Source organism: Bacillus rossius, chromosome 1 (genome assembly GCF_032445375.1).
Source record: "Bacillus rossius redtenbacheri isolate Brsri chromosome 1, Brsri_v3, whole genome shotgun sequence".
In the NCBI taxonomy this organism is placed as follows: Eukaryota; Metazoa; Arthropoda; class Insecta; order Phasmatodea; family Bacillidae; genus Bacillus; species Bacillus rossius.
The window spans coordinates 133,800,893-133,945,071 of record NC_086330.1 but is presented as its reverse complement, the minus strand read 5'-3'; the positions used below and the strand labels follow the sequence as shown (position 1 = coordinate 133,945,071).

The window sequence follows — 144,179 nt, the reverse complement described above, 5'->3', positions numbered from 1 at the left end:
GTCCCACTTGGTTAGCACGGCGAGAGGGGGGAGAGGGAGGGGAACCGCCACTCCGCGTCGCGGCGCTCCATTATTTTTATCTCCGTCCAGGCGGCGCAGATTCCGTCCCTTCCCCCACAGGCCCGTTTCCGCTCCGCCGGGCCCAGACGGGCGGGCGCCGCGCCTGGCGGGGGACGAGACCCGCTGCGCTAGTACTGTGTAATAGCGCCCACTGGCCAGCATATTCCGAGAGTAACGCTCTTGAAATTTTATAAGCGTCACTCTGGCCAACGGTACACCGACCTAGGTGGTAACGTAATTGCTTACTGACTCTCGCTGACGGTAACTTATTTTAATAATTTTTTTTTTAATTAATCTACACTCTAAAAATATAATTGATTTAAATATAAACAACTTTATTGTATTTATTAAAAAAATATTTATTAGATATTATTTAAATGACTAGCACGGAACTAACCTTAACATGTTTGATCTTTCCTCAAGGTGTAACAAACTTCCAGCCGGCAAAGTGCCGATGATTAAATTCTGCATAAACATTTGATGCTTGTGTTTTGGCATGATTAAAAAATTGTTTTTGACACTTGTGTCACATATCTTTTTTTATCCTAGATATTTATACTGAAGGGCTGCAGGTGTTGGCAATTATTTGGAGATTTGATTATTATTCAGCGCTAAGTCATCAATGCGTGCCATTTTAGTTCGGTTGCTGAAAACTTTTTTTTTTGTAATTTTTCTGCAGCAGAAAACGATGGCTGTTCCTTTTATATAACGTAATGTATGTTTGTTGGAGTTAATAAATATATACGTGTTTCAGAATTTGTACCACCTCCGATAAAGCCGTGTATTTATATTTATTTTGTTATTTGTGTGCTTATTCAATATTATTTTGTGCGTAACTTATTTGTTTTAACATTTTCGATATTTTTCTAGGATTTTGGGAGAAATTCTGTTATGAAAAGAATTTCCGCCCGTCTACTAGAGTTGATGCGTTTACTTTTACAGCCTTTGAATATAGTTTGCATTTGGTGGACAATTTGGCCCTTTTAGTTTGTAGTAGTTCTAATTTTAAAACCCTAGGAGCGACACTCGATAAAACAAAACTAAGTTTATCTTCAGCAGTTGCATACCAGTTGTCTGCGGGAAACAAATTTGTCCGGCGTATTCTTCGGATGCCAAGAGGCTATTCCTGGCACCAACACCTAATTCAATAGGGACCTGACTCTAAAGAATTTCAGATTCAACACGGCTATTTATTTGTTATTTGTTTGTAGTTTTATTTGGCGGCGTTGATAGTTTGTTATTCTGGCTTTGATATACGGGAATCCGACGCAACGCAGACCTATTCGAATCTTCCCTGAAAATTCTGTACCTGACCTTAAAGAGCGATCTACAGATGTATGAATGCATTGATATTATTACGAGTGGCCAAAACAGATTCGGAAATAAGAGCCTAATTAGTTAATTGCGATTTTTATTAGCTTATTTTTAAACCAATTATATAGAATACAAAACTATTTAAATGTCTGTCCAAAAATTAATCACACTTTCATAAGTCCTCTATTCACCCTCCTCATTGGAGCTCGGCTTGTCAGTGGCTCTATCTACTGTTCGTCTCTCACCACTCACCTCGATCCCAGCACTCTGCTTCGTACTGTTCGCTCGTCCGCGCCGTGACACTGCCCCCCGATGCTCCGATCTTTGCACACGAAGCACACTCGTCGCCCACTATCGCTCGCCAAGGGTCACCCACACTCTTCACTTCGCTGCACGAGGAATCGCCGATATCGCCACCAGCTTCGCTCTCTCTCTCTCTCTCTCTCTCTCTCTCTCTCTCTCTCTCTCACTCTCACACACACACATACACACACACTGCCGCGAGTCGGCGTCCGTCTTTTATATCCCTGCCAAGTACCGTCCTGGAAACCTCTTACCCTTTGAAGTGTTACGTCATCATAGATGACTTAACGCTCGAAGCTGAGATGACAACAGCATTCTAATTACCCCACTTCACGTGGCGAGTCTCTAAAAGCCTGCCGAATCCGAGTGAGAGAGAATGGGGTGGTGGAGACTATGTGGAAAGGCCGCTAATCAGATTTTTCTTGTAGCGGTAGTATCGCAACCCTCATAAAGACTGAACTGCCAGACTCGTCGCTAGCAGCCTCGTAACAATATGAAATAATATTCGTGCCTCATACACAGCGGACCTACTTATGAAATGAAATAGATTTCCCAAACAGCAATGACTGGATCAGGGTTCATCTTGTCGATGTAGAAGTTATTATTGTCGACGAGGGTCGGCAGGATGAGGATGGAGAATTTATGGAATGAATGTGTGCAAGGGGGAAAACGGAAGTACCCTGAGAAAACACACTGGCTCACTGTTTCGTCAGCAATGCTGCCCCTCCCCCTATTTTTCCCAACTCGCGAAGATGCCAAGTTCAGACTTCGGTCGGGACTCGAACCCGAATGGTCTTGGTAGGAGACGAGTGATCTGACAGATCGACCTCCATTTCAAAGCTATAGCTGTATCATATTAATCAGAAGCGTATCCAGAAAGGGTAAAAAGGAGGGGGTTCACACCCCCCCTCCACCCCTCAGAAAAAGAAAAATATGCAATAGATAAAAAGAAAAATGAAGTAAAATTCAGGCTAGTTTAGTGTTAAATACTTATCAAAGACTTGTCTGAATCTAATATCTAGACTCAGTTATTATGTAGTATCTAGATGTTAAGTCTCGTTCCCCCGATTTCCGATTTTATTGGGGAGCGGGTATTCAGACTTCCGGTGCCCCTCCCAGAAGTGAAACCTGTACCCGCCCTTGGTAATAATGCTTGCATTTTCCCCGAGTAAGAAAGACTCCTTAGGAAAAGTTGATTTATGTTAAAGCCTTTTAGGGAGATTTCGAAGAAAGACTACGTATCTATTGTAGCCGTTACCATTGTGCAACTTCCGGAAATTTTTAAATAGTTTTTTGTTTGATGGTCCGTAGACCCCAAAACCATTGTCAACTATAAAGTTTATTTATATATCACATTTTTATGGACACGATATTTGCCGTAATTTTGAATTTTGCCCAAATCACTTCCAAACTGATACATATCATATAGTAATGGAAAATATAGGTCGAGTTCGTTAATGAGTAAAATCCGACCAAGGGGCAGAAATTAGATATGGTAATGGTTTTTTAAAAACACAAAAATCGCTTTAACTCCCCTGATATGTCGAATATCCCATCCGTTTGAAAGTATTATGACTCATAGGAGTAATACCAAAAACTTGTTTCTAAATATATTTTTTATACGGCCACACGTAACTGCAAGAGATGGAAAAAACAAAGGTTGGAGAACAAAAAAATTAAAATTCCCTTCTATTCGAATTGTTTGTAAATATTATAATTTTATCCAAAACTTGTGTTTGGAAAATTTTTTGATAAGACAAGCAGTTGCTGCAAGGGGTTGTAAAAAAAAAGCAGTAATATTTCCAAAAAAAATAATAACTTCCGTACTATGAAACTATTAAAGCCGTACTTATTTATTGTAAGACCTTAGAATATTATCGACAACTTTCGTGTTAAATAATTTTTTATACAACCAACCATTACTGCAAGGGGTGGAAAAAACAAGGGATGGAGGACAAAAAAAAATTCGCATCTCCTTTAGTAGACAGACTTTGGAATTCGTTAAAATCTTATAATTTTTATCCAAAACATTTGTGGGGAACTATTTTTGACAAGATAAACCATTACTACAAGGGATTTATAAAAACAAGGGTAGAATATAAAAAATCATTATTCCGTACCTTTTGCACTATTAAATACGTTCTTATTTATTTTTAAACTTAAAAATATTATCTACACTTTTTGTGTGACATGATTTTTCATACAACCACCCATTACTACAAGCGGTGAAAAATAACAGGGGTTGAAAGACATAACAATTCCTAACTCCCTTAATATAGCCTACACACTTTTTAATCCGATCAAATTATTTGTAAGCTGTATAAATATCGTCAAAAATGTTTTGCTTGAAACAATTTTTAATACAACCAACCACTGCTGCTAAGGGTAAAAATCAAAATTCCTTTATTAGATAACCTGTCAAATCTATAATAATTAATTGTAAATCTCATAAAAAATTATATAAAACTTTGGTCTGAAACAATTTTTGTTAAGACGAACCATTACTATAAGGAGTTGAAAAAAACCATGGGTTGTAATAAAACAAACCAAAACTTCGAAACCATGACCCATTGTGGAATACGTTCCCAATGTGAAATACTGAGATTAAAAATGGAAGATGTGTGTACCATCTAGCGAGACTGCTGGAAACTAATGCCTCTTGAACTTACGAACCTGCCGCAAGAGCACCAGTCACTTACCGCCAACACAGAACGTCACGCCAGTGTAAGAGTGTTTCGTCCAAAGTTGAGATTTTTTCGAAGAAAAGTTTTTTGATTTCATACGAAAGAAGGGTAAATGAACTCTAGCAATGTATTACTGATTTGTTTAGGGCACTCTTACAGTCTTTCAATACTACATTAAAAAATGGCAAAACAAACTAAGAAGTATAGGCTATTACAGAGAGTAACAAAATGGCCACTGTTCCCCAATGTGGAATACAGCAAAGTGCCGAATCTGAAATATTCCCCATTGGGATACACCTTACTAAAATGTCTTTGAATCTATGTTATGATAGCAAATTTCGAGTTGTAAAGATGGAGTTAGCGCTCTGTAATTTTTTTCAGTAATTACGGGTGTCAAAAATACGATTAAAAATACTATTTCATTTTATATTTTATAAACCAACTCCATAACAAAATGTATGTTTCTAAGTTAAAAATCAACAAGAAAATTATATTACGTTGGGTAAACTATAACAAAAGCGCCATGCATATAATTTTCGTGTTTGCTGCAATATTAAAGGCCGCCTTCAAGGTTCATTGTTTACATTGGTAATATGTTAGCTTCAGGAAGCTTTACGCATATTTATTGAATAGGAAAACTATTCTGCTTATTCTTGGTTCTCCTTGTTCATGTAAATTTATCTGATTATTTGATGCTGCCATTAAAACGTCTAAATTTCAATTGCTTCATCTAGTAATTTTAATAAAGTTGATTTAGTAATTTTTAACATTTAAATACACTGGTTAAACAACTAAATATGAGCCCTATTGTGTAAAAATAAATTTGTTTGAACGCTGTATTGTGGCTATTTTATAAACCTATGGCGGAAGTTTACTGAACAGGTCCTTAATTTACAGATGGCAGGCAAAGGCCCAACAAACTGAAAGTGGGACAAAGAAAAAAATGGCCAATGCAATTCGTGCTGTCCAGGCAAAGGAAATGGGGTTTTTGAAGGCACAACAAACATGCAGTGTTCCCAGAGCTACACTGTTCCGGTTCGTCAGGAAGGCAAACAATAATCCTGATAAAGAAATCAACGAAATGCTGAACATTCCTCTCGGCAGAAGGCCAACATTTTCTATAGAGACAGAAAAACAACTTGTGCAGCATTGCTTAAGTATGGATGAAAGGTATTTTGGACTCACAATGAAAGACAATAGAAGACTGGCGTTTCAATTTGACATTGCAAATAACATCTCTCATCAATTCAATTTGGGGAAACAGTCGGCAGGACGAAAGTGGTTTCGCAAGTTCTTGAAAAGAAATCCGGAGCTTTCTCTGCGTATTACTGAGGACGATCCCTTAACGCTTATTTTATATGGACATTATTCGCATACACGCAATCTTGACCTAATTTTGGCTGCAAGAAACTGCAATATGACACTAGTGTGCCTTCCCCCACATAACTCCCACAAGCTACAACTACTGGACATTTCTTTCATGCACACACTCAAGACTTATTTTAATGATGAAATAAGGACATGGTTGGCCAACCAAATTAACCGTGTCTGTCCAATCACACACTACTTATCAGTTATCTGAAATCTTTGGGAAGACTTATGCTCGTGCACCCGCATTATAAACAGCAATGGACTGTTTTAGGAAAAGTGAAATATTTCCTCTGAACAAAAATGTCTTCCGTAATCATGACTTTATAGATAATTCACTGAAAAGTGGTTCATCAAACACTTATGTGCTTATGAAACGCGCATCACAGAATATCGACATGTTATCGTCAGAATGTAGCAGTGACACATCTGCTAGTAATCCCATATAAACTAGGCCTGCAAGATCATTTGAAGAAATTAGTCCCTTAATAACAGTGCATAGGGATTTTCCCAGCAGTCGTGGAAAGAAAAGATGTACAGCCAAGGTGCGCACTTGTACACCTAACAAAGATGAGTTAGAACAATCAAAGAAAAATCAAACATCATTTGCGTAACATTCAGTAAAAAGATCACTTGAGTGTAGTCAGCCCTTGAATCATGACAATAAGAGGATAAGGCGTAATAAAAGCACAAAGACAATGTCACCTGTTACCTCTAGCGATGACACAGATGACAATTCAACTTCTACGAGTGAATATGAAGATGAACGTGAAGTATTTGAAGATGATGCGGAATGTCTGAGGTGTGGCCAGCTCTGTTCGTTGAGCACAAATGAAATCGGAAAATGGGTTAAGTGTCTGAAATGTTGTAAGTGGGCCCAAGAAAAATGAGTACGATTTCATGGGTTAATTTTTATTTGTTTTAAATGCAAATATTTACAACAGAATTTGACAGGCATTTTCAGAGTTTTTTTTAGAAACATTTGTACAATTATTTGAAAATTTTTTTGGGAATTAAAATTTTCGCAACCTATAATATTATAGAAATGAATAACCAATATGTCATGGGTAATAACAGAAATTTCATTATGACAATTTTTCTGAAACTAAACCATAAAAACATATTTTTAAAGTATTCCATTTTAGGAACACCTAGTATTCCACTTTGTGGACACCTGGAGCCTAATGTGAAATACTTGCATATGTATATATAATATCATATTGAATTAGTTGGCATTATATTTGCATCTGTCCGAATTTTTCTTTAGGTTTGCGAAATATATAAGTTTGTCACTGCAAAGAATAAAATTTTTATTTTAATAAACAATGTGACTTTTCTGCCTTAGAGCAAAAAGTATTCCACAATGGGGCCCATTACCCTACTATCGAATAAGTTATTATTTATTTCAAATCTTTTAAATATTGTTTAAAAGTTTTTCTTAAAGTTAATTCTTATGCAACCAACCATCGACTGCAAGAGGTAAAAATAACAAGATTTAATAGCAAAAAAAAAAACTTGTTTAGTAGGTACCTATACTATTAAATCCGTTATAATTTATTGCAAAAATTCTTAACCATATCTAAAACCCTATGGTTGGAACACTATTTGATGAAACGAACTATTACCGTAAAAACAGGGGTAGAAATAAAAAAAAATTCAATACTTCGTTCTACCAAATTCGTTCGAAATTATTTCACTCATTTTAATATTATCTTAAACCATGTTCCAAAGTAAATTTTTACATGGATATTTGTTAGTGCAAAGAATGAAAAATAGCGTTTTAAGGTCAAAATGCATAACTACCTTAGTATACATAATAAAATTTGTTCTGAGCTTTTTAATGCTGGATACACTAAGTTAAATACATTTGAAATATTTTTGCTCCCTGTAATATAATAAAATGTTTTATAAATCATTTTGGAATATCAGACAAGATGCCTATAGGATGTCATTTACATTAAGTTCTTAAATTGCTTCAGAAGTTTAAAGAAATTTCCAGAACATTTCCAGAAGAAATAGGTACTTCAAAAACTACATACGCTTCGTTAGAACTTGTGTAAATCGCAGATACGGACGCCATCTGGGAAACAATATGCTTGCCGCGTGTATCTGAAATAACCTTATCAACAGAAGAGAAATTATACCTGCGCGGGTGTGCGAGGCAGCTCAGAAATTGTAGGGGGGAGGGGTGATCTCCCCCATTCATTGATTGACCTTAGCCTCGAGGAGGCTGAACAGAGAAGTTACCTCACAGCGAACTCGCTCTGAGGGAAGATCCTGGACACGTCAAACAGAACAAATTCCCAAAGTTTCCATCCGATGCTTGCTCGTACGATGACAGACCACAAATCACGCCTGCAGTGTGACTGTACTCACATGATAACCCTAAATTTGCAGCGATGGCAATTGGGAGTAAATATAGCCTGTCTCAAATCGCCTCAAATTTTACAATCCTTAAAAGTCGTTTACGCAATTCTCTGCCACTGTTGTTCCGTCAGCACTGTTTGTATACAACTTCATGTTGTTGGTGTCCATACAAAAATGCCGTGTGTTGCTCTGCAAGTGACATTTAGTGAATGGGTGGCACGGTTATTACTTTTTGAGATCTGTCAAATATTGAGACATTTCACAAGCCAGACTTTAAAAGGGGGGGGGGGGAAGGGAAAGGGGTAAAGCGAGTAAGTTACTTGTTAAGGGCCCCGCCTATCTGTGCACACATACGGTGTGCAGAGCTTCAGATAAAAAAACTTAAGATTTGGACATTTCAATAGATATATAAATGTTATTTGTTACGAAAAGCATTTAATATTTGGTTGAGTTTTGAATGGTAGTAATGTTTCCGTTTTCGTTTAAACACTTTTTTTTTTTAAGTAAAGTAACAGGCCTATAGCTAAAATGCGTAGTTTGATAATACTATTTAGGAATTAAACTGCCGGTAGAGATTCTTTATAGTAATTTAGGTTCGCGCATTAAACCTTTATATTCATTACGTCATATAATGTAATGGTCACCATTCTAATCTCATAGTTGCCCTATGCACGACGTAAAAACAGGCGATACCTCACTAGAAGAAACCGCGAGCTACGCACTTATAATTGTGCATTACTAACACAAACACACCTCTGACTAGGCGACCCCTTAATAGGAAATATAAAACTAAGCAGTAATAGAATGGAGAGAGGAAAGAGGGTAGGGAGGGTAAAATTCTGAGTGCATTATGACGGTGTTGTTATGCAACTGTCGGCGACCCAGTTTTCGCCCTCAGCGATAGCGCGTGTCGGCCAAAGAGCACACACGCAGTTGTTTACAACCTCCTTGGTGCAGGCCTAGGATCTCATGGTTGTTTACAACCTCCTTGGTGCCGACCAAGGAGCTCACACGCAGTTGTTTACAATCTCCTTGGTAAAGGCCTAAGAGCTCAAACATAAATTTTTACAACTTCCTTGATTCCGGCCAAGAAGTTCACACGCAGTTGTTTACAACCTCCTTGGTGCAGGCCTTGGAGCTCATGGTTGTTTACAACCTCCTTGGTGCCAAGCGTCACAGTTGCCGTGGGGAAAGAGCGAATGATGCCCACTCTGCTTCATTGACAGATTTCGCTGGAGAAATAATTCTGCGGTACGATTACGTATTTGAGTAAGTTAGTTTCCGGTTTTTCTTGTTTCCTACCAAACGAAACTCACGAAGTTATAATTTATCCAATGTTGGTTGCAACATTTTGTGACAAAAACTCAAAAGTGCTATTAACTTACTTTGAACATATCAATTAGCCTTGATGATCAAAATAAATTTTGTAATTTGTAGTGAACAGCGATACTCTTTAAGTACATACGTGATTTTTTATGAATATGTCTAGGAAAAAATTAAAGTGATTACAAAGCAACTCATAATGTTTAACTCAGAAAATCTTTCAATCCGCATAAAAAATATTGTTCATTAATAATTGCACCGTATAATGTCACGATTGAGAAGTGCATCCGAATAGTAAATGTTGATTATAAACCACGAAATAACGAACTGACCAATTCGAACACTAGTACACACACAATTCCATAAATAAAAAAGAACGCGTGGCCACTCAGATTCCAAAACGTTCTTCCATAACGGTCCGTTTGTAAAACGGTGGAAATAAGAGTAGACGAGGCAAGACTTTCCGTAGAAAGTAGTTTGAGGAGCAGGGGAAAGGACGTGTGTTTTGTGTATGTGGAGGAGGCGACCGTTATGCATGAGAGCCTCTCTCCTTCTCTCTCTGTCTGCAGGAGTGGGAGAGTCCCTTCCTTTTACTCTCTCTTTCCTGGCTCGTCTTTTCTCTTGCTCTCCCCTCCTTTTCTCCTCCGCACGGTCTCTGGCGTGTGTGGCGGGGAGGGGGGAAGAAGAGTGAGAGAGAGGAGAGACCATTACCTGGGCGGGAGAGAAGCCGGGCAAGTTCAACAACCCTTCCTCTCTCCTCCTGCTTCGCGCGACGAGTTTTAAAAAAGTCGGGAAACAAGAAATGGATTGCCTTTCGAACGTCGCGGAGGAGTGTGGTGGTGGGGTTCGTCGACCCGATGCCGAACGCACGCACGCACGAACACGCATGTACAACACGCACGGATCCACCGCCAATATGTTCCGTAATTTGTCGCCGTCGGCGCGGCGATCAGGCACGTCTCCCTTCACGCGACGGCAGCGCTCCGCGCGGGTATGCATCCAGTTACTAATATTAGGCACGCCTCGAAACATTCCGCCGTGACACGTTCAGTTGGAACACATTTATAACAACAAAATAAACATATACATATGGATTTAATGTTATTAACATTCGTAGCCAACCTCCGTAGCTCCTACTCCGTGCGATGGGTTCAAATCCAAGATAGGGATTTGTGAGAGCTTGACTTGATTAAGCCTACTGGTAAGAAACAGAGGTGTTAATACAACCGAAATGTATATTTATTTGTTTAGGTAGATTTCGAGGAAAGGCTACATTATGCATTCGATACTATCGCGTGAAGGTGACTTCCCGGGAAATGTTTACTTATATTTTCGTTTCATGGTCCCTGGACCTCAAAATCGTCAGCATTACAGTTTATTTATGGAAAAATATTTGCAATGATTTTTTTTTACAATGGAAAATCTCGGCCAAACCAAGGAGGGTAGAAATGGGTAAATGTTTTTGTTAGAAAACTTTAAAAAATAACCATAACTGCCTCAATAGTAATAATATTTCAACCATTTAAACGGTATGACCAATCATTTTCGTACGAAAGGTTTTATGATATACCAAAATGAGTTCAGAGGAAAAAAAAACTTTTTTGGCTTTGCCTACACTGGACGATATCAAAGTTTGTATTTATGTACATTGGAACAAAAAAGGACCAAATTTATTTTAACAGGTTATCATAAAAATAAATTTCAATGGACACTGTTCATGAAAAATGGTCAAGTAATTTCGTAAAAGAAAATATGTAAGAAATCTAAATAAATGTAACATTATAATTTAGTAAAAAATTTTTTAGCTGATTTGAAAGGTAAACCTTCCAAAAATATTGCTACACAAACAGTTTAAATAAATTTGTAAATATATTTAAACTGAAATAAATTGGTTGCAGAGAGCCGGTAGGTTGTCTCAGATTATTGCCTCTCATAGTTTTCAACGACACCAAGTCGAACTGTCGTAAAGCCATAATTCATTCATTCATTAAACCGTGGCATGCTCCCTTTTAGGCAACGTCAGACGAGATGACAGAAATATACTTCCAAAGGCCAAGTGAAACATAGTTTGTAGCAAATGCTTTATACTCTCTAGCAAGCTGCTGTTACGTATGATCCATCGTATAACTGTACTTTTATCACTTTATCAAAACATTTAGTTTAAAGGGGTTGTATAAAATTGTTTCGCTTCTGTAATTTTGTGTTGTTTTTATCATGACTTAAATTTAATACATAATTCAACTATGTCCGATGGTATGTAAACAGTTTTTATCAATGATTCAATTAGTGATTTTTAAAGGTTTTTTAAGAACCTTAAAAATCCATTTATATTTAAGTCCTAGCATGAATTGAGGTTCAATATAGTTTTGAATTACCCTTTTGTATGTCGCCTTTATAGTAAAACTCTTCCGTTTTAGGACATCAAATCAAGAATCTCTAAAAAACAAATTTGTTTTAATGGAATTCTGGAAACACGAATCTTTAAGAAATTTGGGTAAAACTTTTTTTTTTTTTTTTTTTTTTTTTTTTAGTATTATGGATGATATTCTAAAACAAAACAAAAATACAACCAAGGTTACATGAAAACTTTTAATTCAATATTGTGTACCAAACTAAAGCATGTTATGAATTCATGCTAGGTATGAAATATTAATTTACCTTTAAAGTTTTTATTCAACTGATAAAACAATTTTTAACCTGTTAATAATTCCTACATTAAATATTTAATGGAAGATATAACAAACAATTATAGAAACATCATAATGAAGGAAATAAGGAGCGTACGCAGAATTTGATTTAGTGTGTGTGTGTTTGCGGTAGAGGGGGGGGGGGGGAGAGTATAACCACTTACTCGCTGTTTGCTTTAAAATTCTTGCCATTTGTTGGAGAGAATGGTTCGTTTTTTTAGATTTGGGGGAGGGGTTAAACGTCCCTGAAGTAAACTACCCCATTCAAATAATTTCTGAGATAAATAATGATATATGGTTTACTAGCTGTCCTTTCGAAAATAAAGTATCCCATTTTTCGTTCATGATCACCACTTGCCTCTACTTCGCCTTCAGTAGAGTTTGGTGCGTTCCGCGAAATGGACTACGAGGAGTGTGGGGGAAAGTCCGGGCCATATCTGAACCGGGTTGCAAGCGAAACTGCCCGCGGTGAATTCGCGTTTCGTTCGCGACCAGGCACCGTTTTCTCACGGGACAAATGAGCTCGAGGTACAGTTAGGTAAGAGAGAGAGAGGGGAGGGACCCCCCTCCACCCCCCTTTCTCCTTTGAAGGCGGGCGAAAACAGACTCCGCTTCGACACACGGGCAGCGGCTCACCCAGCGCTCTGCTGCGGAGAGGCCTGGAACCATGGCTGGGGAATTTATAACGAGGTACCATATTTATGGTACTCGTACGATGTACCATTAAACTTTATGGTATACAAATATACAATTGTAAATGACAGAAATGTAAATCAAAAGAATTCCAGCTGTGTGTGTTTTATTCTTATGAAACAAATTTTAACAAATTAATTAATATAGTGAAAAGTTTAATATAAACGTTGTAGACATGATAATATTTTACTTTTATTTCATTTGACGAATATTTATGGATTAACATAAATTAAATAACACTGTACTTTGTCTGAAACGCACCGTTATTTCATAAAAGTGTACCATAATGTTGGACGTTCAATAGTACGATGAGGTTACAGCCCACCATTAAGCGGAAGATTGTCTCGTAACCCAACGGTGGAGGGGGTTACGTTTACCGGGTAACGGGGCTTCCCCCATCACTAACACCCATCCCCCCCCCCCCCCCCCCCCCCCCCCACAGTTCTTCGTCATCCGCGGGGCCTCATCCCGGACTTCGCACGCACCGTTATGCCAGCCTGCCGGAGAAAAATATCCCTTTCTCTTTATTAGGTAGCGAGTGGCTCGTCTGGCTGGTTCTAGCATCATTTTATTATTATTTTCCCCGCACGCATAGCAGAAACCGTTCGTTTGACGGCGGTTTTTCTGGGCCACGCCTTGAAGCCAGACGCGAAATACGCTTGGCGTAAGCGTAACCGTAACCATACGTGAAACTCGAGGCTGGCTCATGTGGTCGAATGCTGGTTTCTCGAATCGAAATTTCTTCCCTCGTTCGATTACAGGTATTCAAGCAGATCCTCACTCGAGACTTACAATAATTCAGCTACTACACACTGGGACTTCGCACTCAACCTTTGGCAGTGCTTAATTTGAGCTCATTTGTGCCGAAGACAATACAAATTTGTGATTCATTGAATAAAAAGTTGATGGCTAACTTGACGTCAAGTTGTCAACAACGAGGTCTTTCGAAAAAAAATTTTCTTCTAATATTTCGTGTTTTTGCACATTATTTAAAATAAATTTCTTTATCAAATTTCTATGTGTAACATTTGAGTTCTTGGTATATGGCATTTTGTAGGAGTAATTTCGTGAATGGAACGGAAGTTACGTGGAACGAAAATGTGTAACCACGGTGCTGCCATCTGTGGCGGATGGCACGAACCAATGTTCACAAATACAACGAGAAACTGTATAGTAATAAGTGTTTAATGACTTTTAACAAGATAGGCAGTATTTTAATATAATTCATTTTCGATAATCAGGTCCAAAGCCCAGGTTTAGTTTTTTCTAAGTATATTTCGCTTTTATCAGAGCCGTTTCAAGGGGCTGCGATTGCGCGTCCTCTTAGCCAATAGGGTTGCGCTTAATGCGCGCGCTATTCAAGCTTGGGTGCTGTTGTTCGCGTCTGTAACTTTGCAGAGTTGCGTTTCCAGAAATTTGTTGATCTTTGATGAAAATCGCTTGTTTTAGCATTCCTAGCCTCACATTAAATTTATGTCCAGTAAATTCCAAACATTTTTTTTTAGTTTTAACCAATCACGAAGTCTTGCGAACAAAAATTCTAGGTTGAGATAGGCTATTAATTAACGGTACTTTTTTTTCAAACGTTACGAGCGTGACATTGAAATTACCACCGGAATTGTTTTAATCTCTTTAGTCTCAAATCACGGACAGTTTGGTGTATCGGTAACACAACTGTGTCTGCATTATGTAAACTACGTTATGAGAATTTTATAAATTGCTATAAATTATTTATGAACTTTGTATCCTCGGATTGTAACTTCCTTTTTGAACGTACGTAAACGATGCTCAACATTGTTCGGTTTTTAAGCACCTCGTAGTAATATGTTTGTGTGGTTTAGCCAGTTGTCTATGGCGTTCTTTTTTAAATTTAGGATATTATTATAGATATTTTTTAAACATTGGAAAATGGTGGTTGGGGGAGGAATAATTTAGTTTGACGGGGATAGACACCTTTAGATAACACTACTATGTATTTTTCGAGTTTTCTTTCAGGTAGCAACTAACACTAAGTTACCTGCACAATCTTTAAAATACGTTCGCTTAAATTATTCTATAATAAGGTAAGTTAAAGTACACATCTCTCAAACATATATGTAAAAACTTTCTTTGAATTATTCTTTCAATGGGAAAAGATTGATTAAAAACTTTTTGGACATGCATCATTGCTGGTTTTTCACCATATGTCATAGAAAAACCACAAGAATGGAAAAGAGAGGTGAATATACAAACTCACAGAAAAATAAGCCAAAGTCAACCGATGTCAAATACAATACAGAGAATTACGTGGAAGGCATAAGTCGGGAAAAATATCACTGCACAGACGAACACCGTGGACTGACAACGACAAGACAGTTGCAACAAGAACAGTAAATACAGACAACCTCGAACAACACAGAGACAAACAGAATAACCCAATGATGATACAAACCGATAATCGGATACACATTGATGTCTATTTGTTTCTGATGACGGGAACAGATTGTTCCCTATTTTGTCTTAGGAAGCCTGCTGTCGTTATTTTGTCCAGAATATAAGTTTAGTTGCATTGCTAGGTTTGCCTGTAGTCACTGTTTTTTCAAAGTGACGATACAGGTAATTACGAGAACTTGCGTGCATTTTTACACCCATGATATTACAGTAAGTAAATATCGGATGAACATATTAGTGGCAGAACAAGAAATGCAAGGGAGGTATCGAATTTCAGAAAGAGATCTTAAACAAAATTAATGACGAAAAAAAAGTGAGTCTTTCAGTACTCGTCAGTGGTGTGTAAAATCTAACCTCGGTAACGAGAAAATTCATGTGTACACTTATAATATTGTTACGATTTTAATAATCGTTGAGTGGGAAGAACTGGGTTCGTATAGGGATAGTCAAATTATTATTTTTTATTGCACAGTTTTATTGACTGCTAATATTTACAACACTAAAAAATAATTTTACTTAACACGCCTACTAATCACTCAGTATCTCAAGTCCTTACACACCGCACACCTCACTGGGCCACACCTCTGGCGCAACTCTCGCCGCAGCACTCCTCGTGGACCTCCGTCGCAAACTCTCGTCGCACTCCGTCGCCGCCGCACTTCCCTTCCGCGCCACCTCCGTCGCCGCCGTCGCACTTCCCTTCACCCAGCCCAGCCCGCGGAGGCCGGCGTCCAGGCTTATATAGACCCTGGCGCCCTTCTAGAAGTGACGAGTGCGGCTGGGGCCAGTCGCGTCATCCTGTGCCGACCCGACGCCCGAAGCGTCGAGGAAATCGGCAGCTCGCACGAGGCAGGGAGCCGCGCGGGAAGCGGAGAGTAGGAGGGAGGGGGGTAGCGACGACCCTTGTAATCCGGGCAGACACGCGTGGCATGTCTTACTTCAATGGATGGCGCATGACGTCAGTGACCGTGCGGGGCCGCCAGCCAGCTCCGAACCTGGCATCGCAGTTTTGTCTCTCGCGTTCGTAACAATACGAAACTTGGGCACTAAATTTGATGTAGAATTCTTTGAAATAATGCCCAGCGTGATAAATATACACGCAAATTGTTTGTTTCAACTATATTTCTGGACGCAAATCACACATTTAGTTTCCGCACCCGCTGCTAGAATTCGTTGCCGGAGAAGCTACGTAGACTATTGAATTATATGATTATAAGAGTCGATTTCCAAATATAAAATGAAACGGCTCCATTAAAAGCGAAAAAGACTAAACATACCAAACCCCAGGTTTTGACCTCATTTTCAACCAGGAATTTTATTAAAATCCTGCTCATCTGGTTGAAATTCACGAAAACGTTACTACTATAAAGTTTGCTTTTGGCTTTGTGAACTTTGGTTCGCGCCATCCGCCACAGATGTCAGCACCGTGGTTACACATTTCCGTTCCGTGCAACTTTCGTTCCGTTCACGCAATCACTCCTGCCAAATGCCGTACACCGAGAGCTGCGACGTTACGCATCAAGAAATCAGCATTGCGCGTGAGACCGAGCCTCGAAGAAACGGAGCTCGGGACCGTTCTATAAAAAAGTCTCAGCTTCGCAGTCAACGACTCGCCAAGTATCCTGCTCGACTGGTGTCTCCTCTACCACGTAATAACAGTTTCTGCTTCATCCATCCTGTCCCGCTCACCCCCGGGCCTCTGCGTCCGTCCTTTAGACGACTTCCTCCAGCAGGGGAGGCAGGGGGGAGTTACGCCAATTAAGGCGGTAACAAGAAGTTGCGGCGGCTATGAGAGTGGAGATACCGTCACGCCCAGCCGCCATCTTGGGACTCGCGAGGCCTGGCGGGACGATCGGGAACCATGCTCAGTATTCAGTGCACACCTGCTGACAGCCTGGGAAAATACTTGTTAACTCCACTCTTCAGGAATCTACAACTTCCAGTCAAAGAACAAAAAAACGTAATACTTCAATGACGCAACACGTCAACTCGGAGGAACTTTTATTCTTCCTGACTTTTTTTTTTTTTTTTGTGATATTAGTAATTGTTTTTTTTTTCCTTCAAAATATGATGTTTATACTTAGATTCAACTATACAAACTACCAGTAAATAGCTTTTGGAAAATTTTTAAATTACACACAAGACTCCCCTTACAATTTTATCATATTAATAGATGGCACACATTTCCCCATCTATTTTAATTCGACATAACTTAAAGAGATTTTATTTTTTCCATCATGCGTTTGTGTTTATATGTAAATATGTGTATGTGTATGTGTATATATATATATATATATTGAAATGTTTAACTCAGACCTACAGAAATTTTTTGAACGCCATATATCTTTTTTCTTTTAACATTTCTGAGCGTCCCTGTATTTGTGTCTATGTGTATTCGGTTCGATGTTAGCAAAACAAGTACGTAACGGCGACAGTTTTTTCAATGTTCACTCGGTTCCCAACATTACCTCAAATATTTGTCATAATTACGTATTAATATATATTTTACTTGTGCGGAAAAATATCGTCACAATATATATAATAATGTTCAAGGGATTCAAGGAAATAATAAAAAAAACAGGTTTTTTATCTCTCCGAGTTGGAGTACAGAACATTCTTATTAGCAACAAAGAAGATTACGTCGGGTTTGTTCGTGTGAGATGTTGACAAAAAATATATATCTTGTGTCCCAAGCTATAGCGCGTCTCATCCTTAGATTGCAGTGTGCATTTTAATCCATTTACTCTCTTCTCCCAATACACATTCTGCTATTAGCGCTGTCCTTGTTTCAGTGTGCTCGGTTGCCAGAAATATGCAAAGAGCATATCAGTTTTAGCTAATATACTAAAAAAATAATAATTTTAAAGGTAAGATTTGAAATGAGATTTTTTTTTGAAAATACAGTTTATTGTATTTCATCAAAAGCATTTTCTGATACTATTCAATCATCTCTTCTAAGATAATATATCAGAAATATGCCCACCTTGATTTCAACCATTTTTGCATAATTTTTTGAAAATATTTTGCAATATTAAAAATTTTAACTCTATTTGACCATATAAATTAATAAATGGAATGCCTTGTTGTTAATGGTGACCGACTGCTACAAATAGTTTCTTCTTTAAATTTATAATTGGTAGTTTTATTTTCATAATGTACTTATACAACTATAATAACTATCAAAAGCCACTAGTTTAAGGTTTTAAAAATCAACAAATTGGTCAAATTCAAAATATACTAAAACTTATCATAACTATCGATAGTATACTAAATAAAAATTTTAATGGTAACAAGCCGGGTACATACTATAGTTATCTCTCTGTACTGCAATCTAAGAATGAGACAGACTGTAGTTATCTCTCTGTACTGCAATCTAAGAATGAAACAGACTGTAGGTATCGCTCTGTACTCCAGTTTAAGAATGATACAGATCATAGGTTACGTGCTTCGCCCAGCAACCCATGTACACACAATGAAAGGCCTGTAATCCAGCAAGTTCAAGAACACGGCCATGCCGGATTACCTAACGTCAGTACCAAATGTGACAAGTGAAATATAACCCTCTGCACTGAAATGAAAACCGACAGTAACGATAAACTCGGAACGAACTAAGAAAGCCGGCGGCGCAGTGCTGCGATCTGGCGGTCAAAATCAACAACCGGAATCCACGAAAATAAAATCTGAATGTGAGCTGCACTGTGTCCGTATTACAGAATGTGCCTCATTATAAAGTGTCGTATTAAAAGACCTTAACTATACCTATCGGGGGGAGGGGGGTGTCCGCAACACTACATGGATAATGTGTGAAGCAGCTAGTTGTCCAGCTTATTGTCTGAATTCAGTGCTTGCGGGAAACCGAGAACATTAAGTGTAATGTAGTGCATTGTGGAAAAGCCTTGAAATGACTTTTCGGAAGTAAACGCGAAAATTCTATTTCACACTTGTTAACCATCAGTTGTGGACGAAGGAGGGATATATTGCCCCTGAAATTGTGAAAGAAAGAAAAATGCGAGATCTCAGTGAAGGAAGTACGTTCATTTGAATGATGCAGTGTGATGTGTTACAAAACCTGGAATCACGAACCACAAAGCCAGTGATACATGCTGATAATGATAATGTAATCGTGCAAGCCCTTTTTTATGACCTGTAAGTTTTTGAATACAAAAATTCTTATTTTTGATGTGTAAACATCTTATCTCTCAGAATACGGCATTTGAATGGAATGTGAATGGAATGAACGGAAATGTTTCACAAAAATGGCGGACCCACGTGTAGCAACATAAACCCGTGTATAGTCACTTTCGTAAACATTAGGGGACATACCAAACGTGTTGGTGTTTCAAATGAAACATTATGATAGTGAAAATACCCTTTAATATATTTGGTAAACTAAAATATAGTAAAATGTCATCCCATGTTTTAAAATAGTAATAAAACTGGCATTACAATGGTTACTCTGAATTCCAAAACGGCTTAGTAACCTCAAGGGGAAAAGTTTAAATCTCGTCACTTTTAACTTTTTTAATAACATAAAATAACAATATGATAATTATGCTGAATCAGCTCAATAGGGTTAATGTATGTTTCTGGAAAGTATTTTCAGATTGGTTTCAGTCGTTTAAGCAAAAACAGATATACATACATAAACTTAGTGTTATAATATGTGTTTTAAAATGTTTCAGGTTAATATTTTAGTAATTCCATATAAGTTTAACTTATAACTTTCGCGGGAACTTTATATTAATAACTATTTAGTGAATTTTAAAATGATGGGCAATATTTTAATACAATTCCTTGTCGAGAATCAGGTCCAAAGCCGGGGTTTAATCGGTGCCGTTTCTAATAGTTTAAAATTTCCTGTTGTTTCGTGCTGCTAATTGCTATCTGCGTTTGATGGTTGTAAGCAACTTTTACGATTCAGGCGGCGAATACTAGCGGCGGGTGCAGAAAGTATGTGTGTGATTCACATCCAGAAATTTTGGTATTTAATAAGCGACTCTTTTATTTATTAGTTGGTTTATCACGCTCGGCATTATTTTAAAGCGTGCTAGGTTAATTTCGGGTCGGAGTTTCGTACTATAAGTTTATTTGCAACATGAACAACATGAAAACTCATGAATTGGTCTTTACCGAGGTTAGATGTTTACACATCAATGGCGAGTACTGAAAAACTCGCTCACTTTTTTGTTAATCACCTCCCGAAATAAATTTCTGCATTCGCCTTTGTATGAAAACCACCAGGTGTGGTGAAGCGCAGTATTCGCATTGTTTTGTTTGTTGCAATGTGGTGATAGTGGGAGTATAAAATGACTTCAACTAAGTCACAGCCTACCATCTCCTGACTAACCTTAACTCAGTGGTACTAATTGTGTAGAGCGATCAGGGGCCCAGCCTCCATCGACGCAACCCGAGCCCCTTTAAGGAGGATTAGGCCCCGTCATCTTGGAGCTTTGCATATGTTTGATATAATTCTAATTTTTAACTTTTTTCCCCATTTTTTTGCATGTCAAGGCATTTAATCATATCTTCCAAACCTTCTGTACCTTGTTCCAACCACATATTTACTAACAGGCTCAAGTCTGGAAGTGCCGCGAGATAATAACTTATTTTTTTCACACGGGCAACTACAACTTTCATGATAATCACACCAGATCACAAGTGTTGATTTCAACAAGTAGCCCAAGCTAAGTCGTGTGCCGTGTCGACTAAGAACATTTAGCGCGGGAGATTTACTGTAAGCGATATCAAAATATTTAAAATTGCGAGATGGTGAGGTCTAATCCCCCTTGACCGCCGGGCTGATCTGTGGTTGGCTCAACGAGCCAAGAGTTTCCCGCCGATATGAACAAGTGATACTTGTCGACCTGACCTATGTGTTGGTTGTTTGTTTGTCCGCAGAGCAACAGTACGCGGCCGCCGACTCGAACAGCTCGACGCCCGCCAAGTCGTTCGTGCCGTGCAAGGTGTGCGGCGACAAGGCGTCCGGCTACCACTACGGCGTCACCTCCTGCGAGGGCTGCAAGGTGAGTGCTCGAGGGCAGCGCCGCCGTCAGAGCCGTCAACACGCCACGTCGGTCTCGACGGTTGCTACGCCATGGCAATCTGTTGCCGTTAAAGCTTACATCACACTTTCAGAGATTTACAAACACCACAACACTGTGTCTAACAGTATAATTACTTTCATACATTCTTTTAATTATCCTTCCAGTATGGCATATTGGTTTAAATCATTCATTTGGACATAAGCCATTGCTAGTTTGACTTGTATGTCATAGAGGAAACATGAAGAACGGACACGGTAAGATGAATATACAAGGTCCATGGACAAGACGATATAGTTGCAGTAAAAAAGAAACACAGATAATAGAGACAAACAGTCTATTGGACAATACAGCCACAAACAGAGGAGACCAACGATGATGATACAAATATAATCCGGGCAAAACACCGCTTTCCAATACAGAAGCCTGCTGTGTTCGTATGTGCTGTCGTCGTTGTGTTGTCAAAATACCTGTTAAATTTCATCGCTGGGTTCGCATATGCGTCTCTGTATTGTCGGTTTTTTGTCCAGGTAATCTGTTTATTTTATCGGTGGATTCCTCTGTCTGGCATTGTGTTGTCAAAAGTTGTTGTGTGTCCGTATTTACTACTTTTTTTGCTGCAACTGTCTCGTCGTTGTCGGCCCACTGTGTTCGTCGTTGTTGTGATATTGTTTTAAACCTTCCATGGAATTTTCTGTGCTGTCTTTTAGGCTGGGTTTATAGAAAACGCAAGAACGCAGAAACGCAAGAAACGCAACTACGGTAAAAGTCCAACCTTAACTCTTCTACCAGAACGTTTATAAAAAACGCAAGACACGCAATAACGCAAGAACGCAACGCAGAAGTTGTTCAACTTTCTACTTCTTGCGTTTTCTCCTTGCGTTTCGGCCTTCTAAACTGGTTGCTTTAGTATGTGGAAACTGAAACTGTCATGTAATGCATATAGAAGGCTCTGCGATTGTAATTAATCGTTACGCTTGTGTTTCTTTATTTATGTTTTGGGCTGGCATTCTTCTAGTGAATACAGCGCAATGGAGGAAGCTGATGAATTTCTTGTTCAGCTTATCCAAAATTTTCCCTGCCTGTACGATAAGTACAACAAAGATTTTAAAAATAATCATGAATTATTCCTGAAATTTTATTTTTTGACGTTGGCGGTGGCCGGCGTCCTTGCGTTTTTTTATAAACGACTGTGAATTTCTTGCGGTTGTCGCGTCCTGCGTTCTTGCGTTTCTGCGTTCTTGCGTTTTCTATAAACCCGGCCTTAACATTTGACATTGTCCGATTTTAGTCTGTGTGTTTGTGTATTCTTCAGGTTCTTCAGTTTTTCTATATGACATACAGTTCAAAATAGCATTGGCGCAAATCCAAAATAATTATTTAATCAGTATGATTACAGTTATAGTCGCACAGAGAAAATGGTTTGTTTGAATCAAACAAATATCCTACTAATATTATAAACGGGAAAGTTGGTAAGTATGGATGGATGGATGTTTGTTACTCTTTCACGTAAAAACTACTGAATGGATTTGAATGGAATTTGGCCTACAGCTAGCTTATAACCTGGATTAACACATAGACCCCATATTAATATGAAATTCCATCCCTAAGGGAGTGAAAAAGTGATAATTTCATTTTATAACAGAAAAAATCATAGGTCATAGACATACAAATACTGAGTGAGTGTCATTTCTCTATGTCTGCCACACGATCATAAACATAGTAAGGTCTGGCAAATTAATATTTTTCTCCTTGGTGAGACCAGTCCGCTTAGAGGCGCTAATTTTAAACGCACCATCGTTTGATGCATTTGTCATGTCTTTAATTTTCGTTTGTTTGTGCCGTATGCGTTCCTATACCATTCATCTGATTGCGATGAAATTTTGGTGATTTGTTATGCGCATGCCCATGAAGGTTACTGAGATGATATAACTATTTTTCAATAGTTGGAGCACGAATAGTGTCAAAAAATGTGTTTATTTCATTTTATATAGCGGACTTCGTCTGTTTTTGTTGTATAAGTGCGCAAGCATGACACAATTTATTTAAATATAAAAGAGGGACAGAGATAGAATGATATATATATATATAGTGAGATAGAGACGGAGAGATAAGTTGAGATAGAGCGAGGTATAGAGAATGAAATGGGTTAGATAAAGAGATATACCTATAGATGTATAGAGCTATATAGAGACTTATATATAGAAGATATAGAGATAGTGGAAAGTATATATGTAGATATAAAGAGATAAATAGAGATAGAGAGATACATAGATGTATATAGATGTAGATAGATACATATAGAGAGAGATGGATAGATGATTTGTATATGTGGAACTACTTCAAACATATAACAAAACAAAACTGAATGAGGCATTGCAATGCAGGCCGAGCATTAGCTAGATAATGGAATCTTTTCCGTATTAGTAATATATTATTTTTCAGCTTTTTTCTATATTGCTTTATAAAGTCTAAATTACATACAGACCAGGTAAATAACTATAAACTGGCAGAACAACGTCTGTCGGGATCTGAAAGTGATATAAATTAATTTTTACACTTGACATTCAAATAATGAAGACAATTACTAATTACACCCTGTGTTCAGCCCGGGAAACACCGGGTATTGCAGCTAGTTTGTTTATATATGGCGAAACAAATATTTACTTGGTGGAACAAAACAACTCGGTAAGAAACAAAAATGATTTCTTACACCTAACCAAATATACATTTGAGTTGACAAAATCATTTTGTTGGATCAACAGTATCTTTCCTACTACAAAATATTTGTTTGAATTAACAAAATATATTTATTTCGCCATATAAAAACAAATATTTTGTTGAGGCAAACAAATCTTTCTCTCAGTGCATTCCCAAAGAAACATTCTAAACGCTAATGATTACACAGTATAAACTATTTGTACCAGTAAATCGTTATTGACTTCAGACATTCCATTAAAGTATAAATTATGCTTTAACGTGGCCACATTTCAAATATCAAAAGACAGAAAAATGTTATGGCCAAAAAAACTGTTGAAATAAAGATATTTCTTCCTGTATCTATATATATCCATCCACCTTAAGACTGTCACAGACGCCGTGTTGGTTATTTGTTCTTCTTGTCACTGCTCTTATGTTACGGCTTTTTTTTTTAATTTATCTTGAATGCTCTAATACAATTTTATTTATCGCTCCAAATTGTCTTCATATTTATTTACTAAATATTTTACAATAGCGGCAAAAAGTAACGTTAAGTGTGATATCTTGCGTGACTTTTTGCAGCTCGAAAATAACGTTTAGTAAATATATGGGAGCGAATTTACAGGAAAAGCCCTTGCGTAAGAGTAATGACCAAAACATGTGAGTGAGTCTTTCAGTACTCGCCAGAGAGATCGGTAAAGAGCAAATGCACGTGTTCTCAAGTTGAAAATACAAATACACTTATAAAACAAAACTTGGTTACGAAATATAAAGTAGACGTCGTTAAAATAATGCCGAGTGTGATAAATATACGCAAATTGTGTTTTAAACTACATTTATTGACGCGAATCACACTGAGTTTCCGCACCCGCCGCTAGAAATCGTGGCCGGAGCAGCTACGTCGACTATTGAATCATTTGATTTGCAGAGCGAAAGGTTAAACTTCATAAAGAAACGGTTCCAACAAAAGCGAAAAAGACTTGTAAACATACTATACCCTGGCTTTGGACCTAATTTTCGACAAGGAATTTTATTTTAAAAAAACTGTAAATTTGGTTAGTATGCATTAAACAGTTAATACTATAAAGTTTCCCTTTTGGCTTTGAAAACTTTGGTTTGCGCCATCCGTCACAGATATCATCACCGTGGTTACATATTTTCGTTCCATGAGACTTCCGTTTCATTCACGTAATTACTCCTACCAAATTCCGTATACTGAGAGCTAAGATGTTACACGTCAATAAGAAACTCGGCGTGGGACTGACCCTTAAGGCGAAAAAACCTCCAATATTATCGTGGTCTCCGAACAATGCAGTAGTACCTACTAAGGACATGAAATGGTAAAAACACAATACATTATTAATGGCACTGAAAAATTGTATGGCTAATCTTGTTCTTGCACGAAAGAGGAAGCTGTGATTGTTTCTGCACATGACTGCATCTCATCATTGACCCAAACGTCAACATCACGTATATGCACAAGTGTTGTCCCATTAAAATTGTAATTACAGACGTAATGATCTGTGAACGTTTGCTCAATCTCAACTAATTGCAGGCTATTTGACGAGTCATGTGGCCACGTATCCCGCCTTTGAAAGTCCGGGTCTGGCTCCGCCGGTTATTGACCTCAGCGTCTCTTGGTGGAATGTGGCCAATTTCGAAACAAAAAATGAAGCTTATTATTTATTGATGTGTAACGGTTAGGCTCGCGGTATACGGCATTAGGTACGAGTAATTTCGTGAATGTAACGGAAGTCGCATGGAACGCAAATATGTCATCACGGTGTTGCCATCTGGTTAGGACGGCGCGAACCAAAGATCACAAAGCCGAAGGGAAACTTTATAGTATTAATGTTTTGTGAATTTTAACAAGATGGGCAGTATTTTAATAAAATTTACTGTCGAAAACCAGGTCCAAAGGCAGGGTTTAGTATTTTTACAAGTCTTTTTCGCTTTTATTGGAACTGTTTCTTTATATAGTTTAACCTTTTGCTCTGCAAATCGGATGATTTGATAGTCAATGTAGCCTCTACGGTAACGAATTCTAGCGGCGGGTGCGGAAACTACGGGTGATTCGCGTCCAGAAATGTAGTTGAAAACACAATTTTCGTATATATTTTTAAGGCACGGAATTATTTTTAAGAGTTCTGCGTTAAATTTCGTGTCCAAGACTCGTATTATAAGTGTATTTGCAACATGATAACACGCGAATTTTGGTCCTTCCGGAGTATAGATGTTACATATCTCTGGCGAGAACTAAAGACTCGCACACTTTTATTTCAGTGTAGCTTTAAAGCTCATGGCCTCCGAACCGTTTTCGTCTTTTTTTTTCTTTTTTTTGAAAATCACTTCCGTACTTATTTTGATAAAAAAAAAAATAAAGCATAAACGCCACTTCGAGTACTCCAGTATAGTTATAAATAAACAGGTTGTTAGTGTCTAATTAGTTTTCAATTCTAAAATCCTAAACAATCTAACATTCCCTCGACAAAAGGAAATAAATTTCAAATTTTAAGCAAACAGCGGACAAAGGAGTAGCACTCATCGCTCAATTATAAAAGTTATCTCTTGCTCGTTTATTGCCCGCGGAGAACTGCCGGCTTTATTCGTGAGATTTGTGTTCCTCGGAAATTAAATTAACTACGTTTAGTTGTTTACTTGATGTGAAATTATACTCCCCCCTCTCCCTTCACCGAAATGAAATCTTGTGTATGCCCCCGCTAAACACAAAAATAAAATATTCACGACTGTAAAATACTACCATCTTCCAAAATAAACCAACCACAGATAGATTGATCGAAGCTAGGTGTCAAGACTACTGTGAAAAAATATTTCGATCCTCATTGTTTGTTCTTGTTTTCTCTAAGGTTCCACGCAAAGGTTTCAAAAAGCTCAAAATAAACCTTCTGATTCTTTGTTCCCTATTCGTAAATTTTAGATCCAAAATTCAGATTCCTGAGTAAATGTAAAACGCAGTTGGCGGTTGGTTTATATGTGATGCAACTTAGAGCATCAACAACAGAATTTCTGAATGCGTAAGTCCACGCCGTAATGTGAAAAATATTCAAGTCTAAATACTATTAATAAATATATATGTTTAGGAACAGTTAAATATGTAGTGGCTACGTCTTCGCCTTTCTTAAGAAATGATTAAGCTTGAAATATGGGCCATTATGATAAACAGGTTATCGAGCAAGAGACATCGATGGTTGTCGCAGTGAACTGAATAAAACAAGCCAAATCGGGGGAAGCGCATAGTTTATAAGTTGAGAGAGTTCATAGTCCTCGCCACACTTCAGTAGTCGGAGAAGTTTTGTTCGCTCGCTAGCTTTTTCTCTTATCGCCCTACTTGCCTGCCTGATATAACGTATTTGCTGATCATATCGGATCAACAATTTTCGGCCACTCTTGTGTAAAATGTTTATTGGTAAAGAGCTATACTCAGTGGGTCAAATAAAAAGCAGCCTTATCAAAGTAAACAAAGCTTCGTCGGGGTGTCGAATTCCAACCGGCTACAAAAACAACAGCACCAAGGCTTTCAATACATAGACTAGTCAGTGATAAACTATTTTTCGCGTATGTTTGATAATGTTTTACACCTGTGGATATGGTTTGTATTAGTTTAATTGCATTTTATAGTTACACACTTAAAAAAAATTCTTAAATTCTAATCGTATTGAATGTTGCATCCTTCAGCTGTATACCAAAAGCAGCACTTTCAGGCATTGGCGCATCCAGAAATATGGGGGGGGGGGGGGTGTTTGTTTGAAAAATAGTAGAAAAAATAATATTTCAACACGGGTATTTAAAAAATACATTAGTATTGACACTAACACACTGACACATGGGCCTACATAATTAGGCGACGCGACTTCTCACACAGTTGGAATCGTATGTGTTGTAACAGCTCACATTGCATCATAAAAAGTAACATACTGCCTTCACTCATAATTTGCAAATATATTTGACATTTTAACCCCTCTCCCCCCCCTCCACCCCACTGACGGCCGCCACTGCTTACGGGGACTTCGTGGTTTCCCATATCCGAGCATCGAGTGCGTGAAAATGCGGAATCGCTCAAAAATAATATTATCAAGCTGGGAGTGCAGTGATAAACCGTTCTTGATTGCAGTCCCTCATGTTTCCCAGAAATTCTGCAGGATGGTTCTTTACCACGGACCGAAAAACCGATTGTTTTCGTGGCCTCGTGTGCTTAGTAACGCCGGCCTCATCAGCGAAACCGGATGTGCGCCGAATTTCGGTGCGATGAGTTCCGGTTTCGAGTCCCGGTTACGGCGTAGGTGTGAATTCCCAACATCTTATCCTGGTCAACAGTTAATCACAAAGTCAAATAAATCGTCAAAAATATTATATATATAATTTTTTAAAATGTGGTAGAAGCACTCGCCTTTCGCCATGTTTATCCGGGAAACGTGTTGGACATTGCCGTCAGCTGGTGGATTTACTCGGGGTACTCCCGTTTCAACCAATGCTCCATTGTTGTCTCCGCACTCCGAATTGGCTGTAATGAACTCAATGCCAACGTCAAGCCCTAACCTATTCCGTCCTGTTCATTTCACGAACTCAGACGGCCGCCTGTCTCGGTCACCGAACGAAGTGTTAAAGTTACAAACCAATCAACCGTTATTGTACCTTTCTGTTTACGAATAGCATCAAGAGCCATTGCACTTGTACATACAAGCTTCGTTTCGTGGTTTCATCTGTAACTTTTTTTTAGCCAAAGAAAATGGCTCTAAGGTGGTTTTCACTGATGTTTTAGGTAGGCCTATGAAAAATTCTAAAAACAGCACATATGGTAAGCAGAATTGGGACGTGATGGGAGTCTTTATCTTTAATATTTTAGTTAGTTAAACTCTTACACTGACTGACAAGTCAACGCACAGCTGTAACCGATGAAAGCGTGTATTTTTTCATAGGAGTTCCTTATATAACGTAGATGAGCACTAAGAAAGAATTATTGAAAATACATCCCTTTCTGGGATTAAATAGGGGATGAGAATTGGTCAATTTTGAAGTTATAAATATGGAAATTAGTGTTTAGACTTCTGTTTATGAATAAAAGTCAATTGTATCAGCTTTTTTGGTAATTAATTAAAAATGAGGATCAAATACTTTCCCATCGGGCACGCAGATAGTTACACCATAGAGTTACAGGGTTACCGTTAGCGACGCGAAGACTACAAGCCAGTTCGGTGCCTGGCGCGTAGAGGCGAAGATGCGTGTGATGCAGAGACGAAGAGTCGTGTGATGCACAAGAGAGCCGCCCTTAGCGACATAAAGCTTTAACAGCTCTCACATCCAGCCTGACGGCCACATTCACGATCTCTCCTTCGACGACCCATCAAGGCTCGGTCTCACGCACCATGTCCCGTCGCTACGTTCACTTAAAATGGCTATTTCTTACATTTTAAAGTGATGCCTTCCTTTCATTTGTTGTCCTGCTACAAATATTTTCAACATACATATATTTACTAAGTATAATTATCATAGGAGTAAAAAGACGCTCAAGTCTTCGTAATTATCATCAATTGCGCGACTTTTTACACTCATTATATTACACTTAGTGAATATATGATGAAAATATTTTAGCAAAATAATAAAGCCCTTAAAAAAGTAACTACGAAGCAAAATAGTTTTTTTTTTTAATTTCGGCCATATGGAACTATAGTGCATTCCTAGCTATTTTTCTTATCTTACTCGCCCCATCAATTCCAATTAGTACCTTACCACCCTACACCCTTCCCCCTTCCCCTCTTCACAACCTCCCTCAGTTAATATCCAACTCCTTAGGTGTTTAGTGATCATCCCCCACCTCCTTAAGACATTTTATTGGTTGGTCTCTAGAGGGTAGTCTCACCCTTACCTTATTTGTGAACATTGTTGGTATGTGATAGTAGTTTCGGCCATCTTGGATGTTGGTTTTGAAGTTCTCTGATAGATTTCGCTGGTGGCGTTCATCTTGAATAATGTCACAGAAAGTTGCAGGCTTTGATGTTGGATAGCACCACCATTGCAGCACACAGATGCACCCTTAACAAGGCGGACCCCTTAAACAGTAATGTAGGAGAGTGAAAACACCTTTAAAATGTTTTAAAAAATGTTTAACTTATGCAACGCTCTGTATATTTCTCTAAAACACCGTAAAACGACGGATGATCAGGCACACCGATAGCTTGCAAACACAGGGGCATTTATGGAGGAGAGTTTGCCTCTCAGGATGGCAGTGCATCAGTGGCGTCGACAGGATTTGTGTATGGGGGGTGTTAAGAAGCATGCGGCCCCCCCCCCCCCGTATTAAAGCGGGGGGTCCGGGGGTTCTCCCCCGGGAAAATTTGGATTTTAAGGTGTAAAATAATGCTATTTTAGCAGTTTTCGGTATTTAAATTTAAATATTGTAATGGTAAAATTTTTATTAATTTTAATATGAAATTTGTTTGAGTGATGAATAAGAAATTAATTAAAGATTTGGTGCTAAGGGGGGGGGGGGGGGGGTTTGAACCCCTAACCCCCCCCCCCCCCTGGCTACGCCCCTGCAGTGCATCACGCATTACCCCACAAGCCCGGCTCTCGGCATACTGGTAACAGAGAGATCGACCACCGCGTAAAGGGAATATATTGCCATGGACACCCTCTTAAACTCTAACTTACCCCAAACTGAGGCAAGCTTATGTACGTGTAAGACAATTTTAGTGTTAAGGAAGTATTAAATAAACCTTGAACAACCTTAATAAACTAAGAAAAGATTATAAAACTAATAAAAATCAGTAATAAATAAACTTTAAAAACCCAGTACACACCCTTAACAAATAAAGAACGGGGGAAGTATATGTGTAGGTAAAATACTAAAAAGTAGGGAGAAGACAAACGCAACACATAATTAGTTTAAAGAATTAATTATATGAATTAAACAAGTGCTATTTTATGCATTAATGAACCATAAAACAGTCTTACATAAGTGCAATTTAAATCACGTGAGGGTGGCAGAGGGTGTTGGTGACAGGTGACTTATTGTGTTTAATGGGTTTTTAATTGGCCCATTGTGTGGTCCAAACCGCTGATCTCCTCTCTAATATGAACAGCCTTTGCTTGATGCCAAGAGACCATAAGCTGGAAAGCTTGATCATTAACTATTAACTAGTTTCAAATGAAACTAATAGCACTGCAGGGAACTATGCCTGGAAAGGGCATCGGACCGACTGACGTAATTGTCATGAGCCAGCATTCCAACCCTACATCAGGGGGCGGGGGTAATTGTTTCACTGTCCATTACGTCTGTGCCTCTTTTTTATTACCGCTCAGCAATTATAGTATCTTCTTGTCGTTTACCTTATATGGCGCACGTCTTCTCTTCTTCCTGATAAATTCCACTCCCGTTATTTTCCGTCTCCATTATGTTTAAATATAAGCTTACGTTCTTTTTTTTTTTTTTAATTTATTCGTACAAACACTGTGGTACTTCACAAAACAACGATCGTTCCTTGCACATACAGAAAACACTTGAAAAATATTCCCTTGGAAGTAGCAAAAAGTGGGATTGCAAAGATCTTTTAATTTTTTTATTATTCTTTCGAAGTTATTAAATTCTGTATTACAATTAAGGATTTTAAAAATTTGTGTTGGTTCTTTTCACGTTGAATTCACATGTCCGTTACACGATTCCATAATGTACCAGAAAATAAAACAGTCACTTTTGCTGATCGCTACTTAGAGCGTAGTAGGGGGAGCGAAGGACTCCGGTGACAGTGTTGATTTGAGTAATTTATTGAAGCGTGTTTTTAGTTGGTGGAAGCGGATGTCGGGTACGTGGGCGAATATTACGGATGAATACAACACAATAGGTACAATGTACGCCTTGAAGAGGTGCACTCTGTCCGTGGCTGGCAGGGGGTTGTGGGGGCAGAGAAGGGTGGAAAGCGAGTTGTATGCGCGGTAGGCCCGAGCAGTGGCAGACGAGAAGTGCGGTGAGAAGCGCAGTGTGCGGTCCAGTGTCACACCGAGGTATTTCACTGAATCGCTCCATTTGATCATTGCGCCTCCCACAAACAGTGCTGGTGGCAGACGGGGGCGTCGTCTGGTGAAGAAAATTGCTTCAGTTTTGGTGGGGTTAGAGAAAATGCCCCAAGATAGAAAATAATTATTAACTGAGTTGATGGCCGTGGTCAGCCTGGCTTTAATTTGGACGGGGTCGTGATGGCATACCATCAGCGCGGTATCGTCCACGTACATGACTATCGTGCATTCGGGGAGCTTAGGGATGTCATGGGTGTACAAAGATAATAGGAGAGGTGAGAGCGTAGACCCTTGTGGGACTCCTGCTGAGATGTCTCTGTGGGATGATGTGGACCCTTCCACCCTCACATGGAATGTTCGGGCTTCCAGGAAAGAGTGAAGGATGCAGCGAAGTGCAGGATTGAATCCCAGAAAGGCTAGCTTGAGGATTAGGGCCTGGTGATGGACTGTATCGAATGCACGACTCAGGTCTAGTAACACCACGCCGGTATGGATCCTTTGGGTGAAGTTGAAGGTGATTTGGTCGGTGACATGAGATAATGCGTGCTGGGTTGATAGATGTCGTCGGAAACCCAACTGGAATTCTGGCAGCGGTTGTAGGCGGGCTACTTCCGCCTCCAACCTGGCCAGGACTATGCGCTCCGCTATTTTTGAGGTGATAGATAACAGAGATATGGGATGGTACGACGCCGGCCGGCTGACCTTCAATGCTAACCACACGGCCACGAGGCCAGTTGGAAATAATAATTTAAGATGTTGTATATATGCTTATAAAAATTTGTTTTGTGTTGTGGAAGTTTTAAAAACGTATGTCCCTAGCAACTTCGTCATCTAGGTAACATTTTTTGATAATACAAACCATTGTTAATTTGTATATGTTCTCATAAGCAATGTAGCTTATACACCCAAGTAACTTGAAGGTCCGCAGAAGATATATTTAACTTCTGCTGAAACAACATACTAGCTATAAATGGTAGTATATAGATTTTTTTTTTTACTTTTCATTAGGTTCTAACATACGGTTAACAAATTTCCAATTTATTATTCGTTATTTGGCTGTATACCGTGTGTTACGTTACTTTTCTATTTGAATGGAAAATAATAATTCTGAGACTTTTACAATCATGATAGTAGTAGCCAGAAGGGGAAATTGGATTGAAGTATTTTAACTAAAAATTAAAAATAAAAACTAATTGTAGGTATTTAGCAAACCTGTGTGGTGAATCTGGTAACTGAAACCTTTGCTGAGGCTTGCCAACGAAATTCGCTAGGCAGATGGGTGTCGAACCCCACATACATGACAATTATTGTATCAACCTCCCACCTTTATTTTTTTAGTTGTTTACATGTGTCATGATTCAGAACATGTTTTTCCTGATTTTATAACATAATCTTAGCTACACCCATGCTTACAGTGGGTGGGTGTGATTAGTCTGCAACTATCTAATCTGTGTCATAAGTGTCTAATTGTTCAATCCAATCGAAAAAGCAGCAGGTCATTCAAGTGTTTTGAATACATGTTGATACAAATGATATCAGTGATATACCACCATGTGTATTTGTAGCTGCTATTTTGATGATTTCGCCTCGAACTTGTTAAGATGTACGTACCGATCATCTCGAAATTGTTTTTTTTTTATGCTGAGAGGTGCAAACAAGCATTTATCGGTCTTTTTTTTAATAGACTAGCTTATGAGCAAAAAATATAAATTAGTTCATGTTAAATAAATTTTTACACCTAATCATCGCGCGAATAAAATTATTTTATGTTGGTATCTTGGCTGATTAGGCACTTATCATTTTAATTCCTTACAATATGAGCGAAATATGTAAGGAAACGTTACTTTTAGTTAACGAGGATAAACAAATTAAGCTGGAAAGTATTCCAAAGGGTTTGTACTTTGTATGCGGATATACAGTAAAAATAATTGTGTACTTTTACAAAAACGTGTTTGAAATCCAGTTCTAAAGATAGTTAATTATTTTAGATTTTAGGACACACTTCGGAAGAAAATATCAAATCAATGTTGTAATTCTACAAATAAAGAGGATGCTAAAAAAGAACTTTTTGCGATCTCGGAAATGGAAATCACACATATATAAGGCTAAAATTAACAAAATTGTGCTTGTCTGCCAACAAAAAAATATTTTTGGCATCTAGTTCCCAAAAAAAATGTATACTGGGTATTTTTGTATACAGTTTGTGTGTTATCGAAATTTGAAAATAGGATAGCGCCTCCTGAAATGTTCTTAAGCATAGGAACACTTATATGTAGACTTCTGTAACATGTATTTTGTACTGTTTATATTTAAAAAATATATTGGTACTTATAGAAGAAATGTTTTTTATATTCTTTTTTTTTGGGTTTTAGTAATATAAAAACACCATACACTATTAAAAAAAAAATATTGGAGAGAGATAATTAATTTGCTAATTAAAACTATTTGGTCATTTTCTTGGATAAAGTGCATCAATATGCACTGTTATAAGCTTATGTTCTCTATCATTCTATTGTCTAAATAATCATTGCAATTAATCAGTTTTCTCCCGCGGCAATAAATACGAGGTATGTTAAAGTTATGCTTGGTCTACGTTCGTGGTCACAAGTTCGTGAGTGAACAGTAATCAAGTATACTTACTTTTTTGGACTGCCGAATCGAAAGTATCTCATTTTTGCTGTATCTCTCTTTCTTATGACCACGGTATAAAGGGGTGCTGTTTCGCCTTTTTAATGAAGTGTCTTTTAGAATTAGGAAAACTCTGTATCTTTAGTGATGGTCATTTGAATCTCGTACAGTGGCTATTTGATGGCCGATATGTAAGCTGGCTGCCCTGCACGATGCTGATATTCAGCTGAAATTTCCAGTGGAATCGTCAATGCGAGGCTAAGGACTCCTTGTCAAGTACCTAGTGATTGTGTGCCCTCAGGTAGTCCTCCAGGGGAGAGTGTGTATTAGAGGGGGGGGGGGGAGAGAGAGAGAGAGAGAGAGAGAGAGAAAGAGAGATAGAAGGGATTAGGGACAGTACATTCGCTCCTAGAACATTGTAGCCGCGCATCTAGCAAACTTGCTGGCAGGTAATTTGGCCTTAATCGAGTAGAGGTAGGTAGGTGCCCCTTTTAACATACTAAAATATCTCGTCTTAGTGGGCTCTAGGAAGCCAGACAAAGCTCTTTAAAGATTTTGAAGTACAATTTAATAAAAAAAAATTTCAATGATTATTATTTGATTGGCGTGGTGCAGTTGTCACTGGTATGGTCAGGTAACATGCCAGCTAGGGTTCAAAACCTTCTGGTACCAATTTTTCATTTTACAGAATTTAAATATGTTGAAACAGTTAAATTAAATAATTGGGCGATAATTTTTAAATATAATATATATTTACGAAATTTCTAGCAAGTAATTATTTACTTTGATTTTTATTTATTACCAGAAAAAACATTACTTTTTTTTAAATTTTCCAATAAAATAAAACGTTTTTATGACAGATCACTGCAGACACGTGGCGAGACGCTGTTCCAACTGTAGACTGTTACAAACTGTAGCAAAAAGCGATTGTAATGAGGGGGGGGGGGGGGGGGGTTTGAAACGGCTGCCAGAGCCATGTGCTCTGAACCCACGAAAGAGAATAGAGAAAAAATATAAAATAGGGAATCAACGACAACAAAACGTTGCTATTGAAGGACAAAATTTAAATTCACAAACCACGCTCTACAGTATTCACAATTCAAAAATGTACCATTTAAAGCAATTCCTATTTAAATAATTTAATTAACTAAATTGGTCAACTTTAATAAATTGAATATATTAATTTTAAATTTATATATTAACTGTTAAATATATATATATTTTCTTAGTTAAAAAAATTAATGTTACGAGAAATAAAAATATTAATATTTATAAAAGTTATTACGGGTGAGTTTCGAACCATAGCCAGCGGATAGCCAATTAGTGTTTTTGACCATCACACCATGCCGGTACGCATAGAAATGAATGAAAAAATATGGATGAAATAATTCAATGTTTAAATATTTTTTATCTCGTGTCCTAGGGTCCACTCAGGCGAGATATTTTAGCTCGTTGAAAAAAAATTTACATGTTTCTACTCACACAGTTTAAGCCAAATTGATGAGCCCCGACTCCGACCCTCTTCTTAATAAGATTTCAACTCTTAATTTTCCTGGTATTGCAGCTTACCATTTTTTCTTTTAACAGGATCGTTAGGTAGGTATAAAAACGAAAAACCTTGACGGTTTTAAGCCGTAACATTTATTACGGCCAGGTGCAATACAAGAGCGAGGCATTCTCTCTCACCACTTCAAATTAACTAATAAATGTGGAAAACATTTAAGGCATTGTTTAGGCATTTACGAAGCATTCAAACGAAAAAATAATTAATAATAATAATCTGGGGAAAATTAAAAAAAAAAAAATTAAGATTTAATTAGGAATAATATTATGTGTTCCACTACTACCAGCGCCGTTAAGCCCGGGCTACATTCGCAATAGCACGCAAACAGCACAGACGCACCTAAGTTCAACATACACTATTAGATGAGAGCTGCCACATTGGCAAATAGCACGCGCACAGAAAAATAGCACAGGATCGGCGCACAGAAAGTTAATTAAATTTTAACTTTTAGGTTATTTTCTGTGCGCGACCCTGGTGGTAGCCAATCAGCAAACAGTTTAAGTACTACGCTAGTGGGCTTATAAAATAACAATTGTCACGAAAGTATTGGTGCTGTTGACTTGAGTAGTTTGTTATTGTTTTCAAACAACAAAATGGAAGGCACATTTGATATATTTTTGATAGCTGTAATAGAAAGTAAAAATATTTTGTATGACAGGGTATCCGCAAAAATGAAGAAGCTAAATTAAATACTTGGAAGTCCGTGTATGAATGTGTTTATAAGAAAGTATTTTTTACATATTAGAAATATGAATGTTTTTTGTTTTTTATTATCGCGTACTTTCATGTTTTTTTTTGTTTTTATCTTAAAAGAGATAATATAATAAAACCGCTCTAATAGAGATTTAATTGTTTCTTGGTTAACAAAAACTGTTAATTATTAAATATTGTTAATTGTTTATATTCTATTTATTATTATTTACGCGACGTCATACTGTATGCGTACGCAATACGACTCGATTCGTTGCTGCAACATAACATAGCATGTTATGCGGTATCAGAAGTAACGAGTAACGTAACGATACGATAGTAACGAGTACTAATTGTTATAGTAACGAATACATATGGGTACGCTTTTTTTCGTTACTTTTACACCTCTAATATAAATTTTCCAGTATCGTGCGTGGTCCAAACTACGACTTGAGCGCTGTGTACCGGCGCACCCAGGCAACACTGGAGTGAAAGGTTCTCTGGTGTCGCCGCTCGAAGCGCTACTGATCTGCCCGTGCGACAATTATAGTACATATATGACTCACACCGTAAGAAGGTACAAATTATTTTACCAGTCGTTCAAGTTTTAGAATTACACTTGAGGCAATCGCATATTGGGTTTAGAGCTATTAAGAAACAGTAAAAATAAAAGAATACTATATCTTCACTTAAATAATAAAAATAGCGATTCCAGTAATCACGTACATAATGCATAAAGTCACTCCCGGTTTTGGGCAGTTTGCCCTTATGTTTCGGGTACCATTCTGTCTGTAATTAATTGTAGCCAGCGAATTGACGTTGACACATCACACCCGATCAGATTGGGTTTGAGCATCACAAATGATATATGGTCGTTGATCACAATCCCCATGACAATCCCGGTGGTAGCGTTATCAGGGCCGACTACGATAAACAAGGCACGCGTATTCTTCCTACACGTGCCGATAAAGAAATGTAGGTTAACATGACAAGGTTTTATAACGTCCATAAATATCACGCAGTATTGATGACTGAAGTAGGTAACAAAAAATCTGATAATTTGTGCTCGCAGTGTGATTAAGTCATTACCATATTTAAAAAACTTTACAACGTCGGGTTGTGTTTATCCATTTGGCACTTTTGATATACAAAATGGTCACGTTATGTAAGCGATTTTGTCTAAACAATATCTATCAGGAAGACATGCTTTGGACAATAACTTTTTGCTGTTGTTATTTTCTCAGCTTACGTTTTGCATTATACACATTTCCAAATCACCATCGTGCTACCTACTTAAATTTCGAGCGAGTGTTTGATACATATCTAAATGTAGTTAGTAAATCAATTTGTATTGGCGTCATTAAAAAAAATCATTAGCGTGGTAGAGCTTTTCTACACAATCCACTGCAATTGGCGTAAATCCCAGGGGAGAACAGAGGGTCTGAGGCTCTGAGCCCTTCCGTAGAATTAAAGAGCCCCCCCCCCCTCCCCACACTGTGGGGGCCTGCTTGTGGTTGCAAAATCGTAACTGTAAAATGGGAATGATGAATATGTAATCCCCCCCCCGGCCCCCTTTTTTTCTTTCCCAGGGAATCCTGGAATTTTCGAATGTTCTTTATTTATCCTGCTTGCTTTAATGCATGCCATTATTACTCCTCGTATGACAGAGCCCAGGAATTCCTGTGTGTCTACGCAGTTTTTATCTGGGCCTACCTAGCTAGCATAAGGTCGTGTCCGCATTCACCTGAAGTACATACTTAGTCTATATATGTACTTTTCTCCGGAAGTGACATCACGAGCAGGTCCTCCGAATTGGAGGTGAAATATGCTGGTCAGGTGTGGCTCCAAAAAGACTTTTAAGTTAAGGAGGGGGGGGGGGGGGGTTATCATACAAAGAAAGGATGTAGTTGCAAATAAGTCAAAATGCTCTTGAAATATTTACAAATTCACTGTCTAAAATACCGAACCTTAATAAAGAGGAGTCCAATTAATCCGAACGAATTTTGGATTTTAAAAATGTTTTGTGTTTGAAAAAAACTATTTTTTATGGCTTGACTCAATAATCAAATGCTTATATAGATGTAAAAACAATTCAACCATTATAAATACAGGAATATCACCTAGAATACTTGATATTCATTTGCATTTGCATTCAATGTACCTAACATCAGTAGATGAAAATGAAATTACTCAAATAATAAGAGGTATGAAAAATAAAAATTCTGTTGGTCCTGATGATGTTCCTATTTCTGTAATAAAATCATGTGCAGAACACATTAAAAAGCCCCTTGTCTATGTATTTAATAAATGTTTAGAAAATGGCATATTTCCTGATAGGCTCAAAATAGCGAAAATTATTCCACTACATAAAAAGGGTGATACTACCTGCATTAATAATTATAGACCAATTGCTTTATTACCAAATTTTTCAAAAATTCTTGAAAAGATTATATTAAAACGGTTGCTTTCATTCTTAAATTGTTATAATATAATTACCAGTTATCAGTATGGTTTTGTTAAAGGCAAGTCAACGGAACAAGCATTGTTCACTCTACTCAATAGTATTTATTCTCATTTAGATAATAAAGTCTTGACAGCTTGCATACTTGTAGATTTAACCAAAGCATTTGATTGTGTAAGCCATGATATTTTATTAGAAAAATTAAGTAAATACCTATGGTATAAGAGGTGTTGCAAACAATATTATAAAATCTTACTTATCAAATCGTTCACAAATTACTAGTATTAATGTGACTTATAATAATATTACCACTACTTCTAGGTCAAAAATTTTGAAAATTGGTATTGGTGTTCCCCAAGGTTCAATTCTCGGTCCACTTTTGTTTTTGCTTTTTATTAATGATTTACCTTTGTTTCTAGATTATGGCCAGACTATCATGTTTGCAGATGATACCTCCATTATAGTAACAGGCCAGACTTTACAGGAACTACAAAAAAGAATTTCCATAACCCTCAACCAAATGCAAACTTGGTTTACTGATAATAGACTGATTCTAAATATTAAAAAATCTTCTATTATATATTTTAACTCTCAAATAAATAGATTAAATAATATTGAAGTGACTATTGGCAATAATATTCTTAATACTGTAAAAACAGCAAAATTACTGGGACTGAATCTTGATGAGAATCTAAATTGGACTAATCATATATCTTTTCTGTGTCGTAGACTTAGTTCTCTTTGTTTTGCCATAAAAACTATTAATACTGTAACTTCACATAAAGCAGTAATGGCTATGTATTATGCAAACATATATTCAATAATGAGATATGGTGTTATTTTTTGGGGAAATTCCTTAAATTGGCTAAAGATATTTAAGCTTCAAAAACGGGTTATTAGAATTATTTATAATCTTAGTAAGACAGATTCTTGTAGGCCTATTTTCCTGAATAACAAACTCTTAACATTTCCAGCCATTTATATATATTCGGTTGTCATTTATGTAATTCAAAATATTAAGTATGTAAAGAATAATGAAATACATAATCACTTTACCAGATCCATTTATAAGAATCATATTCCTTTTCATTCAACAAAAAAATACGAATTGAACCCTTTCTACATGGGCCTTAAACTAATAAATGTTCTACCGATATCCCTGTTAAATACAGCATCCCAATCACATACCATATTTAAACGACATCTCAAAGATTACCTACTACGAATAGCTCCATACTCTGTTAATGAATTCCTCAGTGCATCTACATAAATTGCTGCATTGTTTTTTATTATCATTTTTTATTGTATCATATATTATTGTGTTATAATGTATTTTTTTTGTATATATATTGTTTTGTTAGTGTATTATGATGTATTTTATTTATAATGTTATTGACAAAACCTGGACATATGTACTGTCAAATATAGGACGCTAATAAATGAAATGAAATGAAATGAAATGAAAATTTTACTACACGATGTTGCATTGCGGCAGTTATTCGGCTAATCCGAAAATATACTCATCCGAACAGGTCTCGGTCCAATAAGTTCGGACTAGCGGAACTCTACTGTAATTTCATCCAACTTTTATGAAAGAAAAACACAACTTTTATATTTAAGTATTTAAGTAAACATAAATATACCCTCCAAAATAAATAAAACGTTCGGGCTCGGGAGAGACCATGTCACATCCGCCTCTCATTTCTCCCCTTACCACCCTTTTACAAATCCTGAAGCCAAGCCTGATGCAGGTAAAGTGAAAATGATTTAACAAGTCTTTAAACTGAATAAATGTTATATCAATGGCGACTTTTTTCCAACTCTTACGTTCGTTTTAATCGCATACTTGCATCAGGGCCGTAGCCAGGATTCTGTAAATGAGAGGTCCAGTATAACCATTATATAATTTTTTATGAGTAAGTTTTCTTTTTTGAGTTTTAAAGGAAAATTGTCACACTAAAATCTCAGGGAACAGTACACTTCTAGAAGTCCAACGTTCACACTCAGAAATTTAAGTAATGATTTTGCTTGAGAAAAGAAAACTGAACATTTTGTAATTTGGATTTTATTTAAAAAATTTCAATACTTTTATTTTAAGTCAATTGTTTTCGTTAAACAAGTCATAAATACCAATATATTAATATTATTTAATACACAAAACACACATGTCAAGTTTTGTATGAAAACATGCTTATAACTAACACGTGTGCAAACTGGCATTAAATATAGACTTCTTGCAAGCTCAATTCCTGCCGCTTCTGTCTAGCATGTGCAAGATGTGGGAGGAAATGCATTTATTGTAGCCCACCACTTTAAGGGTTATGGTTACAAAAATACTTCAAACTAAAGCCCTTTATAACCTTATGTAGTTAAGTTGCTGTATTTTCCTTATTCTGTCTCCACTAGTTTTTATTTTATTTAAATTATTGAAGGGTGGAGTTCGGACCCCACGGATCCCTCTTCGTAATGTCACTTCCGGGGACAAGTAGTTAACAGGAGAATTTGAGAATTGGGATATCGGAAACAGTCTAAAATATGCCCATTAAAAAAAAAGGCACAAGAGGTAAGTCATCAAAGGATCAAGGAGAACTAAACAGGGGATCGTTGCAACGACGACATAACCTGGTAGTTGAGAGGAATGTTATTAGATATTTAGATATTTATTGTATGAGACTCTACGCATTTTTTTTTTGTGTTTATTAAAAATAATAGGTAAGCAAGAATCTCCGTAACCGTAGGGTTTGTGCAATTCAGTTAAAAGTTCTATCACGTCGAGGTAGCTCACGCTACGCCAACGCCGCATCTACCGTACCATAAAGCACAGATATTTATGGTACACATAATCTTACAAAGGAAAAACCAAGAGCGCTGCTACATAGTACAAATTTTGGATGACAGATAGCACCTTTACTTAATAGTGTATAGTTTTCAAAACGTGCGGAAGTTTGTGAGAGTATTTATCCTCTGATTTTGTAAATACAAAAACAAACTGTAATCAACTATCAACTGTATAATTAAAAAAATTAATATTGGTTTTAGGGCAAAAAAAACAAAGATAAAATTAATTTAGTTATAAAATTCCATTGCTTTAGCAAAAACTGGATATAATAAGTATAATATCAACATGGTGACTCGTTCATCCTTGTCTGGGAGAGCATAATGTCCAATGAACGTATTGTGAGGGCATTGATGCTGACACCCAAATAATTAAACTCGCACCCTAACCAATTTAAATTGGTATAGAGTGCAATTTTTGAAATCCCCTTACTTTACAGGGGACAAAACAATTATAAATTAAGACCATTTTATGTGTTTACATTTATTTAAGACCATTATACACTAATGTATTAAAATTTTGTAAATGCTTTCGTGCCTTATTGCCCTTATTAGAAATGTAATATGTAGCCAAGGTCTATAATTACAAATATATAGATGTTGATCTATGGCTTTGCATACAATTCAGTAATTAATAATTGAACAAAATAAAATAACTGATGAGGTTCTGCCTGTTGAAAAAAGTTTGTCAATCATTACCTTTATACCCGAAGTGCTGTCTATCACATGTTATTGCATGTGTTTGTTTTCCTGACTCACATCTATCGTCCTTTCTGATCATACAGGTGGGTAATCCTTTTCCGATAATGCTATGTGACAAAGAAACGGAAACTGTCATTTTGGTTTCCTCGGTGAATCACAGTGCTGCTATTGATGAAGAGATACAAAATCCGGAAATAATAACATACTCCAATGGGACAAAGGAGGCTTTGATGCTCTAGACGAAAAGTGTGTCAAAATTTCTACCCAACATAGAACAAAAAGTTACCTATGGCTATATTATATCGTTTTCTAGACATACGTGCAGTAAATTCATTTGTATTGGTTCACCGTTTCCAACAAAATGACGTTTCTCAGCTCTCTTTTATAAAACATTTTGTAATCTCGTAAAGCCTCACATGAATAACCGAGAGCTAACATTCAAAGAGTGCTGGGTATCCCTTGTAACATAGGTACCGAAGAAAAACCTGAGAAGATGAAATTATGCTCTTTATGTAGGCCTAAGAAAAAAAATGGAAAACGAGCTACCAATGCTACTTGTGCGAAAATCCTGTGTATTGGAATGCACTTGGAAGTATACCTACATTGCGCTGAAGAAGTGTAAATTAAAAAACCAAAAAGTTTTTTTTTTTTCCAAAAAAAAATATTTGAATGTTTTCAAACACAAGTATTGCAACTTATTACAATTTCCTTATAAGTGTGGTCAAATTTACCATTTGTGATTTTTTTAAAGTGATATACCTACTATATAGGCTATATATATTTTTTTGAAATATTGAAATATCTATGAAGAGTTCATGTATAATTAAAACTAATATAGAGTATTTTTAGTTTGCAATATCCATTTATTATGTAACTTTAATCCTGGGTATTATCTTTAAAAATAGATTTAAAATTTTAGTTATTATGTAATATTTATTTAATAACTAAACTTTTCATATAACCATTATTATTGCAGCACATACAAAGATATGAGATTACAAATATAAAGTATCAATGATGAGGCAGTTAAAAATGAAATACTTCCGGGTTTGTAGTGACCATGGAGGCAAGTAAGTTACACATTTTCCAATCATAAAATAGTAGGGTCACCACTTAAGAGGCGGCTCGCCCGGGCGTGTTGCAGGGCTTCTTCCGACGCAGCATCCAGAAGCAGATCGAGTACCGCTGCCTGAGGGACGGAAAGTGCCTCGTCATCAGGCTCAACAGGAACAGGTGCCAGTACTGCCGGTTCAAGAAATGCCTCGCCGTCGGCATGTCAAGGGACTGTGAGTAGCTCCGCCTTGCGCGTATTTACTTCCCTGAGCCACTTTTTGGACTGGCATCCCTATGCCACATTTGAATTTCATTTTAGTTGTTTAGGTAAAAAATTGTTAGATAATCTAAAAATTATTCTCACAAGCTTCAAGCAGGATCATACGCAGAATTTCATTTGAGCGGGAGGGGGAATACTTTGCCACCTGTTTGCTTTCAAATTATTTTCATTTTTTGGTGGGAATGCATACGCCCCTGGCTTTAAGTAAGGGGGAATAAAAATCACAATATTGTTAAGTTTTGGTTTCTCTTTCTTTCACAAGCTTAAGTAGATTAATGTTTTGAGCACTCACTTTTTACTGGATAACGTGATAAATCACTTCCTTGTGTGTAGTCTGTAGGAACAAGAGAAGAACTGTCCATTATAGCCCCCTTCATTCCTAACTCGTAATGACTTGTTAGGCTGGTTCAGGTGTAAGTTGAGCTAGACAGGTGACAGTGACATGTCACAAATTTTAATGAAGTTTTTAACCTAACTAGCGAACAACAAATGCTTTTCATCAAAGATTAGTTATTTCACTCCAGTTTCTGTGGGAATTTTTTCCGTCAGTTTGTAGCTGGTAGAAAATAAAATTTATGAACAAGAGGTATTTTTCCAACAAATCAGCTGTGCAGAGTGAGGGATGTAGTGAAATATCTTTAAAACAGTCCAGAAAAATTCTTCAATTTTGGTACTAGTTCAGTCTCACACACCGTGTATATTTTTACATATTTTAGTTTAACTATAATTTTTATTTCACTTCATAATCATAGCATATTTTATTGCAAATGTTGTCACTAAATACATGCTACAGGTTATATCAGAATTCAGGCAAGTATTCACAAATGAAAAATTTTTATGCGACTAATTTCATAGTGGTCACTAAATAGTTCTTTTTCTTTATTTAGACGGCTGGATATTGAAAATAACTTAACGTTTATAATTCCATTATTGCATAATTTCAATAATTTTTCATAAAAACCTGTAATTAGAAAAATAAAACATTATTTTGAACTTATATCCAACTTAAAATGCCTTGTAGAAATTTTCAAATATATAACCAACCAGGAGAAATACTTTAAAGTGAAGTTCAAAAGAACCCTGTTTCATTGGCTCAAATAGGACCAGAGGCAATACGATATAGTGAATGTCCGGGTCCGACAGATAATTTAAGAAAAATCAATACCAGGCAATCTTTTTACAGAAAATAACCTTTATAATCACACTTTTCATACACATGGGCACAGGCGAGTGTTAGTTCTTGAGAAATTAACTTGTAAGCTTCAGTTGAAATATTAGTGTTATTTTTTGTTCATTTATTCCTGTAAATAGGAACAGGGTATGTGCAGACCAGAGTTAAAAGGAGCCAACTTAGTGAGGTTATACTATACTTTGCATTGAGCCTCCATAAGGTTGTTAGACATACTATTATCATGGACTCATAATATATCATGGTGCTTTACCCATTATCAAGCCTTTTATACCATGCATCATAATGAAGCAGTCATTGAATACTTATTTTTTTTAAACACATTCTCAATTACATTGCTTACATTTGTTCAGTCTTTATGGATGTAAAGGTGTTCTAAATTTTTCATGATGGAAAACCTATAATTTTTTTTTTGACTTGATAACGTCTTATAAATCAATGAACGCCGGCTGCACACATGAAAAAGCATGACTCATTGTCACGTTCCGCCTGAGCCGAGCGTGCAAGCGAGAGCGCGGAACAAGCGATAGAGAGGCACGAATGCCTAAGCGTTCGGCTTGTGTTATTTAAATTAAATTTGCAAAAACTGTAAATAATATTTGAAAATTAAAAAGTATGCAATTTTTCATAAATATTTTCTTATGACGTTATCACGTAAAATTATTGTCCGTAAATATACATTAAACAGCATATTGAGGATTGTAAAAAAATGTAACACAATTCTGTGGCAGCATACCATAATTGTGAATTATTCCTTGTACAAGTGTACCATTCTTATGAAAGTCATGTTCAAGCATACCATTTTTATGAAAATCCTGTACCTGCATACCATTATTACAAACAAAATGTGAAAACAGACCATAACATGAATGTGCATGCCCTATGGCGTGCGGCAGCGGTGCGGTACGGTCGCGTGCCCAAGCGGTCGAGGGAGCGCTGCGGGGAGGAGCCGGGCCGTGTGTCCACCACGGAGCCCGACCCGCCCCCCGACACGGATGCCAAGCAGCTGGTGCTGGCCGTGTCGCAGGCGTTCCTCGCCCACTGCGGCTACACGGAGGAGCGCACGCGCGGCCTGGTGCGCAAGCCCATCGCCCAGCCGGTGAGTGCCCGCCACACGGTCACGATGGCAGTGCCATCTAGCGAGCGGTTGTGGTCATGATCACTTCGTAACAGTTGTGGAACTAAGTGGTGTTGATTTCTTTTCAAAGCCTAAATTTACTAATTTTTTACATACTGTCAATAATACAGCTTCAAAATATTGGAGTACAATGACATAGGCTCACACACGATCTTTACGTTTTGCTTGAAAAATGTTGTGGTTTGAAACGGATATTTTTTTAAGAATGTAATTTACTGAGGACAATATTATGAGAAAAGGAAGCAGTTATGCTCAGTAAATTTTTTTTTTTCAAATTTCAGCATAAACCATGCACTTTTACCATCCGGCATTTATAATTTCAAACAATTGTCTAACTGAATAGCATGTTACCAAGTAACTGTTAAAATAGCAACACATAACTAAGTTGGCAAATATGCTATTTCTCTTGCGCATAGACACAGACAGAGTTATGTGCAGCTTCTTCTAGTGTCAAGTGTGTTGCAATGAAAGATGCTTCTACTATCTAGGGGTTGTGTTAAAAGTTAATTCCACACCTTATTCATGCCAATAAGCATTTGTACCCATTGCCTCAGCACACCTTCCTCTTACAAGAAGTGTTCTGCTGAATTTGCACTCTGTGGCGGCCCTGGGCCATTTACTTTTGTGGGGCACTAATATTATGGGCCTGGGAAGTATAAAATGGTTTCTCAAATGGGCAGTTTGAGGGGCCCTCTCCCAGAAAACTTGAAAAATAAACTCTTTTAAACAATGTTTTTAAGCCAACCAGGAACTTAAATTTTGATGTTGGTTTTGCTAATTTATCTTAAGAAATGTTGATATTCTTTCGGAATAAATTATACTCAAGACATTTTTAGTAATATTAACAACCAAATTTTGGTGAAATTGTATTATTATATGTGACAATAAAATCTTTGAAAGTTTTTATTGTACAAAATAATCATGAAAACTCAATTGATGTTGAAATGTACTGACCAGCACTTTAGAATTACATGCTAATAACAAATTAATACAGTACTTATTTTCCTCATTAATGTCTATATTTTTCCCAGAAAACTAGACAAACAAGGAAAATAGAAAGAAAAAGGGATGCTTGCGGGGCCCTGCTAATTGCTCCTGCTCGCACTTTACAGAATGGTTTTAAAGACAGGTCAAGTGACCTGATGGTGCTTTGGTGTTAACCTTGTCAAGCTACTTGACATCAGTCCCAATACCACTTAATATTTTGTAAACATCATCAGAGATGATTAAGGGAGAGTGTGAGAAAGGAGCACTGATGGAATGAATGAGTGGGGAGAATGGGAGCACCCAGAGAAACCTAATTGGCTCGTGGCTCCGCCATGTTTCTCACTTGAGAAAAATCCTTGTTTATGACCCTCCAGGAACCAAATCCTGATTGCCTCAGTGGGATGAAAGTGATCTGACCTCTCAACCCCTGGTCCCATCACTTGGTTCGAAACGTAAGCAGTGAAGACGTAACCAATACCAAACTGCATCATCACGTGGTCATGTTTGTGGAGGCGGTGTGGTCTACTTGTGGGACTCGCTGCGAACTGTTGCAGAGCTGCTCGGGCGCGGGGAGCCCCGATGATCCCGAGGTCGCCAGCTCGACAGCCGAGTCCCTGGAGCAGCAGAGGGTGTGGCTGTGGCAGCAGTTCGCCACACACGTCACCCCCAGCGTGCAGAGGGTGGTGGAGTTTGCCAAAAGAGTACCAGGTCATTACTGCACAGCATGCTTCCTTCCATTAATGTGTTCTGTTTTTATTTTCATAACATCGTCAAAAGTCTGTCAAGTTGGTGATTTGACCTAAATTATACACAATGTCATGATAAATTGAAGGGTCTGTATCAGAATGGATCTATGTATTTCTATTACAAAAGGTTTTCGGGAAACAAAGAAAGAAATTATTTTAAAAATGCATAATTATTAGTTTGAAGTCTGTAAAATTTGTGTTATAAAGGAATGGAGTACAGTGAGATAGAGCTGGCATATTCCAAATAGAGCAAATATTTTTACACAGGAATCAATTTTTTTGGAGCTAGACTCTTCAATTGGGGTTTAATGTCTCAAGAGCATTGGAGACAGATGAAGGGTGAAATTATAGACTGTGCAGCAACCATATAAATCGGTAGGGAAAATGGGAGCACCTCGATTAAAAATTAAATATTTTATTTGGGTTTGATGGTTTCTTACGAGCGAGGTCATAAGAGAAGTAACACGTAGTGACACAGATCAGTAATACTGGAGAAGCGATCGGCCATTGTCTGTACATAGAACTGAACCATACCAGCATTTTCCTGGACTGACTTTAGGAAACGGTTGAAAACCCAAAAGCAGGCTGGTCGCTCCGGTATTCGAACCCGGCCTCTGTAATGTGAGTGTCCATTGTCTTACCACTGCGACACCTTGCACCTTGCTCCATAGGGAGTGCCTCGCATCACAGCAAGTTCTGCCGGGCTCCCCAGTTGGGAAAGATTTGGTTTTGACCCAACAGCTAATAGAACCTCCATGCCCTCAATGAGAGGCAAGTGATCTGAACACTCCATCACAGTGGCACCCAACATTTAATTGCATGTTTACTAATGAATGTATATCTTGGTTATGCTGTACTTGCCATTATGATTTACTATTAGACATATATGTATAAATATAAATACATAAACACATATATCTAAATTAGTTGATGATTTATTATCAGTACATTTATTACATATTACTTTTTCTGAAATAACTCTGTAACCTAACATTTAAACAGTGAAGCCTATTATTGGTTCTATACATGTAAACTAGGGAAGGGCCTATCAAATACTCAAATACCATAAAATCCTTAGTATTCAAAGGATTCGATATTCAAGGGAAAATATTCAAAGAAAAATATTAGAGGAAGTAAAGTAAATATAAAATTCAACACTGATAATCTCTGAGGTCGATTTTTCTCTTTCAGACCTATCCTGTTACCTTTTCCCAAGATAGTATACTTTTAACATGTAATTATATAACAAAATTGATTCTGGAAATATAGATTGTGAAACAATTTCAAGGGTTAAAGGTTTCATTACAGTCAATATTTACCATTTCTGTACATCATTTTATTTTTGACCCTTTGGACATAGATTCGGATTCAAGGGGTATATTTGAGATACTCATTGGAATTTGAATTCGAGAAAAAATTGGGATTTGACTCATCACTAGTGTAAACCAATTCAATTTGTCTTTGTTATTAATTTACTAAAGGATTGATTGTTCATATAACACCTTAGTAAAAAAAAGATTATTTTTAGATCAGATTTTCTGAAATTTTTACAACAAAGAAAAATACCAATACCTTATTGTTAAGATAGCTATTCGGACTAAATGCACATGAAACCATTCTAGTATTTTATGCCGCCCCCCGAGCTACCTAGGGACCATGAATGAGTTGGGTGTGAGGTACCTGGACCTGCGCCGCTGCCGGCAGGTTTCTGCGAGCTGAGCCAGGACGACCAGCTGATCCTCATCAAGGTGGGGTTCTTCGAGATATGGCTGGGCCACGTGGCGCGCCTCAGCAGCGACTCCTCCCTCACCTTCGCCGACGGCACCTACGTCACCCGCCAGCAGATGGACGTCATCTACGACGTGAGTGGGCTGCGTCGCTTCCTCCGCCGCCACGCGGAACAAGTCCGCTCGTGCGCTGGGCTTCTGCCAACACTCATCATTCTATTCCAATTGAATACCTATCAAATTATTCATGAGCGTTGAATATTTTTCTAATCTTTTTTTTAACATAGTTATACTTTTTTCTTCTTCATATTTCACAGGAGACTATGAAAAGTTGATGCAAAATACAATAAAATGAAAAAGAGAGAAGTTTACACGATGAGCCTGAATTTGATTGACAAACTTGGGCTGCAGTTTCATCGAGTAAAAATAGACTGGTGTACATTTTAAAATAATGACAAAACTAATTATAATGAAACTCCAAGCATATGCATTATGTTTAATTTAACAAAGTTATGCAAACACTGCAAATTTTGTCGCTGAAGTAAAATCATTTAATGGAAATGATTTAGGTTAACACCCTCATTTCGTATAAATTTTGGTGACGCGGAGACATAATGTTTTAAAGGCTGATTTGTAATCTACGTATCAAAAGTAACGAAAAAAGGTTGCCTTGTGCAAAGCTCACAAAACTAGTTTTAAAACGGCTTCCTAAAATCAGGGGCATTGATTGTTAAAGTTGTTGACATGCAAATGAAGGTGTTTTGAAGAAAATATTTACATAATTAGTAATTAAACTGAAACAACTGCATCTTAAAGAACATAAATGTGAATGCTCAACCAACGATATGTGTCATCAAACACCACAAGAAAAACTTTAACTGTGAGGAAATATGTATTATGCCATAAAACATAATTAAGTATATTTTGCTTTAGGTTCCACAGCTTACAAAATTTAGCATGTAAAGTGTGATGAATGCATTTCAATTCTTGAAGTCACCACGCCTCAACACACAGCCGCTGGAAACAGGATGTCCCATTTACAGTGGATTACATACATGTATCATAGCATTGATGGGCATAAGTAGTTGTATTTATGTTGATGTAAGTGCAGGCAGTTTTTAAAGTCTTCCACTTTTAAAATGCAGTCTTCTATTTTTAAGAACTAAATTTTGTGAACTGTAGAACCTAAGGTAAAACATCCTTTGATTAACAAGTTATTCTTTTGACAAAATGTTTCCTAACAAATTAAAATGTGTGTGGTGTTTGATGATACGTATTGTTTGGTCAGCATTCACATTTATGTGCTTTAAGTTACGTCTGCAGTTGTTTTAGTTTAATTATTACTTCAAACCTTTATTTGCATGTACATCACCTAACAATCTGTGCCCCTGATTTTAGGTAGCTGTTTCAAACTGAGTGTTGTGAGTGTCGCACACTTGCCAGGCGTCAAATTATTTTGTTCTAAATTTTATTTAAGTTCCTTGCAAAAAGGTGGGGTATAGGGTAGTACACCAAGGCAACCTTTTTGTGACTTTTGACATGTAATTTATAATCAGCCTTTAAAAACCACATTATTTCTCCATGTCACCAAAATTTGTGGGAAATAAGGGTGTTAAACTAAATTATTTCCATTAAATAATTTTACTTCAGGGACAAGATTTACAGTGTTTGTAGAACTTTGTTCAGTTAGATGCTTGGCATTTCATCATAAATAATTACTTTATTATTTTTTAAAAACCAGCAGTTCAGCTGCAACTTAAAAGGTGTAGCCTATGTATACCAGTCCTGTGAATGAGGTCCACTTACTGTATATTTAGGCGATGAATAAAAAAAAGAGTGCTTGTAACTCAGTTCATGTAATAGATGTGAAATTCTTTGGCAATTCAAACCTTGACTCTTAAGTATCGTAAGTCTATTGTAACGGTTAATCGGCAGAGAGAGAATAAGAGCGCTAGCAGATAATGTTCTAAATAAACATGAATTAAAATAATTATTACTTCAAAATAACTGCTCAGTATATCAATAATTATTGATCAATCAATAATGATTAATTAACAATTTTTTAATAAATATCCAAACTAGGATTGATGATAATAAATTAATTATTAATTTAATTTGATATTATGTATAGGTTACATGTATTTGAGCATTCTAATATACTGATTTTGTAGTTCTGCAAATATCACCTAGTCATTGAGTTATAGGGCAACAGATTCTGCCAATAGGCTACATAGACATACTGCAATGCATTCATAGGCATTGATGATGTTCTGCCGTTGAATGAATGAACAATGAGTAACATGTCCGCCGCTCCGCAGCGCGAAAACTAAACGGCACAGACCTACCTAACAGTAATTCTTTACTTTATATCCATATTGCCACAAAGTGAAAATAAAAACAAATAATATTCCATGTATTGGATTTGTTTTAACTTTTTTTTAACTAGTATATTCTTAGTTAGACTGAAAATATTTACATGCTCGTGGGCTCATAATTATAATACAGTATGTTATTTAGTTCCTCAAATAATTCATGACAAATAATTACCCTGCCAAACTAAAGCATGGAAAAGCATTATACCAGCAAAAAAATATTTAGCTAAACAGCTAAAACAATACTCATATAACTCTGTTTAGCAATACTGAATTACACAGGTAATTAAAATAATATGTAGTTTAAAAAAAACACCATTTTCTTGCATATATGGCCCGTGTCACGATGCACAACAATAAGCTCAAACCCTGTTGTGTTGCCTCTGCCTCTGCCCGGGTGGCGTCAAGCGCAAGCGGGTCCCTACCGCCGTGACCCGCCTATCCCTGCAGCATGGCAGGGTTAAACCTGAGCCGCACGCTACCATGTGGAGCCTCCACAAAGAAATGGACTTTGACAAGTTTTCTGCACTGTTTGCTACCTATTAGTGTCATAAATTGTTTCACAACAATGTTTCACGAAAACGTTGCATTAAAATTCATCCCTAAAATATTACCCCATGACGTCGAAAGAAGGTTCACTTCAAAAATTATACATTTGAAATATTGAATTGAACATCAAATATTCACGAATATTAAATATAAAATTATTCACGAAAGTTGAAAATTTTTTGAATACTAGCAGACCCTGACCTAGCGAGCCTGAAACGTTTGGCAGTTCGCAGTGGTTTGGGCCTGTAGCACAGTCAACCAGCAATGAACGTCAACCTGCTTTTGAAATGTTCGCATTTATTCAAATAGGAGGCTGCAAAATCTTGTTTCTGATATTGGTGGCATCTGTGTTAAAAATTCCAGCTTCTACCAGCATCTTCAGACCATTCTTTAAATTATGGTGTATGATGGTGGCTGCATTTTAGGTACTCACACAAATTCAGATTTTTTTTTGTTCAATATGCTATTACTATGTTTGTACAAATGATTTCAAAACCTATGTACCATCAGTTAGAGCTATTTTATTTCAAAATTAAAATACTTGATTACTTATGCAGCGTCCAGAACAATAAAGATGCCCTGTTACAAAAGAGAAAACACAAAATTAATCATGGATATTAAAACTGATGTCAGCATGTGTGTATGGTATTCAGCACAAAACATAAAATAACAAATAGGTGTTGAAGCTGGTCACACTTGTTGGTTGACAATGCCCTTCGGTTTAACCAGCGTGAGAAAACCAGCAGCTACCAACGCCAACAGTGAAAGTAAAACCAGCACTGATAACCCACGTTCATTGTGTGGCAGGTATAGTGAGTGTTCTTTAGTGTCGTTCATCTGTACGCTTGCAGTACAAAAATTATATTTTGTTATTTTTGAATCCAAAATGGGATAGCAGTGACACATGAGCACCTAAAATATCAGTTTTAAATGTCTTCAGACTTACTCCAAGCAGCTCTTGTTACCAGTAGACATTAAATAGATTAAATATAATATATTGTTACGAGATGGCCAGAGGCTGGAGCAGCACGCTGCCGCACTTATCGTATATGATAGCATATGTGGATCTAAGAAAAGTGGCTTGAGGGGATTTTTCTGATTGAAGCTTACATGGGATAAAATGACGTTCTTGGGAAAAACTGGGAAAAATATGTTTTGGATAATGAATTAGAATCAAATACAAGAAGATTTAAAATTCAGTCTAGAAATTAAGAGATTTTGTAGTCAGTAACAACCAGTATTAAATGCTGCATTTTGTTGCTTTTTCTCTTAACGTTGTTATCCAGAGCACTTTTGACGTTCGCAGCAACAGGACAAACGTGCAACTGTTGCAGACAGAGTTCGTTTCTTCGCTGTTCCATTTTGTGTCGACATTCAGCGCGCTCGCGCTGAGCGACACGGAACTGGGGCTCTTCTCGGCGGTCGTGCTGCTCACTGCCGACAGGCCGGGTGTCACCGACCTCAAGACCATCGAGCACCACCAGGACCGGCTGATCGAAGCCCTCAGAGTCCAGGTACAGTGCACCTGAACCTACCTGCACATTCTTCAAACCAACGCTGCCTGTAACACTGAATATAATCCACAGAAAGCATAGCCAGGTATATATCCCGTTCAGTTGCCAGCGATTTGAGAAGTCTCATTAAAAAGTGCTACGTTCAAAATGACTTGCCACTTCAATGTGTCCTTTCTTTTATAAAGTTTATGAGAGAGATTTGATGTAAAAGTAACATATTTATGTTTGTAATAATTTCACAATACATATGATGTAAACATGCACACAAAAAGTCACTGGGTCTATGGCAATGTTAAAATGACAATCGGACAGAGGGATATAGAAAGTAGATTTTAAGCACGGCATATTAGAATTCTAAAGATGACCCAACTGAAGCAGCAACTTCACCACACTTGCAGGTCAGGTCAAACGGTTACTTGCAGGTCAAACAGTAAGGGAGTGCACTAGCTGCAATCAGGCAGAGGTCCCGATTCATGTCCGGACCAGGGATTTATATCTTCTGGGAAATTTCCTTCCCAAGTTAAGTACCTACTGGGTGTAGTGTTTTCCTTTTACCTCTGTGCTGCAGAAGCGGTGGGTAGCCACTGCACTATCATCTTACCCTCCTAGCCACATTTCCAAGGGAATTCCTGGGGTCTAAAACAACTCTGAGCTTATCTTACAATTGTATTGTTACGAATGCAAGAGACAAGACTGCGATGCGCGCCAGGTTCAGAGTGGGCTGGCGGCCACGCACGGCCACTGACGTCACACACCATCAACTGACGTCAGGTATGACGCGTGCCTGGCCAGATTACAAGGGTCCTCGCTACCACCCCCCTTTTCCCCTGGCTCCCCGTCCACCATCCTGCCTTGGACTGCTGTCACCTTTAGCGGCCTGGGAATACCGGGCTTACAGAGGCCGCCATGAGGAGTGGCGTGAATAAGCGTCGCTGTTCTGGGTGTTTTGGGCATCGGGCTGGCCCGGGGTGATGTGCAACGTCACAGCTGCGCTCGTACGAAAAGGATGCCACGGGTCTGGCCTCTGTGGATGTTCAGAGAGTTTGGAGAGTTCTGAGAGTAAGGGAGAGAGTCTCCCCCTCGGGAGTGATACTGGCGATACCTGTGCGATCAGCGAGAGCAAGGTGAAGAGGGCAAGAGGGGTGGCTGAACGAACCGGATTTATCAGGAGGCTATACCTGCGATTAAAGGTCTGGCGAGCCAGTCGGATGCGACGAGCGATAGTTGATAACTGCGCTGTGGCGCGGCGTGGGTGAGTGTGCATTGAAAGCGAACAGAGGAGGACAGAAGAGCGAGCCACTGTGGTGCCAAGCTCCCATGGAAAATATTAATGTTTCAATGATCAGTGTAAGAATAATTGTTGTGGACAGAGATCTTGAGTGAAGTAATTAAATTTATAGTGTAGACATTAATAATAAATAAAACTGTACTAATTAGGCTATCCCTTACGAACCCAGTAGTTCTCCCCACATAAATAGAAACAGTATTTTACAATTCCTAAAAAAATAGTAGTTTTGGTGTGGTGAAATATTGTACGCAAGTTTTTTATTTTATTTGAAATTTATTTTAAAATTATATCAGAATATTTTTTAAATGGTGTAATATTTTAGTTATTACAAAACTTAATATTAAAAAGTAACAAAATTGTGTTTTAATAAGATTTAACTGTATACTAATCATCGTGCTACAAATGATACACTTTGGTCAAACTGTGACGACGAACTACAATCTCTCTTCACGGTTGCACACTGACCGAAGTGGCGAAACTGCGAACAGGGTGATCACGTAGATTTGTAATCAAATCTCCCTGACTTTCCGTGACCAAAACTTCAAATTAACCAACTTAACAATTTTCTGAAATAAATAATCAAAAGCCAGTCCCCACCATTCCCAAAGTTGGTATATTTTGCTCTCCACTTTCTTTATCTCAGACTCTTGCATCTACTATTTTAGTGTGATCAATAAGCATTAAAACACCACTTTAAAAAAATGCTTTCACTGTCTGGATGATGGCAGACTGGAGCATGACCCTCAAATTACTATCACTAGGGAATTTTCATTACTCTTTCCCTGACCAATTTCAACTTCCCTGATTTTTTTCCCTGACCAATACCTAAATTCCCTGATTGTTCTCATTTTACAGTAAGTGGACACCCTGGTAAATAATTGGACTCAAATCCAAAAGGATGCAAGTTTGAATCCCAGTTTATCCATTCTGATTTTGGTTTTTCCATAGTTTCCCAGAAATCACTTCAAGTCAATGCACCAATTCCTTCCCCAGCATCCTCGACTGGTTTCATGTACGTATGCGTGACTAGGGATGGCAAATCTTTTCAACACATTGATATATCAGTTTATATAACTTTCAAACTTTTACCACTGCTTTACTTATTATAAAATTATAATTTAAGCATAAGTCATATTGAGTTCTTGATACATCTAAGTTACTATAAAGGCATTATCTTATATAAGTTTAATATTGTTATTATTCAACAATACCTTCTCTGTTTCGATAGTTTAATTTTTCATTTTTGAGTAATATATAGTTTATTATTGTTACAGACTTCTGAAGATGTTCAAGCGAAACAGAAACCAACTAAAATGTAGAAAAGAGAATGAACAATAAAAAAAAACTGAAAAAATTACTTAGCTTTATTTGATTTTGCTGGTAAGAGCAAAACCTGCTGTACATAATTTAACTATAATGGTCAACCTGTCACTGCATTGCAGCGCTTCAGCTTACCAGCCTATGAAATTCCCTTATGTGAACTTCAATATTTCTTTTTTATTTCTCTTCCTTTTATATATTAATTTGTTCTACATGAAGCCTTCTGTCAACCACTTAATTATTTTTCTGCCAAAACTATTTACAGATATTTTTTTTCCCTTCAAAAATATTAGATTAACGAAATTTGGTAATATGGTAACAAAATATTGGCACTAAAATATATCACGAACCTGAGCTGGTGACGGCCGGTTGCAGGTGGGTCGGACGCACGCGGGCGACCCACAGGCGCTGGCCGGTCTGCTGGTCAAGCTGCCCGAACTGCGGGGCCTGGGCGCCAAGCACTCGGCCCACCTCGACTGGTTCCGGCTCAACTGGGCCAAGCTCAGGCTGCCGCCGCTCTTCGCAGAGATCTTCGACATTCCCAAGTGCGAAGAGGATCTGCAGTGAAAGAAGGTGCGCCGGGCTCGCTCGCGACGGCACTGTTCCCGAAACTCTCCCTGCAGCCAATTACATCCAATGAACGAATGAAATGTGATTAAAACCTGGTCGACATGTTCATGTTAAAGGTTGATGAGATGAGAACGGAGCAGATACAAACTAATGCTATGTCGGCCATATTTCCCACCAACAATAAAATTTGGCTTCGATCCCGCGTGGTTTTGAAAATCGGATTGGTTTAAGTGGGAGACAATTGCATGTACTTCATGCAAAAAAAAAAAAAAGTTTGAATGATGTGACGAAGAATAGAATTAAAATGAAAACGCGCAGAAAATTTGTGTTACATAAATGTTTTTATAATTGTTTATTTAGGTTAGTTGATATACATGAAAAGAAAAATCTTTTGAACCTAAATGAGCTTTAACAGCTTGTAAATTGAGATAGTCGTAGCCAATAAAGCTCACACTGATAGTCATCAGTGAGCAAATTCGTGTTAAAATTATTAATCATATAATTTTTAAAAATAAATTTAGTGTTAATTTATAGATAGCACCTTAGGGGGGACGGGGAACTGATATTAAAGCATGTGGCTTCAGGTGATTTGATGTGAAATGACCTTAGTGCAAATACATTACAAGACACAAACTTCCAAGTAAAATTCCAACAAACTTACGTAAAAAGCAGAATTTACTGTAAAAATGTTTTCTGCACAAAGTGTAATGTAACTAGCACTGCTAGCCTAAAAGTAAAGTAAGTAATAAAAAAACCCACCAAACTTGCAAACTACATAATTCGTAATTATATATTGTTAATTGTGACCAGGCAAATGAATGACTATCCATTAGTATATCTAACTTAAATACACAATTGAATATGCCTCTTGTATTTGATTAGGGTTAGCAAAAACTGTTCCAGATTATCAAGTGAACAATGAAACTACATACTGTTTTAAAACAGTAGAGTAAGACACTAGTATGACTAGTACTAATACAAATAAGTAACCAAGATAATGCACAGTTCCCTGTTTTCCTCATTATTCATATCAATGGGACCCTAAACAGTTCAGTCCAGTCCGTGCGAAGTTTTGTGGATTAACAAATTTTCCAAAACATGTGTGCTGCATATTACATAACTGCAAACAGTGGCCCTCCGTGAACCTGAAGTGATTTACTAGAAAGTCGGGCACCATTCGCTGTGGTATATTTTACATATTGAACATGAAAGGGTTGAAACAAACACTACATTCAGTGATGTACTGTGGTTCGTAACATCCAACACAATGATCTGAAATAGAAGCTGTCACTGTAACACAGGACGCACTGTAACGACTGCCTGCTTCACACGAGGGGAGCTGGCAAGGAAACAAGTTTTGCGAGATGGAATCACCACTTTACATAGTCGGCCAAGCAGCTCAAAGAGAAGTGAGGTGGGCTTAGGAAAATTACTGTACAATATATTTGTGATTGTAAGATATTTCCAATGTTTATTGAGGATGAGGATGCTGTAAGGCTACTTACTGGATGGGAGAGGGCAGATTAAATGTTTACTATGTATAAAATAAGGTATCACTATTGACAGGTGCTGCAGCAAACATTAAAACTTTGCTGAATATTGTACTATGATGAACAAAACAAAGACTCGGGTAACACCCAAATAGATTATTTATCTAAAAATGTCTGAATGCATCCGTCAGAAAGTGACATACAGTAAAGCCTCGTTTATCCAGCCCCCATTGATCTGGGTAATCTGGATCCAATTTGTAGACATTTAATGTTCACGTAATTTTTTTTAACTATGTTAGCAAGAATGAAATGCTAGGTACACCAAATATTCAATTTTTAGTTTGATTAAATTTACAGTTCCTGTGTAGATTGTAGAATTATGGAAATAAAATTATTTTGTTGACATTAAGAAAGCGCACCAGCTGACAAACATCATGGTGTACCGAGGTGTCAACCCGACATCACTTCCGCTGAACTATTAATGATAAAATGTTTGCGTGCTTCATTCAAACATCATACATGTTTGAAACAGAACACAGAAGATAAATTTTTTTTAAGAAATGGTGCAAAAAGTACTTTTTATATGTTTTTTTGATGTCATGTACACAATATAGGGCATGTATACTAAGAATTTTTGTTACCAAACCTAGTATTTTATCATAATAAACAGCAAGTCTGCTTATTTAAGGATTTTTTTTGCTTTGCTTATTACTGATATAACCCAGATAATTCAGATTTTTGATTGTCCAGATTGCCTTTGGTTGCAGTTAGTCCGGATAAACGGGGTTAAACTGTATCTCGACCAGAGAGTATCAGCCTGACACACTGTCCAATGACTGAAACCACCATGTGTTCTCTGTTCCAGGGTCCCCTCTCGACCGGCCGTGTCACTGCAGCTTATGCGCCACGCGAGACGGCGTGGGCTGGCGCTCTCCCTCCTTCTCTTTGCTCAATGGTTAGTGCTGCGGGTCGTCGCAATACACCTCCTAGACACAATCTATTTTTATTGTTAAGTATGTCTCTAGGCCTAGAAATAAGTTTTCACTCTTGTCTTTGATCGTTACGAAATGCTCATCTCTGCACGAGGCAGCTCGACGGCCTTGTCGCGTCCTTACGTTTGTCGCTTGTGAGGAAACCAACACTTTGGTCGGAACTTTCAGGTGTCGTCGGACAACTCGCAAGCTCACGTACTTCAAAACATATCAATATTATAATACTGTAAACATTAATTAAGGTAGAAAAGCCACAGCTGACAAATCTTAAGATGATAATACTCCTGTCATGATGTATATTTGATGTTGTGTATTTGTACATATTTATTAATAGTGCTCAGATGTCCCAAATACTACTCATTAACTAAGTACATATTCTTCAGGAATGTGGGTGGGGTGGGTGAATGTATTAAATTTTTTTATTGTTTCTTCTTCGTGGTCTAATTTTTCTCATCAGAATATGAAACAGGGAGTGGGGATGTGAAGCTGCTTAGTTTTTGGTTATCTTTACAAAAGACATTACTATCACATCATGTGTTCAAATCAAGACAGAAGCTGTTGAAATAATAAAAGGTGGTGATTTGATGAAGAACGAAACAATCTGCTACTTTCTCATTCTAGTTCTACATATGTATGTATTGCTGTCCTGGTTATCAACAAAGTACAAAATATTTTATTACTACCAGATTATATCTGGAGTTTTTGTGTGTATGTAAAGCTACAACAAATTTTAATCAAATTTGCTAACAGTATCTGTTGTCCTCCATGACTAGATTAATTTTTCCTGATCTCATTTTGTATTTTATATAATTTAGACTTCTTCAGAAGAAACTACATGAAAATTCCTGTACAGAGGCATTCAAGATGACATACAAAACTCAACACTTTGTAATGGTTTAAAATAATTTTCAGTTGTAGTTACACTGATAGTAAGATAGTTAACAGAAAACCAAATGTTAATTGGCATTTATGTTTATATGTAACGCTACAAAAATTTGTAATCAAATTTCCTATCAGTATCTGTTATCTTCCGTAACTAGAATATTTTTCATGATCTCATTTTATATTTCAAATAATTTAGCTTTCTTCAGAAGAAACTAAATGGAAATTCCTGTAAAGTGGCATTCAAAATGACACACAAAACTTAACACTTTGTTACACTGCTAGTAAGATAGTTAATAGAAATCAGTAATTTTCCTACAGTTGCACTTAAGCAAGCAAATAGCAATATACTTATTAAATACATATTGTGTGACTTCGTACTTAAATTCAAAACGCTTAACATAAAAAAAGTGTTAAATTTTCTTGGAGGCCTTATCACAGAGCAATATGTTCACAAGTAATGCTTGGTCAAAAACACAGGTTAATTCTTTACACAGTATTTTGTTTATCCATAAGAACATTTTATTAAAATATGGTAGAGTATATTGGTTAATGTATATTCAACATATAACATTTGTTTTCTGTAATCATAGTGTATTCAACAAATTGAACTAAGTGAAACACTAAATATTTCTTGTGGAATGATTTTAAAGTATATGTATTAAAATAGTGGCATGATAGCAAAATTGATGAATGAAATATCACATAATGAACAATAATGTTTCTACCAAAAAATATCAGTACCAATTTTTTTTGCATAGTATAATGCAGATGTAAAAATATTAACAGATAAATTGATCATGATCTTGTTTCACTAATACAGAAATGATCAGATTCTTAAGTTATTGAGATGTGGCAAAGTGACATAACAAATTTAAACTATGTTTGAATTTATGGTATGAAAATACATATGTAATGAGTTTAAATCAGTTACTTAATTAGCCAAGCGCTGTTATATTTTACATTATTTCTTATGCTGTGTTATTACTTCAAGATATTTGTTTAGTCAGTTAAAATAATTTAATTATTAATTAATTAGAAAACATACTTGGTTTAATTAAAGTAATGAGACTTGTTTGACATATCCTACTCAGATACACGTCCATTGTTAAGGAAAAATCATCTCTGATAGTCATGAATGCATAAAAATTATTTTTTTGATACAAACAATTCACATCAGTACCCAGCAATAAAAAAAACCTTAAAGGAACTTATTTATTAAAAGACATTATGACAGACAACATAATGACTGAACTTAAGAGCAATATTCTATGTTGCTTTAAGACAATCACTGTACAAAAATTCAGCCATGCTTCAATCATATTTATATAGATACATAAGTATTTATGTAATTAAGTAAAAACTCAAAACTTTACTTTCAAGTACATAACTTAACAAAACACAACTAGTGATGGGTCAAATCCCTATTTTCTTGAATTCAAATCCCAAAGAGTACCTCGAAAATACTCCAATTTAAATCTAGGTCTTATGAATCAAAAATAAAATAATGTACAAGATATGAAAAATATTAACTATGATGTTGAAAAGATGAAACATTCAGCCCTTTATATTTTTGTTTTACAAATGAAGTTTCCAGAATCATTACACAGTATGATTTTATTTGTATTATTACATGTTAAAAGTACAATATCTTAAGGGATCATAACAGGGTAGATATGAAGGAAAAAAATAACCTAGTAAACTTCAGAGGTTATCAGTGTTTTATTTCCTTTATTTCCTCTAGTATTTTTCTTTGAATCTTTTCCCTCAAATATTGTATCCTAGGAATACTAAGGATTTTGAGGATTTGATTGGCCCATCCCTAAACATAACAGAATGTTGCTATCTAATCAGAAAATGATTTGAAACTGTTATTTTCCAAAAATTGTACAGTGCTAAAATCTTATTTGGTCATTTATTATTTCAAGTAGAGGTTGCTTAAAATATTGTATATGTATGTCACTGAAAATCAATCAAATTGCTCTCAGATGCAAATAACTCTCCTCGGAACTAGGCTTATGTGTATTCCGGATTTATAAACTACAAAAAATTAAAACACACTCAAACTAGAAAAACTAACATAAATTTATGTTCAGAAATGCACAATTCAAATAAAAAATTATGTTTCATACCTTAGCTTGAGCTTCCAAGTAATCTATGCAGTATACAATTATTTCTAAACTTTCTGCTAGTAAAGCAATACTGAACCACACAATTATTACTTAAGGCATACTGAAAAACATGATGACAATATAGCTATGTTTTATTTTTCTTTGCATAACGAACGACTAGCAAGTTATTCCTTTACATGTGTGTGCAGTCCTGAAAATTCTTTTCACATAGGTGTCTTACTTGCTTCCCGGCAATTCAGCTATACCTTTGCATGAGATAAACAGAACTCATCACACATACCAAGGCTGATTACACATTCCCTAATTAAAGTGTTAAGTGTGCATTTTTCTACCCTGAAAACTTTAATATTGTGTTTGTTTCAGTAAACTTTAGTGTGTTCAAGCATGGCTGTTCACCATCAATCATACTTTCAGAAATTCTTTAAAAAGGTTTAAATACTTAATCTTTGTGTGTTCAGATATAATGGCTTTAAATTTTTGAGTGTTTCAAAATGTTTTAACTGTTAAAAATGATTTCACTACTAAGTGTAATATAGAAATGTTAAAAAGAAAAATGTTCATTGAAAATATTACATTAGTACATGTACTTTTTTTTTAATGTTAATGTACAATTTTTTTTATGTAAACGTGACTGATGTTTTTCACAAAACATGTCAAAGAGTTTTGTGTATAATCAATATACAGAATATGTTTTAAGTGGTGTGAATGTTTAAAAAATATTTAAGGATTTATTGTGAGTTTTAGAATATCTTTAAATGTTTTTGGTATGGATGTATTTATTTTTAAACATTTTTTTAAATATTTATATCTGAGAGCTAAGCAAAGGTACCTGCAACTATAAAGGAATAGTTAATTCAAATGTTAAATCAATGAAATTAATAATTTTTTGGTTCCAATATTTTATCAATTCAATCTACTAGTCAATTTTAGAATCAATTCTCAAATAATTACAAGTTCACACAAAGTAGCTAAACATAATAAAAATAATATATGTTTAATTAATAAACAGTAACACCCCTACCTGAGTAAGGAATGCTTTCTTGAGTAAGTTGGAATGAAAATTGCAAAAATATCGGCCTTTGTTTTGTACCTAGTACTCGACAGCAATAAGTCAAAATAAAAATTTTATTTTTAAAAACCTGGGACAGCAAACTCACAGCGCTACGTTCGTTCTACGGTTTACAAAAAATTGAGATGTCATTTTTTTTTTAATCAATAATACATTAACACTTTAAAAGGTAAGCACAATTAGGTAAAAATTATAAGCAAGAAGCACAGATATAAATAAAAATTAATGTCAATATTAGCGAAACATCTGGATGTAACTGAGCTGATCAATCCATCCTGTAGTTAATGTCATAGATTATAAAAGTTTTTAAATTAATAAAACAATATTTAAAGCATATTGGTATGTTAGTATTGATAGTATGCCAAAAGTGCACAACAGATTATTGATTATATATTTTAACAAGCACAATGTTAAAACTAATGATATAGAAATGTAGATTAACATCAAAATCAGGCCAAAAACAAAATCCATCACATGTATGGCACACAGCTGTATCACTGTTTATAAACATTTTCTAACTAAAATCAAACTATGACTGGCTTGAAACATCAAAGTATTTTTTTTTAGTTTGGGCTCCAATGCTTGTCCACAACAAGGTCATTACAGAAAGCAACACACGACTACACAGAACAGTGATATACTGGGGAAGAAGTAACTATACCAAACATTTGCTTGGCATGACTTGTGGAAGCAGTGGAAAATCAAATCAGGAACGCCGGACCGGGATTTTAACCCAGGTAGTCCTGTCCTACCAACTGAGTTGCCTCGCTCCGTATGTCCCCAGTAAACGCAGCGTAGATAAGCATTGTATCCAATTATCACCACTCTCAGATCGGGGCCAGACAGCAAGTGTCCACACAGATTAGCAATTTAATTTCTCGGTCTCTTCCATGGCCAAATTTTAAAATTTCCCTGACTTTAAAAATAATAATAATAATAAGTTGCCTTTTGTTGTGATTTTTCTGAAAGAAATTAAGAAAATACAACATTCCCAAAGCTGACCTAGAATTTATAACAAAAATGAACATTCAACCAGAACCTTGGAAGTGCCATTTTATAGTGCGCACAGCTATTAGCACTAAAATGCCACCAGAAAAAAAAATTCTTTCACCGTCTGGGAGATGGCAGACGAGCATGAAGTTCCTACCCCAATTCGATATACTTGTGAATTGTTATGACTTTTCCAGGATTTCAAGTCAATTCCCTGACTTTCCAGAATGTGGACATCTTGAAACAACATTTGTTCCTTAACTTCTCATTTACTGTTCCATGGCATTATTCACAGCCAACCAATAAATAACCATGCAACATAAACTGACGAGCAGAGCTGAAGTCACCGCAGTGAAAAGCTGTCAGGCCGTGCAGCGATACAAGCAAAACATGCTAGGCTCGTACACTTGTAACAATATGCCACTTCCATAACTGTGGATTCACGTAAACAGCAGGTTAGCGTATATTGGGGTGTTACTGTATATTGACTCTCAGAATATTGCAATACATACAATATTTCATTAACATTGATACACCTGATATACAGTGTAAAAAATTAAGTTGAATATATTAATAACTGTGAGACATATTAGTGGTTAACTTTGATGTAGTCTCTTCAACATTTACTTCATCATGTTCAGTATCGAAATCACTTAACATTTCCAAAAGAGAACCAACAGTTTAAATTTTATAATGGGAGAATATGTGGCATAGAACTGGACTCATGTGTCATTTGTAGGAAATCATGACAACATTTTGACAATCTTCTCAATTAAATTTAATTTTCCCCCTATTATTATCAAAACAGTACTCTTTGAAAACATCCTAAAAATGCCCTCACTTTCACAATTAGTAGTGATTTATTTCTGTATCAACTGTGATTTTTTTTTCCAAAAGTTTTTAAGTTAAAATATGTTTCCTATTAAGCACGCCAATGACTAAATGAGTAGAAATCTCCAAAATACCTAATTTCCCAGCAATACACATTCAGAAAATTAGAATAGAAAAATTAAGCTATTTTGTAGAGGGATAACAAACTATAAAAAAATTATATTAGTTAAATGGTCCGAATGTATTATTAATAAAATGACTCCGAATAACAACCTGCATTTCCCTATTTCTGAGAGAAGTTTAACAATGGTATTAAGAAATATTAATAATTTTAACTCAATACTTATATATTAAATTTTCATTTATTTGTTTTTTATAAATATGCCAAATTTAATAATAAAAAAACCTTTTTTTCCTTTTTTGTAAAGACATAATGAAAACTTTGTGTTTGTATCCCTTAAATGCATTTACCTTTGTTTTAAGTTTAAAACCATTTTCGTAAAAGTCAAAAACACTGCATTGCTTACTTCAAAAACAAACTAGTATTAATATTGATAAAAATACTTGTGACAAATACATTTATATTTGAAGGTGCCATGCTGAACTGTAACATAAGTTTTGGTGCACTTCTGTTGTAACTCAGGTATTCCATGTATTGACATATCAAACTATGTTCTCTATAAAACTGTATATGTATTAGGTACTGAACAACAGAAATGACGAGTGTTAATTACAATACTGGATTATATGTTTCTTAAGATGAGGCTGTCTTGAGGCTAATTTCATTGGCTGGTTATGTACGTATATGTGCTTCTACGAAAAGCAAGCAAATAATACTAATAAATACATATGACACAATAAATTATATTAACCCTGAACCAGCCAGACTTTGTCGGTATAAGTGAAACTTATTAGCACAATTCTTGTCGTAGTGGTTTGGGTTTCAAATCCATGTGAGAATTTATATCTAGTACTATATACATAGAAAGTATATATATTGTTGTTATTAATATATTTTATTTGCACAAAAGTTTAAGTGTTACTTGGTTAATTAGTGCTGTACTATTGTTGTTGTCGTTGTTAAGTTATGAAAATATTGTATAAGGTCACATTCTATGTGTTCAGAAAGGTCTTGGCCTATGCTGTTTGCCACATAATATAATTATAACTTGTTACTATATGTTTTTCTACTGAAGGCTTTGTGATTTTACCGTTCTTACTGATGTATGTGCATAAGGATATAATTCTTTAGAAAACCAGTTTACTCAGAAAAAAATACAATCAGTAGTACTAATACAATAAATATATTAATGTTACTATGCATGTGTTTTAGAAAATCCTTGCTGAAAAAAGTTCAACTTTATTTCTGATCTTTTCTAATTTTAGCAGATGTGCATTCATTTGAAAAAATATATCATGATGATATCCTGACACATTTGCACTTCCGTTATCAGAACCTGAAAATGGGTGTTGTAATTTTTCATATAAAGAACATAGCCAAATTAAATGGGGTTGGAATGAGTTACAGAATGTGTAATTTATTTATGTAAAAATTTCCTATCATCTTAACTCTTTTTTTCTACATCATAAACTTGGCCCTAATGAAGAGGTGGCTCAAACATCAATAACCCTAGACACCTTGAGCAAGAAAATTTAAGTAAAGACATATATGTAATACAACTCTTCGCATCGCTTTGTCTACACTAAAAGGTTTACAGTGAGCTCTCTACCACTTGAGCAATGACTCGATGCTATCAGACAGGAAAAATCACACCAAAAAAAAGGATGAAAAGGCAAGTGCTTGTGAAACTTAGTCAAGAAACTGGAATGGATAAATAGTTAACTGTTTAATTACAACTTAAGTCTCTTAACTAGGACAAGGTAACTACAAGTTTCAACAAACAACATGTCAGGCTTATAACTGGAAACAAAATAATCAAGTAAAAATATTTATTAAACAAAAATGACTTGAATTCCATTATACACTTTATCAGATCCCAACAAAACACACAACTTAATTTTACCATGCTAATCAAAACTCAAGATTTATTCTAGGGGAACTAAACAGACCACTTAAGCGACGAATCAACAGCTATTCCACGCTTGCACTGTAGCAGCAAAGTTAATTTTCTCATGCAATTCAGCTGCACATGAACAAATATCCACATTTAGCTGCCTTTGTAGGTCGTGTATCCGTACGGACTGAGCAGCAGCGGGATGTGGTAATGTTCCTGCGGCGAGCGTACGTCAAACACAATCTAGAGGAACAACAGAATTAAAATTACAAGACCTGTTCACTTATGTTGATCCAAACCATGTTGGACAAGCAACACGACAAAACATGAGTCAGTATACTTAACTGAACCAGTATGCAGGTACCAATGATTTTCAGACATAATTTTGTGAAAGACAGGGCATTTGAATTTCAATCTTGTTAGGCCGAAAGCATTCAATAGTAGCAAACCAAAATTGGATACTACATATTTTTATAACTATTACTATTTCTTTTAAATTTAAATATAAAAAAAATGGTTGCAATAATGCAAATTAAGATTCTACAACCAAAAGCTGTACCAGGGGCCAATCCTTGAGTTATAACGAGTTTATTTCGCAATTCTGAAACTTACTACTATAATTTCACTATGATAATCTACTATTGCATTTTATTTCAAAATGCAAAATCATTGTGTGAGATTCTCTCTCACTGACAACATCAAAGATACTTGATAATCTGAATCCACCCTACAAGTTTTTTTTGCCATATCTGTTTTAATTATCCTTTAATCTATGGATATTTTACCTCGCTGTTTAGTCAACAGCTGTATCTCACATGTCTACAAATTCTTTACTACGATGGAGTTAGCAATGCATTATAAATATAATGAATTGAAGTTTTTTAAAAACTATAAAATCATTTATAAGGTTTTAATGAAATTTGTATTTAAATTTTTACAATGCTTGCAGGTAACAGTTTACAAACTGTGTGTTTGTTGTTAATTATTTAATTGTAAGTTAATTAGAAAATGGAGTCAACTTTTCTGATGTTTGAATTTTCCCATGATGTATTAACAGTAACATTTGGTGACACTATAATATAGTGATTTTTAAGTGTCTATTGTAATAAAGATAGGATCCTTAACAGAAAAAATGCTCAAATAAACCTTCAAACTGTAAAAACAAAAACACATTATGCAAATAAAGATGGTGGCTGTGCAAAATTATATCTCGCCCTTGATCTAATTCACCTGGCAGGAAGTGAAATTAATCCCAATAAAATGATTTTATTTCAAAACTGTCTTTTTACACATGAATAGCATAACATATTCCATTGCGAGATAACAGAAAACTTGGAATTAAGTCGTAACAGCTTGAGAATAGACCCCATGGTGCCATGGCCATGGTGGATTGGTCGATGGCCGACAGTCAAGCTGCATGTTTTATGTTGGTCTCACTTCACCCCTTATTCTTTAAACCACTGGGACGGTTGATGGGTTCTGTTCAAGTGACTGGCACCCACATGGTTCAAGATGTGACCTTTCTGTGGGGATCACACTCTTTTTTAACACACATGGAAACGTACAAGTTAAAAAAAAAACTAGGAAATGACTCAATTTATGACCAAGCATTCTAAATCCAAACCACCTATTAAACAATTAAAATCATAAGATGACATTAGCAGTGAAAAGTGTGCTCTGCAAAAAATATCCCCAGCATCGACAAGATTAAGTGGATTTGTCTCAAATTGTTAGGTCATTACAAATAACATACTAAAACTCAGTTTGATAATGTTTTACATTAAGTTGTAAGAGTAAAAAAATACAATAAAAAGAAAACTAGCCAGTTTTGCATAGGGTGATTTCTTTAATGTTTGATTTGAACATGTAATATGAAGATATTGCGAACACAGACTATTGAACTCACCTCGATGAAAGGGTACAATGAGTCTATCTTGCGATGTTCATAGTATCGATCCACATCGTAGTGCAATTTGTAACGTCCAGCCACAAAAGCTTGCTTCTTTGCAAAGCCTGTGCAACGGCCATCTGGGTTTGTCATGCTAGAACACAATCGTAAACAAACTTAGTGTAGTGTAGTAAACAAAGGAAATATTCCTGGTTGTTCCAAACAAAAGCTGACAATAACTGACAAAACACCTGGGTACAGTAGTAAAGCTACTCACCTGTCAGCTAAGTGGGTCCAACGTCCATCTATGAGCCTGTACAGGCTCACCATAAGACCTGATACAGGCCTGCCTTTAGAAGTATCCAAGACATGCGTAGATAGATTCCCATCATCCTCAGAGGACTCAGTTGAGCTTTCAGGCTGGGGCACCTCAGTTATTATCACCTGCAAAATAAATTAATAAATTAATATAATTTTGAACAATCCATTTACATGGTGAACCTCTAACCTATTTCTGTTCCAAACTCAAACCAAATTCAAAGGGTACTGAATTCTATGAGTTTAAAAAATTCAAAAATAACTACATAATCACACATCTTAAAATTTTTAAATAACAATCTCACTAATTTTACGTATTTTAAAATGTTTTCACTAAACAAAAATTTTCTGAGAGGCATCCAGCGAACAGGATGAGTCTTACCAGCCATAAAAATGGAGAAGTTGAGATGAAGCAGGGTTAAATGTCAAAAGAACTGAAGAAAAAGTTAAATGGCAGTACCCAGTCAACAACATAAAACATCAAAGGGTACCTATGTACACTCTAAAAATTGATGAATCACATCAATATTTCAGAATCCTTTCAATAATTAAAAATTACCTCAGTTTTTTAAGTAACCTAACAAGCAGCAGACTTTTGGTTACATTAAGCATACCTTCTTTACATCAGATGCAAGATGGCCCTTCAAGACATTAGTGCTATCCGCAAAAGAATTCATACTGGCATTATTTGAAAACAGTTTGCTAAACAATTCTGACAGACCAAAGTTTAAGATTGCCTTATCAATCCCAGCAGAAAACAAGAGCAAAACAACTGTCAATGAAACTCTTCCGTATAAAACAGAGAGAGAGCATTTTCATATTAATAATACTCTTAATAAATTAGGTCAAACTACAAACTGCTGTAAAAATTAAGTATATTATCTGCTGAAAAATGATAATTACTTTTAACAACCAAGTACAGTAATTATTAAAGACAAACATCTACTTTGCTCATACTGTTTCCTTAAAATAAACTTATTATTTGGAAAAAATTAATAATTTATTTGAGGCACATCATAATTAATTATTTATACTGACTTTTTTCTACAGACACAAATGTTTGTTTTACCATTTTTGTTCAACCCCCACCTGCACACAGAGATTTATGCCTGTAAATACTTATTTTAAACATTGTGTGGTTAAGGAATGTGAAAAAGTACGAAAAATTGGCCTGAACATGAAATATGTCAATAACTCTAAATAGTCAAAAAACACTTAATCACAATAATTTCCAGATACTGTTTCATCCAAGCTGCTGCTGTTTAGGCCAATATTATTTTGGGTGCAATGTGAAAGTAGATACATTTTTAGTGTCACTGAATTTAACACTTAATTTACTCACCAAGAAATAACAACCAGAAATATTACCTAAAACAGCATTCCTAGTGAAATTAACACTTTTGTTGCAGTAATAATTTAAAAACTTACACAGTTAAATCAAGGCTAAGAAATCGAAGGATACAAAATATCAAAATTTTCAATTTTTTTTACAAGACAAAACATACATAAAACCAATGAAAACATGCCTAGTCACTTAAAACCTAATATGAATATGTGTGTGTGTGTGTGTGTGTGTGTGTGTGTGTGTATGTATATATATATATATATATATATATATATATATATATATATATATATATATATATATATATCAATTTTTAACACCTCAAAGAAAGGCTATTAAGTCAGTAACACCTCCCCCCCCCCTCCCCAAACAAGTTCTGATTATTCACTTATGTTCGCAGGATTGAAAATTTATATAAGCGATGTAAATATGGTTATTCCATTCTTGCCTGCTTCAGAACTATTAACAGAGAAGCTTTTTTATAGCAACAAAACCTTGATGATAACGAGTTATCAGTAGGTTTCCTATTAATATCAGGACCTTTCACAGTTTTATGAACTGATCTTAATACTTTGCTGACCTTTCACCATTTTAAAAACTGATTTTTTTCTGTATACAGAAAATGTCAGTTGGCATTTTCTACGAGAAAATGCTTCACAGGCTGAAATTTGCATATTTATGAACAGTCCTGTTGGGCCTAGAGTAGCACTTTGGTAAAGTAGGTTCTTGAAACATGGAGTACATTTTAATCTTACTTTATTTGTTTATTTGTTACATAATGAGACAAGAAATCTCAATTTCAACATCATGAATTCTTTTCTCACTACATGGTTCGTACACTCTTGTGCAATAAAAAATTATGGAGTTTTTAAGTTTTTACACCATCACCTTCACCATTATCATGAGTTAGAAAACTATTTGTAATATCACGAAATCCCTCAAGAAAATAACAAAGTCAAAAAGTAACAGCACAAAAAAATAATTTGTTTGTTTGATTCATTTTTTACAGATTGTCCATTATTTCTGGAATACATATCTAACTCAAGCATAGAGTCTAATCAAAATTTGTAGCCCTAAATTTTATTTTCATCACTAATTACATTTACTTTATAATTTCAAAGTAATACAGTAAAGAAAAAAACTTTATATTTAGTTTAAAGGTGAAATACAAAATGCAAAAAAGATTCCAAAACATTTTTATACACAAATTCTAATCACATGACTCGTAATTTGCCAGCTGAACGTGCATGCACAAAGTGTTGTTTGCTGCCAAGAAGGAAACAAAAGAACATAAAAATACCTACACTTATCCATTACTTACACACTATCAGTCTTTATTAAGGATTTTCTGTGAAATTTAAGGACTTCTAAGGGCCCTTATGCAATCAAAGACAAATTAAGGACTTTTTAAGGATATTAAAGAGGTGTACAAACACTGTACTGTTAAGGTGATATTGAAGAGTATATATTACACGTCTCTAATAACCAGGTGGCAAAATTCTGTTCCTTTGTTTTGTATAAGTAATGTTCTAATGTGATAGGATAATATACCAACAGTCCCTTGACTGTTAGTGAGCATGTGACAAATAAAATAAATAAGATACATATTGTTTAGTGATACAAAAATGTTACTGAATGTCATTTCAACCATCCCATCATCAAGTAAACACAAATCAATGAAATTTTCTGAACTAAAATTTTTTAGTTAAAGCACAATAAACATTGAAACACAATATATATATATATATATATATATATATATATATATATATATATATATATATATATAATATATATATAATATATATATATATATATAATATATATATATAATATATATATATATATAATATATATATATATATATAATATATGCATGTAAAATAAATTATTTAAAAATTATTGCCTTGAATTCTGTATTTACTTGAGGAATGTGACGGTGGAAGCAGCAGAAGGAGTACGGGACTTGAATGAGATCATTGAAAAAGCAAGAATGAGATGGTACGGCCATGTCCAGAGAATGGGAAAAGAGAGGCCGCCTAGGAAAACAATGGAGTGAAATACACAGAAAAAAGGCCCCATGGAGGAGGTGGGAAGAGCAGATAGTTAGTTCAAGGATGGCATGAGAGAGGGGAAGAATGGAACAGAGAGACAGAGGAGGAATGGTGGAGAGATGGAGGCATTTTACTTTGCTGACCCAGCCACAGACTGGAAGCAGTTGAGAATTACGATGATGATGATTTACCAAACCTGTATTACATTAAAAAAAAAAGTGTATATACTCCACTTAAAATCTGACTTGGAAAAATTTCCTTGGAATTTTAGCTTGAGCATGACAGAACAGTACCTTGTTGGCCGGTCGCTGGGAGGTCGCAGCTTCAAGAGGCGGAGCTGGAAACTTGCCACCGCCATCATTTTTATTGCTGCTTGGCTGTGCGTCCATTGGCTCATCGGAATCACTCTCTCTGGCACTGGCACTCATGTCCATGAGCGGTGGGTTGTCCACCCTGCACGCGATCGCTTCCATCTTGGCCGAGGGAAGCAAAAGCGTAGTCGGTTGCGAGTTGACTTGGCACTCACTGTCCTCTTGCCTCTCTCTGTCATCTGATGTGACTGTCTGATTTGTCTGTGGTACTGTGTTGGCAGACTCCTGAAAAATTGAATTTATTTTATTTACAAATATGAAATATGGGATGATTTTTTTTTAAGTTACTCATTCAGTTCTACTAATTGGGATGAAACAAGATGTTTCTGGAGAACAAACCTACCTGAAATAATAACTAAAAAAAAATTAATTAAAAAAGTCTGAAACTGCAGCAAGTATCTTGATACATTTCGCTACCCAACCGGTTCTGATTATAAGGTCTTCGTCATTACTGAAGCAAGCTGTTTGCAAGCGCAGTAGATACGCATGGTGGCACCGCAGAATACAAAACTAAGATCTAATTATTACATATATGTGAACTCATGATTATCTTCTCAGTACCCATAACCATTATCTACATCTATGTAAAGATACAAACACCCGTATTTATTCAGTAAAGGCCTGAATACAACAATCCAAACCTGTGGGCAGTATATGTCTTCCTAGTGTGAATGATGTCAAATTATTGCACGGAAAACAGCCATGTCTACATTTGTGATGTTCGAAAATACTGATTTATAAAAATCCAAAGCACAGTCACAGAATAAACAATTGGTAACAGAAGCGACAAAAGGTGGTTTTATCCTTGGTTAGTGCGTACCAGCAATCTGATGCTCTCGGGGCGTACACGAATGTAAATAAACAATGTTTTCCCATTGAAAGTAAGGGGCGTATGATTTAATGAACAGTTTGTGTGGTAGTAAATACAATAATTCGTCGTAATTTCACAAATATGTTTGAATTCATAGTATTTAGAGTATTCATGTGTGATTCCAATCAACATTATTCTTTTGTATTGGAATAAATAAGCTAGTTCGTGCGCATTGTAGCCTTGTGTTCCGTGATTCAGGGAATTGTGCAGTAAATGCCGAACAAATATATTTCAGAAAGAATGCATAATTTTTGGTGTAACTCGTCGACATGTTATTAAATAATGATTGAAAGCCAGTAGGCGTCTTCTTGTCCATCTCGTTTGCTGGAAAGAATTCGTGATATTTGTGTAACTCTGTGCTTACTGCCATGCAACGTGTCTCAATGCCTTTATTTATTTATTTTTTGCCACAATGCACCCAAGACTACAGCAATCAAAATGTAGAGTGATTTTGTCTATAACTTAATATGCCATTTATATTACAAATGCCACACTTAACATACGTGTGATTTATTTTCTTGTAGGCCTAATGTAATATTGTTGAGAGTGAATTTCTTTAAGTCGTTGCTTTTAATTGGCCCCTATGTTAAGTAGTTAACACGTATAAAATATGTATTTACATACTTATAATAAACTTTGTAAATGCACATCATATCTAGGTATTTCTAATGTAGACCTAAATAGCTACCTACTTTTATTGGCTTGTTAACTAAGTAGAATCTCATAACACAAATTAACTTAACATTTAAGTTTACTTAACCATTTTCTTATTGACACTAACTGAAGAAACTTTCTTGTCTGTAAATTTTAGCTCTTAAGGGATCGTCCATTAATCATGTGAGGCTCGAAAAGGGATGGGGGGGGGGGGGGGGGGGGGGGGGGGTGGTCGGGAAAAATCACGAAATATCACAAGGGGGGAGGGGGGGTGTAGAGAGATATCACATGTATTAATTTTTTCGCCAGATTTCTACTAAACCGAAAAGCGACGTGTGACCTTGACTCGCCGTAGCCAGGCAACAATATCCCCGCCCGCCGCAACATGAACCACCCGGCTCGGCTTGCCAGTCGCAAGTAAGACTGTGATTTTGGCGCCGAATACATGCGTAAATCGTTGCCACGAATGTTATGCTTTAAAACAATGTGACGATGTCTAAACTAGGAGATCTGTATAAATACCTATGTGTGTCTGGACATTTTTATCACTGTGCTTAATTTTCCAGAGTTAAATAGATTATACCTATATTTAAAAATAATATTCTGAAATTTTAAAAATATTTTGTACCAAAAAATTACACGTGATTTATTGGGGGGGGGGGTTAAGTCTAAAACATCACCACAAATCACTAGGGGGGAGGGGGGGTTAAAAATTTGCTTAAAAAACATCACGTGATTAATGGACGACCCCTAACGGGAGGACAACATATTATGTCAATTTGTTTAGCTTATTTTGTCCATCTTGTCAGATCTTCTGTGTGTACACGCTTGTACAATGATATTAGACGTCAATACAAAACAAAAAAAAAAACTTGCATACTGTTAATCAATGTATGCAAATGTGAAGCCTACATAATTAAATCATTTACAATGCCAGAATTCACTTGCAATCACTAACTAATACAGTACTTAATTCAAATCCGACTAAACTGCTATCCCAGCATTGGCTAAAAGCGCCCCGAAAAGATGGCGACCGAAAAGTAAACAAACGATGAGCGAGTACGCGGGTAAACCCACTTTGTCGCTTCTGTTACCAATTGTTTATTCTGTGGCACAGTAAATGCAACTAAGTTTTGGATGCTCATTTAACTTGTAAATGCTATGGGAGCACAACAATACTTATTTTTGAAAAGAGACCCAGAAATCAAAATATCATGAGTGTTCTTCTTCTTCTATGCAACAAAAGGACAAAGATTGGGACAAAAAGTTCAAGTTGACCACTGTATTCGGTCCAGAAGCGTATGCAGAATTTAATTTCCAGGGGGGGGGGGGGGGGGAGGAGACATAGAACGCTTTCCTCTTTCTAACTCTTCTTTTTTTTTGGTGGAAATGAAAGTTTTTTTTTAAGGATTTCTTAGGATTTTGCGTCAGCTTTTAATTCGGACCACTGTCCACACCATCCACATCCACGATGTCTGAGGGTAACGTGGACAGATTAGTGTCTGACACAATTTGGGACACTGCTATTGTACACAAGACTTATTAATAGACACATCTTTTCCTTACAGTGAACACCCCCCTTGTCAACTGTTAGATTTTTGTCATTTTGAACCAATCTTAATAGTTCAGACAGAACACATTAGGCATAACTATAAAGCATGTTTAAGAGCTACTTTCAAAACATTTCAGCAGGAAAATACATACAAACCTTTTCAATTATTTATTCTAATTATAAACATGCCATTTTTAATAACTGAAAACTTTTCCTTAATGAATAACTACAGTGTGTCCATGCTTTATTTCTTTTAGCAAAATCAAAAAGAAAACCAAGAAAATTCAAAAGATACTTTCTTTACAGAATAGATTATCATTCTACATACATACCTTAAAAATTTAAACATTAACACTACTTCATCTCTGCACTGTGTACTCATAAGCCTTCTGACACAAGCACCATCTGTTTATAATTCAGGTACTGAAATGTGCTTGTCCATCTACAACTTACACATAGATGGCAGAACAGTTGAAAACATGCTATGAGAATCTTGAATGTTTCTAGACAAAAATTTGTAAAATGTCCATTATTGGTAATTTATCCATAACTGGGATAGTTCAGAATAACATGTTCACAAATATTTAATTTAGATTTTTTTTTTAGCATCATGTAACAAAAACTATGAACCTACTACTCCATAATTATAATGCAAATTCAAAAATGCATTTGTTTACTTCCTGACAATTTTTCTAATCATTCCATAAAATTACAAAGCTATAGATAACCGTATTACTTTCCTCTTCGAACACCCCGACACGGGCTAAGCTGTGATTGGCCAGAGCCAACACCCAGAACCAATCAGAGCGAAGCACTGAATTAGCTGCACACGCGGACCCACTTAATAAAACTAAAATAACTATAAATTTCAACACCCACTTATTGTTTTATTATTACATTATTTTATTATTTTTATTAAAGCCCCCTTTTAAAGGACCGGGCACTCTCCCCGATCAAAACACGAATTAATCTGAAACTTTTGGCTAACTTCAACTCTTCTAATTACAATACAGAAAGACCTACGTTATTCTAATTTACCTTCTCTCACTCCCCCAGTAGGCAGGGAGAGGGGGTAAAACAAAAGGAAACCAGGGGCAAGTTGTGCAGCACACTTGTGCTTAGAAAAGACATCTGGAGATGCCTTGTGCATGCTAGAAAAACTAATTAAAGACAAGAGGGAAGGCCTAGCCCTCCTTACCCCTCAAACTCTTTATGATTACCAAAATGGAGGACAAGAGCCCCTAAAAAGGGTTGTACCTCCCCCGTGCTGAGGGATTTCCGAATGATGATTTTTTTTGCACGTGTTGTTGATTCTTTCAAAAAAAGAATGGATTATATTAGTAACATCAATAAAACATATTTAATATATATAATGAATATGTAATATGTAGTTAATGTAGTTGATTTAACACACACAATCATCAAACCTGAAAATTACTGGTAAACTACTTGATAAAATGCAATTAAGTTTTACTGAACTAGAAAATATGTAAGGAATTAAATATGCATTTTCTGATTTTTATTTGCTTTTTTTTATGATCCCTTATCTCAGATAATTACCTTGTTATTAAAGGCATTCTTTGCAGCTCGCGTGTGTTTCAAAGTGCATGTATGTTTTAAAAGACTCAACCTATGTGCATGTAAAGTCTTTTCGCAGTATTTGCAGTATGCTCGAGTTGGTTCACCTGGTACACATGACAGCCAATCTGTCAACAGAAAATGAAGGTGAAAGCTTACATAATACTGTAAATTACATTACAAACATGATACAGAAAAGGTAGTTCAATAGTTTAAGTGTAAAATAAACACTTAACTTTAAATGATAAATTGAAAAATTATATATATTTAAATAAATAAATCAGCATGTTTGGTTTAAATTACTTAAATGTTGGACAAGAAAAATTCTTGAAAGTTATATATATATATATATATATATATATATATATATATATATATATATATATATATATATATATATATATATATATATATATATATATATATATATATATATATAACATTTTTGTAACTTATCAACAGTACACACAAAACTTAATTATGCATTAACAAATCTTAAAATTAAGATATATTCTGTAAAATATAACAGAGAAAATATAAACATACACATACATTCAAACTAACTCTATGTAACTTACAAATTATGAAAATTTGAACTAAAGAATTTCATACATGACATTCTTTGAGCAGACTGCATCTATTCAACATATTTTATGGTACTACTTCCTACCTTTTAGTTGAAATTACATAAAAAATAAACAAAAAAAAGTGTTACTCTTTTTAAATAAGAGATTATATAAACCCGTTTTTTCATGTACCATAAATATGTACACAATACTTTAATTTTATATACCAACACAGTCCACAAACAACCAGCATATTCTCAATGGCATTGTGTGATCTTAAATTTTTTTCTGCTGCATAGAAACTGGTAAACTACTTGAAATATTACAACACTGTCTTAGAGAATAATTTAAAAAATATGTTGGGAAGTGAAAAAATATATATATATATTGTGAAATTATTATTTTCTTTGGGGAAAAAAAGTCTTCCTTCAGAATTACCTAATTTTTTATTTTAATGGTATTTTTTTATTCCTGGATGCTTAGAAACGTTCAAGAAAACTCAGAGTCTAGGACAAGTGTTAAATTTTTATAAATAATAATGTAATACACTTTCTCTTCTTACAGATTGCTATTTACATAATTTGTGAACTAGTAAAAATAATTTTTTTGTTATTATTAAAAACTCATTGAAGCACATAGCAGACCCAAATAGACTACAAAATGGTAATTTCTCATACCAATGCTACTGAATAAAAGATAATTTTTGTCAATTCTCCCACCACATTGCAGATCTTCAGTCATGTGATAGACTGCTACCCCATCAGATGCCCCAGTGCCACCAGCAGGTATCACGGCAGACCATCAGAACATTATGGCAGAAACTTTAAGGTACTAAAAATAAAGTATGGCCACACATTTCAGGACTGTGTCTGTGCCGGGAGTCATACAGCCATAGAAAGGCCCAGAAAGGTAGGTTCACATTGTTCAGTGACAGAGTTCTGTGTACAGCACAGGAGCTTGTACATTGTAGTACCTATTTCAAACTCTTTGGCCACTGCCAAGCCAGGCATGGGTATCAATAATAGTCTTTAGAAGTTTCAGTGTGGCAAGTGCCATAAGTTTGCACGCATAATAGCTCCAACAAGAATAACTTAGGTATAAGTACCTTTAGCTTAAAACGAAATGTACCTATGAGAGTATTATAGTATCAAGAGTATTTAATTGCTAAAAAGTTGAAATTGTGACTCTTCGTGGATGCCAACACTGTACAGAATTTGTATTTATATCAGGGAATAAGTAAACAAAAGTACTTGCTCAGTTGCATTTTTTTAATATCCTTATCGGGAGTTGGGTAGATCTCGATACCACGACGACATCACCAACATGGTGGCGCTGACATTGTTACCATCCCTACATTCTCAAGGGACAAAAGCAGGAATATGGGGGGTTTTAGTAGGCAGGGAGCATCCACATGCTTGTTTTGCACAATATATTGACGTCCCTCGGCTTCAAGTCCCCGTTTTCCCGTTGAAGTAAGTGTCCTGTTATGCCCGTGCGGCCAACGTGGCCGGGACCGGGAAATGCGGGACCTGGAGGGAGAGTGAAGTGATGAGGAATGTTGGTAGGCTGTCGCAAGCAGAACACGGTATTAACGAATTCACGAGCCTATTTTTATTAACGTATAAAGACCTGCCGCAGCCTGGCGGAACCGTCGCGGAACAAGTGCCCTACCACGGCGACACGGACTCCCTGATGACCGGGCTGTTCTCAAATACGTTTCGACACGGATCGTAAAGTTCTCAATGCTAAGATGACCCCGTGAGAGGGGGCTCTAAGACGGAGCGCTGTGCGTACGCGGCCCGTTACGTAATGTCCCTTAAGGCGGCGAAAGTCCAGAAACCCATAACACCACGTTCGCGTCGTAGAAGCTGCCCGCTGGACACTTCTCCCGAAAACTCGTAAATTAACAATGCTAAGCTGGTTCGCGGTGGCAGCTCAGCTGCCGTGACAAACTGTGAACTGAACGAATGACTAGCCACGAGCGCAGAGTACGCGGCTCGCGGAGCGACGAACACGTCTGTCTCCGCTCGAGACCAGGACGCGATTGACTCTCCCCGCTCGCCCGCGGGCCAGCGCCCGCGGGTGGCGGGGAGGGAGGGGAAATCGGCCGGCGTGGGAGAGAGCTCCGTCCCGCGGCGCGCCAGGCTGCAATTAAATACTACATGGCGAAACCCTTCAGAAAAGTTACCGAATTATTTACAAAGACTTACACGAGACATTAATTACACAGCGAATTTGCACAATAATTAATAAATAAAATAAGTTAATTACATACATTTAAGACCCTTGAACGTTTACAAATATATACACACAGAGATAAAAAGTTAGTCACATAGAAAAAACACTCATTGGCATGCTAGGGCGCACGCGGGTGCGTCCCTAGCCGTCGCACTTCACAGGGGACATAATGGAGGACGTTGACGAGGCATAACGGCCTGAAGGAGCCGAGGAGACACTTGGGTCGACGTCAAATGCCCCCCCTCCGACGAGGCCGTTATGTCCGTCAACGCCTCTCATTTATTCAAATGGACATGAAGCACCGGGCCGTGGCACTGGAGAACTGACCTGCTGAGTCCGGGACCCTCGTGACAGATGGAAGGGGCGTGGCACCTTTCGCGGCGCGCGCGGCAGCAGGCGGCGGCGTCGCGTCCAAGGTGGCCCGCCTGACAGGTGGAAGGGGCGTGGCACCTTTCGCGGCGCACGCGGCAGCAGGCGGCGGCGTCGCGTCCAAGGTGGCCCGCCTGACAGGTGGAGGGGGCGTGGCACCTTTCGCGGCGCGCGCGGCGTCGCGTTCAAGGTGTCCCACGTGACAGTCCGAGGGGGCGTGGCACCTTTCGCGGCGCGCGCGGCAGCAGGCGGCGGCGTCGCGTCCAAGGTGGCCCGCGTGACAGTCCGAGGGGGCGTGGCACCTTTCGCGTCGCGCGCGGCAGTAGGCGGCGGCGTCGCGTCCAAGGTGTCCCACGTGACAGTCCGAGGGGGCGTGGCACCTTTCGCGGCGCGCGCGGCAGTAGGCAGCGGCGTCGCGTCCAAGGTGTCCCACGTGACAGTCCGAGGGGGCGTGGCACCTTTCGCGGCGCGCGCGGCTTCGGGCGGCGGCGTCGCGTCCATGGTGGCCCACGTGACAGGTTGTGGGGGCGTGGCACCTTTCGCGGCGCGCGCGGCAGCAGGCGGCGGCGTCGCGTCCAAGGTGGCCCACGTGACAGTCCGAGGGGGCGTGGCACCTTTCGCGGCGCGCGCGGCAGCGGGCGGCGGCGTCGCGTCCATGGTGGCCCACGTGACAGGTTGTGGGGGCGTGGCACCTTTCGCGGCGCGCGCGGCAGCGGCCGGCGGCGTCGCGTCCAAGGTGGCCCACGTGACAGTCCGAGGGGGCGTGGCACCTTTCGCGGCGCGCGCGGCAGCGGGCGGCGGCGTCGCGTCCATGATGGCCCACGTGACAGGTTGTGGGGGCGTGGCACCTTTCGCGGCGCGCGCGGCAGCAGGCGGCGGCGTCGCGTCCAAGGTGTCCCACGTGACAGTCCGAGGGGGCGTGGCACCTTTCGCGGCGCGCGCGGCAGCGGGCGGCGGCGTCGCGTCCATGATGGCCCACGTGACAGGTTGTGGGGGCGTGGCACCTTTCGCGGCGCGCGCGGCAGCGGTCGGCGGCGTCGCGTCCAAGGTGTCCCACGTGACAGTCCGAGGGGGCGTGGCACCTTTCGCGTCGCGCGCGGCAGCGGTCGGCGGCGTCGCGTCAAAGGTGGTCCACGTGACGGCGGTCGTGGCACGCCCTTGCGCGTGCAGTGCGTTTGCGGCACGCCCTCGTTGTGCGTGCAGAGCGTTTGCGGCACGCCCTCGTTGTGCGTAAAGTGCGATTGCGGCAAGCCCTCGTTGCGCGTGCAGGGCGATTGCGGCACGCCCTCGTGCGTGCAGAGCGTTTGCGGCACGCCCTCGTTGTGCGTAAAGTGCGATTGCGGCAAGCCCTCGTTGCGCGTGCAGGGCGATTGCGGCACGCCCTCGTTGCGCGTGCAGAGCGTTTGCGGCACGCCCTCGTTGTGCGTAAAGTGCGATTGCGGCAAGCCCTCGTTGCGCGTGCAGGGCGATTGCGGCACGCCCTCGTTGTGCGTGCAGAGCGTTTGCGGCACGCCCTCGTTGTGCGTAAAGTGCGATTGCGGCAAGCCCTCGTTGCGCGTGCAGGGCGATTGCGGCACGCCCTCGTTGCGCGTGCAGGGCGATTGCGGCACGCCCTCGTTGCGCGTGCAGGGCGATTGTGGCACGCCCTCGTTGTGCGTAAAGGGCGATTGCGGCATGCCCTCGTTGTGTGTGCAGAGCGGTCGTGGCACGCTCTCGTTGTGCGTGCAGGGCGATTGCGGCACGCCCTCGTGAGTGCAGAGCGGTTGTGTCAGCACAGCCGGTTCGCACCGCGTAGGCCCCTTGTGAGCCCCTACTGCAGTTGGGGGCGGCGGCGTCAGGGGCGGTGTCGTGGGCAGCGTCGGCGGCGGCGTCGGTTGCAGTGGCGTTGGGAGTATCGCCGACTCCTGCAGCGTGATGGCGCCCGCCCAGTGCAGTGTTGCCAGACGTACCCGAATTCGGGTACGCATACCCGAATTACTGTGTCTGTACCTGGTACCCGAGAAGACGTGCTCGGGTACGCAAATGTACCCGAATTTTAGAAAACGAAAAAATCAATAGTAAAAAATTCTCAACTTTTTTATTTTAATAAAATATTTCGGTTTTATAACAGTAACTTTATTAGCTAATATTTTAATATATGACGTTGTTTTAGGCATTCTAAAATATACCTTTTTACAAGATAAATTCACCCAGGAATCCTGTTTTCTTTTTGTAATAAGGGGATTCCCCCTGTTCTTTGTCCACTTAAAAAAACTGTGATTCCCCCTCGTTAGTCTGAAGCAGGTCAGTGAGACAAAGGGTAAAGTACTGTTTCTATTTCTGTGCGCAGTGTGTGGTTGTAGTGTGTTAAGTGGCAGAATATAAGTAGTGAGATAACTCAAGTTTGACCCAACATACTTGGAATATATTGGGGATATACAGGTAAACTAATAATAAATATGAAATATTTTCGTGTGTAGAACCACTTGCTTCAGTTACCTGTTTTTATGTAATACTACTCCTGCGTTTTTAATTGTGCATGGTTTACATGAATGAAATTATTCAATGAGTCTTTTTTCAATTGAAATTGCCTGGTAAACGTATGTAACGTCCGAGTTATTTGGCTATTTATATTTATTTCACTTAAAATATCTTAATATTCATGGCACTAAGGTGGCATGTTTTAATTTGATAGATCAGAGTCGGCCAACTTAGAGCGCATTATAATCAGTCTTTGCTGTCGCTACAATTCTTTCTGGTTTGTCGATAATTATGCACTATAAAAACCAATTCTATTGTTTCTTTGAGTAGTTTACAATTCGTGAAACCATGTTCTCATGAAAGACATTTTAATTGCCATAAAATTCTCTTCATTATTTTTTATTCGCAATAAAATAATTGTATCACGTAACTCACAAATAAAACTTATTGCTATGTATCACCAATAAGAGATTACTCAAATATGAAATGGGTGGTGTGTTTACATCGAACTCTTGCAACTGTATCTTTCGCTGACATTTTTCTTGTGAATTTTTTGTTGAAGACTTAAAGCATTTTATATTTATGCATTGTTATTATACGATCAATAGTCAAACTCCCCCTTCACTTTTTGTCATTTAGTGCAGCTATACCAAAAAATAAGTTATAAACCAAAATATGTTAAATTAAAAATATTAAGAACATATTCATATATAACCAGATGTTCATGCCAAAGTTAAGAATAGGGACAGTCATTCGTTCTTCATTATGCAAATGGGATATCCTATTATGCCTTCATGACAAAAATGTTCTCATCCTTGCTGAAAAATTACTATATATGTATTTTAATTTTATTTATTGCATTTAGAAGCACCAAATAAGCTTTCGGTTGCTTTATTATAAAATGCAAAATTTTTGACACTTCAAGAACCCTAAAACAGTAATTGTTCTTAGTTCATGATATGATTTATAATTTACGACTCCTAAAAGCAAATGCACATTAAGTGACCTCAATGCTGCACTTGACTAATTCCAACAGAAAGTTTTTTCAAGGTGCTGTATGGAAGTGAAAATAGTTAAATAGAGTATATTTGGCCTACCATAATCTTGTAGGTCATCTTAAGCCTTTCTGTACATGACTATGTGACAGATCTAAGCATTTTTTATAAAATTATTATGCTAAAATAACTAATTGTGCGCTTATAAATTAAAATCATATTTTTTTCTGCAGACAAAATGGCAGACACGAGTGAGGACGATACAGAATGTGGACCATCCACTCCAAAGAAAAAACCTAAAACAACATTCACGAAAATTAAAGGGAAGTCGAGATTGCAAAAGTACAGAAAAGAGTGGGAATCAGATAAAGAAGTTAGTACATGGCTAGCACCTGATTTAAAAGACTGTTACAAGGCAATGTGCAAAATTTGCAATTGTAAAATAAAAGCTGACATTACAAATATAAAGTGTCACGGGAAAAGTTCACGACATATAAAACTCTCAAGTGCCTCCACAGAAAAAAGTAAACAAAGCCTTCATTTTTATCTCCAGAAATAAAAGGAATGCCACAATCGATGTGCAGGTAAAAGAAGCTGAAATAAAACTCGCTGCTGCATTTGCAGCTCACAACTTGCCTTTTTCTGTAATGGATCACCTACAAGAAGTACTAAAGGGATGTTTTCCCGACTCCAAAATAGCACAGTCCATACAAATGAAACGCACTAAAACCACTGCTGTTATAAAAAATGTTATTGGAGACAGTCATAAAAACATTTTGGCAGATCAACTTCGTGATTCAAAGTTCTCAATTTTGACAGATGAATCTACAGACATTAGCTGTGTGAAGACGTATTGCATCATTGTACACTTTTTCGATGATATTGAAGGAAGAGTCGTCAGCAGATTTTGGGAACTAATTCAAGTGTTCGAGCCCAGTGATGCTGAAAGTGTTGAAAAAGGAGCAACTGCGCAGCATCTGTATGCAAAAATAGTAGAAAGCTTTCAGAAGGTAAACATTCCACTAATTAATGTCATTGGGTTCGGGTCGGATGGCTGCAATACAATGATGTGCGAAAAAAACTCTGTTGCTAGTCGTTTCAGAGAAGCTTGCCCTGGGATTGTCATAATGAAATGCATATGCCATTCACTACACTTGTGTGCTAGTACAGCATGCAAGGCTCTTCCAAGGAGATGTGAAGATTTGGCAAGAAACATATATGAGTTTTTAAAGAATAACAGTAAACGACAGTGCCAATTGGCAACATTTCAAACATTTCTTAACATGGATGTACATAAAATGCTTCATCCATCTCAGACTCGTTGGTTATCATTGTTGATGGTTGTAGAAAGACTTTTAGAAAACTGGGAACCACTTCGCCTTTTCTTCATCGACAGGTGGTTAGGAGAACACCTTGTGAGTGCTGAACAAATTAACCAGTGTTTGAATGATCCATTTATAAAATCGTTCTATCTCTTCCTTGGCTGGGTACTTCCAAAAATTGTCAATTTGAATAAGTACTTTCAGTCACAGAGAGTTTTAATCACATCTTTGCACGACCAGATGACTATAACATATCAAGACCTTCTAACAACATATATGAAAAGAGAATATGTAATGAAAGAGTCACTACAAGACATAAAGCCAGATGACTCCAGAAATTTTGTACCCTTGCATCAATTGTACCTGGGAGTTGGAGTAATGAGTCAGTTACAGAAGAAAGAAGTCATAAGTAATCCAGAGCTTGTAGAAGACCTGAAGGTCAAATGTAGGACTTTCCTAGTAACTCTTTGCACAGAAATAAAGAAGAGATATGATTTTTCAAATGAAATAATGGCATTCTTATCGGTTTTCAATCCAAAAAATTCTTTGTCACAAAAAGCAAGAGAGAACACCTCTTCCCTACTACCACTGGCATTAAAACTACCAAGAATCGCTCCAGATAAACTTCAAGACCTGGATGATGAGTGGCGTCTCCTTCCTTTGCACTCACTGCCCGACGATATTTCATCATGCTCAGATGTGGACGAGTTTTGGAACAAGGTATAATATTGCCACATTCTTTCTTGTAATTATATTTACTTTAGATGGATTGATCGCCACCATTTTGGAGTTTTTTTAAGTAATAAATAGAAGCAATTTTTGTTCATCAATTCGGAGCTTGACAGATGAGAAGGCATTGCTTAATTCATTTTATAACATGTCAGTATTTATAACATGTTGCAGTATTTTTTGCTGTTACTAACATCAGATCTGTGATTGCATCAACAAACAATTTCTTCCTACTGTTATAAATACAAATGTATATACTTAGGTCAAATGTCGGTAAGTTTCGAAATATATTATTTATGCCTTGTTATGTAGAAAACTTGAAGCATACTCCGAAATTGAATTTATAGCGAAATATCGAACAATCCATGATGGTGGTGATCCTTCTGTTTGCATTTTATGCACAGTTTGTAAAAACACTTTTGTTATATTTTCAGGTGCGAAAACATAAAAACAGCGCAGGGGAAATTGTTTTCAAAGTACTTCCAAAATTTGTGCTGAATGCAGTCTCGATCCCCCACTCTAATGCTGACTGTGAACATATATTCAGCAAAGTGAATTTGATTAAAACGAAACAAAGAAACAAATTAATCACTCCAACTTTAAATGGCGTACTGCTAGCTAGCGAGTGTGTCAAAAAATCCGAATCGTGTTGCCATAATTTTAGGCCAACACCAGACATGGTTAATCGAATGACAAATGCAAATGTTTATGCAGACCTGCAACCACAGACATCAAACCAACTACATGTCACTGCTGAAGACGATTTCTCTTTTGATGACTGAATGTCCCACAAATATTCCCTGAACTTTCTATAAATTGTTAAACACACGTGTCATATAAAAATGTGTGTATGTATATATACATATATATATATTTTTTTTTTTGCGAAAGTCTGTTGCACTTAATTCACGAGTGTAACACTTAGCAAGAAAAAAATATCAGTATATAGAAACAGTTAAGTACGTAATTACAATTTAATCCCAATAAAAAAAGTGGTGTTTAAAGCGACGTCAACTACAAAAAAACACACACAAACTTTAAAAACAAAATTTTATCCTGTGTGTGCAACAAAATTACGGAGTGCAGACACACGGTAAAGAAACTACACAGTGGTAAGGTAAGTGAGATGCCATATGACATTTTTTTGTTTAAGAAGATAGCCATTTATGTTTTAACCTTTTTTTGTGTGTGTACCGGAATGATACCCGAAATAAGACATTCTCGTACCCGTAAGTACCCGAATTTTGAGGTAAGTGTACCCGAATTTTGTGTGCTACGCCTGGCAACACTGGCCCAGTGTGACCACTCGACCTTTGCGGTCGAGACACTTGCGGCACCATCCACACACAGTTTCGCTCGGCACTGGTCACACGTAAAGCAGGACATCCATTCCTCTTCTCGCGCGACCAGTTGTGAACACTCCCTGTGCCACAGATTCCCGCACGTCCCGCAGATCCGCCCATCCGATGTCCCGCCGGGGCACGAGTCCGCACCGCACATTGTCCTACCATACGCCCGGTACTCAAAGCAAAACCCGCACTCGTAATCTGTGAAGTGCTCGCAGCACTCGCCGGGCTCTGGAAAGTCCGCTTCCGCCCATGTCTCGTACGCTTCCTGGAAGTCGTCCATGCTTATCGGGAGTGTCTCGCTGTTCGGTAATTCAGTCCGTGTCTTCCTCTCGCGGCGTTATCTTGTACCGAAGATCCCTGCTGCGTCGCGATCTCAGGTTCGTGGCGCTCCCACGACACGTTATCTGTCGCGCCACCGATCCTTGTCGCGTCGCCCGCCGTCTCCGGTTCACACCGCTCCCACGTCGCGTTATCTTACGCCGACGTCTCGAGTTCGCGTCGCTCTCACGCCGCGTTATCTCTCGCCGAAACGTCTCGTGTTCGCGCCGTTCCCGCGCTGCGTTATCTCCCTCCGGCGCGCCGTCTCGAGTTCGCACCGCTCCCACGCTGCGCGGTCGCACCTGCTTCCGTCCTGTCCTGCACCTGCGCGCATGCGTGCGCTTGCGTATGCTTACGGCCACACTAGTTGGGCGCCAAATGACGTCCCTCGGCTTCAAGTCCCCGTTTTCCCGTTGAAGTAAGTGTCCTGTTATGCCCGTGCTGCTCTCGTCGGAGAGGTGTGGGTCCAGGCCAACGTGGCCGGGACCGGGAAATGCGGGACCTGGAGGGAGAGTGAAGTGATGAGGAATGTTGGTAGGTTGTCGCAAGCAGAACACGGCATTAACGAATTTCACGAGCCAATTTTTATTAACGTATAAAGACCTGCCGCAGCCTGGCGGAACCGTCGCGGAACAAGTGCCCTACCACGGCGACACGGACTCCCTGATGACCGGGCTGTTCTCAAATACGTTTCGACACGAATCGTAAAGTTCTCAATGCTAAGCTGACCCCGTGAGAGGGGGCTCGAAGACGGAGCGCTGTGCGTACGCGGCCCGTTACGTAATGTCCCTTAAGGCGGCGAAAGTCCAGAAACCCGTAACACCACGTTCGCATCGTAGAAGCTGCCCGCTGGACACGTCTCCCGAAAACTCGTAAATTAACAAAGCTAAGCTGGTTCGCGGTGGCAGCTCAGCTGCCGTGACAATCTGTGAACTCAACGAACGACTAGCCACGAGCGCAGAGTACGCGGCTCGCGGAGCGACGAACACGTCTGTCTCCGCTCGAGACCAGGACGCGACTGACTCTCCCCTAGACTTGTGTAGTTCGCGAACGAACTAGTTCGGAAGAGCGCTCCCACAGACGAACTACGCGAACTAGTTCCCAGATCCCTCGCTCCTCAGTTCATTAGTTCGTTCTTTTTCCGATCTCCTTCTTTTAGTTCTGTGCACATGATCTGGCTCTTATCAAAAGTCGACACTCGTTCTCCCTTTCGGGTATTAGTTACGGCTTTGTCGCTGGTCTTTTTGGCTGGCTATCGTTATCTGCTCGGGTCGGATAATTGAAATTTCAGACGTCTAACGGATACTGACTTTACAAAAATATTGACTCTTGATCGCTGCAAATGTTTACTGCAATGAAACATTTTCAAATATAATCGTTTTGTTGATGATGATAGCTTTATACTCGTGTCCGAGCACGGTAACTTCATGGTGTATACTGAGAACAAGTCAGACATAATTACATTAGGTAGTTATATCAGTGTTTACAAAATGATTTCAATATTCATAAAATAATTTTGACAGCTGATGACAACTTTAATATTAAAATTTTGACTTATATAAAACCATTGTTAAATAAACTTATTTTTGACGCGACATCTAATAAATCGATAAACGCCGGCTGCAAGCACGAAAAAAAGTCCCGTTACGCTCATTGTACGCTTGCGCCACATCTATCTCTCTTCCACTCGATTGTAACAACCAACCATTGGACTTTTTCGAGGCACATTAAACTTGAAACACTTCCATTCGTTTCCTACTTTTCCTATCATCGTCCTATCCTTAACAGAATAACACAGATTGGAAGAAGTTAAATATAGCAAACATCTATAAAAGTTATAGTTAAAATAATCTGTTCATTAAAGTAATAAACATATTTGAATTAATGAGTGCAAATAAAAGTAAATTTATCAATTAAATTGTAGATTTCATTTCACTCCTTCTTTGTATAAATACAAAATAGCGATAATTCAATAAAAATGATTAAATTTTATTCATAAAAGTATGAAATCATTTCATCAATATTTTGTTATGACGTCACGTTAAACTATCGTTCGTAAACCGACTTTACAGACAAACAAATTTTTTGTTGATTATTTCTAAAGCTTAAAAAAAATGTATTTTATAGGCCTAAAACGGTATTTTATTCACAAAGTTAAACACATTTAATAAATAATATTTCTTAAACTAGCTAATAAATAAATTCTTTTAGAAATTAAATTTTTTTGATTATAGTGTATGTTAAGTGATGATGAACTTGCTAATATTTAATTATTGAATTATATATAGGTCCTAATGAACATACACATTCTTAAGCAATAATATTAGCATACAATCTTACTTAAGAGTTTTTATTAGTTTTTCTATGTATAATTGTAAGGTAACAACTTAGAAGAGTAATGGGTCTTTTTTCATAATAATTTACGTAATTTTGTGGCCTGTACATAATAACGCATTTTTTGTTGATTATTTCTTTAAAAAAAATTTTAATTTGTATATTTATAAAACGGTATTTTATTCACTAAAATAAACACATTTCATAAATAATATTTCTTAAACTAGCTATAAAAAATATCCTTTCATAAATTAAAATTTTTTCGATTATAGTGTATGTTAAGAAAAGAATAAAAACCTGTCATACACGCCATTTTACCCAATTATGTAAATTATTGTTTTATTTACTCATTTGATGTATAATAACCCAAAAAGGATAATAATCTAGGCGTTCACAACACTGATCATTATAAAAAATAACTACTATAACATACAAAGAAGATCGCCTGCAGTAGCGGTAGCAAAGCGAACGAACTATCTGTGACCTGTCTTCTTTGAATTCGAGTTGGGAGCGGACGAACTAAAAGAGCGACCTAGTTCGCCAAGGAGCTGCGAACTAAAAGGAGCGCTCCCGGTCGCGAACTATTATGCGCAAGTCTACTCTCCCCGCTCGCCCGCGGGCCGGCGCCCGCGGGTGGCGGCAGTAGCGGATCCAGAGGGGGGGCTAAGGGGCTCAAGCCCCCTCCAAAAGCATCTGGGTCCACTATTGTTTTAGTGTTTGCCTTGATAAAGCCTAGCCTCAGCTGGGTCAAGCCCCTCCCAAACCAAAATCCTGGATCCGCCACTGGGTGGCGGGGAGGGAGGGGAAATCGGCCGGCGTGGGAGAGAGCTCCGTCCCGCGGCGCGCCAGGCTGCAATTACATACTACATGGCGAAACCCTTCAGAAAAGTTACCGAATTATTTACAAAGACTTACACGAGACATTAATTACACAGCGAATTTGCACAATAATTAATAAATAAAATAAGTTAATTACATACATTTAAGACCCTTGAACGTTTACAAATATATACACACAGAGATAAAAAGATAAAGTCACATAGAAAAAACACTCATTGGCATGCTAGGGCGCACGCGGGTGCGTCCCTAGCCGTCGCACTTCACAGGGGACATAATGGAGGACGTTGACGAGGCATAACGGCCTGAAGGAGCCGAGGAGACACTTGGGTCGACGTCAATATGTTTCTTCATTAAACTAAATGTCTAGTATTGTATTCTATATTATAAACCTACCTATTCTAGTTTAGAACACTATACCGAAGATATATTCCCGAAGTTATTGTATTATATACTATAATCCTGCTCCATTTGGTATATTTGGCTATCTTTTTTTTTTAAGTTTCGTTATTCATTTTCAAATTGATTTCAATGTCATGGATATAGTAAAGTATACTAAAGCCCTACCTAGTCTAGTATATAACAGGATATAATTCATATAATATTTATGGTGTCATCTTCTATACTACAGTTTTAGCATAGTTTGTGATACATTTGTATAATTTATTTGTTTATTACTTTTACTATCATTTAAACTTCTCAGGTATCGTAAAGTATACTTCAGCCTCACCTATTCTAGTATAGAACACGATATTGATAATATATTCCGTGCTCTAATTTATTAATTTCCTCAATAACCATATCTTGTGCAAAACAAGCATATGACTCTTTCCCTCCAAATCTCCCATTCCCATGCTTGTACCATAAAAATGTACAGGTTGTGATAACTTCAGCACCACCTTGTTGACGACTTCATCAATATCCCTACCAAATCACGTTGTAAATGTATAAGGTTTTATTTTATTTATTTTTAAATTAGCTGACCTACCCTCACCAAAACTTTTCCTTTGTTTTTATCACTTCAATGACAGTAAAACTAACCTACCTTATAAAAACAAGCTGTTTTTTACATTACCTAACAAATTTTATGATTCACTTCACCAAAGAAAATAAATATTTCACCTAACATCACAAATGAAAGTTACACCACACACCTCTTACCTAATACAATTCATGCCAAAATTTATTTGCTATTCTACAATTTAATTCATTATATATCACTAAACCCAAACCATTGCTATCCTGGTTACTGCTATAATCAGAACGACATTTTTTTTCTACAATGTATTGTTATATTAATTCCATATAAATAAAAAGAACTTGCATTTCTTTCATAACTAGTACACTCATTACCACACATTTACAATATATTTCTAACTACCTACTACATACTTATTGTGTACCTACTTACTTATTCATTTCATAAAGATACTTCATTCCACTTATTACTTCACTCCTACTAGTACCACAACCACTAATATCGCTCCAAAACACACGCACACATCATTTATATTTATTTTCAAGATTTTATTTAGTTTTTTACTGTTACCAACATCAATACTCTATTTTCATTTGTTTTTCGATTCAAGTTTGTTAACACTGGCTAACTTCAGTGACCACATAAATTTCCCCTACTTTCTTTTAGCCAATATTAATGCACAGTACCGTGTTGTGAAATTGACCTTTCTTACCTTCTTCCTAATACCTGAATAAAACAGCACTGCATATTTTTATTATTCCTTTAGCTACAGCAGAATTATTTTACAGTAGCATGTTCATATAAGGATATGATTTTCGCAACATCGAATTCTTGGAACATGTCGTTCACAAGTTGTTTAAAATTTTAAAATGCATCTTGTTTTTAGTTCCCAACATTTTTACTAATCATTATATAAAATATAATTGTGATTCTGTATGTAGTTTACCAGTAGTTTACAGTTTTATCAGAGGCTAAATATGCTCTATAAACAAAGTATGGGTACATACAGAATGAGGCACGACATGACAAGACATTTTGTCTATATTAGTTGACTTCCATGTATTTAAACAACAGCAATGCTCACAGGATAAGAAGCGATATGATGCCACAAAACTGTAGCGATCAAGCACAAGGTGACAATGTTGAATGACTGCTCCAACTGCATTGTGAGCAGACTGTCAGATGGCTTAAGTGTTCTGCTCATGCAATAGTACAAAAGATTTGTCAACAAAGGCCATGTCATAGTGGGTTTATAGCTGATTAGTTAAAGAATGTATTTCATTGTTACTTTAATAATTCTTAAAGTATTTTAATTTTGAATTTTTCTGTATGTATCTGTATGTTTAGTACAAGCAAGACCTATTTTACATCTAATCCATCTTTGAAGGAGTATTACGACAACAATTTTATTTCAAGAATGCGGGAAAGAATGATGTAACGAAAATACTGTTTAAGCTGTCCAAGCATTGTGTGGTGTCTGATTCTGAGTGAGCCCAACCTAATTGTACTGTTGCTTGTATTTAAATTACAGATAATATTTACAATAATGTTATACCAACCATAAACCGATAAACTCTATTGAAATGTTATACTTAACCTAATCATTAGAACTGCAATATCTACCGGGTCACGTTCAAAATATGATTACCAGCCTTACTATTGGTCAGAAATAAAGTAGGGTAAATTTAAAATGTCATGGAAGTTGGCTAATGAATACAAATTGCGTTGCTGAATGAAGAAATACATCTTCTAATACATAAAAACCAATGTTTGTTTCTCTGTTCATTTCTATTTGCTCAAGCATTGTTCATCCGACGAGTTGAAATTTTGCACACTTGACCTTAGAAACAAGGGTAATGTCACTGTCTAGATAGAGGGAGAAATATATATAACTAGAGAGAGAGTGACATATAGTGAGATAGAGAAATAGATAGAGATAGTGCTATGGACAGATATATAGATATAGAGATATTGTTAGATATATGGAGAGATATATAGAGAGAGTTAGAGCAATATAAGGAGAGATAGAGAGATATATAAGGAGGTATAGAGAGAGATATAGAGATGCTTTAACGGTGCAGCGTAGAGAAAAAATTAAATGGAGAAATGGAATTTTTTTTCTGTAAATTAAAAATCTATACGAGAAATACTGACAGTAAACTATTATTGCCATAAAGCCATGAAAGGTAAGTGGTTTTCACAGGCTGTTCAATGTTTGTGATTTGTAGGTGTATTTTATTAGCATTTCTTTTGATGTACATATTAAGGTGAGAGGTGTGTTGTGTGTTTCGTTTGCGATGTTAGGTGAATCATAAAATTATTGTAAGTAATGTAAAAAAGGCTTTTTTTACAGGTTAGTTTTGCAGTCGTTGAAGTGATAAAACAAAGCTAAAGTTTTGGTGATGGTAGGTCAGCTAATTTATATATTTGTGTGTGTGTATGTATATATAAATATACAGTGTAAACTCTATATAACGACACTTAACGGACTGAGCATTTTTTGGCGTTATAGAGAGTGATTGTTAAATGGAGAGAAATAAAAGATATAATTTTACTATTCTATAATAATATGTATTTATTAATATAGTACACATTTTACACACGGACATTAATATTCATACAAATAACAACACTTATTACGTATATTCGTCTTATGTTTTTGCTGCTCCAATATTTTAATTATATTTTCTTATGTTTCTTATTTTAATTGTATTTTCTTTGTTTTTCCATATTGTAGACATGGTAGAGCGGCTAAATCCAAAGCGTCTTCCAACATCACTGATCTTTTCTACCGCCTCTATTGAGCGTATTAATAAAACTTTTTCGGCAATAGCCTACACAAAGATTTTTGTTTACTCACTATGTTTACAGTTCGAAAGTCTGTAAGCAACTGCGATAATGATAATGTGTAACAACTTGACAAAAGTCTAGTGACCTAACAACTTGACAAAAGTCTTGTGACCGAGGTAAACATGTGCAAGTTCATCCTACAAAACCAAAAGACAATATTTCTTAGAATCTCTGGTACGTCAGTCAAAGTAAATACGTGCTAGATAATACAACAACAAAACAGCAAACAAAGGACGGTACACAGCTGCAGTTCTTATCTACTTTGGCAACTTAGAAAGTACTGCTTAATGATTTTAAATGCTGTATTGTTTTCGTTAAATAGAGTGAGCGTGACGCTATATAGAGTGTATTATTGTATAGAAAACAAGGTAAACCAACTAAAATCAAGCAATTTCGACGTTTTATGGACTTTGTCGTTAAATCGAGTGACGTTATAAAGAGTTTACACTGTGTGTACGTACACACGCACACGCGCGCGCACACACACACACACACACACGCACACACACACGCACACACACACATATGCTACACATGCATTTGGGTGATTCTACAAATATGGGAATATTCATGTCTTAAAGTAATTTGAGCCTCCATTACACAATGTTATAATATTTGTTTTCCCCCACAGTTAGGTTTTAGTTTATACTGACTTTTTCAAAAATTTAATTCTCCAAAATATATTTATTTATTAAAAAATATTAATTTAAATTCCTAAAATGTCATTCACATGTCCTGTCCCATTCACGTAATTTTTCACATTCTCACAGATTTCTACTGGAAATTATCTGTTTTCTGTTAATATTATTATTTATTTTCATTTAAAATGATGCTATAAGGAAAATATTAACTAAACAAACTATGAAAGGGCAAAAAACTATTTTAAAATTAATATAGTGATTGTCCTAGGGATTTTGGTCATTAACATGTCTGAAAAGAAGATTTTTTTTTACTAAGAAAGGAAATTTGTTATGTCTGGTTACACTGCCTGAAAACCAACATGGATGTCTCTTCTTAACTAGCGCAAGTTGTTGCTGACTGTATTTCAAGAACTGTGTGTTTAACTACCAACTTTAATCCATTTTTAAGGTGAGAGCTTTTATTTACTATCATTAACATGGTTTATTTTAATAGCTAAATATGAAATATAACTGAATTTGGATAATACTTCTGGGTAAACCTTCCAGTTGAAGGCATTTGGCCAAATTTTTACATAGTTGCCTTATAAACTGGCTTGTGTAGAAGCATTAAACAACCATTTTGTCATTCACATGGCTGGTTTGCTGTCATCCACATGCCTCAAATTTGGGCATGTGAATGACTTATAAGCTATGCGAATGACATTTTCACAATTGTAGCCTACTATTATGTACTACAAAGTGTAAAAATGGCTTTGTGTGTGTGTGCATGTGTTGGTGAGTCAAGGATGTAATGCCTTATTTCAGTTTTATATCAATTTTAAGATTTTATGTGTACAGTGTATATAAAATTAAAAGTGAACAGTATTTTAATTTACAAATAATGAGTAAACATTCCTCTTATGACAACTGATTACAAATGCCATTTGATTTACCTGTGCAAATAAAAATAATTTTGTTCATTGTTAAATCATAAAAAAAAATTTGTAATCAATTCTTACTTGTCCTATCACTCATGTCATGTACTTTATATTGGATGCAATACACTAAACTAAACTTTTTTTCAGGACTTGGAAAACATGCCTAAAAAAAAGCTCACAGAAAATGAAAAACAAAAAAAAAAGAAGAAAATTGAAATAAAGGGAGAGAAGAAAGAAGTTGAGGGAAGATCCACAAAAAATGAACAACATAAATTAAAAGAGAAGCAGGGGTACATAAAAAATAAAGAAAAAGGTGTAGGTAAATTAGTAAAGGACATGTCTCATAGAGAGCTGAGGAACAAATCCAAAAACTGGAAAAGAAACAGCTGCATACAGAAAGAAAAATCAAGGTTTGCAAGAAATTTTTCAAGATTCACCTCCAGAAAGTGATTCAGACACTGTCTCTCACCATTCAAGGGAAGAAAGTTTGCAGATAGATCATGAAGTACCACAAAATATTTAACTTGGCAGCAGCACCAGATGTTCTGAAAAAATACTTTTGTTAACCACACCCAAGAGAAGGAATTTTGTGCATGATCAAACCACCTATTCCAGCATCATCAACCAAATTCAAAGTGCCTGAAAAATCAAAAATTGATAAACTCTGTAGTGAAGAACTGCGAAGACCCTAAGTGTTAAACTAAATTTAATATTTGTGAAAGTGTAAAAAACTTATGCTTAATTTCAAAGTAATCCTAGCTACAGTTTGTTTCAGAGTATAATTAAAACATTTTATATTAATCAATCAAATTGCATTTAATTTTGTATTTGCTGTATATCTGATCATTCACATGCTCATGAATGTCATTAACATGCCCACATGTCATTTACATGGTTGTGAAAGTATACAAAAATGAAAACAAAAACATATAAAAATATTTAAGCTCTGCTGATACCATGCCATAATTATGTACCTCTTAAAGTATTAAAATTATTTTTTTGGAAATTTTAAAACGTATTTGTCATTTTGATTTTTAGGTATACAGAAATATCCTATAATTGTAGAATCACCCATTTACATAGTGATATGGTAGGTATAATGATGAAGTGGTCAACAAGGATGTGTTGAAGTAATTACAACATCAACATTCTTACTGTATAAGCGCAGAAAGGGTATTTTTGGATTGGGAAAATGTTTGGTTTGCAAAATATTGTTGAGGAAAGTAAATTAGAGCACAGATTATAAAATGTGAAATCACAAGTTATAATGAACCAGGCGGGATTATAGTGCATAATATACCATAGGAAATGTATCTTTGGTATCATGTTCTGTACTTAAATAGGTAGGATTGAAGTATAGAACACAATACAGTGTGAAATATTACTTTGGTATTGTGTCCGATACTAGAATAGGTAGGGCTATAGTATAGAATACAATAGCCAAAAGTTAAGTTTGATAAAGAAACGTGAGGTAGTTTTCTTATGTCACTACTTTTTTCAGAAATTAATAATAAAATTCAGAAAATACTTTTTTCAAAAAATAGAAATATTCCTGTATTTACCTTGAAAACAGCATCTTTATATTCCAACTGGTTTCTGAAAAATCACAGTTTATAGCTTACATTATATTACCTACGCATTTATGTAGCGTCCCCATTTTTTTACTTTCTATACTTACATGGATAATCACAGAATGTGCAAACCTAATATTCGCAACAAACCATTCCAATGCAGTATTTATGCATGTTCAACATAAATAATACAAATCTGTTACATCGTGAGAATGTCGTGTAAAATAGGTTGGCTCCATTAAAAATACTTTAGTATATTGTGGATGGTTAATTAGCTTAGTAGAGGGTGAAATCAACAAATGGGTTTTGCCACACCACTTCTAATTTTAATGAAACTTGGTAGAACATATGCACCAATATTCTAGCCTCAAAAATTATTTATAATATATTTTTAAATTTTTTTTTTTATATGACCTAATACTGTTTGCAGCATGGACCAGCACAATATGACATTTCATTGTTATATTCTAAAATTTGCAGAAATTTTATTTGAATAAGGAACAACGTCCATTAGAGCTCATTTGAAAGCTTAAGAAATGTACTTTTTTTTTGTATAGTTAAAGTTAGGTTTCAGTTAAGCCTAAAGAGATTTTTGGACTTACATTTTAGTTAAAAAAAAGTGATTTTTCATGGATTTTTCGACTTAAAAAACTTAATGAAAGATTCTAAATAACATGCCCGAATTTTTACCTGTTAAGCTAATAAGTTAGTAGTAAGCGCAGAAAATAATTTGCGCTGTTATTTAAAATCCTTCAACACAAAAAAAAATTCATTAAATTTATAATTTTTTTTTTAAATTTATATTTCAGAGCTCAAAAAATACATGTGGGACAGGTTAAAAAAAATGTATCAATACTACAATACAAGTCCTTACAGTGTACTTTAAAACAAAAAATTATTAAAGTTATTCCCAAGGGTTTAGTTGCCATGCGCTTTTGAAGAAGAAGGTTATGATTTGCTGGTCCTTGTGCCTTGAGGGGCAGTATGTGAATAAGAATCCAAGGATGTGTTTTTAATCACCTGGTTGGCATGCACTGTCATTAGTCATCCCCTAATCCACCAGAAATGTGTGGCTGGCTGGTGAATCATCTTGTTGGTAGTCATCCAGAATATATAGCAACAATACTGTTATGCTATAGGCCCAGCTGCCCTGCTCAGTTGAGGCTGTGATTAGGAGCATATCGGTTGTGTGTTTCGGTTTCTATACCATGACGACAGTCGTCGTACCCTCCCAGATACAGAGGCCGTACCTGGCCACCAACGCGGGCCTGAGGGGGGCTGTTTTCCCCCCCAGTGAACCCCAGTGAACCCCAGTGTGTGCATCGGCTAGGGACGCACCCGCGTGCGCCCTAGCACGCCAGTGTTTTTATGTAAATATTTCCGTGTATATATGTTTCTTTCTAAATGACAGTGACTTTGTTTAAGGGTGTAAATAGTGTAACTGTTATGTATGTATTAACTATCGGCAACTATCGTGTAATTCTTGTAAACGTATCGCAGTGTCTGTATGTAAGCGCGGCCAGGCGCTCATCCGCGTCGCGAGGGGTGGCGCTCTCCCACGCCGGCAGATTTCCCCTCCACTCCCCCGCCGCCCGCGCGCGACGGTCCGCGGACGAGCGGGGGAGAGCAGTAGTTGAACTCAGGACTCGAGCAGCGGCGGACGTGCGCTCCGCTCCGCGCTGATCGCGAGACGGGTGTCGAGCTCACGGTCCGGCGACTCAGCCGTAGGACGAGCATCTTTCGCAGCAGCCGTGCTGCCCACGACGAGCCGCCCACGCGAGTGGGTGCCTGAGTTGCGAGTACGTAAGTTACGCCACGCATCACGCATTACGGGACGCGTAAGCTTCGTTACGCGTCGCAGGACTTTCGCAGACGTTACGAGTCAGTACGTAAGAACCGCGCACGCATCACGTGTCTTAGTGTGGGGCGTAGTTACCCTTTGCCGAACCATCGCCGACGTTACGAGTCAGTACGTAGGGACCGCGCACGCGTCACGTGCCATTACAACACAGTTGACTATCAGGAACTTTGTTACGTGGATAAAAGCCAGTACGCGTCGGGACGAGTGGGCCGTACGAGACGGTCACCGGGAGTCCGGGTCATCGTGGGAGAGGCGCGCAACCCGCGACGGATCTGCCAGGCCGCGGCAAGCTCTCTGAACGCAATAAAAGAGCTCGTGAACCGATTAACAGCGAGTGGTCCTTTCACTCTACCTGTCACTCTACCTCACCATCCCTCCAGGTCCCGCATTTCCAGGTCCCAGCCACGTCGGCCTGGACCCACACCTCTCCGACGAGAGCAGTACGGGCATAGCGGACATTTCTAGCAAGCAGGGAAATAGGGACCAGAAGCCGAGGGACGTCAACCATTTTAATTTTGGTTTACATATCCTTTTAGCTTCAGTGTTTTAAGAGAATATAATGAAAGTAAATTTATCCAGTTTAGGGTGAGAATTTTGCATTACACAATTGTAAAGGTACAGATTGAATTAACAATGGAATGTTCTTGTTCTATTGGTATTAAACAGAAAGTGTATGTCATAAACTGTCTTACTCTAGATCTTCTGTATCGCATAATATTTCTGAGTTTACTGAAGATCAGAAAACTTTATTTTTATTGAGAAGTAAGGGTAATGATATCAAAACTATGTGTACTTTTCATAAAGCTGAATTTCTGGACAGATACTTTCACAAAATTACAGCAAGTCTTGTTCAGACCCTAACAATGTACACTCAAAAACTGTTAAAAAATCACTGCGGGAAATATCTATAAAACTTTCAAACTGCAATCCTGAGTTAAATTTAATCCCAGATAAAGCATTGTGCACAAAATGCTAAAATCAAATTCATAGGCCAAAACAAGACACACATGTCAATAGTGAAGATGAATGTTCAGATGTTTACGAACCAGGCACAGTACTTGTTGAGTCTGTTAATGAAGCTTGTTCAGCACTTATCATTCTCCTGTCAAGATACAGAAGTTGTCAAATGAAGCTCGACCGTCTCGGGTAAAGAAGAAAGTTAGGTAATGAAATAGCTACCTGTGTTACAGAAACGCTAAGTACATCTTTTGACTAGAAAAGCCTAAATGACAATGAAAATATGTTAATGATGGCAAATGCTAATTTAGGTATTGAGTATAAACAATTGATTCACAGGCTTATAATATAAAATGATAACTGCAAATTCTACTCAAGAAAAGATCAGTATTTTGAGTTTGCTTCCTAGCAGCTGGAGCATTGCTAAAGTTCAGGGTGAGTTTAATGTCATCCAATACCTGGTACGTCTGTCAAGAAGATGGACTGAAAAGGATGGTATTTTACCACAAATGAGCCCTAACGGACATTGTTCCTAATTTAAATAAACTTTCTGCAGATTTTAGAATATAAAAATGAAATGTCATTTTGTGCTGGCCCATGCTGCCAACAATAGGCTATATAAAAAAAGAAATTTTTTTAAAAATAGGTATTATAAAAATTATTTTTGAGTCTAGAATATTGTTGCATATGTCCTACCAAGTTTCATCAAAATTTAAAATGATGTGGCAAATTTTTTTTTGAATTATTTGTTGATTTCGCATGGAATGACCATATAGCAACATTAAAAATACTGTAAAATATTTTTTATGGTTGCTTAGGAATTACAACATAGTGTAGCAACCAGTTCACACAAGTCCATTCCAAAGCCAGAATAGTTCCGAAGTTCACAGAATGTTACCGAAGGCTACAATTCACCGCTTACACAAGCAACTTAGAAATAATTATTACAGGATAAATACGCAAATGAACAATGTCAAAATCATCTTTTATCTTTCACAGACTTATGTGAAGAAGAAATTAGAAAACCGTCGAGCTAAATTAAAAATACATACAAAAAATGTAGATGGTTGATTAGGTTACTATAGCTAGTCAAAATCTTGCATCGCTGCTTTTCCATTAATAAAATAATAAAATTCTATAATACTTTTATTCAAACACTAAAGATGTTCCTCCATCTACCCTGTAAACAGCATTTCTTAATTCCTACTGACTTTTGAGAAATTACAGTTTGTAGGTCAAAATAGACAGCGTATGCAGTGAAGCAGCTGTTACCATGTTGTGCTTTAATTGCGTTGCAGATCCTGTATTTTTGATTTGGATATTGTAACATAATGTAACGTAAAGAAAAACACAAAAAAAAAAAGTGATTCCCTATTGCGCATTCAAACCCAGTCATCAACCCTTGACAGGGATTTTTTTTAGCAGTATGGAGGCGTGAAGTGCCGACTTGTTACGTGCGCCAGCACGTAACCTGACGTATAAAAGGAATTACATATTACGTTTGATACACGCAATGACAATTCCTGTGCTTCACGCTTCCATACTGTTAAAAAAAATCCCTGTCTAGGGTTGATATTGTAATGTAGGTAACCTAAGAACTGTGAATTCTCAGAAACCTCTCAGAAACCAGAGGAATTTAGAAACTGTACTCAGGGTAAGTAGAGGTACATCTTTAGTGTTCAAAAAAATTATTTTCTGATTTTTATTATTTTATTTACTGAAAAGCCATGACACAAGAATTTTACCTCCTTTTCTTGTCCAAAAAGAATGTAGGGGTGGTAATGACATCAGCGCCGCCATATTAGTGACATCAATATGTCAATGGGATCTAGACTGCTCAGTTTATGCCCCAGCAGTATTCCAATGATGTTTTACACAATGATTAAGAAGGTAAGGATAAGAAAAAAATTTCAAATTTTTTTTTGCCTTTGTATTTATATGTTTTGAGGTGTAACCTTATTAGTTAACGAATTGCATACGTTACGTTATATTTATCAAAGGTTACAAACAATGCCTCGATCTCTTTAAACATATCAAATTAAAATACCCTAAAATATAATTAAACATTAGTACCATGTGACGATTTAATTACAATACCTTTAAAATCTGGCATCAATTCCCAATCTTTTCTATACGTTTGCTTATAGTATTTACTTGGCGATAAACTCTGTGGCGGCACATCGTCTTCCACTTTGATGTTTGTCAATGTTGCAATTCTTGGTTCATCGTTTTCCGAGGCCGAACTTTCCGGGGATGCCATTCCTCCAGAACAACCACTACCCTCCGCAAAATACCAAAACATCAGTTCACCAGAACACTAAAACGTTTGAAGATAACCTTGTCGAAATGAAATTAAGTGCGACCTGAGTTAGTAAATCCTAACACAAACTCTTCGAAAAAACTCAATTATACCAATTCATTTCAATATTTACAGGTCTGCAAAAAATTATAGTTATTTATTTCATTACGTTGCCAGAATTCAGATTCAGAATAATTTGATCAAGGGTACGCGGGTTAACAACATTCACATCGTTAACTTAGTCTAAATTCTAAAATTAGCTACACACAAAGCAAGATCTCGATTTCATTCTCGATAGAATTTTCATTCGACTTTTAAAAAAAAAATTTTAACAAATTTCGAGCGAAGTGAAAATAAATATAATCCAGTTTTTTATAAAAAGGCTGGTGGTACCCTTATTTTTTAACCAACTACATACGTTATGATGGTCCACAGAATAAAGAGGAGGATACAATGAAATAATGAAGCCATTTTAGTTCATACCAGATTTTAGGTCACAACAATTTTGCATTATTTAATTTCCAAACTTTAACTTAGATCATAGTATAATTAAATGCCGAACTCTGAAGTTAATAATGACTAATTGCTACGTGAGGTTTTGTATTGAATTCAATTGTGAAAAGAAAACTTTAAAAAAAATTGCAATATGTTAAGGTTTTTAAACTTTTTTTTATGGCTGATCTCGAATAAATGCAACCAAATCTCAATATTAAACGACAAAAATCATTAAAATTAAAACCTAAAAAAAGTTTGAAACCAATTAGAAGTATTTCGGACTGCTTCAACCTTTTGTAATATACCTGTGTTCCTGTATACTAAGTATGTGTCATGTCCACCAGTTTGGCCTCGGCTGGTATGATAGCACAAGCCCCAAGTGCGCCACCCATCCTACATAATCTATGGGGAGGAAAGTTAGTTCGCCACCCGCCCCTAGATAGCAGACAAAGGGGAATGTAAATTAAGGAAACTAAGCTCTCCCCAGTAATTTCTGGGCTAATAAAATTTGCAGAATACTTGAGCAGTATTATTTAGGCAGCGACCTCTCTGGAGGACTGCTCCTTCTTCCTACCTCTCTCTGCTCTTGGGCAGCGACCCCTGCTTGGGGACTGCTTCCGCTCCTCCCCTCTGCCCGACCTCTCACCTGCTCTTGGGCAGCGACCCCTGCTCGGGGACCGCTCCCGCTCTTTCCCTCTGCCTGGGACAAGTCAATTTGGCGCCCAACGTGGGGCCAGTCAGCTTGGATAACCTGAGGACCATGCCCTGCCTCTACGAGAGCTATCAGCTAAGCCAGAGCTACATCCACTTCCAGGAGTGAAGACAACACCTGGTGGCGCCAAACAGAAATACCGCAATGGAGTCTACACCGTGTGCCGCCCCAGATTGCCGTACCCAGGATGGACCCCAAACCCCCTGCGTGTGTTGCAGGACATTATTCCACTTGCAGTGTCTGGGACACAATAATCGAGACATCGATCCCCAAGACTTCATCCACATATGCCAAACCTGCCGAGAACAATTGCGGGACCAGAAGCCAACATCAGTTGTACCACGCCGATGCTTCGCCCGAGACTGCCCACGGACTGCCCTAGTGCTTACCACCTGCAAGAGCTGCTATCGGGAGTACCATCTATCCTGCTTAGGCTGGGATGACACCCCACTGAACCTCACGGAACTCTCTTTCAAGTGTGGGATATGTAGGAACACCCCAGAAATTCCCAGTGGCGCCGAAACGAAGATGACACCGAGGCCTTTCCGGGGACAAGACCATGAGGATCCTGTCAAACAGCTCCAGCACTGGGAGCAGGCCCTACAGACCCAGGGGATTCCCCAGGGCGAATGGATTGACCAGATAGGTCCATTACTACTTGGGGAAGCCTCTAGATGGTGGAATAACCATGAAGGGCTGTATGACACCTGGGAAGAGTTCACAGGGGGCTTCCTGAACCATTTTGGAAACCAATCAAGACTGGCAAAGCTTACTGCCCAATTATATGGTACCAAACAAAAGGAAGGAGAGGATGTCGAAAGTTTCTTACTACAGAAAAGGAAACTTTATAAGAGGCTACACCCAGGGAGAGACCCAAATGAATTTCTTCCTACCTTGTTGGAGCTGGTGCGGCCCAACCTACGGCCATTTCTACGGCATCCGCCTCCCGAGAATTTATCCGAACTTATGGTTCGAGCCACTGCCGTGCAGCGAGACTGTCTCGAAACTAGGGGCACTGTAACAAGTAAACCTTGTTCACCACCGACCCTGGTACAAGAATATGCTACCCCCAACAAAAGATTGCCGAAGTGTTGGCACTGTCCTGAACAACACTTTCATCAAGACTGCCCAGTGCTCCGCTGCCAACAGTCTGAAAGGAACAGCCTCAACACAGTAAACCCCTGGAGGGAAAGAGTGGTGCCAACGAGCCCTACCCCTACACCGAAAGTAGAAGACCTCAACTCCCAAGCTCGGCTCGAAGGTAGACCGACCCCGAGCCTTATGTGCGTACAGCACCACCCACAACAAGAACTGCCAAGAGTCAAGGTGCAACTGGACTCACAGCCCATTCAGGCTCTTATCGACTCAGCTGCCACCACTAATTATGTGCGCGAGAGTGTTGTGCAGATAATAGGGACCCCTATTAATTCTCAACCCCAAATGGCACAGCTTGCCACCCAGGGATCCACCATGACCTTACTGGGCAATGCTGCATAGCCGATGTGGAGATGGAGATCCCATGTCTAGTCGCAAAGGACCTTCGAGAAGAACTTGTGCTGGGCCAAGATTGGCTCACGCAGCAGCAGGCGATATTGGACTTTGAAGATCAAACTATACACTTCGGACGAACGTCCCGCCGGACTCTTGACTGGGGCACCCAAGGAATGGGTGACCTGAATGCCCCTAATCAAAGTGGTGTTAACCCTAATCCTGGAATCTGCACTGAACAACACAGAGACCAACCTATGGTTGTGTTGACACAAGGGGACCAGAGACCTCAAGAAACTCCTTCCCTTCGCTCTGCCACAACCAAGTTAAGCCAAAATAACTCGGGCAGTGGTTTTCAGTGGTGCCAGAAAGGAGGAACCCCAAAGGGGAAATCGACCATGCAGTCATGGAGACAGCCGCTGAGCGGCGCCCTCTCAAAGGCAAGATGCTACTGGAAGAAAGAGCCTTTTCCAGACCGAGGAATATGGTTTCCCCAGAACAGGATTCACCTGCAGCCATGGAGACGGAAAACAGATCTGTCCAAAAACCCCGAACCCCAGGAACCTATTAGCCCCTCTCCACCAGGACAACTACCTCCAGGACCCTACGACCATGGGAACCGCTAGGCAGACCAGCCCGCTACCGACTAACCTCCGCGAAGTGTAGTGGCCAGTGTAGAGGAGCCAGCCCTTGGACTGAAGCCCAGCGTGCTGACTCCTGGCATGTGCAACGATCCCAGCCAAGGCCACAGAGGGAGGGGGGCGAATTGTCATGTCCACCAGTTTGGCCTCGGCTGGTATGATAGCACAAGCCCCAAGTGCGCCACCTATCCTACATAATCTATGGGGAGGAAAGTTAGTTCGCCACCCGCCCCTAGATGGCAGACAAAGCGGAATGTAAATTAAGGAAACTTTGTCTACCTGCCCAGCCTAATTCAGGACAAATATGTAAATACCCAGTGTTGTAAAAAGAAGCCTTTAAATTATACAAGTGAAGGTAAATAGTATTGTAATTCGAATATGTATGCACAGGAAGGGTACAGATGTGCCCTCCCTGATGAATGTGTACATACCTTGTATATTTACTCTGGCTGAGCTAAGCCAAGGAAGAAAGCTCTCCCCAGTACTTCTGGGTAGATGGAGTGCTCTGGTTTCCCTTCAAAGGCGTAGAATTGTTCAGGGGAATTTTTGCAAGCCATTTGAAGCAAATCAGTGCACTTTCGGCTTTATACTAACTGATTTCCTTTCAGCGATTTTTGCGAGCCGCCGAGACTTGCTGCTGCAAGTTCCTGAGTCGACCACCAGGAGTGCTCTTGTCGTAGATCTAGCTCTTAGCACCTAGATCCTCTTCTTGTGAGTGCTGTGCGCTACCGGATCGTAGCCTATAGGGGAGGTCGAGGGGGGGATCTGGAATGGATCCCCACCCGACGACGCCGAACCTGGGTGGAGGCGATCTCGGTCCGAGGCCTTCGGCCGAAGCCACCATGTTGACCGACCGACCAACGCCGACGAAACCTTATGGACGACCAGCGAAAGCAACCGCATCTTCGCAACCATCGACGACGAAGCTGACCGCGCCTGGTGTGGCGGCCTCTTCCGCGTCGGGGGGGGGGGGGGCTCTGCCTTCGCCCTCGGCACCGGCAGGGGTCCGCCCCCAGAGCGCCAACATCAAGGTCAGCGACTCGAAACACCTCGCCGGCATTGACCTGTCCACTATTCCGACTGCTACCTCGTCTCCTACTCTGTCCGTCTACACCACTACCACCACCACTGCCTCTATCACCTCGCCCATCGTGACTGCCTCTCCCTCCTTACCCGTTCTCGTCGTTGACGCGCCTGTGGACCCCATGGACACCGCCGCTCCAGCTACTTCAGACGACGACTTTGGGTTCGTGAAGCCTCGGAAGACCACCAAGCGGCCTCTCCGCGACGTGCTCTCTTCGGATGACGCCGTCCCAGTGGAAAACCGCTACGGATCCTTATCCTCCTTGCCTGACTCTGACATCGACGACGCCGCCTCATCTGCTCCTCCTCTCACCGCCAAGCCTCGTCGTACCCAGCACCCGAAGAGACATAAGACTGTTGCCGCGCCGCCCCAGCCTCAACCTTCTACATCTGTCTCCCCTCCGCAACCTCAGCCATCCACGTCTCAGCGGCCGGCCACCTCTGCTCCGTCTGCACCTAAGCCGCCTCGCATGCCACCCATTGGCATTCGCTCCTCGCCGACCGCTCAACCCTTCCTCCACATCAAACACTTGCAGTCCTTGCTCACCGGTCCACTCACCGCCACCTCCATTAACGACCGTACGTCTTTCTACACTGCTAATCCTCACGACCATCAGTTCCTCTACGACCACCTCAAGAGACATGGCTACCAGCCCTACACCCACCTGCGTCCCGACGAGCGCACCGACCGTGTTGTGGTCAAGCGCCTGCCCTCCTCCACCACCGCGGACGAGGTCAAGGAGGCTCTCCTGGACCTCGGCCTCCCGGTGGGCACCATCTTGCCGCTCCGCACCTCCGCCGACTCAACAACCCGGCCCTTCCTCGTCTGCACCAACGGACTAGGGGAGGCGACGCAGTTCCTCAAACTGAAGACGCTAGGCTGCTGGGTGGTGACCGTAGAGCGCTACCGGGGCTCTGGGAGGGTACCCCAGTGCTATCGGTGCCAGTCCACCGGACATCCATCGACACGCTGCGAGCGGGACCCCAGGTGTTTCAAATGCGCTGGGCACCACTGGTCGCGAGACTGCACCTCTACGACTAAAAAGTGTGTCAATTGCGACGGGCCGCACTTTGCTACCTCGACGGACTGCCGTGTCATACAGGCATACATCCGACGACACCCGCCGCGACCTGCTGACCCGACGATGACGACCGACGCTCCGCGCCCGTCTGCTCCGCTCCCTTCTGACGTTCGGACTTTCACGGCCCTGCGGACTCCTGCTTGGCAGGGCCACGACCCGCCTTCCTCCTCTTCCCGGGCACCACCTCTTGCTCACCTCCCCTCATCCTCTTCACAGAGGCCACCCGCCACGTCATCCACTTCCACTCGCCCCGCCGATGCCGACTCAGACGACACTTCGCTGACATCCATGTTGAGGGAACTCATCACGCTCATCCGCCACTACCTGCCACTCATCCGCCAGGTCCTGACGGCGCTTTCCCGTGCCCAGACCCCATCGGAGAAATTTGAGGTGCTCCTCCAAGCCCTCCTCAATTTCTTTGATGAATCACGCCCCACCCCTTAGTATCCTTATCTGGAACACCTTCTCCCTTCCTCCCAAACTCCACGATCTTCTCCACCTTCTCCGGGTGCATTCTCCCGATGTCGTGTTCCTCGCAGAAACCTGGCTCGACCCCCCCACACCCCTCCATATTCCGGGGTACGCCATTCACCGCGCCGATCGTGATGGTCGGGGCGGAGGGGTGGCGTTACTCGTCCGCGCTACCTTGTCCCACCATCGTCGTCTTGTTCCATCTTCCCCCGCGGCCGAGGCTGCCGCCGTGCGTTTGCACGGTTTTCCGTACTCCCTGACTTTGGTCTCCCTCTATCTCCCGCCCCAATTCCCCTTCCCTACCGACGACATTGTGGCCCTCGGGCGGCTCGACGCCCACGTCGTGCTGGCCGGGGACTACAATGCGACCCATCCTTTTTGGGGCTGCGCTGCCGCGAACCGGCGGGGCAGCTCCCTCCGTCAATTCCTCCGGCGTACTCGCCTTTCTCTTCACGCACCACCCACACCGACCTTCTATCCGGCCCAGCGCCATCGCCGCCCCAGTGTCATCGACCTCGCTCTCTCATCACCCCTTCCCGTCATTTCTCACCTTCGCACCATCACCGCCGGTACTTCCGACCACTTGCCTGTCCTCGGCTCGCTCCACTTCTTTCCTCACACCAACCCTCACCTCCCCCGGTACGACTTCATCCACGCCGACTGGTATGGCTTCCAGGATTCACTCTCCGATGCTCTGGACCTCACGCTTCCCTTCGCCACTCCTGCTCAACTCGACGACCGAGTCCTCTACTTTTCCGACGCCATCTCTACGGCCGCTTCTTCTCACATTCCGCTCGCGCCTCCGCGCCCTCTCATCGTCCCCTTCCCGCCGTATCTCCGTGACGCCGTGTCCTTGCGCAACCGCTTCCGTGGTCGCTGGCAGGCGAGCCGCTCCCCGCTGCATCGCCGAGTTTACCTGGTGCTCCGGGGGTGGTGCCGCCAATTGATCGTGGGGTGGAGGGCCCGACTGGAGGCGCGGCGCCTCGGCTCCCTCACCGCTACCTCTGGCTCTCTGTGGTCTTACGTCCGTCGCCTTCGTTCCGTCCCCACCTCCATCCCTCCCCTCACTCTTCCTGTCGGGGTGGCGGAGACGGCTTCGGAGCGGACCGAGGCGGTCGCCGCCTACCTCGCCACCACCTTCGCCTCCGCCCCCCACCCCACCTTGTCGTCGGAGTCCTCGGACGATGATGATGCTCCTTCCCACTTGTCCCGTCACGTCACTCTCCCCCTCCTCCCTGATGTCCTGCCCTTCCCGCTTGCCACGCCTTCTGAAGTCACCTCTCTGCTCTCCCATCTCAAGTTTCGTTCGGCCCCTGGCTCCAACTCCATTCCCGCCCCCGTTCTGCGCCATCTTCCCCGTAAAGCCACTGTTTTTCTCACTCGCATCATTAACGCCATGTTCATCCTCTGCCATTTTCCGTCTCCTTGGAAACTCGCCGTCGTCTCGCCCATCCCCAAGCCCGGCAAGCCTTCATCCTTACCTTCCTCCTACCGTCCTATCTCTCTTCTCCCCATCCTCTCCAAGATCGCAGAGAGAGTCATCCACCGGCGCCTTCTTCTTCAAGTCAACACCCTTCACCTGCTCCCCCATCACCAGTTCGGTTTCCGCCCCCATCATTCCACCACCCACGCCATTGCTCGTGTGGAACTCCTGGTGGTGCAGGGGTTCGCCAGGCGGCAACACACGGGCATGGTGCTTTTGGACCTGGCCCGTGCATTGGACTCCGTTCCGCATTCCCAACTCATCTCTCGCCTCTCCGCCATCGGTCTTCCGCCGCACCTGGTCCGTCTCCTCTGCTCATTCCTGGGGGGTCGCTCCTTCTGGGTTCGAGTAGAGGGGACGCTTTCCGCACCCCGGCCCATTCTCGCCGGCGTCCCCCAGGGCGCCATTCTCTCGCCTCTCCTGTTCGCCCTCCACATTTCCGACTTGCAGCCTCCGCCTGGGACCTACCTGGTGCAGTACGCCGACGATACCTGTCTCCTCGCCTCCTCCGTCTCCGAGCGGCTGCTCGGCGGCCGCCTTGCCCGCGGACTCACCTCACTCAACGCCCAGTTCCTTGCGCACGGCATTGGCTTGAATCACTTCAAATCACGCTCTATCATTTTCTCCCGTCTTCATCCTCACCAGGACCGCCCCCCCCCCCCCGCATCTCCACCGTAGTCGTCCCCTGGTCGCCCACCCTCCGCTATCTCGGGGTCACCCTCGATCGTTCGTTCACTTTTCTTCCGCACCTGGAATCCGTCCGCACCAAGTCCCGCGCCATCTTGGCCCAGCTGGCCACCGTACTCAGGCTGTCCTCTGCCGTTCCGCTCCCAGTTCGCCTCACCGCATATCGCTCATATGTCATCTCACATTTCATCTACGCCTGCCCGGTCTGGGTTCACTCATCTCGTTCCAACCTTCGACCTGTCACGTGCTCATATTTTCTTGGTGCCCGCCTTCTCCTCGGCCTCCCTCGCGCCACGCTCCGCCAGACACTGTTGGACAGGACGGGACTTCCGCACCTCCACCACCTGCTCTGTCAGACGACCGACACTTTCCTCCGTCGTTGCCGACGTAGCGACAATCCGTACATTCGGCAGCTGGCAGAGCCGCCGCCCGACGCACCGCACCCACGACGTCCGCTTTTCAGTTACGATCACATACTTGACGAAGGACAGCCGGACGACGTAGGCGCGGCCGGTGGACCAGACAGATGACCCTGGGGCCTCCACGCCGACTGGTAGCACTGTGGGAACCCCATCCTCCTCGGCGCCGCCATGATGATCTTCTCTCCGCTGTTCCGCGCCGGCCCATCAACGGCGCGGCACCATCTGAGCCCTGAGGACCCCCCAGCAGCCGTGAAGAACTCGCCCATCAATAAGTAGCTGAGCATCAAGGACGACCTCGTCGGGGAAGCTCTGCTTTGTTGAATAAAGACTATCGTCACCTTGCAGGCCTTGTGCCCATGTACCAATCTTTTATTGTACCTTGTGCCCTTTTTTATTAAATGATGGATTTTTTGGTGGGTGACTCCCTTCAGTGGGAGTCCCCTTTGTAAAAAAAAAAAAAAAAAAAAAAAAAAACTTGAGCAGTATTATTTAGGCAGCGACCTCTTTAGAGGACTGCTCCTCCTTCCTACCTCTCTCTGCTCTTGGGTAGCAACCCCTGCTCGGGGACCGCTCCCACTCCCCCCCCCCTCTGCCCGACCTCTCCCTGCTCTTGGGCAGCGACCCCTGCTTGGGGACCGCTCCCGCTCCTCCCCTCTGTCCGACCTCTCACCTGCTCTTGGGCAGCGACCCCTGCTCGGGGACCGCTCCCGCTCCTCCCCTCTGCCTGGGACAAGTCATATGTATACTTCAAAACAAAAACGCTAGAAACGTACGGGCTATGGCATTCGTCAAGAAGACATTTGAACAGTGAACAGAGGCGGAACACAGGTAATATACAAAGAATTTAGGTGTTAACACCCCAAGAGATTAGTGGGTGTTAAGGTGGATCGTAATATATAAAAATATAAATAAAACACTGAAATCTGGTTACTTCTAGATTATTTTAATGGTTAACTTATTTTATTTTGAACAAGCCAGATTTATCATAGTATGGTAGTTAATACTTTTGGTCACCACTTTGATGACTTACAAACTAGTGACAATAACATCGGTTTGAAATTATGCTACTATGCACTTTGGTTGACGCCGTCGTCGGTGCTCCCTCTGAGAGCACAGGCCGTTATGTGTCCTCAACACCTGATCAGTGCCGCGCCTCGAACGCGCCCGTGCAGGCAACATAGTGCAGTGACCCGAACGGCGTGACGTCAGTCACGGCCCCCTACGTGTGCAAAGCGGCCGGGCCGGGTGTGGCACTGCGCAATTAAATAATTTGTTTTGCATTTGATAAGATAAACAAAAACTAATACGTGTAAAATCACTAATAATTAATGTTAATTTAATAATCTTTTTGTAAACTGGGATCATTCACAAAACTGGCCGAAATCATCTTCCCGCGCTCCGCAGTTTCCCGCGGAATTTCCCCCCTCCCTGGCCACGGCGGCCAGGGAGGTTAGTCAGTCGCCATCCAGCACTCGCCCGGGCCGGCAGCCCACGCACGGGGAGCTCTCAACTTTCGTGCCAACATCACCAGTAACTACAATAGGTAATTATAGCCAAATCGTTCGAGACCCCGCGCGGTCCTTCAATAAAATGTGCAGTCCGACACAGGACTTTTAGTGTAATACGTAAATGATTAGGTGGGCCATCGTGGCACCTGCGCCTCACGCTGTAAAGTCCCACATCGGGAATTAGTTCATCGCCCCCGCAGGGCGGCACTGCGCCAAATGCGAATCTAAACTTTCAGACGAGTCATTAACTGGGACGTGCCACGGTCACGTGTGTGATATCCTGCAGGATTCCACCACGCCCGTACCCAGCATAACGTGGCCCTCGCCACCCCGCGGAGTAGCCGCAATTAGTTAACCAGCTGAGTGGAACACTTTATCTAGACCCGAACACGGGACTAATCGCAGTGACTATTGTGTAGTGTTTGATTTTAAGTAATTTTGTGTGAACAACCTCCCCACGCATTTCACGTTGCGTGCCGCAGACTTTCACAGAGGTATGAACAGACTTATCGCCTGCCAGAGCATCCCACTCGCAAATCGCCGGGAATAGCCCCTATCAACGTACTTGCCACCGGGCTACCGTGTGGCCGTAACAAGTCCGCCAATAGAGGGTGGCGTACGTGGAGCTTAGGTCGACGATGAAGCGGCCAGTTAAGTGAGCGTGTAACGTGTAAAGTGTGCGACGGCATAAACCAGCTAAAAGTACGTGTGTGTTTTTATTAATAAGGCGTCCTGGGAGGCCAAAACAGCCCGGGGAGTCCTTTGTCGACGCGTCCCTGCCTGTAGCCACGAGGCCAGGAACCCCGCCCTTGAGATTAAAATTCATCGAACCTATCAAATTCACGTAAAATTCAGATCAGGCAACGGGGACGGTGTCATGGTTGTTAATAATGGGAACACTCTCAACAATGATTTTTTTTCACTTGATAGAGTTACGCTTCTTCAATCAGAGAAGCTGTATACGAGTCTATGAAAAGTATTTTTCAGTCATTTTTGAAGCGTTACTAGTTATTTTGTGAGTTAGAAATAAAATAAATATTTCAATAAATACTTACTTTACTTTTCAAGTAAAAAAATATATATTTCATTGGCCTTAAAAAAATTTTAAGATTTAAAATGCTGCACTGCAGTATAAAAATATGTGCCAATAGAAGAAAAAAATATGTTTTTACTTTAAATTGACGTCTTCCGGCCGAAGGCCACCCCAAAGCCCGACCTGCAACCGCCAGTATCCGACTCCGCTAACGGAACTCACCCATAGCCATGGCCCACCCGAGTCGGGCGAGCACCTGAGTGCAAGGTAGAACCGAGGGCCATGCATAATAAAAAAACACCTAGACCCCAATTCATTGAAAATCAGACCTAAATTAATAGTAACGCCACTTTTTATTAAAACCTCCGCCCAAGGAAAGTGCGACACATGAGTGCCCGATTCACTCACGTGTGAAATTATGTTAATACGTTTGTGAGTGTCTCCCTTGCGGCCTTCAGCCTTAATTAATTATAGTGTTGTGTTGACGTAGATATTACCTCCCTGTTTTTATGTGTGACTAGCCACTAGAGCAGTCAACAAGTGACGAACAGTCTCTGGTATGACTTTTAATGTTTAAACTTAATTTACGTAATTTTACTAACCCCTAATTTTTTAAGAGTATCTGTAAATCAGATTAGTTATTAATAATTAATATGTAAATTTAGAGCTGCTCCCAGCTTCTTGTTACTAAAATATTTTCCGAATAATGGAACTTTAGCAACTTTGGCGCGAGAGAACGCTGAGACCTTCCCTCGCGCCAAGGGCAAACGCCAGTACCGAGCATCTCGCGGACCGGGGCGGACGTGTGTTCCACGGGGAGTCATCACCCTTTGTCTCCACTGAACACTATTGCTGGTAACTATAGTCATTTAAACCAAATCTTTTTTCGTTGCGTAAACTCCCCGTGCATCCCCGGTCCTTTTACGGTGTAGGGCCTAACCCAGTCGCGTAACTATAAACTCCCCGCACTAGACATTACATGGGGCAGTTCACCATACAGCATGGGCCAACTCCCCACTACAAGTGAATTTTTGTTAAACGTCGAGTGCACAGGCACCGGCGACAGCTACACATAGAACTTGCAACTAATTTAATTGCGGACCGCGGTCCACACAGGTGAACCTGGGTGCCACCACACTAGCAATTCTCGGGATTGGCCATCTCCAATCAACCTCCCCCTTAACCTCGACTGGTGTGAGAGCTTATATTAGTAACAGTGCGTCAGAGCACTCGGTGTTAATTCAATGTAATTTCGTAGGGTAATTCAATGTACGTCGTGTAAATTTAAACTGTAATTGTAACTGTTTGACCGATTAAACGTCGACTCCGCACACTCCATGCGCGACGAGTAACCGTCAGTAAAAAGTTCGAATTCGTGTCTATTATTGTGTAGAGTCTCCCTACCCCAGCAAGGAATCAGTATGATATGCTGCACAGGGCCTGTAATGTGTTAACAGCCAGGGATCCCTCCAACCACACACTTCGCCGACGGGCCTAGCGGGCCACGCAGGGGCAATGCACCCACAGAACCCAAATTTGGTTAGACGCAGAGCTAGCCTGGCGCCCTCCCGGACACATTTTCACTAAGAGACAGTTTTCCCGCTAGGATAAACGCCCGGTCTCGAACACGAGATCCCGGACGACGGCAAAATGTCGATAATACTACATTAATATTGAAATGTGTGTATTTTGTTATAAAAAGAGCCAACAGCGTGTCGTCGCCTGGCCGACTAGCCCCTGAATGATAGTATTTTACCGGCTACTCAGTGTTTGGTAGAAAGGGGTTTGGGCCGCGTGGCCAAGGGACTTAGTCACCAGGATAACAATTGACACACTCTAAGACAGTTTCCAGGTTCTTTATATACGGTAAATCAAACCCTTTACAAGGGGCTGCCGCGTTTCCGCCTGTGACTGATTCTGTAGGGCGAAGCCCGGTTCCGCGCACTGTTACTGTATGGGAAAAAATACGTGATGTCCCGTTCGTGACGAGCAATAACCGCGTCGCTAGGACTTGATCTCTATATGACTCGCCCCCTAAGCTGAACGACTGACCAGACAACTCGGTGCCCGGGAGAGCCTGTGAATTACCATGCAAACAATGGCGAAAATCCAGTCCGCAAACAGAACTCCGTGACTCATAAACCACCAGAGAAAACACGCACACGAGAGAAGTGACTGACTGCACGCCGCGACTGAATGACTCGGTGACACACTCGCCTAAATGACAACACAACTGTAAGGTAGGAATTACTTCCTCTCGGCAAGGCCTGAACTCCAGCGAGACACCGCGCCCGTTCTCACCGTCTTGGAGCGATGCCGCAGACACGTCCGCTGTCTCCAGCGCCCAGCTGCCGACTGACTCCCTCCCCGCCTCGCGCGACCCAGCGCCCGCGTCCCCTCCGCTCCTGCGAGCCCGCGGAACACGCTGATTGGTCACAGGCGGAAGCCACGGCTTTGGCGCCCGGTGAACATGTGAGAACTTAATCTACATAACATTTCATACAATATAATAAACTATTTACAATAAAGAAAACACGACCCTTCAAATAATAAAATACACAAGTTACAATAAGTAATGTTAAAAAATATATACAAGTCATCCCGTCCGGTTATTAAGTATTTACATTAATTTTCACTGGCGCGTGAACCTCTCTTCCCCCCCTGCCCAAGCCGCACAACACTGACGTCGCACACGCAACACAGGGCAGGAGAAGGCGTTGGCGTGGCATAACGGGCTGTGAGAGCTGGGTCGACACCTGGGTCGACGTCAAGCGCACAACAGCGATACTAGCTCGCAGTGCATTGTGCGTGCGAAGATACACCCAGCGCGAGCACACAACAGCCAGACTCTGCTCCCAGCTACGTCACAGGGCCAGGTCGCTCCCCCTTCTACTTTCTCCCTTCATATAGGCGAACCTCCCCCTCTCTAGTAACCTTTCCCCTAGCCATGGTCAACCCGAGTCAGGTGAGCCTTTGATGCCAAGGTAGAACCAAGGACCGTGTCTAATTAATTAAACACCTCTACCCCAGTTCATTAACAATCAAACATACTTTAATAGTAACTTCAATATTAATTAAAACCCCCGCCCAAGGAAAGTGCGATGCAGGAGTGCCCAAGTCACTCACGTGTGAACTTGCCATAATGAGTTTGCGAGTGCCTCCTTTGCGGCCTTCAGACTTAATTAATTATAGTGTTGTGTTAACGTAAATATTACCTCCCCGTTTTTTATGTATAACTAGCCATTGGAGCAGTCAGCAAGCGCGAAAAGTCTCTGGTGTGACTCTGAACATTTAAACTTAATTTACATAAATTAATTAACAGTAATTATTAAAGACCATCTGCCAAAATTAATGTATGAATTTAGAGCTGCTCTCAGCTTATTATTATTGAAATAAATTCAGAATAACGGAACTTTAGCAACTTTGGCGCGAGAGAATGCTGAGACCTTCCCTCGCGCCAAAGGCAAACATCAGTACCGAGCGACTCACGGACCAGGGCGGACGTGTGTTCCACGGGGAGCCATCATTCTTTGTTCCACACTCAGCAGTACTTCTGGTAATTATAGTCATCAATCCAAACTTATTTTCTTCGTTTACATAAACTCCCCGTGCATCCCCGGTTCTTTTACAGTGTAGGGCCTAACCCAGCCGCTTAACGTTAAACTCCCCGCACGAGACATTACGCGGGGTAGTACACCTTACAGCACGGGCCGACTCCCGCTACCAATGAACTTTTATTCAATGTCGAGTGCACAGGCACCGACGACAGCTACGTGTAAAGCTTTGCACCTAATTTAACTGCGGGCCGCGGTTCAACAGGTAAATACGGGCGCCGCCAAATTAGAAATTTTCGGGATTGGCCATCTCCAATCAACCTCCCCCTTAACCTCGGCTGGCGTAAGGGCTTAAACTAGTGACAGTGTGTCAGAGCACTCATTTTTAACCAAGTGTAATTTTGAAGGGTAATTTCTTGTACGCCGTGCAAGTGTACTGTAAGTGTAATTGCGACTGTAATAGTCCAGCTGATTAAACGACCACACCGCACACTCCATACGCGACGTGTCATCGACAGTATAAATCTCGAGTTCGTGTTTGTTATTGTATATAGCCTCCCTATCCCATCTAGGAATCAGTGTATTATGCTGCACAAGGCCTGTGAAGTGATACCAGCTAGGGACCCCCCCAACCACGAACTTCGCCGACGGTCCTAGCGGGCCACGCAGGGGCAACGAACTTACGAAACCCAATTTTGGTCAGACGCTGAGCTAACCTGGCGCCTTCCCGGAACATAATTTGAATCAGAACCAGTTTTCTCGCTAGGATACACACCCGGTCTCGAACACGAGAACCCGGACGGCGGCAAATGTTTTGGTTGAAGTTTTAGAATGGCTGTCACGACCTCGAATATTTCAACACATACTTAATCGTCATAAAGAAATAGATGGAAATAATTACTTTGATGGATTTCACATGACAAAAAAAAAGTGTCCTTGAAGTTATGCTACACAGTAAAATTGTTTGGAATTCTCTTCCGACACGTTAGAACTTTTTTGTTAGTTGTAATTTATTTTTAAATTGTATGATTTTGTAGTTAACAACTAAATAAAACACTTTCAGCACATAAGCTTATTTTGAGATTAGTTTAGAGAATACATTCTGGTGGCAAAAAGTTTGCCTATTATTATCATCTTGAGATTTTGATAAAGCTAAATAAGGTGCTAGGAGGGGATTGGCCAGCCATGACAATGTTTTAGCCATGACTAACTCCCCTCACTGACTATTCTAGACAAAAAACTAGATAAGTTGGGCCCAGATAAAACCTGCATAGACACAGGGAAAACCCTGGGCACTGACATGCGGAATGCAAGATTTCATGCATTAATTACGAGCAGGTTGGTTACAGGAAACAGAAGGATGGTTCTGGAAGAAGAGTTGGACAGAGTAGAAAGACTACTATGCAAATGGGCGGGAGCTTGGACATTTTGTCCGCATTTGGTTTGGTAGCACTGGTTGTTTCGGGGGCGACTTTGTAGTTTCCTCCAGGCTGCCAGCCAGCCTAAACTATAAGTTAAGAAGGGGGGAAATTCGTGTACGCTGTTGAATTAAAAAATGTAAATAGACATTAATTTAATATAAAAATAAACATTAAAATATGTTTAGTTTGTTTATTGTTTCAAATTATTACTCTAATGTGTTTAAAGTTAATTTATCATGTTCTGGTAGCATTCTGGCTATGCTTCTTTTTAATGTGTGTGTATTATTGTAATTTTTGATACTTTTTTTTAAATTTGTTATATGTTTTTGATTTATTTATATTTAGGCAGGAATTATGGAATACAGGCAAATGAATAACCAAAAATATGGGCTGAATTAGTTCACAAAGTGAAGTATGGTACAGGTAGGCTATTAAAAGATACTAATGTGAACAAGAAATTTGTACTGTTTTACTAACCTTAAAAAAAAATACATTTTTGTCACACCAAATACATAATCATTATCTTAAGGATTCTGCAGATTAGTCCAACTCCTCATCATAAAATTAAATGTCTTTGAAGGAACTGGATCGATTATTTACCTGAATTTAAGGTGGGTTTACGATTGATTTCCTTAAGAATTATAACTTAACATCGAGCACACGATTAAGTCAAAACTACATTTTCCAGTTTATGATTGACATAGAAGTCGTTAATTCCTGTTGTGTATCAATACATTGGTGTAGTGTGAGACCTGCACCAGCCAGTTATAACATCTATGAGCGGATGCTCAGTAAATAAAAGCTCGCAACATGGCGACGCAACAGCTTGTTCGTTGGTTATTTATTGAATCCTAAATCCCTGCACATCGCAATCATAACATGGCGCTGCGGACAAATTCGTCAAGTTTTCGGTGCGTGGTTATAATACGGAAAATAAGTCGCGGACGTTGGCTGTGATTATAGTCGGGGCAAGATTGTACAAGCGGCATCCACGCGATGGATAACCTGAAGCCACCACGACCGCTCAGCCTGGAGGGCGATTTGGCTACAAACTGGAGAAGATGGAAGCAGCAATTCAATATTTATTTAATCGCCACGGGAGGAACAGTTAAGGAAGACAACATCAAGTTAGCGACGCTTCTGCACGTGTTGGGAGAGGAAGTACAATAGTTGTATTTTACAATGGATGTTCCAGATGAAGAAGCAAAAAAATTTGAGGCAGTGATGGCACGCTTAGATGTGTATTTTCTTCCTAAAACAAACCAGAGCGTTGAACGACACAAATTCAATAATCGTGTCCAGGAAGACTGTGAAACAATTGATTCGTTCGTGACGGCGCTGCGTCGCCTTAGTGCAAACTGTGGGTATGATACACTTCGGGACGACCTCATAAAGGACAGAATTGTATGCGGTGTTAAAGACACGCATCTTAAGGACAGATTGCTTCGTGAGCCAGTGCTCACTCTCACAAAGGCAATACAAATATGTAAAGCAGCGGAGCAAACTCGGGTATTAATGAAGACCATTGAAAATGAAGTTGTACATACAGTGAGACAAGATTACAAAGGAGTGGACCGTCAAGACACAGCCGGGAAGCCTGGAGAATGCGCAGGAACTACGTATCCACGCTACAACAACCGAGGAGGCCAAGGAGGGAGGTTCCACCAATCTTCTCGACCAACTGCAAAGTTCCGGAATCAAGGGATGGAGCAACGGGATACGGCGCAGGAGTTCCAGAAACAGACTGCATGCAAGATGAGTCGAAGGGAGTATCAAACACCGAGAGAAGGTATGCATAGATACAATAAGTTGTCGGATCAGTCGTGCTACATATGCGGACTTAATCACACCAGTTCACACTGCCCAGCATATAATGCAGTTTGTCACCATTGTCAAAAAAGGGGACATTTTTCACGTGTGTGTAGATCAAAGGCACAGGGGAAAGACAGTGCTGTTAATGTTCTTATTGACACTACCAATGATTTAGTTCTAGGATGTATAACCTCAAAGGGACAAGTAAATGAGAGTTGTGTAGACAGTAGTGTAAATGTCCAGCAACAAGCACAGAGTGATAAGTTATGTTGTAAAGAAAACGGTATCACTAAAGTAAGTGTTGTAGATGAGGGATCCAAATGCATAACCAGCTCTGTAAATGGAACCGAGTGGTTTTGTAAACTTAAAATTAAAGAACCTAACAGCTTTGTTAATTTTAAGGTGGATACTGGAGCACAGGTCAATGTTATTCCAGAGAGTATATTTCGTAAACTTAAGCTAAGAGAGGGTGCACTCTTGAGATCGGAAGTGAAACTAAAAACGTAAACTGGTTCTGATATACCCGTTATTGGTAAATGCTTTTCACATTGTAAAACCAAACATGACAAATCTCATGTGATTGAATTTCAGGTAACTAAGGTGGAAAATTCTCCACCAATATTGGGGTTGTTAGCCATACAACAGTTAGGCATTTAGCAAAGAGTTGAAACAGTCGTTTCACAAACAAACACAAGGGCTCCTGCACACTTGATGACGAGGTATAAAAGTGTTTTTGAGGGATTAGGTGACATAGATGTGGCACCATATACATTTGTGTTGAAGCCAGAGAGTTGTGTACCAGTAGCCACATTCCAAAGGATACCATTTTCCTTGCATGACAAACTACGGGAAGAATTAGATATAATGATAGCCCTTAAGGTGGTTGAAAAGGTCACAGAGCCAACAGAATGGTTGAACCCTATAGTAGTAGTTCGCAAACCCAGCGGGGAGATTAGGGTGTGTCTGGACCCACAACCATTAAATGCAGCAATCCTGAGGGATCATTAAAGGTTACCTACTTTGGAAGAGGTCACAGTGAAAATGAAAGGGGCTCAGTATTTTAGTACGCTCGATGCAAATAAGGGATTTTGGCAAATTAAATTGTCTGAGGAAAGTGCGAAGTTGACAACTTTCGAGTCCCCGTCCCATGGGCATCTTAGGTTCACACGGTTGCCTTATGGGTTGTCGTGTGCACCAGAGATTTTTCACAGGGTATTCAGTTCTTTGTCCTCTGATATAGAAGGTGTAGAGATTTACGTTGACGATATTATTGTATTTGGCAAAGACAAGGTTGAACATGATGCCAGGTTAGATAAAGTCCTACAGAGGGCTGCGGCAAAGCATGTGACTCTTAACAGGGACAAATGTATATTTGGCTTAACTGAAGTAAAATACATTGGCCATATCATTAGTAAGGATGGACTCAAAGTTGATTCTGATAAGGTACAGGCCATACAGGAGTTGCCTGAACCCAAAAACAGCGTTGAACTACAGAGGGTTTTGGGCATGATTAATTATTTAGGAAAATTCATCCCAAACTTGTCAGAGCACACAGCAGGGTTGAGTGAACTGTGTAAACAAGGAGTTGTGTGGCAGTGGACAAACAATCATAGTGAGTCATTCCTAAAGTTGAAGGCAATGTTAGGGGCCACACCAGTACTGCAATACTTTGATCCACACGAGGCCGTTGTAGTTTCAGTCGATGCCTCAAAGAAAGGGCTGGGAGCTGTTTTGATGCAAGCAAAAGGGCCAGTTGCATTTGCGTCCAAAATACTTACACAAACACAACAAAACTATGCCCAGTTTGACGCCGCCGTCAGTGCTCCCTCTGAGAGCACAGGCCGTTATGTGTCCTCAACACCTGATAAGTGCCGCGCCCCGAACGTGCCCGCGCGCGCAACGTAGTGCAGTGCCCCGAACGGCGTGACGTCAGTCACGGCCTCCTACGTGTGCAAAGCGCCCGGCCGGGTGTGGCACTGCGCAAGGGTATTGTTTCTCAGGCATTTTATAATATAAACAAAAACTAAGAAATCTAAACCATTCAATAATTAATGTTAATTAAATGATCATATGTTAAAAGGGTATAATTCACAAAACTGGCCGAAGTCACCTTCCCGCGCTCCGCAGTTTTCCCGCGGAATTTCCCCCCTCCCTGGCCCCGGCGGCCAGGGAGGTTTGTCAGTCGCCATCCAGCACTCGCCCGGGCCGGCAGCCCACGCACGGGGAGCCTTCAATTTTCGCGCCAACACCATATAACTGCAATAGGTAAATATAGTCCAAACGTTTTATATCAGCTCCCCGGTCGGCCCAAATCGGCCGTTAGCATCCACGCGCGGTCTTTTAATAATATGTGTATCCCATCAGGGATTTGTATAGTTTACGTAAGCAATTAGGTGACCTGTCGTGGCACCTGCGCCTCACGCTTTAACGTCCCACCACGGGACATAGTTCTTTGCCCACGTAGGGCGGCACTGCGCCGAACGCGACCAGAACTTTCGGACGAGTATTCACCTGGGACGTGCCACGGCCACGTGTGTGATATCGCTCCAGATTCCACCGTGTCCTTGCCCAGCTTAACGTGGCCCAGCCACCCCGCGGACTATCCGCGCATGCATATCCTCCTGTGCGGGACTAATCGCAGTAATTCAGTGTAACGTGTTTTAATAAGTAAATATTCTCTTGTGCGGGACTAATCGCAGTAATTCAGTGTAACGTGTTTTAATAAGTAAATCATTCTCCTGTGCGGACTAACCACAGTAATCTCGTGTCTTGTTTTGCCTTAATTAATTTGCGGGACCGATCGTCCACATACGTCACGCCACATCCGTGTACTCTCGCAGAGACCCTAGCAGGTTCAGGTGCGCGGAGCTTAGGTCGACGGTGAAGCGGCCAGTCACGTGAACGTGTGACCTGTAGAGTGTGCTACGTAATAAATCACCAAAAGAACTCGTGTGTTTCATTAGTAAGGCGTCCTGGGAGGCCATAACAGCCCGGGGAGTCCTTTGTCGCCGCATCCCTGCCTACTGCCACGAGGCCAGGAACCCCCCCTTGAGATTCAAAATTAACCTACCAGCTTAAATTTACGTAAATTCAGATTAGGCAACGGGGACGGCGTCAAGATTGAGAAGGAACTTTTGGCTATAGTGTATGGGTGTGAGCGTTTCCACCAGTATATTTATGGACGTAAGGTTGTCGTGGAAACAGACCATAAGCCCTTAGAGGCCATATTTAGTAAACCACTAGATAAGTGTCCCTTACAACTCCAGCGAATGCGTATAAAACTGCAAACCTATGACCTAACCTTAAAGTACAGACCGGGGAAGGAATTAATTGTAGCTGACACGTTGTCAAGGGCAAGTGGTCCCGATGAGGGTTTTAAGCTACATGAGCAGGAGATAGCAGCTCAACAGGGACTAGTCATTCACCACTTACAGGCATCACAGGATATGGTCTTAAAGCTTGAAAAGGAAACCAGTAGTGATGTTACATTGGGACTGCTTAGAGAAATTATCTTGAAGGGGTGGCCTCTACACAATAAGCAAGTTCCGCATGCTGTAAAACCATTCTGGACATACAGGGAGGAATTAACAATACACGGGGAGTTGGTATATAAAGGCACAAAGGTTGTTGTTCCACAATCCATGAGACAAGAAATTCTAGATAGAATTCATTATAATCATATGGGAATACAGAAATGCAAGTTGAGGGCACGGGAATGTGTTTTTTGGCCAGGGATGTCGAAAGACATTGAAACTCTGGTGAACAACTGTGATGCATGCAGATCAGTTCAAAATCTCAATGGTAGAGAGCCACATATGAACAAAGAAATCCCTGATAGACCATGGCAAGTAGTAGCTGCGGATAATTTCCATTTTCAGGGTAATGATTACCTTTTAGTGGTCGATGCCTATTCAAAGTTTCCAGAGTTTTGTCACTTAAGGAATCTTTCCTCTAGTCATGTAGTCACTCGCTGCAAAACAATAATGGCCAGATATGGAATACCAGAGGTCCTATATAGTGATAATGGTCTACAATTTTATTCACAGGAATTCAAGGGATTTGCTAAGCAGTGGAATTTTCAACACAAGACATCAAGTCCTACATATGCACAATCAAATGGTCTAGTAGAACGACATTTTCAAACTATAAAAAAAAATGCTTAAGAAGGCAGTAATTGATCGTAAAGACATAATGTTATCTATCTTAGAGTATAGAAATACTCCCATTGATGACACCCTACCATCTCCAGCACAGTTACTTTATAGCAGGCGTTTGCGTGGTTTGATGCCTCACTCTAGGGATTCGCTCCAGCCTCAGTCCCAACCTAATATACAACATAACCTAGTGTCAAGGCAAGAGAGACAGAAACAGCATTATGACAGGCAGTCAAAAGAATTACAACCAATGTTGGAAGGTAGTCGGGTAAGGGTTAGGAACGGAAAGGGTTCTTGGCAGAGAGGACAGGTTGTTAGAGTTCTGGATAGACCCAGATCATATCGAGTGAGATTGGACACAGGCTCTGAAGTGGATAGAAATCGCAGACACTTAATACATGATAGTAACAAGGAGCCTCTAATAATTGAGAATTGGGACCTAGAAGTAGATACACAGGAAAGTTCAATATCTAGCCCAGACGCGAATATACTAGCAAAGGGGAAACAAGGTGAGTCTGAAAACAATAGATTTAGTGAAGATGAGGATGAGATAGGATTCAGAGGGTTTGAGTAATGTGAGGTAAGAAGCCAGGGCAGACATAAAACACAAGTTACGGAGGGTGAAGTTACTAGTTCTAGATCAGGCCGTATAGTGAAGCCTCCAAGATACCTAGAGAATTATACTGCATAGTCCAAAGGAGCAACTTGGCAGTAATGTTTGTAAAATGTTGTAAATAGATTTAGTGCCAGAAACTAAACATTAGCATATTGTGTCCATGCAATACTATATGTTATCTTGTGTATTGAAACTTGTAAGATGTCCATGAGGCACTATGTGTTTTGTTGAGAATTGAAACTTGTTAGGTGTCCATGAGGTACTATATGTTTTGTTGAGAATTGAAACTTGTAAGGTGTCCATGAAGCACTATATGTTTTGTTGAGTATTGAAACATCCTTATGTATCGTTCAAGCACTTTGTGTTTACAGTTGGTGCAAAAAAAAATGTATTTTTAAAAGCTTTGTAAGAAGGGGAGATGTGTATCAATACATTGGTGTAGTGTGAGACCTGCACCAGCCAGTTATAACATCTATGAGCGGATGCTCAGTAAATAAAAGCTCGCAACATGGCGACACAACAGCTTGTTCGTTGGTTATTTATTGAATCCTAAATCCCTGCACATCGCAATCATAACAATTCCAACCAATCACAGCACAAAACACATGGTCGGCCATTGTTCGAAATGGAGAAGCAGGTTTGAAATAGGTTATTGACAAATGGCATAACTATCAAATTCTGTTGCATAAGAATGTTCACTCATGTCTAAATTAATTCTTAATTACAAATATCCGAATTCTAACCAAAAATACTGCCTCGCTCGGTCCAATACCAAGACATAAACTTCCGGCTGAAAGGTTCCGGTTTGTTGTGATTGGTCACTTCCCTTAAGTCTTAACGAAAAATATAAAATATAACCATTTCTGTTAAGTCTTAAGTCATCATATGGTTCGCATACGACCCGTCAAAATTCACACACGACAATCATAAACCATTCCACTAGTTTACATAGTCTCATATGGTAAGTACACGACTAAGTCTTAATTCTTAATTTTCAATCGTAAACCCACCTTTAGTCTGGCACCAGATTTCATGAGATAAATTTTCTCATTGGAATGTGCCACTTTTTCATCATGTTTTTACTTACCATATTAAAATTTCTTAATAGCACACCACAGGGCACTCTACATTAGAAATAAATGCCAACTTTTTCTTCAATTGAAATAGCGTCCAGTTTTGTGCCTCTCAACTAAGGTCAGGACCCTCATTTTATCATATGGAAAAAAATTACATCCTCCATATGGTTTCTGATATTTTCTTAATTAATTATGACATTCAAATAAGAAAACTTTTCTAAAAGTGTAAATACTTGACGCCAACCGCCGGTGCTCCCTCTGGTTCGCACAGGCCATTACATCCCAACACTTACTCGTAAGTGCAACGAACACGCCCAAGCGTGATATCCGCCGTGTGAGTGAAAGTGCGCCGCGACGAACAGCAAGTCGACTACAGCGCAGCGCCCGGCCGGGTGTGGCAATGTGCTAATGTATAATTAAATAAGTAATTCTTCTTTTTAAAAACCAAAAATATAACAAATAAAAGATATGGAAATATATGAAAATTATGTGCAATTGTTAAATAATCATGTAATATCAAATTTAACATTTAAGTTCAAAACTGGTTGGAGCTGTTTTCCCGAGCTACACGCGTCTTGGCGCGAGGTCGCGCGGAGTTGCCGTCGGGAGCTCACAGGGGTCGGTCGCTCTGCGAACGCAGAGCCTACAGTTTTCACATCACGTCCAATTAATCGCAATAGTCGTAAGTTTACCAAATCTTTTCAATTAGCTCTGCGCCCGACCCCACTCAGCCGTACGTTCTTACGTGCGGCTCTTCGCATAATTATTTTAAATCCCAACAGGGATATTTCGGCATATTACGTAATTTTCACATCCTAAGCATTCGGACAGCGGACTTGAGCCATACACATTTTCCAGGCTTCGACGCCAGTGAATCGTTATTTGTTAAGGGCATCTAGGAAGCCTTGAGTGTCATGGTGTACTAACTCTTTAATATACGTGTCTTCGATTTATCTAATTTTGACTGTGTAATGTATGTATTTGCAATCTAACCTAGTAATAACTTTGTTAACCTGTAAGAAGCGACTGTGACTCTCGTGTGTTTTCATCTAGCCGGGCTTACGCACAATTCGAAACATTCGCATTGTAGTGGGTTAGATTGCAATCACCTTTAAGAACGTTTGATTATATTTTGCTGTCATTGTATGTTTAACTTCATTTACCATATAAACAGTTGCAATTTATCAGCTCTACCATAATTTGCGGCAGCCTTCGTGTTAGTAACGGTCACAGGATAGAACTTTATACACGAGTTTGCAACCTATCCTGTTCGCGCGCAATGTCAATGTGTCGAACCAATCGTGAAGCGACGGTCTGACAACAGACTCAGCCAGGCATTGGACAAGCAAGTGTAGCAGTCTTAATAAAGTGCAGTATCTTTTCAGTCGGTTTTCCTTTTTATTTTTCAAGGCATCCTGGGTGGCCTGAACATCCCAGGTAGTTAAAAATCACGACGCACTCCTGCCTGCAGCCACGAGGTTGAACCCCCCTTTATGCCCCCTGAGATCATTTTCAATTTAATATTTATTCAAAACTTAATCCAGCAGCGGGAGAAGCGTCATACTCTAATAACACCGAAATACCAGGAACATAATAAACATTCCATTTTTTTATTAAGAATTATTAATGACTAGCATATATCAAACGACAACATGTTCGTTTACCATCCCGGAAATTATCAGTGATTTTATCTGTATGGAGCAAAATTCTATGGTAAGACGTTCCCTACTTAAACAACCCCCACAAAAGTGGATGTTACTTACATAAGTGATGAAAACCAATTTGTGAGTATCGACTTTAGGATCGCCTTTCCTTAAGCATTCCCTTAGGTACTGATGGTATATTTAAGAGATGTTGGTAAAAATGACCATATATTCTTTCAAATAAAGTCTAGTGTGATAAATATATACCTTCTCAAATTGTGTTTTTAACTACATTTCTTAATGGGAATCACACATAGTTAATTCATTGCAAAAGCAACTACGTTGACTACTGATTAATTTTATTACCAGCTAGAAATGTTAATCTATGTAATGAAACGGCTCTGATAAAAGTGAAAAGGACTTGTAAAAACAAATAATCCTGGCTTTGGGTCGGTTTTACAGCACGGAAATTAATTAAAATTGTCGTACTGCTGATTCCTGCTATGATGTTAAAGTGTTAAATGGTCGTAGAGGGCACCAAATAGTCCAAATTATGATCACTGTGGGCCAGTTTGCAGGTAGAGAGGAAACTTGTCTCAGGGGTGTGACAACGCAACATGGCTGGTAAAGAGCAGGAAGGTTGTGTATAGGTTCCTACGGCTGTTGCAGCCACTGTAGATGCTGGTTGAAGGTTTGGAAAACTATTCACATAATCACTGTGGGGCCATTTCTAATATGAGTGGTTTTATTGCACATTTCACTATACATGGTGCTGCATACTGCACTGATTGTTCTATGTCTGGAGTAGGGGCTTAACACAGCACATATCTGGTGTTACCTTTACATAACTGCTAGCCACTAATGGACATAGTAATGGAATCATCAAAGTCTTTCTGACATTTACATAAAATATTAGGTGCACTGGCATTGGTGTCATCTGCCTTGACTGGAAATGAACATTCACGCCGAGGTACATATGGACTTATCTTACATATGCTTACCGATACATTTACACTACAATCACAAATAAACACGCCGGTAGCATGTTGACAAATAAAAACTATGTTGTTGAGAGGATGTCATGAACTGCTCGAAGTTGTGGTTTTTGTGTGTTTCCCAGGCCCGGTTCCCGCGAAAATGTTTAGTATACCAATAATAGCTCAAGTTGTGCTTTACACCTTGCTGTGCTTATACAGAATGTTGTCATTATTTATTAAACAATTAATGTGGGCAAAACACTGTCTACTTGTCACTTATTACATGAATTAACAATATTACATAAACATCATACCCTAGTCGATTGTCATTTGAGAGACAATGGATATATTGGTAGTGACTGCTGTTCGTAGCACTACACTGCATAGTACCTGCGCTGCACTGCACCTGTTTGAGGTACTCACGCAGACGCACATACACTCTAATGAGGCAATGAAGTGGCATAATGGCCTGTGCACTTAGGACGACATCAAAACTACAGCCCATCTTTTTAACTTCATTAAAAAAATAATACTGATGCGGGTTCATCTCCGCAGGGAGTGCAGAGAATGGGGTCTCTGGATAGCACTGCTGCCTTGTGTCGTTGCCCGGTTCCATCTCTCTTGGGAAGAGCAGCCTCCTGCAGGGAGGAAGGTCGCGGATCATCTGGCCAGTGTAGTTTACCGACATACATCACCCGCATGGGAGAACAGTGTTTATGCATGCTTGTCTGAAATAGTTGTCCATGTGTTCGGCCCATAGACACGCCCCTACCAGCCTAGTACTTTCACTAGTTCACTTACCAAGACAAAAATCTGTCTAGAGTAGTTAATAATTACTTACAACTCTGGTCCCAACATTTTAGCTTTAATTGTGGTGCTCCTGTGCACTAGCCAAGTCATTACAGGAACAGTATCCTACGATACGACAGGCATGTGTCCATACTGGGAGCTAGATTAGAATTGCAACACAAAAGTTAACAAGACTTAATACTTAAACATAAGAGAGCATAAGGCTCATGCAAGTTAGAGGTGGGTCGAAAAGTATCAACCTGATACTTTGTCACTGATACGCGCCTGTATCAGGAACGGCAAACGAGTACACTTGAAAAGTATCAGAGACTTTAGTATCAGTTCAGAATTCACCTGGAACAACACCACGGCCAATGAGCGCAGTACCCGATCGCAGATGACGGTCACTTGGGCGGAGCTTGTGAAAGGGGAGGGAGCAGGAACGACGAATAAGGGATAAAGAAGGGAAAGAATGTAGGGGAGGAAGCGCAGGGAAAGGCGTTGAAGCCTTGAAGGAGAGGCGCAAAGCGATATTGTTACAAGCAGGGCTGCCACTCATGGGTTTTTCCACCCAGATCTGGGTTTTTCCAATGGTGTTTGGGTTTCTGGGTTTTTAAATAATGAATTCCAACAATTCTAGGTTTTTTATAATTTTAATTATTTTTATACCTAAAACAATAATAAAGGTAGTAGCTACTGTATCTGTTGCAATATCTGTTTGATAAATGCAAACAAGTCTATGTGTTTCACACACAAAAATACATATAAACACAAAACTAGTTTTCAAGAAGCTAAGTCGAATATTAAATTAGACACATTCTTCAAAGAGGCTTGCAGAACACAAAACCAATGCAACAATTAACCTTCAAACCAATCTTGTAGAATCAGACTCTGAATAAAGACTAACGTACATGATGCAGTTTTATAAAAACAATTACCGTTTTAAAGAATGCAGTGATGGTGTTTGTTTTGTCATGTATATATTTGTAGGTTTTTTTATGATATGTGCTGGTCCAAGAATTACTTATACAGCCATTTTGCTGCAGTGTAATTTTCTTGTATTGGTTGTATTTAACCGTTTTCAGTCTTGTAAGGTAATTAATTGTTTTATATTAAAACCAGTTATGTTTATATTTTTGAATTAGTACGCAAACATTTTCTACGATAGCATTTTAGACGCATCTGGGTTTTTTTTGTAGGTTATCTAGGTTTTTCATGAATATCAGAGTGGCAGCCCTGGTTACAAGTCCTTTTGTTTATTGTCCTACTTCAAAGTACGCGCAGTGCGTGCACCGTCTCGTTCAATAATAAAACTAATGAAAATTTAATATTAAAAAGTACATTCATACAAGATATATTTATATTTGTGCACCTAACAGCTATGAAAATGCAAATAAATTCTCAGTTGACACTAATAACAGATGTAATCAACATATGAGGTTTGTTTGACTCGAGGTCTCTCGTGCTCCTTGGGAGTTGAAAGAGTTGGGAGCAAGTTGACCTGAGGGCAAAAAGAGTCGGTAACTTTTAATACACGAAGAAAACGTTATTTGTTGTTAAACAATGATGGCGGAAAATATAGCAGACATCGTAAGAAATTTGTTTGGAAATGAAGATTCATATGAAGATGAAGTTGTTATTGATTTACCATATATTGGACTACAAATTATGAGAGCTTGATGAAGGTAAAAATATATAAATATTGCTTTTTGACTTTAAACCGCTTGTGGTATGCATAAGCTAACCTGTACTAGGAAACGATTGCAAATCTTGTGATTTTTAAATAAAGGACGCCAAATAAGTTATATTGAAATGTTTTTCCGCTTCAATGTCGTCATCTAATTAAAATATTACCGTCATCACCAAATGTAGCTTGATAACATATTGACTCCATCGTCAAAGTCGCGCCAAAACAACCAGCAGACGACTTGCCCTCGCAACTCTTCCTCGAGAGGAGGAGCATCGAGAGCATGACCTGAGTGACCTGAGAGCAACTTGCCCCCGCGAGTAAAACGACCATCCGCCATACTGCTTCCGGAAAAGGGCACCCCGAGAGTTGACAGGTCAAAAAGAGACCTCGAGTCAAACAAACCTATGGACTTTCTTTTTTCGAAAACAATTAGTAAATAGTGTTTTTATACATTAAAAATGCACGATTTTATCAAAAATAAAAAATAAAAAAACAGATAGGTACATTAGTAGCATACTATATCAATGTTTACGTTTCAAATGTTTCTTCAGATTAGTCGATGATTTATAACTCAGTTTTTGTTTACACAAATTACAATTAGCAAACTCATTATTTTCCGTGAAAAAATTCCACACAAATGAAGTCTTTTTCATGCACTTATCCATTCCTTATTTCACTATAAAGATACTAACTACAAAGCATGACAGCCCGCAACATGGTGATACACGGCCAGGACGAACTGCAGTGAATGTTGAACTGATTGATACTGGTTGTATCAGGCGGGCATGAGAGTATCAGAGGTAGAGAATTACCAGGCGTGATAAATAATGTATTAGATTCTCCTTCCGGTCGCACGGTCTGCGTACGCGGAGCTTTGTTGCCTCCTGGGACCGTCTGATACAGAAGTATCAGAGACTTGTAACATGGTACAATACTGTATCAGTATCAGGTTGGAACAGATACCGAAAATTGCTGTAACAACCCACCTCTAATGCAAGTACAGTGGTAGCGGCGCGAGACATGTACATACTTGGCATGATCTAGAGACCCCCCTCTCCTTCTGAAAATCGGCGTGGAAAGAGTTGTATAATTGTATACTGGACTGTATGAGATAGCTGTAAAAAATAAGACATGATTAGCTATTAATAATTAGATCTAAAGGAGCATCACTGGAATTAACACTCTACACAATTTGAGTGTTAAATTCGGCAGCGAAGTTTTTGCCAGGTGTCTCCTGATAGCTGCCACAAGCGACAGATTGTACTGGGATCAGGGTTTGGATCGCTTCGCCGGGCTGCGCGATATCAATACTTAAACATTTCCATTTGACCGAGTAAGTGTGATGGACGGACGTGAATCATTCGTAGTATCTGCACCAGCCACCTGAATTCGTTGCTGGTGCAGCTATGTCAACTATCGAATCATTCGATTTGCAACGCAAAAAATTCAACTTTATATTGAAAAACATCGATAAAAGTGAGAAAAAACATGATATTATATTAAACACTGGCTTTGGACCTGTTTTTTGACAATAAATGTTTTTAGAAAACTGCTGATATTGTTACAAATTGCTCCTACCAAATGATGTATACCGAGAGTTAATATTGTACTCATCAAAAATTAATAATTAGGTATCGCATTTTAAGTGCGTCATATAATTTCACTCTTGTATCTATTTGATCACTTAACTATTCAAATAATTTTTTGTAAATATGTAGTGTACGGTGCCGTCGTCCGGGGTCTCGGGCTCGAGTCCCGGTGCGGCTCCTAGCGGGAATGGCTGTTGTCGATGTAGTGTTTCCGGGTGGGCGCCAGACTAGCTCTGTTTCTAGTCGATAGGTGGGTCGTGGGGTCGGTTGCCCTGCGTGGCCCACTAGGACCGTCGGCGGTGTTGCGTGGGATATGAGGGATTCCTTACTTGGCGGTGGTTGGGAGTTGTATGGTTAATTGATTAGACGTTGAATTAATGCGGCAAATGACGAGCGTCGTTTATTCATGCGACTGTGGGCTCGGTGTAATACCTTGGATTACACACCACGTCGTACAGAGGGTGACGTCACACAATACAGGAGTTACACAATTACACAAAGTTATTCTGAAAAGTTACGTAATGAAGGCGTGGCACAAGTTTACAAAAATGTTACGTGACGGCGCGTTGCACAAGTTTACTGAAATGTTACGTGGTGGCGCTTCGCACAAGTTTACTCAAGAATGTTCCAGGTTCAAGGCGTCGTACAAAATTACTAAAATGTTACGTATTAGCGTGGCACTAGGCGGTTCTGAGCCTGGTTACGCACAAGAAGGGTGAGGGTGATTGGAGGCGGCCAATCCCGTATATCTATGTCTCGAGGCGGTGTTTGCGTCCACTGTAGTGGAGGGCGGACCGCAGCTAAATGTGTCCAAGTTCCCTTACGGGGTTGTGTCAGCTCCGGGGCGACTGGCTTTAATTCAAGTTTTGTGGTTCGGGAGGCGGCCCGTGCCGTATATTGAAAACTACCCCGCAGACCAAGTGTGGTGCAGGGGTTTTTAAAAGTTATGCGGCCGGATTAAGTCCTGGACCGAAAATTTGGACCGGGTACGCACGGAGAGATTAATAAAAAGAGGTTTCGAGGAAGTGACTACAATTACCAGAAGTGAGTTCAATGCAGACAATGGATGATGTCTCTCCGTGGGACGTGCGTCCGCCCCGGTCCACTAGTCGCGCTGTACTGGCGTGATGTCATGGCGTCCGGCCGAGGCTCGGTGTCCCTCGCGCCAGGGTTGACCTCATTACGTTAATTTCTAATTTAACACGTTCACAAGAGATTTTAAGGGCGCTAAATTCCTACATTAATTATTAAGGCTAAATTAACATTACTCACCCCTTCTACAATTTAGAGTTAGTATGTTTACGAATTATGTTCTTTAAATTATACGTCACACCAGAGACTGTTCGTCTCTTGCCGGACTGCTTCGGTGGGGGTAATAACGAAACACAAGGGGTTAATAATTATGTCACATGAAATACTTAACTAATCTAGGCAGAAGGCCGCCAGGGGAACACTCACACACGTATCGACTTTTTTACACATGTGAGTGCCCGGGCACTCCTACGTCGCACTTCAATTAAACGAACGTTTAATTTATACGTAATATTGTTTATATTCTGTGTGTGTTTTATCGACATCGTCGCCTGTAATGTCGGTCTGTTTATTATGGGGCCGGGTTCTACCTTGTCTGCTGGTGGCTCGCCTGACTCGGGTGGGCCATGGCTAGGGGCGCGTTCCGTTAGCGGGGTTGAATACTGGCGGTTGCAGGTCGGGCTTTCGGGTGGCCTTTGGTCGGACGACGTCAACGGATTATCGTCAAAAAAAATTTAAAAATCTGAAATAACTTTCATTATATGCTCTTTTACGTCCTCTTTTCATTACAGCCTGCGGAGATAAGAAATTCCAAATACTTTAGGAGATATCGAATTTTTTAATTTTCATATTTGGCGTGACGTCGTCCGGCCGACGACCACCCCAGAGCCCGACCTGCACCCGCCAGTATACGCTCCCGCTAACGGAACACACCCCTGGCCATGGCCCACCCGAGTCAGGCGAGCCGAACAGCGATTAAAGGCAAACCCGCGAAAACCTGAGTAGACAAGAGAAGAACCGTACCCATTCCTCCTGGAACATTAAATTAGGATTTTAGCGACAATAAAGTCTCTTCCAGACACACCCATTTAGAGTCCAGCGTAATGAGGTCAAACCTGGCGCAAGAGAGGCCGAGCCTCCCTCGGACGCCATGCCAGTTCGGCAGTTCAGCACAGCTCACGGACCGGGGCGGACCTACGTCCCACGGAGGGGCAACAACCTTTGTCTTCATCGAAAGTAACGTCCGGTAAATATAGTCACTAATTAACAGAACCCCTTTTTTACTTAACCTCTCCGTGAGTACCCGGTCCCCCTTTTCGGTCCAGGACCTAATCCGACCGCATCAGTTTAAAGACACCCCGCACCACACTTGGCCAGCGGGGTTGATCTTCAGTATACGGCACGGGCCGCCTCCCGCAACTCACAGAACTTTACTTAAGGTCACGCGCACGGCGCTGATCACAAACCCGCAAGGGAGCATGGACAAACTTAATTGCGGTGCGTGTTTCACCACAGTGGGCACAACAACCGCGCAGAGACATTCTTATACGGGATTGGCCGTCTCCAACCGCCCACCCCTTAACTCAGTGTATTTTTGTGTCCCGTATTTTGTATTACTAACTTACGTTACCCGAGTAACGAGTGCCACGTAACTTGTGCGCGCCCCCTTAATTCAGTGTATTTTTGTGTCCCGTATTTTGTATTACTAACTTACGTTACCCGAGTAACGAGTGCCACGTAACTTGTGCGCGCCCCCTTAATTCAGTGTATTTTTGTGTCCCGTATTTTGTATTACTAACTTACGTTACCCGAATAACGAGTGCCACGTAACTTGTGCGCACCCCCTTAATCCAGTGTACTTTTGTGTCCCGCCTTTGTGTTACGAAATTACATTACCCGCGTAACCAGTGAGACGTATGAGACGTAACAGCGTCCGAGGCCCACGTAACGCGGAACACAAACAATACGGCACCATGGAATAACGAGTAAACCCCCCCCCCCCCCCCCGGGGACCTCTGTAGAGTGTTGTATTGTGTACGACTCGCTCCTATGAATAAAAGGTACGACACCACCACCTCAACTCCACGTCTCTTATTTAAACATCATCTCACGCAACACCGCCGCCGGCCCTAGTGGGCCACGCAGGGGCACATACATCCACGACCCCAAACTCACGACTAGAACTGAGCTAGTCTGGCGCCCACCCGGACAATACGTATCAAGAACCGCCTTTTCCCACTAGGAGCCATACCGGGACTCGAGCCCGAAACCCCGGACGACGGCAGGCGATATTTGTTTAAAAAAAATTTAAATTCCGAAAATACTTTTATTCTGTGCTCTTTAACTTCCTCTTTTCATTAAATCCGGCGAAGATAAGAAATTCCAAATACTTTAGGAGATATCGAATTTTTTAATTTTCATCCTGTGCATTCATGTGGCATTCATCGTTGTTGCTTGTTTACGAGTATGATTTTTTTTATTTTCGTGACATAGGTGAACGACTACATCATTTTCTACTAATGGCAAAGGAATCTGTACCAGCCTCTAACTTAGGTGAGTTTTTAACGTTTCAAATTTTAATGTTTTATTTGTTGCACAAGTAATAAGTAAAAAGAAAATTATGTGAGTTCCTACTGTTCATCCTTTGTCCCGGTTTGTTAGGTAATGTCAGCAACATTATAAATACTTTAAAACAAAACAACCATTAAAATTAATTTTATTATTTTTAATGTCCGTTCAGTTTAAAAGTATTTATAATGTAGCTGACCTGACCTAATCTATGTTTGTCCCATTTTGTTAGGTCAGGTCAGTTACATTGTTATGGTAGGAAATTCCTACCTAATGAGAATTCCCCAAAATGCAGAACAACTGCAATACATGGGAGTCTAAGAGGGTGCATAACTCCTAGACCCCAGGAAACCCGAGGCTCACAGGAGACCGAGCCCTTAGCAACAATGCAGTGAGCGCTGATTGGCTCTAGATGATGTCACTTCAAGTCTGTGCTGATTGGCACTTGATGATATCACTCTGGGTTCGCCGGGTATAAATACGGGTTTGTTAGCAAGCAGCAAGCAGAAGGTGCCTGGCTGCCAGCCAGAGGCTTCGGCTTATCACATCGCTCCGAAGAAGACAACAGATCGTCACGCTGCCGCCATCGTCCACGACGCCCGGAACTTCACTACTCCACGACGCTGCCGACTTAGAAAAATCCGCATCTGAGGCAGAAGGGAATCACTGCTCCGCCACGAGAGACAGTCACCCTGCATCCAGAGGCACCAACCGGACTCTGCCTGCGGAGGCCGCACCGTCACCTCCGGAGTCTATCACCTCCATCCGCACTCCAGGTGGGACTTAGCCGAATTCCAACAAAGCCGTAATTGGAACTTTAACTTTTCACACTGGATCGGGACTTAGCCGCAGATGACATATTACGAAGAAACGGACTTATCTCAGACACCACGACTCGCCACCAAAACTCGCCAGGAATGAGTAGGAACTCGCTCGGCGAGTAATTTTGAGAAAAGCTGCTAATCAAATTTGAAGTCCTCAGGGTTGGGCGAATACCCTCTGAAGGAAAATAGTGAAGGGAACAGACATTTGATTAGGGACACTCGCTCAGCGAGTGGCGAAGGAGCGATTCGGCGCAACGAGAGTGGGAGTCGACATCTACATCGTCCGCATACGACGAAGAGGGGTTTATAGGCAGCGTTGGCGAACTTACCCGGAATTGACTTTGTACATAGAGTAGTAAATTGATAGAGACAGGACTGAGATGCCGGATAACCGGAACTATAAAGACGAAGAGTTGGCCGCACCTCAATAGTTTGTAGGCGAAAGCGCCACTAGGGATCTGAATTGAATGCTTATTATATAAATGGAGGGCGGACCCAAACTTGCGGCGTTGGTCTAAGTATAAGTCAAGTGTATGTTTTGAATTGTGTGTAATTGAGTAAAGTTAAGTCTAGTTTGTAATTTTTGAAGTATCAGTAAATTAATTCAAAGAAAATAGAATACAAAATTAAATTGTTTGTTGTCATAGCTAACATAATCTCCAAATGTCAGGGTTATTATTTGTTCTGCTTTATTACTGGTTTCATCGAAGTAAAAGTGTGTAATTTGTGTTCACAGAGATCTTCAGACATTTGGAGTTAACCTGTTTCGGCTATTGAAGCAAACTGTGACGTATCAGTACCAAGTTTGCATGTTTGTCGCGTGCTATATTATAACCAATAAAAGCGTCTTGTACAAAAAACTGTTTAAGTTTCCTCGCAAGATAAAAACCCACCCTATCTCCCTTGGCAACTCTGTTCGAGTCGCTGTAGGAGATAACAACATTATAAATACTTAAAACTATACAACAAGTAAGATTAATTGATATTATTTTTAATTTCCGTTCATTTTGAAGTATTTATAATGTAACTAACCTTACCTAATGGAAAATTTCTGTTATTTAGGCATTCACGCAAAGGCAAAATATAAAATGACAATGGTCGAATGATTACATAGGTCTTGTATTGCAAAATAAGAACGGCGATATCTCGAAAATTAATTTGAATTTCTGATCTCCGCAGGCTGTAATGAAAAGAGGACGTAAATGAGCATATAATGAAAGTTATTTCAGATTTTTAAAAATTTTTTTGACGATAATCTATATACTTACCTAATTTTTTTTACTAATCGATAGTTTATAGTCGAATAATTGTCTTTTATTTCCATCACATAATCGAATTCGTTTTATAATGAGTCAAGATAAATCATTATTATTAAACAAAATAGAACCATTTTTCATTCATATTTCTAAAATATGTTTATTATAAACCTGTTTATAGAATTTTATTTGGACTGAAATTACTCTGCTTTGTATTTGGGCGAAGATAAAAGATATGAGAAAATAATCTGATGCTTTTGAAGCACTCGGCCAATCGAAAACAATGTAAGTTTGTATTAACCAATGGCGAAGCACTTGGAGAAGTGCGCCTTGATAAAAGGATTTAAATTTTTGACAGTTGTGGTGTAGTGGTTGTTATTGTTTTGATTAAGACATGTGATCTTTCGTCATTGTTTTCCTTAGCAAATAGTTGCTTGTGGCACTGGTATCACGGATCATTTTGGCGTTATTCTCAGAATATATATTTTTTGTGTGATCAAGGTACAAAACATATGAATAATAGAGGAAATTCAAGAGCTTGCATGTTCTGGAGGTAGGAAGGTTAGATTGACCAGTAGTAGTAAAAAGCAACAATTTAAAAACAAAGATTAAATTTAAAGAAGTCAAACAGGATCCACGGTGAAGCTTGGGGGTCTAAAGTTTTCTGTCTCTCCCCATTTTTTTCTTTTCAGATTTCAACTTCTTTAAGTAACTTGTTTATTTCCTTTGTGTGTGACTAATTACAATTTTTTCTTTTATCCATAGGCACTTTATCACACATTATTTATATTTTCACTAACACTGCCTTGTATATGTATCTTCAGTTATTGCTTATATTTCTACATGTAAGCTGTTTTTAAGAAATTTTAAATTTAGTAAACTTAATCTTAACAAGAGTTCACATGATTTAACAGTATTTTAAATAAATCTTACCTAACCTAACTTAACCAACCATTCACACAATTCAGTGGTATCTTTAGGGCGTGGTTACACACAGTCTGAACATGTTTCGTTCGAGGCAATTTCCAATTTAACTTAAACAGGTTGGCAAAGTAGTTCAGATCGACATATCTTCTACATTAGCCTCTGATTGGCTGTTTAGAATATAAACAGTCCTTTGCAGAAATTCAAGATGGAAAGTGTTTCTGGCACAAGTTCAAGTAATATTTTACTGAATGCAACAAAAAAAATCAACAGATAATTATATATATTTTTATAATTGATCCTGACCTTAATTTTCTTAAAACTGAGATTGGTACTCTTGCTCAAAAAAACAATAAAAAATAAGTTTATAAAATTTTACTGTGCATGTTGTATGAATTCCCGATTTGTAAAAAAATATTGAGCAATATGAAAACACATTCCATTTCTGCTGATAATAATTTATAAACAAGTGAGAAAATCCCGCGTTTTCTGGATACAAAATAGAGACGATCAACAACACTGTCATTCGTTGACAGTAGTCAATCAGTTATAGAGCTGAATACACTTTTCAGCAACTGCCGTGTAACCATACACTTTCGCGTTTGTAAACGTGTTTAACTTGATGTAAGTTTTTGGACATACGCCATTGCTAAGAACTTTTTCTGTTGAAGAAAAACTAATAAATAAAATAAATAAATAAAAATAAAAATAAAAATACTCAAAAAAAGATACAAAAAACACACAAAATTAAGCAAACAATTGCTGTTGTCAACAAGGATATGAACACCACAAAATATTCCGAAACAGGAATATGGTCAGCCCACAAATGATGACAACACAAAAATATTGAAACCCAAAATAATTCAGCACAACAGTTGAAGCGAGACAAAAAAACATGACAAAACGAAAAAACAAACAAATACAATAGTTTTACCTAAACAGAAACAAGCGACGTTTCGGGAACTGCTATCTGCTCCCGTCCTCAGGCAGAGACGCACATGGTACGGAAACACAGGTGCGACTGAGAAGGGGCTGGAAAATGAGGGTATTTATCAGAGAAAGGGCTACATCTTGCTCAGCCAATGACAGACGAGCTGTCTCCCCATTGGCTGTGCACCATGTAGTTAAAGCGGATTGGTTATGGTGGGTTGAGTATTGGCTATTGTTTTGTGCTGCAGGGATGTTTCTCTCTTTATCAAAGGGATCCACATATTTTTTAATTCAATGCTCTGCTGGCTGAAAATATTTTTATTGCTAATAATGAAGGCTGATTCTTTGATTTTCCTTTTTATTTTATCGGATTCCTGTATGAATGGTGTGGAGTCTTCCCAGAGAATTTTGTGGCTATTTTCCCATGTATGTTCAGCAAGTCTGGATTTTAGGGTTTCACCCTTCTTGCAGTTGTTTTTGTGTTCTTTGATTCGGGTGGATAGAGCTCTGCCAGTTTCACCTATGTACATGTGGCCACATTCACAGGGGATTTGATACACACAGTTGTGAGTTTGTAATTTTTCTGTGGCTGGTTTCACCTTGGTAACAATACTTTTAATAGTAGATTTAGAACGGAATGCTGTTTGAAGTCCATATTTATTTCCTAGGCGTCTTATTTTTTCTGAAAGCCCTTGAACATATGGAATAACTAGGGTTCCTGCAGGTTTCTCAGTTTCTGTGGATTTGAGTGTTTTGTTGGATTTCAAATGCTGTTTGATGGTGTTGACAGGGTAACCATTGGCTATGAGTTCTTTTTTTATATGATTGTGTTCAACCGCAATAGATTTCTCATCAGAACAAATAATCTCAGCTCGGTTGGTTAGTGTGTGAATTATGCCAGTTTTTGTTGTTTTGGGATGGTTGGATGCAAAATTAAGGTATTGGCCTGTGTGCGTAGGTTTCCTGTATACTTTTGTTTCCAGGCTGTTGTTTTTTCTGCTGACTAGTACATCCAGGAAAGGAATGCTACCTTTGGTTTCTTTTTCATATGTGAATTTTATTGATGGCCTCAGAGAGTTGAGGTGGTTCACAAATTCCTCCAAAGTTTCAGGTCCATGTTGCCAGACAGTGAAGGTATCATCCACATAACGGAGCCAGATTTTTGGAGGGCTATTACTTTTGCTAAGTGCTTCTTGCTCAAAGTTTTCCATAAATATATTGGCCATAAATGGTGAAAGAGAAGAGCCCATTGCCATGCCATCGGTCTGTTTGTAGAAAATATCCTTGAACTGGAAATATGTTGTGGTGACACAGAGGGTAATCATTTCCATGATGGATGGGATTGGTATTATAGTTCTGTCCTTTAGGGTTGGATCAGCTTCCAATTTCGCCTTGACAATGCTGAGTGTTTCGGCTACTGGCACATTAGTGAAGAGGCTTTGGACATCAAAACTCACCAGGGTATCATTGTTTTCTATTTTCAGTGTTTTGACTATAGAAATAAAATGATTAGAATCTTTGACAAATGTATCTGTCTGTCCTGCTAGTGGCTCAACAATTTTCAGGAGATATTTTGATAGTTTCTGGCATGGGGAATTACAACAACTGATGATCGGGCGCAGAGGCATGTCGGGTTTATGAATCTTTGGAAGACCGTAAATGTGGGGTGCTTTACTGCTGTGTGGTGTCAGTTCTGATCTAGTTTTTTTCTGGGATGTGATTCTGATGTTTTTTTAGAGTTTGGTACACTTTTCTTTCAATGCTGGCTGTGGGGTCTTTTACCAGTTTTGTATATTGATCTGTGGTGATCAAATCAGTAATTTTTTGCTCATAGTCTGGTTTGTCAAGTATGACTGTAGCACGACCCTTATCGGCTGGGAGGATTACAATGGTATGGTCGGATAAGGTCGATAAGGGTCGTGCTACAGTCATACTTGACAAACCAGACTATGAGCAAAAAATTACTGATTTGATCACCACA

At 39.3% G+C, this 144,179-nt stretch overlaps 4 protein-coding genes and 1 non-coding gene across 12 annotated transcripts in view; 4 read left to right on the top strand and 1 right to left on the bottom strand.

The window, feature by feature from the left end:
* Positions 1-41,879: 41,879 nt before the first annotated feature.
* On the top strand, positions 41,880-61,246 carry LOC134535994 (ecdysone-induced protein 78C). The gene is made up of 8 exons (XM_063375517.1): positions 41,880-41,969; positions 44,026-44,167; positions 46,300-46,502; positions 48,083-48,236; positions 49,979-50,136; positions 54,257-54,436; positions 57,420-57,617; positions 59,970-61,246. Exons 1-7 carry the CDS (start codon positions 41,880-41,882, stop codon positions 57,609-57,611), a joined length of 1,119 nt encoding a protein of 372 aa, XP_063231587.1. The 3' UTR covers positions 57,612-57,617; positions 59,970-61,246.
* LOC134528667 (U4atac minor spliceosomal RNA) lies at positions 42,480-42,605 on the top strand. Its single transcript, XR_010074420.1, has one exon. It is a non-coding gene; the product is annotated as a U4atac minor spliceosomal RNA (small nuclear RNA).
* A 6,586-nt stretch (positions 61,247-67,832) lies between the features above and the next one.
* LOC134546172 (5-hydroxyisourate hydrolase-like) lies at positions 67,833-104,777 on the bottom strand. Of its 3 annotated transcripts, none has more exons than XM_063388753.1 (6): positions 104,037-104,777; positions 78,629-78,774; positions 73,914-74,216; positions 70,181-70,347; positions 69,922-70,057; positions 67,833-68,258 (listed from the first exon to the last, which is right to left on the bottom strand). In XM_063388753.1, the coding sequence occupies exons 1-6, from the start codon at positions 104,239-104,241 to the stop codon at positions 68,169-68,171; spliced, it is 1,047 nt and encodes a 348-aa protein (XP_063244823.1). In that variant the 5' UTR covers positions 104,242-104,777; the 3' UTR covers positions 67,833-68,168. The 3 variants fall into 3 exon arrangements, with proteins under 3 accessions (XP_063244823.1, XP_063244824.1, XP_063244825.1); XM_063388754.1 differs by lacking the exon at positions 104,037-104,777 and adding an exon at positions 80,467-80,657; XM_063388755.1 differs by lacking the exons at positions 73,914-74,216; positions 78,629-78,774; positions 104,037-104,777 and adding an exon at positions 70,836-70,942.
* Positions 104,778-108,344: 3,567 nt separating this feature from the next.
* On the top strand, positions 108,345-109,806 carry LOC134535937 (uncharacterized). Its single transcript, XM_063375388.1, has 2 exons — positions 108,345-109,645; positions 109,761-109,806. The coding sequence occupies exons 1-2, from the start codon at positions 108,345-108,347 to the stop codon at positions 109,804-109,806; spliced, it is 1,347 nt and encodes a 448-aa protein (XP_063231458.1).
* A 30,669-nt stretch (positions 109,807-140,475) lies between these two features.
* LOC134546170 (serine/threonine-protein kinase Nek2-like) overlaps positions 140,476-144,179 on the top strand; it is a 29,392-nt gene continuing 25,688 nt past the window's right edge. For 2 of the 6 annotated variants that reach the window (XM_063388752.1, XM_063388751.1), the window contains exon 1: positions 140,664-140,845. The gene's annotated coding sequence lies outside the window, so the exon portion shown is untranslated. Of the gene's footprint in view, positions 140,906-144,179 lie in introns of all 6 variants that reach the window. The other 4 variants (XM_063388749.1, XM_063388748.1, XM_063388747.1 and 1 more) reach the window with 4 other exon arrangements.

What these genes read in the sequence shown, in the direction of transcription:
- LOC134546172 (XM_063388753.1), bottom strand. Translation starts at nt 104,241, where the DNA reads ATGTTTTGGTATTTTGCGGAGGGTAGTGGTTGTTCTGGAGGAATGGCA. An exon ending in TGGACCCACTTAGCTGACAG is followed by an intron (nt 70,058 to 70,180) that starts GTGAGTAGCTTT and finishes ATTGTGTTCTAG; the next exon opens with CATGACAAACCCAGATGGCC. An exon ending in CATTGTACCCTTTCATCGAG is followed by an intron (nt 68,259 to 69,921) that starts GTGAGTTCAATA and finishes TTGTTCCTCTAG; the next exon opens with ATTGTGTTTGACGTACGCTC.
- LOC134535937 (XM_063375388.1), top strand. Translation starts at nt 108,345, where the DNA reads ATGGATCCCCACCCGACGACGCCGAACCTGGGTGGAGGCGATCTCGGT. An exon ending in CGCTGCGAGCGGGACCCCAG is followed by an intron (nt 109,646 to 109,760) that starts GTGTTTCAAATG and finishes CGTGTCATACAG; the next exon opens with GCATACATCCGACGACACCC.
- LOC134535994 (XM_063375517.1), top strand. Translation starts at nt 41,880, where the DNA reads ATGCCCATTAAAAAAAAAGGCACAAGAGGTAAGTCATCAAAGGATCAA. An exon ending in GCAAGCCCATCGCCCAGCCG is followed by an intron (nt 46,503 to 48,082) that starts GTGAGTGCCCGC and finishes GAACTGTTGCAG; the next exon opens with AGCTGCTCGGGCGCGGGGAG. An exon ending in TCGAAGCCCTCAGAGTCCAG is followed by an intron (nt 54,437 to 57,419) that starts GTACAGTGCACC and finishes GGCCGGTTGCAG; the next exon opens with GTGGGTCGGACGCACGCGGG.